This window comes from Acomys russatus, chromosome 2 (genome assembly GCF_903995435.1).
Source record: "Acomys russatus chromosome 2, mAcoRus1.1, whole genome shotgun sequence".
Classification (NCBI taxonomy): domain Eukaryota; kingdom Metazoa; phylum Chordata; class Mammalia; order Rodentia; family Muridae; genus Acomys; species Acomys russatus.
Genome location: NC_067138.1, coordinates 92,897,641 through 93,027,556, shown reverse-complemented (window position 1 = coordinate 93,027,556; position 129,916 = coordinate 92,897,641). Strand labels below are relative to the sequence as shown.

Here is a 129,916-nt window from a genome sequence, read left to right as displayed (position 1 = left end):
TTATTTATTTATTGCATGCAGTATTCTGCCTGCATGTGTGCCAGAAGAGAGGGCAGCAGGTCTCATTACAGATGGTTGTGAGCCACTACGTGGTTGCTTGGAATTGAACTCAGGACCTTTAATCCCAGCATTTGGGAGGCAGAGGCAGGTGGATCCCTGTGAGTTCAAGGCCAGCCTGGTCTACACCCAGAGAAACCCTGTCTTGAAAAAACCAAAACCAAAACCAAAAATCTCTTGTAAGATATGTATACCACTGAAAATTTCCCTTGCTTTGAAATTTAAATTTCCATATTTTTCCCATTTTGAAGGTTAATTCAGCTATATACAGAAATGTAGGCATGTAAGCTTTTCTTTCAATAATTTAAGGGCTGAAGCTGTGTGTGCATGTGGTGTGTGGCAGGGGGTGAGCACATGCATGCATGAGTGCATGCGTGCGTGCGTGTTTGTCCGTGTATGTGTGTGTGTGTGTTAGAACACTTGCCTAGCATGTATTAGGTCCTGTGTTCAATTTCTACCAGCACAGATAACTAATACTGTAAAACAACGTCCACAAAAATGGATGGGGGTGGGGTGCGGTGGGGTGGCAGAGTGCTTGCTAAACATGCATAGATTCAATCCCCAGAACTACATAGACTGAGCCTGGTGTCTCACTCCTGTGTTCTTAGCATTCTAGAGGCAGGAGGGTCAGACGTTCAAGGTCATCTCCAGCTAAGTAGCAAGTTCAAGATCAACCTGGGCTAGACAAAAACTGCTTCAAAAGCAAACAAGCAGAGAGAAAAAGAAAAGTTAATCATTGCTTTCTTGCTTTTAAGAGCAATACCTATGTAATTTGGGGGGAAGTATTTCGAGACAGGGTTTCTCTGTGTAGCCTTGGCTGTCTTGGACTCACTTTGTAGACCAGGCTGGCCTCGGAACTCACAGAGATCAGCCTGCCTCTGCCTCCCAGAGTAATGGGATTACAGGTCTGTGCCACTGAGCCCAGCAACCTATATAATTCCTAATTCCTCCATATATTAGGTTACTTTAGAAAATTCTTGTAAATGGGGGGAGGGGGTTGGTAGTGATGCTTTGAGTTCAACACCAGCCCGATCTACAAAGTGAGTCCAGGAGTTAAGGCTGCACAGAGAAACTCTGTCTCGAAAAACCAAAATAAGAAAACTCTTGTAAAATTTTTGTTTTGTGTGTGGTTCATGACATGTGCATATGCAGTTACACATGCTTATGTGCATACCTGTGCAGACCAGAGGCCAACTGAGGTGACTTCCTCTAGCTCTCTCCACCTGAAGCTCATCTACTGGCCGTACTGAGAGTTCCAGGGTCCTCTCACCTCAGTTTCGTGGCACTGGAATTCCAGGCATGTGGTATCACACCTGGCTTTTTAGGTAGGTTCTAGAAATTTGAACCCAGGTCTTCATGCCCAGGGGTTAAAGCTGTGTCACACTGTCTTCAGTTGTTGGCAGTTATTTTTGAGATTAGGTCTCACCATGGATCTCTGACTAGCCAGGACCAAGCTGTAGACCAAGCTCACAGAGAGCCATCTGCTGTTGTACTGGAGTTAAAGGCATGCATCGCCCTGCCCAGCAAAGTTGTTATTTTTATTGTGGTCCAAGTTATCCGTTTTTCCTTTTATGCTTTTGGTATTACCCTAGCCCTCAAAGACTTTCTTCCTTGTTGTTTTCTTTTCTTTTTCTTTTTTGTTTTTGGTTTTTTGGCTTTTTAAATTTTTTTATTAATTTATTCTTGTTACATCTCAATGGTTATCCCATCCCTTGTTTCCTCCCATTCTTCCCTCCCTCCCATTTTCCCCTTATTCCCCTCCCCTATGACTGTTCCTTGTTGTTTTCTAAAAAAATATTTATAGTTTACACCACATTACATTTGCCATGGAGGTGATTCAATATAATTTATATATTAGGTTAAGGTTCTTTTATAATTAATTTGTCTTCTAACTAATTAATTAGTTAATTAATTGTCTTAGTGTTCTATTGCTGTAAAGAAACACCATGACCACAGCAACTCTTATAAAAGAAAGTATTTCACTGGGGCTGGCTTACAGTTTCAGAGGTTTTGTCCATTATCATCACAGCAGGATGCATGCAGGCACACAAGAGGCATGGTGCTGGAGAAGGAACTGAGAGTTCTACATCTGGAGTCAAATACATGAGCCCATGGAGCCATTCTTTTTTAAACCACCACACTTGTCCTTTTTTTTTTTTTTAAAGACAGTATCTCATGTAGCAAGTGTAGCCTCAAAATTACTATGTTGCCAAGCCCAGCCTTGAACTCCCAGCCCTCCCAGTTACCACATCTTCCAGCTCAGCATCATCTGTCTCTCTACAGAACTGCTTTGGTGATGCTGAAAACTGGGTGGGCATGTTTGTGTGGGTCTGTTCTAGGTGACCTGTGCACTTGACCTTCTACTAGAAGTAAACAGATTTGATCACTGAGGCTGTAAGTTTTCAGTCATATTGGCTGCTGCTTCTGCTTTTTTCTCTTGAAAATAAATTTTTTTTTTTATGCCAGGCATTATGGCACAAGCCTTTAATCCCAGCACTCAAGGGGGCAGAGGCAGGTGGGTGTGTATGAGTTCCAGGCCAGCTTGGTTTACATAGTGAGTTCTAGACCAGCCAAATCTACATAATAAGATCATGTCTTAGAAAAAAAAAGAAAGGTAAAATATTTGGAACTATGCTGTTTACATCTATTTAAAAAAAATTTCTCCCTGGGTGTGGTGGCACATGCCTACAATTGCAGCACTCATGAAGCAGACGCAGGCAGATTTCTGTGAGTTTGAGGCCAGCCTGGCCTACAAAGTGACTCTGGGACAGCCAAGGGCTACACAGAGAAGCTCTGTCTAGAATAAATAAATAAATAAATAAATAAATAAATAAATAAATAAAAATTTAAAAGCTATTGTGACTGGAATATTTTTCTTAAAATTTTCTTGGCAAGTTTGTTATTGATATATAGAAAAGCCCTGATTTTTGTAGGTTGATTTACCATCCTGCTACTGAAATAGAGCAATTATTTTACAGCTTTGTTATAAAGGAGAGGAGAGGGTTTCCCTGAGAAATGTAGCGAGATGAAGTTGTTTAGTCAGGATGGAACTTCTACAGATAGAAGGTTCCTCACTATGGCTTTAGGCTAGTGGGTGACAGGGGAATAGTCTCAACACTTCGGTTACTTCCTGCCTTTGCTATATTTAGTTTACTTTGAAATTTCTCCATTCTACGCCTGCCTGCCTCCATCCCTCTTGTCATTGCTTCTGTCCTTTGGTTCTGGGATCAAACCCAGGGTCCCATGCAGTTTTCTATTCAACTTCAGCCCTAGTCCCCAGCTTACACCCCACCCCCACCTTTTGCATTTTAAATTTCAAGACAAGGTCTTTCTCTTAAATTACTCAGGCTGTCCTAGAACTTACTCCATAGCTGAAGACAGCCTCGAACTTGTGATCTTCCTGCTCCAGTCTTCCCTGTACTGAGTGAGACTACAGGCTTCCACCATCTGGAGCCTCTTGCTTCATTTGAGAACACATTGTTTGAAAACAAAGATCAGTACTTTCTATCTGTATTTCTGACCTCTGGCCTAGATCAGAGTGGAGCAGGTGCATAATACATGCCCCTGGAATGATGCTGAGAACTCTTTCCCAGAGTGGTCCAGCATCTCTGAACAAATTTACTACAGTTGCTCGGCACCAGGTTCAAGCCTCCATCTCTTTTCTGCAGCAAGGTCAACCTGGGTTTGGAACCTTAAGCAAAGATCCTAGAGGCTGGTAAACTTTCTAGATAGAACAATCTTGAAAATTTGAGGAAAAACCTGCACACATAGTAAATATTTGTAGACTTTCTCTTGCCATTACTCTTCTAAGAATAAAACTACTATTCGCGTAGCATTGGTACTATATTAGGCGGTACACAGGAAGTACTATATTAGGTGGATATGTGCAGAACTCAATGCTATCTTACATAAGGAGCTGGAACAGCCATGGACTTTGGCACCCACAGGTGCTCATGAAAGCAACTCTGAGAAATGGAGGAAGCAAGGCCCCAAACTTGCTATGAGGTTAACCCTGACCTTACACTCCTGATCTTCCGGTCTCATCTCCTAAGTGCTACAGTGACGGCAGATGGGTAGCATCAAGACAGACATATGATACTCATTTTTAAAACGTCAAGCCAGCTGTTAAGTAGAACAGCACACATTTTGGACTTATTCCATGGCTTTCTTTATAATCACAGTCAGAAACCCTGACCCCTTTGCCCTTCTAACATAAACCCAGGAGTTTGTGAGATATTACTTTCTGGAACAAATGTTCTAGATGTGTGTTGTCGTCCATCTGCCCCAGATTTGGAGTCAGTAACATCTGCTAGAGAATGTTTGGTTTTCTGGATAAATCATAGAATTTAGAAACCAAGATCTGGGGGACAGGTGTGCATCCAAGTTCCAGATCCTATGTAACCACCAAGCAACACATAACTCAAAGCACATCTGAGTATGCACTAGCACAGTACACCTAGCTCCAGCCTCTCCCACTACTCTCTCTCCCCCTCCCCTCCTTCCTCCCTCTTCAGTTTTTTTGAGACAGGTTATCTCTACACAGCCCTGTCTGACCTGGAACTCACTCTGTAGACCAGGCTGGCCTCACACTCACAGACACCTGCCTGCCTCTGCCTTCAGAGTGCTAAGATTAAAGGTGTGCACTACTTTGTTCAATTGTTTGAAAGCAGGTTCTCCCTATGTGCCCCATATTCCCACTCATAGATAAATAATGTGTGTGTGTGTGTGTGTGTGTGTGTGTGTGTGTGTGTGTGTGTGTGTGGTGGTGTTGTTTCTGCAATGATGAGGTCTTGCTAGGTTGTGAAGGCTGGCCTGGAATTTGTGACTCTTTCCCCCACCCCCACCCCCCACTTCCTGAGTGTTAGTATTACAAGCCCCATTCTAGGAATATTACAAAATTATGATAATCAAGACAATGTGAGGGCTGGAGAGATGGCTCAGAGGTTAAGAGCACTGTTTGTTCTTCCAGAGGTCCTGAGTTCAATTCCCAGCAACCACATGGTGGCTCACAACCATCTAGAATGAGATCTGGTGCCCTCTTCTGGCCTGCAGGCACACATGCAGTTAAAACACTGTATACATCATTAAAAAAAAAAAAAAAAAAGACAATGTGAACTGGCACTGGCCAGACATATAAACCAAAGAAACGGGTCAAGTATGCAGATAACTCATACCATGAGTGCCAAAGCTGTGAGATAGAGCTCCCATCACATGTAGTGATGGAATAACTTGATTCCTACATACAAAAGAATGAGGTTGGGTGGGTGTGGTGGCATAAACCTGCAATCCCAGCAGAGGCAGGCAGATCTCCAGGCCAGCCAAAGCTACACAGAGAAGCCTTTTTGGGGGGTGGGGGAAAGAGGCTGATTTCACCTCTGGAGAGACACATTAGGATAACCACTCTACAGGTTTCAATGGCATGTGACTTGTAGTTCTAGCTTCTTGGAAGTCTGGGGTTAGGACTGTTCGAGTAAAGAGGCTAAGAAGTCACCCTGGGCAACATAGTTTGACTTGGTTGAAACAAACAAACAAAACTCAGAGTGGACCAATGACCTGATGCAAGAACTAAAAATAATAGAGATCAATCTTGAAGAACAAATTAGTGGTGGCAGAGGTCTCTAGTAATCGGTGCACTTAAGAGGTCGAGGCATGGGGTCAGGAGTCATCCTCAGCAACCAGATTGAGTTTGACATCAGCCTGGACTACAGACTGAAAGCCTGTGTCCAGAAAACACCCCAATATCACATACAAGCTCCCCCTCCCCCAATCATTTGTTTGTTTGTTGTTTGCTTGTTTACTTGAGACAGGTTCTCACTATGTATTCCTGCCTGTCCTGGAATTTACCATGCAGTCCAAGCTGGCAAGAACTTGTGGCAATCATCCTGTCTCTGCTTCCATAGTGCTGGGGCTAGAGGTGTGCATCACAATGACAGGCCTAACAATACAACATTTAAAATTAGGTAGCGGGGCTGGAGGGATGGCTCAGTGGTTAAGAACAGTAGCTGCTCTTCCAGAGACCAGCATTTAATTCCCATCACCTTCATGGCAGTTGACAGCCAGGGGATCAGACACCTTCTGATGTCTGAGGGCTCAAGGCATCCATGAGAACTGTCCATTGGTAAAGCCATTGCATAAGATACTGAAATTCGTGCTGGGTGTGGTACCTTTTATCCCAGCACTCAGGAGGCAGAGGCAGATGGACTGTTGTGAGTTCGAGGCCAGCCTGGTTTACAAAGTGAGTCCAGGACAGCCAGGGTGACACAGAGAAACCCTGCTTTTGGGAGGGGAAAGAAAGACACTGAAACTCTTCAAAAGTTGAGAACAGACCGATTAGCTAGGTGCAGTGGTGCACGCCTGTGATCTCAGCACTCAGGGAGCAGAGGCAGGCAGGTCTCTGTGAGTCTGAGGACAGCATAATTTACAAAGCAAGTCAAGGATAGCCAAGGTATCACAGAGAAACCGTGTCTCAAACAAGCAAAACAACAACAAACAAACAACAATAACAACAAAAACAAGAACTATTTCTTTGCTCTGGGGAGGAGCAGGCTGTAGAATTTGAGTTGCAATCTAGCATAGGTGACACAGTGCAATCCTGTCTGAAACAAAACAAAACAAAACAAACAAATGAAAAAAGAGAAAAGGTACTGTATAATCCAGCAGTGGGAATAGATTCAAAAGAGCTGAAAGCAGGGTCTCAATATTTGCACAGCAGGTTCATCACAGCGTTATGTACTATATTCCAAGACGGGAAAGCAGCTTCAATGTTCAACAAAACAATCAATACCCAAAATGTGATGTCACACACACACACACAGCCTTAGAAAGGAAGAAAATCTTATCATATGCTAAAAATATAGATAACCCTTGATGACTACATTTAGTGAAACCAACTACCATTTCATTCCCCACACATAACATGCTTAGGCCAACCTTTAGAGACGGGAGCTGGTGACATAGCTGCCTAAATGTTCAGGTAGAGAGAAGTGTTGTTTATTCAGTATGAATCCAGGCACTGGAAAGGTGAGCATTTGCTGCTCTTGCACAGGACTGAGTTCCCAGCACCCCTGTTGGGTGGCACTCAACTGCCTAGAACCCCATCTCTAGGGAATCTGGCCTCCTCCACTACCTGCACTCATGTGCACATACACACTTACACATAACCCACATACTTACACACTTACACATAACGAAAGCCTCTCTGTGGGGTGGCGGTTGTGCACGCCTTTAATCCCAGCACTCAGAAGGCAGAAGCAGGCAGAAATCTGTGAGTCTGAGGCGAGCGTGGTATAGAGTGAGCTCCAGGACAGCCAGAGCTCCTCAGAGAAACCCTCTCAAAGGTGGCGGGGGGGGGGGGGGGGAATGTATGAGGTTCAGCTTTCACAAGATGAAAATGACTGAGAGAGGTTTCACAACATAAATACACCTAACATTCTGAAACGGCTAAGGTGATATTTTACGTATTTGTTTTAAAAGTACTTCTATTATTTTGTGTATTAGTGCTTGGCCTGCATGTATGACTGTGTACCACTTTCATGCTCTGTCTTTGGAAGCGAAAAGAGGATGTCACATCCCTTGAAACTGGAATCACAGAATATCATTGACTGTGTTAAGTGCTGAGAGCTGAACCCACGCCATCTAGAACAGCAGCCAATACTTTACAAAAAAAAAAAAAAATTATATCACGTACAAGCACTCTATCTGCATGTACACCTGCATGCCAGGAGAGGGCATCAGATTCCACTACAGATGGCTGTGAGCCACCCTATGGTAGCCAGGATTTGAACTAAAAGTAGACAATATTCTTAACTACTGAGCCTTCTCTCCAGCCTTTTTGTTGTTGTTGCTGTTTTGTTTGTTTGTTTGTTTTTCAAGACAGGGTTTCTCTATGTAGCCTTGGCTGTTCTGGACTCACAGAGATCTGCCTGCCTCTGTCTCCCCAAGTGCTGGGATCACAGGAATGCACCACTGTGCCCAGCTGTAGCCAATACTCTTAATCCATGAGCTTTCTCTCTAGACCCCTACATTTCACATATTTTTACAATTAATAAATTTTTTGAGATTTATTTGTAATTATGTGTATTAAGCATATGTGGACAGGGTATGTACACAGGCAGTTTCCCCGGAAGCTGGGGTTACAGGTGTTTTTTAAACATAGGATGACTTTTCTTTGTTGTTTGTTTGTTGGTTGGTTTTTCTTTCTTTCTTTCTCTCTCTCTCTCTCTCTCTCTTTTTTTTTTTTTTTTTTTTGTTGTTGTTTTCTCGAGACAGAGTCTCTCTGTACTAGCCTTGCCTGTCCTGCTGTCCTGGACTAGCTTTGTAGATCAGGCTGGCCTCAAACTCACAGCGATCCACTTGCCTCTGCCTCCTGAGTGCTGGGATTAAAGGTGTGCCCCACCACGCCCAGCTGGCCTTTAATCCCAGCACTGGGGGACAGAGGCAAGTGAGTCTCTAGGTTGTCCAGGCCAGTCTACATACTGGATTCTAGGTCAATGAGGGCTACAAAGCGAGACCCTTAAAAATAGACATGTTACTTCACGATACATTGTTAATGGAGTTGACTGCTTATCCCAGGAATGTTTTAGAGGACTGATCAAAATATGATGTAGTTTACCCTTTCCCTGCATCTTTTGGTACAACTAAGAACTACAAAAATAAGCCGGGCGTGGTGGTGCACACGCCTTTAATCCTAGCAGAGGCAGGTGGATCGATGTGAGTTCAAGGCCAGCCTAGTCTACAAAGTGAATCCAGGACAGCCACGGCCACACAGAGAAACCCTGTCTCGAAAAACCCAGAAAACAAACAAAAACCCAACAAACAAACAAACAACAAAAACCTACAGAACACTTTCTAATTTTTTTGTTTTTGTTTTTCAAGACAGTGCTTCTCTGTGTAGCTTTGGCTGGCTGTCCTGGGCTAGCGCTGTAGACCAGGCTGGCCTTGAACTCACAGAGATCTGCCTACTTCTGCCTCCCGAGTGCTGGGATTAAAGGTGTGCTCCACCACCATTTGGCCTGAACACATTCTTATTTTGTGTCATGTACTTAGCTGCATCTTGAATATGCTTGAACTAAGAATTTGAGCTCTGAATGAATGTATCATCTAGTACAGGGGCACACCATTCAATCATTATGTGTAATGAGCAAGTAATATAAAATCAGTGCTACACCAGAGGAAGAAGAGAGCCCATTTTAGGCACTATGATTTAGGAAAGTTTCAGAGGTGATTAATCGATTTACATGACATTAGCTAGTGACTCTTAGATGTTGAACAGCTGGTTGGTGGCCCATGCCTCTAGTCCATCCTGGTACTAGAGAGGCAGAAGCAGGTTAGAGTTTGAGGCCAGCTAGCCCTGTGACAGTGGCCCACGCCTTTAATCCCAGCAGTTGAGAGGCAGAGGCAGGCAGATCTCTGAGTTCAAGGCCAGCCTGGTCTACAGGGTGAGTTCCAGGACACCCAGGACTACAGAGAAACCCTGTCTCTAAAAACTAGGGAAGAAAAAAAAAGTTCGAGGCTAGTATGGTGTACATAGGAAATTTCAGGACAGCCAGGGCTATACTAAGACACTTTGTCTCAAGAACAAAAAATCAGTTTGAACAGAACAGTATGTAACTGAACTAAACACGAGAAGCACAGAAGTGGTGCTAATTTGTATTCTGAAAAAGAGCTGAAGCCGGAGGGGGGGGGGGGCGGCGCACTCCTGTATGGTCCGTCCGGCACTCGTGGAGGCAGAGGCGGGCGGATCTCTGCGAGTTCGAGGCCAGCCTGGTCTACAAAGCGAGCCCAGGACAGCCAGGGCTACACAGAGAAACCATGTCTCGGAAAAACAAACCAAGAACAAAAAGAAAGAAAGAGAGAAAGAAAACAAGAGTTGAGGTGACTGGGGGCTCTAGGTTCAATCTCCAATCTGGGTTATCATCGTCCCCCTTGCCCCCACAATCCCCATGCAAAAGAGGAAAAGACGGCAGAAGAGAAAGCAGAAAGACTCCGAGGCATCTGATGGTTGTCTGTGCTAGGTAAAACCTAACTGCTTGGCTTCTGCGGTGCGGCGAATACAGGAGTCGCTCTGATGGACTCAGACCAAGCGTGGCTTTGAGGGTTTCTTGCTGTCAGTCGCTGGACTAGGGCAAGACTCTCAACTGGAAATCTTTCTCAGAGATTAAGGATAGCTCAGCCCGGCCGACAATTCTCGAAACCAGGGTCGGAAACCGAGATTCGGCTTCTCAAAGGACCAGACACTCTAGGCTGACACGGAAAAGGTTAACTAGGAAGCGGCTAACCCTCACGATAAATGACCAATCCAGATACCCGGTCACCAGGAAGACGCAGGATGCTAAAGACGCACAATTCCCTGAACGTACCTCTAGGCATTCTAGTATCCCACCCTCGGAAGTACCGCCCCCTCCCGGGCTCACTTCCGCCGTTTCCTGCACAAGCGAGTCTCGCGAGAGTTGAGAGCCTATGTGACCTGGGCTAAGCGGACGCCGGGCCTCTTTTTCGTGGCGTCTCCTAGGCGGTCGGCTGTGTCAAGATGAAGGTAGGGAGCGGTGGCCGGGATTGAGCGAGGCAGTTGGAGCCCCAGAGAGCAGCATTGCCTCGGCGTCAGGCGTTTGCAAACCCGGCACTAGTAGGCGAGGGCTCTGAGGCAGGAGGACGCTCGCCCTGCTGGGCTCGGGGCCCCTGGGAGGGCGGATGGCGGCCGATGGCGGAGTTGGAGTGGCGGTCGTAGCGCAATGGCGGCGCCCGGCCCGGCACATGCGGACCTGCGGCCGAGCCTGTGCCGTGTCGTCCCCGCGGCTCTGCGGTCCGGGATCTGGCGTCCTCGGCGCATTGCGCAGAGCTGGAGGGAAACCTGCCCGGTTAGCGTGGTCCATAGCCATGTTCAGTTTTGCAGGGCGTAAGCATCCGTGCCTTGAGTCTTCTGCAGTGTCAGGGAGCTGCATCAGACGTTATGCGACTGAATTATGTCGTTTCCTAAGGTTTTTCTCCCCCCCCCCCTTAAAATCCTAGCTGAATATCTCCTTCCCTGCCACCGGCTGTCAGAAGCTCATTGAAGTGGATGATGAGCGCAAGCTTCGAACATTCTATGAGAAGCGGATGGCCACGGAAGTAGCTGCTGATGCTCTGGGTGAAGAGTGGAAGGTAGAGTCGCTGTTCGTGTTCGCATAAGTTACGTTAATAGGGTCGGTTTGTGGACTTGAGGTCCAAACAGGGCCAAGAGGAGTTGCTGCTTGAATCACGGTTCCGGTCTTGCTCGTTGTAATTCAGGGTCTTAAAACCTGGGTGGTGGTGAGGAGTGGAACTCGAAAAGGAGGATTTTCTAGTAGAACTTAATTGGAAATGAAGAGAAACCGTGAGAGGTTGAAACTGGTCTCAGTTACTCTTCCCTAGTGAGGCTAAGCGCCTGTTTTTGTTTGTTTGTTTTGTTTTTTGTAGATTGGAACAGAACTAGTAAATGTACTATTTTGTGTTCAACGCAGGGTTATGTGGTCCGGATCAGTGGTGGGAACGACAAACAAGGGTTTCCCATGAAGCAGGGCGTTTTGACCCATGGCAGAGTGCGCCTGCTCTTGAGTAAGGGGCATTCTTGTTATAGACCAAGGAGAACTGGAGAGAGGAAGCGCAAGTCTGTTCGTGGATGCATTGTGGATGCCAACCTGAGTGTTCTCAACTTGGTTATTGTAAAAAAAGGTAACCCTTTTGTTATTTTGTTGAAATTCGGTTGCCCTGGAACCAGATCCCTCCTCTGCCTCCTCGGCTTTGGGAGTAAAGGCTTTCACCAGCACCTCAGCCCAAATAGTTTTTGGCTGGGATTGTCTACATGGTGATCAATAAACTGGTTTCCTAACTGGTACCATTACAGACTGCCGATTAAATGTTGCTTTATGAGGATGGTAAGAATTGAATGTCTTTGTTCTGATTATTTCTCTAAGGAGAGAAGGATATTCCTGGACTGACAGACACTACTGTGCCTCGCCGGCTGGGACCTAAGAGAGCTAGCAGAATCCGAAAACTCTTCAATCTCTCTAAGGAAGACGACGTCCGCCAATACGTAGTCAGAAAGCCCTTGAACAAGGAAGGTAGGAGATTCGGGGCATTGTGTGCTGCTGCAGCAGCATTGCCTGCCTGGAGGCTGACTTACCAGGCAATTAAGGTCATGGCTTTGAGGTTAGTGACATGGATCAGAAAATGAGATTATAAAAGGATTCTCATTTTAATACACTTGAAAAAAAATAATAGCATTTTGTGTATGTGGGGGTGTCAAAGGACATTTTTGCAGGAGAACATTCTCATTTAAGTTTTGGGGAGATCAGGTTCAAACTTAGTTGTGCTTTGGACTATAGAAACACTCCGTCTACTGATGGATGACTGGTATTTTTCATCTTTGGGATATGTATTGTGAAAATCAGGAGAAAGGTTTTACCATTGCTAAGGGAACTGTTTGGGATTTGGGGTGTAACTATCAGGCTGCATGCTAGCTAAGATCCACAGCATCAGGGACAGGGTGTTAGTGTTTCTGTACAAAGTGTAGCATTTACATTAAATACAAAGAACTCGGGACTGTTGATACAGTGTATTAGAAGTGTTGTACTAGAGAAAGTGTGTAACTTAGTTTGTAAAAGGTTTAAAAATGAGTCAGGCTTGGTGATGCATGCCTGAAATCCCAGCACTCAGGAGGCAGAAGCAGGTGGATCTCTTGAGTTTGAGGCCAGCCTGGTCTACAAAGAGTCCGGGACAAACAAAAAGCTAAATTGAATAATCCATAGTAACTTAACCCTAGACTTATAATACTAAGTAGTCAGAGTCTATCTGCAAATAGTCAAGCATAAATGGGAGGTGAAAGTACATGAGATTATAACGCAGACCACAAGCCAGAGTAACACATGTAGAGGTATTTTGAGTACATCGCTGGCATTGGGGCTGTTAGAATTGTGTCATGCTCCTGGGTCTATCCATCTAACAAGGATAGTGAGGCATGATCACTTATCTGGAATTTTAGGTAAGAAGCCCAGGACCAAAGCACCCAAGATTCAGCGTCTTGTCACTCCCCGTGTCCTGCAACACAAACGCCGACGCATAGCTCTGAAGAAACAGCGTACTAAGAAAAACAAGGAGGAGGCTGCAGAATACGCTAAACTTTTGGCTAAGAGAATGAAGGTAAGACGGCTTAACAAGAATGCAGGAATGCCATTGCATTTGGGGGCGGGGGTTTTCGAGACAGGGTTTCTCTGTGTAGCCTTGGCCATCTAGGATTAAAGGCGTGCGCCACCACGCCCAGCTTGCATTTGCATTTTAAACCCAGGCCTTAACTGCTTTTTTTTTTTTCTTTAGGAAGCCAAAGAAAAACGCCAGGAACAGATTGCCAAGAGACGAAGGCTGTCCTCGCTGAGAGCTTCTACTTCTAAGTCTGAGTCCAGTCAAAAATAAGTCTTTAAGAGTAACAAATAAATGATCATGCCTTGAATCTCCTTTATTGGCTTTTTATTGATAGTATAAGTAGATAAATGGAGGGAAAGAAGTCAGTTATAGAAATTGGAATACATATTCTGGACTGCTAGAATATAAGCAGTGTTTTCTTTTAAAATTAGATGCTTTTAGTCCCTACCCCATTTAGAAATCATAAAACTGGATTTTTTAAAAGTGTATAGAAGAGACAATACAAGAAGTTTAAAGGACTTTATTTTTAACAAAGGGGTGCTACAAAACACCACCCTTTTGCTAAACATAAACTGGCTCACTGCCATTGGTAATTCAGCTATTCTGTCTTAAGGCATGTGCCAAGACTGAGTTGAGGCTGCTGAAAACAGTATTAAGTACAACTTAATGCTCATCATTTCAAGCACATTCTGCCTGTGCACACCAGAACTAAATCATCTCTGTAGCCCTTGGTTTACAACTTTACACCTTGACCTGCTCGGGGCAGTTGTTCCATCCTGTTCTAAGGCTGGAGTTAGTCACCTTAGCTCTTGTCCAGGTGTCTTCTTTAGATGACAGTGGTCCTGTGGGTTTTGAAGTCTTAAGTAGTCTGGGCTGGCCCAAAGTCAAAAGTTATGCTTCAGCCTTAGTGCTGGGATTAGAGGGGCTAACACGCCCAACTTTGACTTTTAAGGATTTTTCTAAGGCAGCCTGATTGTCCCCAGGCAGTCTATTATGTAGACTAAGATAGTCTCCACCTCTCACCATGACTGGAAGGAGCAGGGCCTTGGACGCAGCAGTCACCCTGCCTGTCTCCCAAGTGCTAGGATTAAGGGTGTGTACCACCACACCCGGTGAGAAGCAGAATTTTAAGGTACTGGTATCTTAAATTCAGAGTAAGCCATTTGAGCTCTTTGCCTAGGAAAGTTGAAAGTAAAGCCCAAAAGAATTACAAATACTGTGGTCACCTGAATTGTGGGTACAATTCAGGACCCAGATTCTACAGCCAAGTCATAAAGCTTCAACCTCTGCTGCTGAACAGAAAGCAAAAGGGATACTTCCTTGAGATAAGTTCTTACGTGGTGACCCAAAGATCATCTTGCGGTAATTGTGCAGAACACCCTGCCGCCTTTTGCTTATTTTTTGAGACTGTTTCTTTGTAGCCTTGGCTGTCCTGGACTTTGTAGACCAGGCTGGCCTTGAACTCAGTGATCCTGCTTCTGCCTCCCAGCGAACACCCTGCTTTCTAATAGTAAGGATGCAGTAACAACCTCATCGTTTGCCTCTTGTTCATGATCTGGAGATTGCAGAATTGATCTGTAGTAGGACCTTAAACTAGGTACATGGCAACAGACTATGCCAGTGGGGCTGGGGAGGCAGCTCAGAGGTTAAGCACCATCTGCTCTTCCAAAGGCAAAGGTCCTGAGTTCAATTCCCAGCAACCACATAGTGGCTCAGCCATCTATAATGAGATCTGGTTCCTCTTCTGGCATGCAGGCAGAATGCTGTATAAATAATATTTTTAAAAAGATACCAGGACTTTTAAAGTGTCCTATAGCCCAGGCTGGCATCAAACTCAAGATCCTTAATTCTCAAATCCTAGGTTTGTAGTTGTCTACAACTAAGCCTAGACTACGCTTTAATCCCAGAGGCAGGCGGATATCTGAGTTCAAGGCCAGCCTGATCTATAAAATGGGTCCAGGACAGCCAAGGCTACACAGAAACCCTGTCTCGAAAAACAAACAAACAAACAAAAAAAAATTGAACAAAGGGAGTGGAGAGATGGCTCACGGTGTATAAATAAGTCTAGATCAGCCTGATGCACAGAGCAAGTTCCAGGACAGCAGAGATACACAAAACTATCTTGAAAAACAAGATACTGGTTCCTATGTAGAGAAACGGTAGTCAAGACTGAAGTTTCTGAAAAAATCAAAAGGTATAACTATTCAAGCATGAAACTATCTCACACCCCCCTCAAAAAAAGTCCTAAAGATTGCAGCAGCTTTAGAAATGCAACAGACAACACCAAATTTGAGATTTTCCTTTTTATTCAACTTTAATTTTATATAAGATATTTTCAAAATTTGTTGGGCCAATAAAAGCTAAGGTATAAGCTGTAAAAATATGTATTTGAAACCATAAAAGATCCAATCTTAATGTAATAAAGGCTTTACAACATTTCTGATAAAACTTTTCACTTAACACAAATTCAGACTAGAATTTGGGAAAGTCAAACTAACTTAACGTTGAAATGCTGGTACATAATTTTAAAAAGTTCCCACCACGTGGAAGTGATTCATGTTATTAATGTGTACCATACTGAGGTAAGTATGTGTCAGCTGGTTTAGTCATCTGCACCATTACTGTAGGTGCACACATAACCACTGTTTTTTAAACCACACAGAGAGCTAAGGCAAACTGCTGTTCTTAAATGGGTGTTTTAAACAAAACACAATTTAGGTGAAGATGGGGCATGTGAGGTCATGATTTTCTTAAACCTACTGGCAATAAGCTTAATAAGCTTTAAGTTTTTAAGACTTAATTGATTCAACCTAAAAAAAAAAAAAAAAAAAAGCCCAACCCAATATTTACAAATACACACTTATTCACAAGCATACAAATCAAAATATTGTACAAGAATAAAACTTTCATGTGCAGTGCAAATTCTCCATCCCACAGGTTTTATTTATTTTTGTGGTACGAGGAACAGAACCTAGGGCCTCGTGTGTGCTAGGCAAGTGCTCTCCCACTGAGCTATATTTCCAGACCTTTGACTTTTTTGAGACAGGCTCACCAAAAATTGTTCAGGCTGTCCTTGAACTTGAGATGCTCCTGCCTCTGCTTCCCATGAAACCAGGATTATAAAAAGTGATCAATACCAACAAGTGGCCTGCCTGAGTAAAGATTTCAGGGTCAAGTGACTATATTCATTAGGATTTTAAGAATATTCTCGAAAAAATTGTTAGCTACAAAGTTTCATTTCATCTGTTGGTCTCCAATGAAAGCACTGCAGATTGACTTGGACAGGGACATCTGGGTATCCAAGACAACCTACTAAGCAACATACTACATAATTTTGAGGTGAAGATATAAAATTTTAAGCCACAGGGAAGGAAGGCAGTTAAGACTTAGATGTGTTTGGACTGCTGACTAGTGGTCATTTACTGAGCAATGAGGCCTTCAGAAAACTATTGCAACATGCAGTCTCAGTGTTTTAATAAATAGACACATACACATAACCTACTACATAGGCCCCCCCCACACAATCATACACAGTTACCCTTACAATTGTAATATTTCTTTTGTTTTTGGGTTAGGCAAATTTAATTTGCCATTTCCCAGCCAGACAGCATCAATAGAAGCAAATTATCTGGGAAGATAACAATTTCATTATTTCTTTCACACATACTGTGAAATACAAAAGTAGTTTCTGTTTGTTTTCAGCAGAGGCAGAGAAATAGGTCAAGAATTGAAAATCTTCAACATCAGTAAACCTCAGGGAATTGAGTGGTATTTTATATTATGAGATGATTCAGTATGAATTACAGTTCACTTGTATTTTATCCCCAAGAATTACTTCATTTCAGCTTTCACCAAGTAACCATCTGGGAAAACCAGAAAGTTTCCAGACAGGATCTAGTCCCCTGGTACTCTACCAACATTTGAATAAATCTTATTTAAATGAGAGGCGCTCCAAAACACTTCCTGCACCACTCCATACTGACACTTGGTGGGGCATCGATTTTCTGTAACTTTTCAAGGATCTCTGAAGACAGACTTCTGTATGCGAGTCCATATTCATTGTCAAAAGCCTCTGAAAGACATTTTCAAAAACGCAGTTGTAATGTGAAATCTTATACTGAGTCGTGGACGTGGAACATAAATTATACTACCTAGTAATTATTTAGTATGTTTTTAAATTCACATTTTTGAGGTAGAGTGGATACACGCCACAGAATACATGTGGAAGTCAGAGGGGGAGAAAACCCAGATTATCAGGCCTGGTGGCAGATGGCCTTTACTCAGTGAGTCCCCTCACCTGCTGTTTTTGTTTTTAAATTTATTTATTATGTATACAGTGCTCTGCCTCCATGTTCACCTGTATGCCAGAAGAGGGCATCAGATTACATTCTAGATGGTTGTGAGCCACCATGTGGTTGCTGGGAATAGAACTCAGGACCTCTGGAAGAGCAGACAGTGCTCTTAACCTCTGAGCCATCTCTCCAGCCCCATTGCTGTTTTGTTTTAAGACAGTCTTATAACTCACAGTGCCCTTCAACTTGTGGTCCTCCAGTCTTAGGCCCCAGGTGCAGAGAATACAGGTATGCACCAAGCCCGCTTTTTTCTTTTCTTTCCTTTCTTTCTTTTTTTCAAAGAAAGGCTTTATTGTAGGCTACAGTTCCACCATGGTACAGAAGGCATGGTATATGATGGCAGAAGTAGGAAGCTTAGCCGATCACACTGCTACCTTTTGAAAGGCAACTATTTACTCACACCAGCTACATTTTCTTTCGTTTTTAGTACTGGTGAATGAATCCACATCCTTTTATGCTAGTCATGTGATAGAACAGTTCCACCAGCTTCATTTAAAAACAACAACAACAACAACAACAACAACAACAACAACAAAACCCTTCAACTTAGAAAATAAAACTAAAAACTCAATAATTCCTCATTAATCAACTTACCAATATCAATGTTTTCTCTTCCAAGAGACACTAATGATAAGAAAAGGATTTCTCTGTATAAACTCCTATTAAAAAAAAAGAGAGAAATATTCTGAAGTAGCCGGCAAAACAAACAAACAAAATAAGCAAAAAGCAGACAAAACATACGCAGGCAGAGATTTTGGCTTGGGCCTTCTTTGTGACAGCGGCTTGGTATAGCCAGGGTAGATGGAGCTCACTGTGTAGTTTAGACTGGCCACAAACTCTTGGCCATCTTCCTGTCTTGGCCTAAGTGCTGAGATTACATATATGAACCAGTACACCTGGCAGTGCACAGTGAAAACATTCAGTTCTATACGTGGCTAATAGCCATGCAATTAATTCCTGCTTATGAAACACCTTAGGTATGTGAGGTATCTTTGAGGAAGCTGGTTGAAGGATACACTAAACTATGTAAAAAATATCTTATGAACCTCTAATTCAAAATTTAAACTTTATTTTAAAAAGTTAAGCCAGGTGTGGTGGCACACACCCTTTCATCCCAGCACTGAGGAGGCAGAGGCAGGCAGATAGTTGTGAATTCGAGGCCAGCCTGGTCTACCAAGTGAGTCTAGGACAGCCAAGGCTAAACAGAGAAACCCTGTCTCATAAAACAAAAAAACAAAAAAGTTAATGGGGGTTGGGAGATGTAGCTCGGTCGCACAGTCCTGGCTGAACACGTACAAGGCCTTCCTTGGTTTGAACACCAGTACCACTGCTCTACGGTTATATGGCACAGTGGTACTGTTTATATTCAGCACGCATGAGGGCCAAAGTCTAGCCTTTATCTAGCATGACAAATATTAAAAAACAAAACAAAAAATAGATAAGAGGGCTTGATTGCTTTTCCAGAGGACCTGAGATCAGTTCCCAGACACCACATGGCAGTTGGGCTTTTTTTGTTTTGTTTTGTTTTTTGTTTTTTGAGACAGGATCTCTCTGTGTTAGCCATGGCTGTCCTGGACTCACTTTGTAGACCAGGCTGGCCTCGAACTCACAGCGATCCGCCTGCCTCTGCCTCCTGAGTGCTGGGATTAAAGGTGTGTGCCACCATGGCCGGCTTAGTTCATAACTCTTAACTCTTAGATCTGATACCCTCACACGATATACATGCAGGAAAAACACTAATGCACATAAAATAAAATAATGAGGTTGTCTTGCAAAATGAATTTACTGTGCTGCTGGCACATACCTATAATCCCAACACTTTGGTGATAGGGGCAGGACAATAAGGAGTTCAAGGCCAGATTGTATCAAAAAATAAATAATTTAGGAAGTAATGCAAATTCTAATTATGCCTCGAAGAAGAAACAGTAAAATGACATGCAAATCCTTCTCTGCACTCCAACTACAGACGCATGACGTACGCTGCTCCTGAGGCTTGAGGCTTCAGCAGTGAGGTGCTAAGTGCGCCATCAGCTGTCGGTGAGTTCTGGCCCTGTCACTTCTCAGGTCACCTTCCAAGTGGCCATGAGTAAGAAGCCCCTAAGAGGACTCTGAGAACTGGTGTACAGTGGCACACACCTTTGATCTCAGTACTCTGGAGGCAGAGACAGGTGGATCTCTGTGAGTTCAAGGCCAACCTTGCTTCTAGACCAGCCAAGGGAAACCTTGTCTCAAAAACAAAAAACAAACAAACAAAACAACAACAACAGCAACAAAAAACCAAAACAAACAGACAAAGAAAGAAAGAAAGGAAGGAAGAGAAAGAAAAAGAAACGATAGTATGATCCTGGGAAGTCCTAATGCTTGATATAATTGCACCTTCTTTTCAAAGCTTCCAAAGCAAAATTCACTTAGTCACGATGGGAGTGTGTAGAGATCGTGACAAAAGGCTCAGGAGAGAGACTAATATCTGATTCTTCACTGTTTATATCTCTTTCCTAAGCCAATTCTACTTCTAATTTCATAATCTTTTTATCTACTAAGAAAAAACTGTGTGATGACCACAAGATGGCATAAGTCCTCTTCAGTATATCCAAGTTTAGAAATTCACAGAGCTCCAGTGAAGAGGAGAAACATTTCCAATATAGACCATAAACCTTCATCATCAATAACTTACCTTGCTAAGATTTAACCTATATTCTCTGACTTACTGTACATTTGTGATCAGATATGAATGCATATATTTGAATAACATGCATTTCTTTTACAATCAGAGGCATTAAAAATAACATACATGCTCATGTGGTCTGGGCAGGCAAAGCTAGCCTGAGACAAACCCTTCCCAGTGCTGCAAGGCAGAGGCAGGACAACTGCACTCCTGAGATGACCCAGACACCCAAAGGCCACTGGCGCCATTAAGAGGAACAAGTCATTGAGAAGCAGAAGGATGAGTGCACAGTGAAGTGGGGTGGAGCTGGAGGCCTGAGGGCAGTGAGAAATAGCCTGATGGGAGTAGCTGGTGATGCCACCTAAGGCCATGTCTGGGTCTGTGGCCCTATAGCAGGGACCTGTGGTGGTTAGGTTGTGTGTGTGTGTGTGGGGCTGTTACTACCAAAGGCCAGGCAGACATCCCTGGTCCGGGCTGCCACCTGGGGCAATATTGATGTCTGAGGGCTGTGCAGAGCTATCCCCATCCATCGCCAGCTACACTACTCAGGGGAGCCCCACAACTTGCCCAAAAAGCACAACAGAGCTGGCCTTGGTTGTGGAGGTTGCAGGTGAGCCTGCCCTAAGGGCACGAGAACAGGAGTGCTGGCCCTGCTACTTGTATGCCATGTGTGGCATGGGTGTGAGAGAGAGACATGTTCCCCCTCTGCCTCTTGTGGGAGAACTGGTCCTGCGGCTCAGCAGCTACAGCCTTTGGGAGAGCAGGCCCTGCACCTTCCTGCCTGGGCAGCAGAGAGAACTGGCCCTGCCGGTTAGGCTTGAGTTAGTTGGCCCTGAGGGCATGAGAGCCAGAGGGCTGGCTCTGCCCCTTGCTGGCTGTGGCATTGGGTGAGCTATTAGGCAGGGATGTGCTGGAGAGCTTGCACTAATAGTGTGGGTGCAGGAGAGCTGGCTGGCTGATCGGCTGAGCTACAGCCCAGGCCCTGAGTTGGCTCACCCCAACATCTACCCCATCTATGAACTGCTGGAGTGTGGGAAGGGCCTGTCCTACAGAGCCAAGGCCGCAGGATAGCTGAGAGGAGTCCCAGTGAGGATCCAGCACTGACAGTGCAGCAGGAGCCAGAGGCCTCGAGCCAGACCAATGGCTCAATGCAATGATCATCTGCAAGTAAAGTAGTGTGAACAAAGGGGTGTACTGTGGGACACACTGTGACACATTGCAGCTTCTACAATGAGGTTGGTTTTGTTTTGTTTTTTTGGCAGGGAGGTCGCAAGGGCAAAGGGTGGGTACAATGGGATTGGGAGAAGAGTAAGATTGAGATGTATGATATAAAATTCACAAAGAATCAGTAAAAAGTAAAAAAACAAAACAAAAACAAAACCACCCATACACCATAAAATATTACAACAACTGGCATCAAGTAAGGCACACTGAGATCGTCACCTTTGTCTTTTCCCATCTCGCTTCGTGTGCTGGGAAAGCAGGCTGATGGGCTTCAGAACGTCATTCTGCTGAATACTCTGCTTGATGGTCTCAACTAAAGCGCTGGCTGCCTGCTGCTCCTCTGACAGAAGTGACAGCTTCTTCTCTGAATCTAAGAAACAGCACATGAAGAGCAAGTTTCCCAAGCGATAACAAGGCTGGGTCACCTCTAATTATCTATTCAACATCACCTCCCACTCGCCAGTAAAATCATGGGATAGTGCGTTTACTAAAACACGCTCCCTGCTCTCTTAACCAGGACAACCCTCTTCCCTTCTCTCCTCCCCGAGGCTGGGCTGTGGTATACTCTATCCCAGAGATCATAGTGGAACCAAGAAGCAACCTTTACTGATTATAAAAGTGAATATCCCAAAAGGAACCAGAGCCCTGATGAGAAAGGAATTGCTTAGAAACTATCCAATTCATAGTTAAATTCTTGTAAGAAAATAAAAATCATAGGCTGGGTGGTGGTGGCACATGACTTTAAAGCCAGCAGGCAGATCTCTGGGTTCAAGGCTAGCCTGATTTACAAAGCAAGTTCCAGGACAACCAGGGCTACACAGAGGAACCCTGTCTCAAAAAATAAAAAGCAAAAACAAACAAACAAACAAAGGAATGAACAAACAAATGGAAAAGAATAATCACATGCATTTAACATATACTATATAATTTCTAAAACACAAGCATGAGAAAAAACTCTTTTATCTGTTTATGCCACTGTACTTTTTACATTAAACACTGGAGAGATTTACAGATTTCACAGGCTAGAGTATGAAGGAGTGGAGTGGAATCCTATGTATGCTTAGCCTGGAAGGTTACTTTGATGCAGATAACTTCAGGGTTACATACTTTACCTACATTAGCATAAGAAGGGACTGTTATCCAGTAAGTGCTGGCCCGCCCCACCCTCATATCTAGTAATTGTTATAAAATGATGAATTTTTCAAATAGCACAGCTGCAGCCAGGCGTGGTACTGCACACCTGTAATCCAGCACTCGGGAGACAACGAATATTCTACAAGGACTTGTCAAGTATAAAATGAAAACCTACAGTAGTTTTGAGATGGGGTCGTGGGTATGCGTATGTTTCCACAGGGAGTAAAAAAATATGGCTACCAACTAAACTTATAAAGATTAGATCTGACCATATAGCAAGTAAATCTTAAGAGCTACCTGGTTCTTAACAACTTGACATTGTTTCTTACAGCTGTATATGCAGGTAGAGCCCTGTATTATTTGCAAAAAACAGAACAATGCTAAAGACGAAGCAGACAACATGGGTGATTTAACCCCAAAAACATGCCTCTGACACCTCGAGCAAGGTGCCTCAACTGATGTTTCATTGAAAAATTATATATGTACTAACAAACCTGTACTAATGATTTCAAAAGTCTGCTTACTTTCAGAACAAAAACCAGGACAATTATAAAGATCCAACTTCTGCCTCTGGCACTACTATTTCTTCCAAAAATTACATACATATTAAAAATAAATAAGCTAGCCAAAAAGATCGATCCCAAAAAGACTGGACAAAAACAACTAGCTTTTCCAGCGCTTTGCCAATATATTATTTTTCTAGGGTACCCAAAAAAGATTTTTCTCCTAAACAACATAAAGTAATTTTAAAAACACGACGCCCCCATTCCCAATAGGTGAGATGTGTGTTTTTGGTGGGTTACCAATGCTCATTTTTGCCTAACAGGGTTAGTTACAATTAATAAAAGTTCATTTAGGGATTTCTTTCTTCTATCTTTCTTTCTCTCTTACTTTCTATCCCTTTTAATATTAAGGAAAAGGGGGGAAGGAAGGGAGGATACAGGTTTGTAGAATAAAAGGTAGATTATTGAATCTACTAACTTCAAAAATCCTACATTGGTATTGTACATGGATGAACATTTAAGACTTTGATTGATGGAAATTTAAGACTTCAACTTTTGCTTCACATTGATAAGAACATAAATTGTATATTGTCATTCATTTTTGCCTTATGTATTGTATGTTATATGTTGACAAAATATTATATATTGTATGCTAGAAACTTAAGTTCATTTTTTTCAATGTTTATTTAATGTATTATTCATGTACCACTAATGTCTTATGAAAAACTGTTCGGAAAGATTGGGGATAAAAGTTGGTATTTAGTTACATAGAAATCCTACTAGATACTAACTTACTTTGTTATAGAGCAGGTTTGTTTAATTCCTTGTATATGTCTTCAAAGAAATAGACTGATAACTGTAAGACTAGATAGAGTTGGTCTTCAAACTCTTCAGAGATCCACAGAATATGACATTTAACGATGAGGGCTTTCCTGACAGAGAGAGACATCCGCTCCTGGCCACATCTCCATTTACATCATTAAAGATGGGGGCTTCAAGAGACACGGGTGACAGAATGGTCACTGGACTGAGAAACTACTCTTATCTCTACTGCTGATGACAAGCTGACTGACTGCAATGATCAACAGTGATGCTGGAAAGTTGACTGTCCAGCTTTGAAGAGACTAGATGGACCAGACCGTCGGATTTCCTGCTTCAAAATGCATGTGTGTTGGATGTTTTGGGCTGATAAGGCTGAAGACTGATTGGCCCAATGAAGGAAAAAATCCAGTGACTGTCCAAGTGGTCTGCTCTCTCTGTCCTATGCAACTTGGAAGTTGCCCGCCAGCACTTCCTCTATTAGACAGATATTCTTTCTTGAGTCTCTGATGGGATTAAAGACTAGATAGCCACAGTGTTACTAGAAGCTTTAGTTTAAGAATTAAAAACACATTTATAGATTGATAATTGCAATTTCTCATGAAAGAAAAGGACTCTCTTTGGTAGGATAGTGGAATACTTTCTCTCAGGTTAACAAGTATAAAAAGACTTGGTTATGTACTTGATACCTGATGATTATATATATATGTATATATGTGTATATAGTTCTTAATTTTTTTTTTTTTTTTAAAGAGAAGGGGGATGTGTGGGAAAGATTAAGCTTTGTCACAGGTGGAAGCAGTCTTGGCAGGCTTTGCCCTTGGGGCACCCCATGAATACCTTGTGACAGACTGAGTGGAGCTATCCTGGGCCTGGAATGCAGGAAGCAGACCTGGAACCCCACCTGGGCTATTGTTTTTCTAATGGACCTTCAATGGAAGAAGACCACTCTTCCCACGTGACTCAGGCAGGTGGAGAGGAGAGAACAACAGGTTCAGCCGGGGCTTGAGCACGTGTGGAGCAGCTAACAGGCTGGACCAGCATGCAGGCCAAAGAGACACCTAAGGACCTGTCCCGTGGAATGGATACCGGAAGGTTCACTCTTTTGTCCCTTTAACCTTTTTTCCTTCTTGTGTAAGCTAGTTGGGTTGTATAATAAAGTTTAATTATTAAGAAACAGAGCCAACATGATGACTTTTTCAAATAGCACAGCTGCAGCCAGGCGTGGTGCTGCACACCTGTAATCCCAGCACTAGGGAGGCAGAGGCAGGTGGATCTCTGTGAGAGTCTGAGGCCAGCCTGGTCTACAAAGAGAGTTCCAGGATAGCAAGGGCTATTACATAAGAAATACCGTCTCAAAGAAACAAAACAAAACAAAACAAAACAACACAACAACAAAAGCACAGCTGCAAACTAAACTCCTCATTTTCAACCAAAGTAACTGCACAGTTCTTTAAGACCACTGGCTCCTTTTTACAAGTCGATCTTAGACTCGATCGGTATGCCAACCGTGACGTTAGAGGACAGTACAAACGCATAGCAATTCCTTCTTCAACCCATTTGCTCCTTTATTTTGGGATACGGTCTAGCTGTGTAGTCCAAATTGACCAGGAACTGGCAATGTTGTCTGGGCTGACCCTGAATTTGTGATCTATCCTCCTGCCTCAGCTGAGTGTTTGAATTACAGGCATATACTACCATACACAGCTAAGGAATTTCTGTGCTAGGTATTTAACTCAAGATTTCTTGTGTTAGAAAAGTGCTCTACCTATACTCCTAAATCCTCAAATTTAAAAATTTTATGATTCATGTGCATATAGGTGAACATGTGCATGTATGTATGTTTGTGTACAGCTGCCTTTGCACTCAGGAGAGGGTGTCTGGTCGCCTGGGGCTGGAGCTGCAGGTGGCTGTGAGCTGCCTGAGCTGGACTCTTAGCCGTTGAGCCATCGCTCTTGCTCCTCCATTTTTTAAAATAACAGTCTTATTGAGATATTATCACTAAACCAAGCTTTATAAAAATTTTTATTTGTGTGTATATTTGTTCATACATGCATGTATGTGACACAGCATACATGCAGCGGTTAGAGGACACCTTTCAGAAGCTGGTGCTCGCCTCCCGCCATGTGTGGCTAGGCTTGGAGGGGAGGGCAGTGCCAGAAGGCTGAGCCATCTCACTATTCATCTTTTTTTCTCTCTCTCAAGGCAGGGTTTCTCTGTGTAGTCTTGGCTGTCCTGGAATTAGCTCTGTAGATCAGGCTGGTTTTGAATTCAGAGATCCGCCTACCTCTGCTGGAATTTAAAGGCATATGCTACCATGGCCAGCAAAAGGAAATAATTTTAAGACATAGATGAGAAAGTCAGCAATACAGATGAGAAAGTTTTCAGCATCGATGAGAAATTGAGATAAAAACAAAACAAAGCTGGCAACGATAGAGATGAGCTCAGTCAAATGACAAACATAAGAGAAAGCATCCTCTCAGGAGACAAGGATCAAGGAGAAGAAAGAATATCAAAACAGGGACAGTTTGAAGAAATTTATATTCAGATACCAATAAAGGGTAAAAAATAGCCAGGCGTGGTGGTGCACACCTTTAATCCCAACACTCGGGAGGCAGAGGCAGGAAGAGCTCTGTGAGTTCAAGGCCAGCCTGGTCTACAAAGTGGGTCCAGGACAGCCAAGGCTACACAGAGAAACCCTGTTTCAAAAAAACCAAAAAAGAAAAAAAAAAAAAAAAAGTAGGAAAATGGTTATCCAAGCACGAGAGGGAGTTGGAACCCAGACACGACCGTAAAAATAACCCTGCATAACATTATTGTACTGGAAATGCCAACACAGGGAAAAGGAAAACACACACACACACACACACACACACACACACACACACACACACACACGAAGTAGAAAAATAGTCTTCATGCACATCTGAGAAAGAAGAGTTAGGCCTAAGTATAAGATCACTATTTTTGATTTGTTCACTGTGTGTCTATGTGTAACACATGTATGGGGGGGGGGGGCTGTGCATGTCTGGAGGTCAGAGGACAACTTTTGTGAGTCTCTCCTTCCACCATGTGGGTCCCAGGACTGAACTGTTAGCCAGGGTTGATGGCAAGGGCTTCACCATGCCAGCACAGTTTTGCCTTCATTTATTTATTTGTTCATTCATTCATTCACTTGATTTTTTGAGACTGAGTTTCTCTGTGTAGCCTTGGCTGTCCTGGAATTCACTCTGTAGACCAGGCTGGCCTCAAACTCAGATATCCACCTACCTCTGCCTCCCAAGTGCTGGGATTAAAGGCGCTATCCTGTCTTTTTTAAAGACAGGGTCTCACTATGTAGTGAGTCCTATATAGACTAGGCTAGCCTAGAACTCACAGAGATCCACCTATCTCTGCCTCTTGAGTCCTGGGATTAAGGAATGTGCCACCAAGCCCAGCCTTGTTGTGTCTTCAACTCTCTTTTACTTACTCAAGTTCCTCCAAGAGACATACAGAGGTTCTCCTGGTTCCTGATGAAGGTTGATATTATCCCACAACAGTTGTATATACACAAGTTTGCTGTCTTGGGACAAAGACGATAGAGGAAGCTAAAAGAGATTAACAGAATTAGTATCCCAAATAAAATGTTATCAGTAAAAAGAAAGCTTAACAAGTTTTTTAAAATTCTAGATCCAAAATTCTGAGCAAAAGTTTTAATTTTTATTAATTCCTTGTTATTTTCTGGCACGTAAGTTTTGTTTCCTTTAAAGACTGGATGGATACTTTGGTAAATGCTATAAAGCACAGGACAGGTTAGTCATCATTACAACAAAGTCTAAGGAAAGACACAGGGTAATCATCACTGCAGCTAAAGTCTAGAAAGGCATAGTATGAGGACGTCTACTACTTGGTGAGGTAACTTTTTTCATTCACTACTTGTTAAAATAAACAAGTCAAGTTAGAACTTATAAAACTTTAGGAAAGTCTGTTACATGCCAAGTATGTTTGGGGTCTGGTGTCTCCCAATGTTCAGTATTATAAAATAGAGGCAGGCCAGCAGCTCCGTCTGCAGTCAGTGATCCCAGTAAGGGCTTTGGGAGACAGGCAGCTGGAGGTGACCATAGTGTAATCACTAATCAGGCATTTACCTTATACTAATTACTTAACTTCCCTACCTTTTAATTATATTATCCCAGAATTATGGATAAGACCTTTGCAATAAGATAGCTATGAATGTTACAGGAGAGACTGTGACAGCTGATGATGAAAGCTTTCTTTTCTAGCCACCGCACAGCTAGACAGAGCACCCTAAATCTAGGCCATATTGACACACACACACACACACACACACACACACACACACACACACACACGGAAACACTATGTACAATGCCATGATCTCTAAGAGAGAAGACACTCTTAGCTATCAACTGTCCCCTCACTGCTGGCTGGGATGTGACTGTGACAGCCTGAAGACAAAAGTCAGTCTTGGACCAGAAAACCTTAAAATGGAGAGCTAAGAAAAACAAAACAAAACCAGAATGCTCTCAGATCGCAAACACTGTACCATCCAAAGTTTTACATACCACTTTGCAAAGCCCCTATTATAAATGTTCAGTAGCTTGAGGTTCAGCCTCATTTAAACTACAGCCGTACAGTCCCAGGGCAGGGGTCCAGGCCTCACCTGCACACCTTCATTACAATGCTCAGATGTGAGGATAAGTCCTGGCAAATTGCTAGGTAGGTCCAAACGTCTGAAATACCAAACCAGGTTCCAGAAAATTATTGGATGTTGATTGATGAAGGAAGATGTATGAATGACCTGATCACCTTCATTTTCTAGCAAAGATTCAAGCTCCTTCCGAAGCACTAGAGGACTCAAGTAGGGCACAGACACAGGAGGAGGGCTGGGCCTCTTCCCTAGACGGTCCTGTAAAAACAGGAAACAAGTGGACATGATCAGTTCTGTCTGGTTGCCAGTACTCTGCAGTGAGATTATGCTTCTCTACCCTGTTAAAACTGTTATTTCAGGACTATTACCATATGTAGCAAAACATGCTAATGAATGAAAGAAAAGAAAGCCATTAGATTATGCTTAAGCTAAATCATTACAAGAGAAAATTAATAATCTATATTTCAATAGACTTTAAATAATGTAATAAAACACTTTTTTTTTTTGGTTGTCCTAAACTTGCTTTGTAGACCAGGCTGGCCTCGAACTTACAAAGATCCACCTGCCTCTACTTCCCAGGTGCTGGGATTAAAGGCATGCACTACCACACCTGGCCTAAAAACACTCTGGGATTTGTTTCACAACTTTGGAAGATGGAATACTTTTTTTGTATTCTTTGTTAGCTAGAAGTGTGGCTGGCAGAGACAAAAGAATAACAAAAAAAAAAAAAAAAAAAAAAAGGAAAAGAAATTGTGACTATATTTGTTAAAGCCATAATTTACAGATACCTGTTAAAATATCTTCATGTAGCATACACATTTTTGAAACTGCCTTCGAAATAATCTACGTATAGAAAAGTGAATAAACGTGCAAAAAAAAAAAAAAAAAAGAGAGAGAGAGAGAGAGAATAGAAGAATAACCAAAAAAAGAAGAAAATTAAGAAAAGAAAAGAAAAGAAAAAAAGGCCAAACTGAAAATAAAGGATAAAGGTAGAGTCTTATTGAACAAAGCTGGGTGTGGCAGTACACACTACTTGGAAGGTAGAGGCAGGAGGATGTCTGTGAGTTTGAGAACAGCCTAGCCTACATTGTGAGACCTTGTACATTTAAATTTTTTCCCATATTAAGATGTTTTAAGCTGGGTGTGGTGGCACATGCCTGTAATCCCCGCACTTGATAGAGGCATCAGAATTCCCACAAGTTTGAAGCCAACCTCATCTACATACTAAATTCCAGGTTACGCACGCACGCACGCACGCACAAGTAAGTTTTAAGTTTAAAAAGGTTTCAGTTTCGTTATGGATCTTTTGGGACTGGCATGCACCATCACACCTGGAGCATAAATGTTTATGCTCCTCTATGTCTGTGTGTTTGTGGGGCACATGATACTGGGTGTCCCCCTCCATCACTCTCTACCTTATTTTTGAGACAAAGTCACTCTTTGAACATGGAGCTCACTAACTCAGACTGACTGACTAGCAAGCCCAGTGACCTTCCTGTCTCATCTACACGGTGTCTGGACTGTTAGGCATGGACCATGTGGCCTTGGTGCAGGAGACCTGGGTGTTCAGACTTGTCCAGGAGCACTTTAATGGCGTAGCCGTCTTCCCAGCCAAGGGTCTTGCTAGGCAGTTCTGGCAGGCCTAAAACTCACTGTGTAGCACAAGCTGAATTTAATCCTCCTGTCTCAGCCTTGAGTGCTGGAAATACAGGTGTGAGCCAAAAAAATTTGTACCTATCACCTTTCACATGAAATTATGGGGTGTTCCAAGCATATATAGCACGGGTGCAACAATACATACCATGTCTTCCTGTAGGCTATTTGGAAGACTAACTGTTGAAATGCCGTGAAACGGTCGCTGGGAGAAGTCGACAGTTTGCAGAGGGCCTCCAACACTATGACTTCGAGTCAAAGACACATTCCGTTTATTTAAACTATTAGCCACAGATGAAATTTTCACACTTTGGATATCAACACTGGTTTTCTTTATTTCATCACTTTAAAAAAAATGAAGCAATGCTGTTAGTTATGAAAGACATCTAAATTCTACAGAGGTATAGTGTTTATTTATGTATTTATTATTTAGGTTTTTTGAGACAGTTTCTCTGTGTAGTCTTGGCTGTCCTGGAACTCACAGTGATCTGCCTGCCTCTGCCGCCCGGGTGCTGGAACTAAAGGCGTAGGCCACCATGCCTGACTCTACAGTGGATTTAAATGTTCTCAGCATCCTGAGGAGAACTGTTATCTGTTAAGAAGTAAATGTGAAGCTGGAAGTGTGGCTCAAGGATGGAAGACTTGTCTCCTGAGGCTTGCTGTTTAACCTCTGCCATCCTTCCTCCCCTAAATGATTAAATATTTCCCCAACATTCTTGAAATACTGGTCAGATGGCTAACTGTGTGGGGTGTGAAAAGACAAGATGGAAGCTGTTTTTTTTTATAGTGCCTATTCAGTTGCTTTATTCAAACATTATTTCATCTTTATTAAACAAAATCTCAAAGGAAATCTGTCCTTGCTTCCATGTAAGCAAGTACAGATTTGCTGAGAGGCATTTAATTTCTAAAAACAGAGACAGGATATGATTTACACTGGCACGGGACAGAGATGAGACAGACTGGCCTTGAACTTGCACTCTTCCTCCCTCAGTCCAGAGAAGCACCACCACGCCCAGCCAAGCTGTCTTTAGCTATCGAATGGTCACAAAAATACCAAGTCTCACACTGAGCTCTGTGCACCCTGTGGTACCTGGACTCCACTGTGTAGCTTGTTTCTTCTGCTATGGGCTGGCTGTGTTTTGAGAAATCCATAAAGCTCATCAAGTCAGGCTCTGCTGAACTGGACACAGGTTTGTGTTCTGAGGGCTCATTTGCTGATGGAATGCTGCCACTTTGTAAACTGTCACCAGACGTACTTGGTTTTAAGAAAAAGCTAAATAAGAAACAGAAAGAAAAAAAAAAGTTCTAACGAATCACTGAGCCCAGGTTAGCTCAGTGAGTAAACATCTTGCCATGCACAACTGAGGACCTGAGTGGGCTCCCTGGAACCCACAGTGGAAGGGGAATCAGCTTCCGAGAAAGCCGGCCTGTGACCTCCACAAGCGTGTCTCTTTCTGTACATATACAAACACATATTCATACTCACAATATAAAAATTTTAAAACAGGGTCTTAATATGTAGCCCTGGTTGGCCTGGAACACAGTATGTAGGCCAGGCAGGCATCCAGCACCAAGTCACAGAGATCTTCCTGCCTCTGCCTCCCAAGTACTAAGATTAAAGGCCATGTTTGACCAATTCTTTGTGCTTAGATCCCCATGTCTTCAAATACTCTTTTTTTTTTTTAAAGAATCATTGCTTTATAATAAAAGCCATTAGCTGGGTATCCTACTGAGATGCACATTTCTGTTCCCTTCCAACTTTTCCATCCTAAAATGTAAACAGGAGTGCTACAGTGCTGCCTTCTGACACTACGAAAGAAAAGGAAAAGGCTTGAAGGCTGCAGAGATGGCTCTGCACTTAAGAGCACTTGTTGCCCTTGCAGAGGACCTGAGCCTGATTCTCAGAACCCACACGCTGGCTCACAGCTACCCATAAAACTCCAGTTCCAGGGATAGTCCAAAGCTCCCTGGGCACCAGGCGGACATGGTGCATATACACACATGCAGACAACAAAATATTTATACATGTAAAATAAGTGAGTGTAAAACAAAAAACAACCCTTTTAAAATAAAAATGTAGTAGAGTCAACTAGCACAAACCTACAATCTGAGAAACTGGAGGCCAAGGCAGGAAGACCTAGAGTTGAAGTTCAACTAGTGCCACCTACCAAGACCCCATCTCAAGCACGTCCACAACAAACAGAGGATGGGGTAGGGGGCAGGCAGGCTCGGACGCTGGCTCCGGTTGCATCATGGTTTATGTTGACCCTCCTGGGCACTGTGTTATTACACATCTATCATCTCAGGTGCTAATCTATGTTAATCTTTAACTGCTCATAACGCCACTTTTATACACCCCATGTTGTGTTCTTATTATTTTCATCTTCTCTTTCCGTCTATCTCTGGAAAGGGAGTGGGTGAGGGGAGGGCCTTGGAAAGGCCTCATCTGAGGTAATGATAACGTTTACTCTTGGTAAATTTCCACTACATTTATTCTTCAAATGATTTATCTTAAATTTGCCTATTTTATTGTATGTAATGCTGAACTGTAGTCAATGACAACTCATATTTAAATTAAGAAGCACACTAACACCTTTACATTGTACTTATTTGATTCAAAAATTTTAATTTTACTTATTCTTAATGTCTATGTGCATGTGTTTGATATGTGAACCTGGGGACCAATCCCAGGACATCAGGTGTGGCAGCAGGTGCCTTTACTCCCAGAGCCATTGTCAGCCCTTTTATTTTTGTTGTTTGTTAAGACAGGGATTCACTTTAGCCCAAACTGACTTCAAAGCTGCAAGAAACCTTTTGGCTCAGCCTCCCAAGTACTGAAAATTTAGCCACCACACCTGACTTTTACTTTTAAGTGAATAAAGGTGTAAGAGAGTAACAAAGAGATGAGAGATAGATAGATGATAAAGCAGGCGCATTAGATTTTTAACTGGAGAATACGAAGTGGACATTTGGAAATTTATTGGGCTGGAGAGATGACTCACAGGTTAAGAGCACTGACTGCTCTTCCACAAGTTCTGAGTTCAATTCCCAGCAACCACATGGTGGCTCACAACCATCTATGGTGTGATCTGATGTCCTATTTTGGCCAGCAGGTGTAATGCAAGCAGAGTATTGTATACATAATAATAAATAAATAAAGCTTAAAAAATGTGTAATTCCACTCTTAAACAGAACGGAGGTGGAGGTAGGAGAAATTGCCTAGAATCCAGCTAGCCTGGAGTATTCAGTGTAGCAGCAGAAACAGGAAGGTCCTGGCCTCAACAAGACAGAAGGTGCAAGTTGTCCTCTCTGCTCTATATGTGCACCACAGCACACATGCCCCTGTACTCACACGCACACACGTATAATAATATTAATAAATCTCCTTCCTTCCTTCCTTCCTTCCTTCCTTCCTTCCTTTCTTTCTTTAAGACAAGATTTCTCTGTGTAGCCTTGGCTGTCCTAGACTCGCATTATAGACCAGGCTGGCCTTGAACTCACAGGGATCCACCTGCCTCTGCCTCCCGAGTGCTGGGATTAAAGGCGTGCACCACCACTGCCCAGCAACAAATCTTTAAAAAAATAAAAAATAAAAAACTACTTCTAAAATTGAAGATTAAACAAACGTTAGCAGCAACAACAAAACTCCAAGGAAGCTAAGAATGTAGCTCAGAGCACAAACTTCTATCACATGCATCAAGGGTAGGTTTGATTCTCAACCGTCAAAACAAACAACAAAGCGAATAAAACATCAAAGTCATTGCTTAGGTCAGCACACTTCTCACTTGCTTACCAACTTTCGATTGAGTCTAGACTGGTTAGTCGCATTTCTTTTGTTTTGTATGTATGCTAAGCCAAGAGAGCTACTATGGAGCCTTAGCCCAGCATCTAATTAATGCCATTTCTATTGCCTAGGTTTCATTCATCTCATGGTATCAGACAGTGGCAACAAGATGTGTTAAAGATTTAATTTAGGTCAGAAGTTTTCTATGCATACATGTTTGTGTCGTTGTGTGTACATGTGTATACATGAGTGTGTAGGACAGAAGTTAATGTCTCATGTCTACTTCAATCACTCTCCATGGGTTTGGTTTGTTTTTATTGTCAAGACTCCCACTTATGTAGGCCAGGCTGGCCTTTAATCACAGACACCTGCCTGCCTCTGCTTTCTGAGTAAAGGTATCAGACCTGGCTTCCCTGTTTTGTTTTTGTTTTAACATGGTGTCTTTCACTGAACCTCACCGATCTGGCTGGCAAGTGAGCTGCCCAGCTTTCCCTGGGTGCTAGAGATCCCACCTCAGGCTCTCATGTTTACTCAGGAAGCATGTTAAAAACCAAGCCATCTTCCCAGCCCAACAAGTTTTGAAATAACACCTATAAACAATATTTAATTTCAAGAATTTACTCCTGGTAATCATACAGTAAATAAAACAGAAAAGTGGTCTAGAGGGACAAGCAGAGGACACGCTAGCCGCCTACTGTGAATGCTGCACCCTTCCTAAAGAGCCATGTTTTCAGGGCACTTACCTCCTGAGGGAGCTTGCACATTACTAACCTGGCAGAGCCTCTCAGGTCTTTAAATTCTATATTGAGAAGAGGCAAGAAGTTGCTTTTACAGAATGGACAGGTTGTATTCAAATTTGAATCATCTGCTGTCCATCCAGCCATGATTTCTTCATCGTAAAACCAGAGCTCCACAAGCTCTACACTGTGAACAACTCGACATCAAAACCTAAAGGGAAAGCAGGGCACTGAGAATACTGCTGGAATGGATCTGAGTGTCTATTCTACTGAAACAAAATAAACTGTTACTTATTCTATTGGTTTCAACTGGAGTTGACAGCTCCTTTACATTACAGACGAAACTACCAGTCCGTTGCCTCAAAGATGTTAAGCATTCCCCTGATCATCTGCGTGGATCCCACCAAATCCTCGTACTTTCTATTATAAGAACATGCTTATGCTTAGAGCCACTCTACCATAGATGCACGAACTATAGAGTCTTTACCTCCATTGCACAATTTTGATAGATGCTAGACATACTGGTATTCTGAGAAGAACCATGGTCTGATTTTTCAAAGTCCTGCCCTTTGATAGTTCTTGAAAAGGGAACTTCACCTAAAGAGAAGTAAGAAACAGAACACATTGTGTAGGAGTTTCCTCAATGCTCTGGAACTAACACACTGAAGCATTAAGGAGGGAAGGACATGAAATCTGGTATTTACAGATAATTAACTATATGTGTATGAATAAAGATAAACTGGTAACAATTTTTAAAAGTTAACTAGATCTAGGTAGGGGATATATAATTGTTTATTAGATACTTCTCTCAAATTTTCCTAACAACAACTTAGATGATTACAGGTGTGTATCTGTACTGCAAGTATTTGGAAAGGAGAAAAAAGAAGAATTAAGGGGTTGCCTGTGTTAAGTGATGAGACTTTGTCTCAAAGAATCAGAAAAATTAGTAGATAACAGATGTTTTTTAATAATAGAGGTAATAAAAAAAATAACAGAGGTAATAATTCTGTTTTGAAATTGCAGTTGTATTCCGAGAGGTCCTTAAAATCTATTTCAATCACTGATTTACCCAGAGAACAAATTTTAAAAAATACATATTCCCAAGGCTCCATTCCATAAATCTGTTCTCAGAGGAGAAAAGGAGGGAAGGAGAAAGAGAGAAAGAGAGGACGGGGGATAAGGATAGGGGCAGGAACAGAGAGAGGGAGAGATTGAGATGGATCCCCTAACTGGATTGGTTGACAATACATGGTTGCAGTACTTGGGTATCATGTAAAACAGGTATATGGGGGTAAAGGGTTATGGGCATAACTAAAACTGAGTTAGACTATACCTAAGTGGCAGAACTGTTGCATAAGCCCCAATTCTATCTTCAGTACCACTAATATGTAAAAATGAAATGCAAAAAGACAATCTTTGCCCATACCTGTTGGACACTGCAATTTTCCAACATCTCCACTGCTGCTACTGCTGCCGAGGCTTGTGTTGCTCTGGGTAAGTTCACTGGGAACCAACCCTGAGACACTTGTATTAGGGGATAGATTCTCCCCCAGTATATGCTGATCTTCTAGGCCAGCCGGGAAACCATAATCTTTAATAGTTTCTTCCTATAATTAAAAAGAATAAAACCCCACATACATAAATAATATCTTTGGCAATAGAAATATATTTATTCCTTTCAGAATTAAACTCCACATCTTAAAACAAATAACCCCTATGTCTTTTCTGTTTTTGTTTTTTGTTTTTTTCCGAGACAGGGTTTCTCTGTGTAGCCTTGGCCATCCTGGACTCACTTTGTAGACCAGGCTGGCCTTGAACTCACAGCGATCCGCCTGCCTCTGCCTCCCGAGTGCTGGGATTAAAGGCATGCGCCACCACGCCCGGCCCCCTATGTCTTTTCAAAACTGTCAAATTATCTCACTGACTTTTGAAATTTCCAGACATTAAAGAAGTGGCATACTTGTATGAGGTGCTCAAGAACTGTCCCCTCACAAAGTGCCTCACCACTTATGCCTAGGTCAGCTAATCATTTACCATATTTTCCAGGGTATAAGACAATCCCCAACGTTTTCAGTTAAAATATAGTTTGTAATATACTCACTGTATAAGACTACTCCTCTTCCAACTTAAATGCCAACACACAGCCAGTGCCAGCCCCTTTAAAGTGCACGCACTCCACACTCAACCCAAAGACGCAAGCCCTCCAAGTCGAATGGACAGGATTTGTGGAAAGCCAATCCACGCTCACATTCTCCTCCTCGAGGTTACAGGAAGATGTGTGCAGTTTGCTCCTCCCTGCTTCATACTCCCTACACAGAGTGGGGAATCGGCCCTGGCACCCCCCACTATATGCGCCGGACATATGAAGCAATGGGAAGCAAGCTGCAGGTTAACTACCCAGCATATAAGACAACCCCCCACTTTTGCATGGTTTTTTCGAAGGGGGGGCGGGCTAAAAGTCGTCTTATATGCCAGAAAATATAATTATACTATTACATAATTAGTAATCCCTTATTGCTTAATTAGTACCCCAAATGCATTGATTCTTTACTAGACTCTGCACTGACATGGAGTCCAAGCCCAAAAGGCCATGTAAAAATCTTTTCTAACTGTATCAGAGAACATGTCAGAAATAAAATGGCTCACTCTGTTCTTTATCATAATGCTAAACCACCACTCCCACCCCCACCCCCCCCCCAACACACACACAGCACACATGGAAGGAGAAAGCAAGGGCCTTTTATGTGAGGCTGGCACTCTAAGTAAGCCACAGCTCTAGCCTCAGGTTAACACACTTTTAAAGTTACTCTTTGTTGTGTTGATTGATTATGTACAGCTCTTTAAATACAAAGACTAACAATGAAGCCAGAACAGCTGGTCACAGTGGTGCACGCCTGTAATCCCAACACCCACGGAGACAGAGGCAGGCGGATTTCTATGAGTTCAAGGTCAGCCTGGTCTACAAAGTGAGTCCAGGACAGCCAGGGCTACACAGAGAAAACAAACAAACAAACAAACAAACAAACAAAATGAATCTTAGAGCTAACCTAGCATGTGCAAAGTCCCTAGTGCCTCACAGACTAAAAGCGCTTTCTTGTCATAATCCTGCACTTTTGTTTATTTTTGTTTTGCTTTGTTTTTTTTGTTTTTCAAGAGAAGGTTTCTTTGTGTAGCCTTGACAGTCCTGGACTCACTTTGTAGACCAGGCTGGCCTCGAACTCACAGCGATTCGCCGCCTCTGCCTCCCAAGTGCTGGGATTAAAGGAACACGCCACCACTGCCCGGCAATCCTGTACTTTTTATTCAATTAGTACTTTTTCTAGAAGCTTTCTTTCAATAAGTCTTACTTGTTCAGTTTATTCCCCAGCTTCTTTATTTTTTGTCATTTTTACTTTTGGCTGACTTTACACCCTAGAGCTTTAGCAATCTGGAGTTATACTATGTTAAATTATTCAGGTACCATACAATTCTGTGAACACAGAGGAGAAATTATAACCTTTTTCTGTAAGTAGTTTTTCTATCTCCATCTTCACGAAAAGAAAATCTAATGATTAAGTCTATTCACAACATTTTAAGGACACCAGGCTGTATGAAATCTATGGAATAAACTGCAGTGTGATCTCATGTATAGTAAGGAGGTATCATAGCTAAAAGCTACGTAAAAATGAATGTGCCCCTTGAAGGGGGGTGGTAAATACAAGCAAATTCAACACTGAAGAGGCCTGCACAGTCGTCTTCCATCTCCAAAACCTGAAGACAAAGTAAAATGTTATACAAATTATAACAACAATGTTGTTATAATTGCAAACATTTTCAGTGCTTTCAAAAGTTTAAATTTAGATTTATTTATAGAATTATAAAGTAGTTCTAATGTCATTTCTTGTTTGTTCACTTTTATTTAAATTTTATTTTTTTGTTTTTTTGCACATGGAATGTATGTCAGCACCATTTGAATAGAGTGCATGTGGAGGTCAGAAAATGGTATAAGATCCTCTGGAACTGGAGTTACAGGTGGTTGTGAGCTGCCATATAGTGCTGGGAATTGAACCCAGGTCCTCTGGAAGAGCAGCCAGTGATCTTAACCACTGAGCCATCTCTCCAGCCTCCCATTTTTCATGTTAAGACAGGTTCTCATGTAGTCCACACTGGCCTTAAACTACTACTTAACCAAGGATGACCTTGAGCTCCTGATCTTCATGCCTTCATCTAGCTCCCAAGTGCTGGGATTATAAGTGAGTGCCATCATGCCTGGCAATTCTAACATTATATTTTTACATCATTAATTTTCTTAAGTCACTTTATAAAACAGAACACATATAAAGTTTTTAAAATATAAACATGCCATTAGCAGATATCTCTAGCTATACAACACAAACATGTACGACAAGGCACTACAGGCATTCCTACATCAGACAGACTACACAGGACAAGATTCTTACCTCATCATCTGAGTAGCTGTACGCAGATGCTACAGCCACCCACATCTTACTGGCTACTGTTGCTGCTTGTTTCATACTAGATTTTAGGACATCTATCTTGGGCCCTGAGAGTATATTGTCCAACTTTAGCCCGGAGAAAGAATTTACTACAGAACTCAGAGAGCTGTTTGGTGAAGGACGCACTAATGCTGATAAGGAAGTGGACCGGTCTTTGTGAGTGCGGTCAGGAGTCTGCGGCTTGAAGCGCCCAGTCAAAGTTTTAGACCTGGACACTGCAGGGGAGCTCCTCTCGGAGTCCGGACTGTCTTGAGCTGGTGGAGGGCGGTCTGAGGGCAGACTCGATCTCCTTCCTAAAGGGTGAGCAAATGAAGCAGCAGAGCCAGACTCTTGGTTTCCTTCTCCATGCAATTCCATGCTGGACGACTTACTACCTAGAGGACTTTTTAGGTTCATGTAATTTTCAATTTCATCAGCCAGATTACGTGAAATTACTGGAGAAAATAATTTATCTTCGGAATCAGAAGTTTTTTCTACATATTCAGTGGCTAAAAGAGACAAAGGATCTAATCCAGTTTCAACATCCTCCCTCTCAACGGCTTTCCCAACAGCATAGGAACTGCTCCTCTTAGTCACTGTGTCTTGGGATCTTGCTTTTGTGTCTCTGAAATTGTTACTGTTACTGTCACTTTGTAGACTATCACATGTCACCTCTGCTGTAGTCTCTGCCACATTATCACCAGTCACAGGTTCCAGGAACTCCTGGCTTTCCTCCAGCATCTCTAGCACAGGTGATGATCTGTGGTCAGAATCCCAGGTGCCTTCCGACACACGCGTCCTCGTGTCAGCTGGAGGACAGTTAGCATTCTCAAAGCTATGGGCTCTTGAGACATGAAGCGGAGAGGTCTTAGGACACGTCAGGGCCGCGGAAAGGATCTTGGCGTCTGCCCCCATCATGATGGCCACTTCACTCGAGTTCAGATCCAGACTGCTCTTCTTAAGCAGCATCCCTGCCCGACTTTCAGAACTAAAGCTGCAGCTCCTCTCTGGGAAACGCTTCTGTCTTTTCTCTTCTTTATCACCATTCTTCTTGAAACTAGAAAACTCACTGAAGACTGCATCTTCAAGTGGAGCTTGAGCAGAACAGAGCACATTTGAAGAATTACCTAAGGAGGGCAGGAACATAGTAAAATGAAATGTCACTATTTTCCAAAGTAACAAATAAAATGGTTATTGTTCTAATTATGCCCAAGGCAAGGCTACAGAGATCTGGAAGGCATATAGAAGTGGCATCTTCTATGAAGTCTAGCAATTAAGATACCTGACTTTCATCTAGAAGCTATGTAAAAGGTACACAGGAAAAGCACAACCCAAACCTATCCAAGCCTGCCTCTTACAGGTTAACATTTAAACGCCTACCCTCCTGCCCCGTGCACAGGCTTGTCTATGAGAACACGGCATTCAGGCCACGCTGGGTATGCCCGCATTGCTCAGCTTGACTAACAAACATATGCCTACACTTCTTATATTTTATGAGCCAGTTTAGGAAAAATACTCGGAGTTAAATAGCAGACTCCAAAAGAAATAACCTCTTCTAATTTAACTTTCATATATCCAATTCAGCAAATACTTCCCAAGAAGCTGGAGATAGAGCTGAGTGATACAACACTTAGCATGAAAAAAAAATTGGGTTTAATAACTCATGCACACAGAGGGGTAGGGGAAGAGCTCTATAAAAAACAAGTTTGTAATTATGGAGAAATGACACATTTGTTTCAGCCAAAGCATTACTATACCAAAGTAAAAAAAAAAACTCATTCAAAGTTAAAAAAAAAATAGAACAATTCTAAGAAGGCCGATGAAATCTTGAATGAATTTTACATTTGATCCTTAAATATCTGAATGCTAGTTATTAACTTTATAAGGTACTACAAAAACAACAGCAACTAAAACAGACCGAGCCATTAGATCAGGTAAACAAAAACATGCCAGAAGTCTGAAGAACCAGCAGTTGCTTTAGGGTAACAAGTGGTCTTTTTGCTTTTTTGTTTCTTTATTATTATTATTATTATTTATTTTTTGCCTTTTTGTTTCTTGAGATAGGGTTTCACTGTGTGGCTCTGGCAGTCTTGGAACTCACTCTATAGACCAGGCTGGCCTAGGACTCACAGAGATCTGCCTGCCTGAAATCAAAGTCATGCACCACCACAGCCTGGCTGGTCATTGTTTCTTTTAATTAAAATTTTTGCTAGGTTCATTTTATGTGTATGAATGAGTGTTCTGCCTGCATGTATTTAAGTGCAAAACACGCATGTAGTAGCATGGAGGCCAAAAGAGGGTATCAGAGCTCCTAGAACTGGTGCTCTGGATGGTTGTGGAGTCATCAGTAGTTGTGAGCTACCATATGGGTGCTGGGAACTGACTCCAGGTTCTCTGAAAGAACAGCAAATGCTCTTAGCTACTCTTTGCTATCATACAATTTTTTCTATTCCTATGTTTCTTGAATATGGGAATAGAAATGCATACATTTTAAACTTATTCTATATGTATAGGTGTTTATGTGCGCCCTGTGTGCTGGCACCTCAGGAGGTCAGGAGAGGACGCCCCAGAACTGGAGCCAGTGCTCTTAACTGCAGCTCTGTATTGTTTAAGTTAACATTCAGGTCTAACATGATGGTTACAGATCTGAAATCCCGGTACATGGGTGGCTGAGGCAGGAGCACTGGGGTCCCAGTGTATATCCTCTGACAAAATACCAAGTTCAAGGCCCTCTCTCCAAAAACTAGAGAGCTGTTTGAGACGGCTTAGCAGGTAGAGGCACTGGCCATATAAGCTGCCAACCTGAGTGGGATCCTCAAACCCCAAACAAAGGTGAATAGGGAATCGACCCCACAAAGCTGTCTTCTAATCTCTACACATGTACTATAGCACATTCAGCCCACTAATAATAGTGAATGAAATAAATTTAAAATTTTAACACTGGGGAAGCAAAGCTGGAGAATCATGAGTTCAAGACCAGTAAGAGCTACATAAGGAGTTCCAGGCCAGCCTAAGCTACATAAGGAGTTCCAGGCCAGCCTAAGCTACATAAGGAGTTCCAGGCCAGCCTAAGCTACATAGTGCAACCATCTCTGGCCTCCCATATTCCCCTCAAAAAAACCTGGAAAAATAAAAACTTTTAAGTCTACTTGACTTGCTGTATCCTCCCCTATATAACAAAATACATGTTGAAACCTTAATATAGAATATAATTAGGCCATAAAGGTAGTGCCCTTATGGATGGATTAAGGAGAAACCAGAGACCTGTCTTTGATCTCTCATCCTCCTACCTGTCTGCCAAGTTCTGGGATTACAAACACGCTCTACCACACCCAGGTCCTTACAACATGAGGACACAAGGAGAAGTTAGCAGTCTGCAACCTAAGAGGCCTTCATTCAAACCCATCCTGTGGCCTCCAGTCTTCAGCCACTCCTGCCGTTATCTGTAAGCTGCTACGCTGCAGCACAGTATTCCTCTCTAGCTACTCAAGTAGAATACTGCCCACTCACATTTGACTGCGTTGCTTTCTTGTTTTGTTTTTGTTTTTCGAGACAGGGTTTCTCTGTGTAGCCTTGGCTGTCCTAGACTTGCTTTGTAGACCAGGCTGGCTTCGAACTCACAACGCTCCACCTGCCTCTGCCTCTCTGAGTGCTGGGATTACAGGCGTGTGCTGCCACCACCACACGGCAACTTTGTTGTTTTCTTTAAGCTTATTTTATTACTATATTTATTTGATTGGGTGCATGGGAGTTTGCGTGTGCCTTTAAGTGTGCCATGCACAGTGTACTTGTGGGATCAGAAAATAGCCTGCAGGAGCTGGCTCTCTCCTTCCACCACATGGATCCAGAAAATTGAACCAGAGTTGTAGTCATGGCAGCAAGCACCTTTACCTGTAACTTTTTTGGGGGCACAGGGGCAGGGTCTCATTGTAAAATCCTGGCTGGCGTTGAACTCACAAGAGATCCACCTGATTCTACCTCCTAGGTGCTGGTGTTCAAAGTGTGCACCACCACAACCAGTTGCTGTTCTTTTTTGTGGGGTGGAGTGGTGGAATGATGTTTCAAGGTAGTCTTACCATGTAGGCTCTGTCTGTCCTGGAACATACTATGTAGACCAGGCTAGCCTAGAAATCAGAGATCTGCCTGCCTCTACTTCCCAAGTGCTGAGATTAAAGGTATGCAGCAGAATGTCAGCTTTGGGTTTGTTTGTTTGCTTTTATTATGATGATCTAGAAGCTTTGAGGGGAAAAGCTGCCTTTGATACAATATGCTTTTAATCTTTCAGACTTGTTTTAATCTTTCAAACTGATCTAATTAACTATTGACTATGTTTTTTATATGTTTGTGAACTGTTTCTTTTTAAAATAACTTATACTAAATTTGTTCTTTGAGAAATTCAAAAAAAGCATGTCAATTAATTAGCTAAAAGCACTGAGAGACTTTTAAAAAGCATTTTGGGGGGAATTAAAGTAACCTATTTATACTCTAAAGTTATGCCTGCTTTGATATGTTTCTTAATAATATGAGAAACGAACTGGGCGTGGTGGCGCATGTCTTTAATCCCAGCACTGGGGAGGCAGAGGCAGGTGGATTGCTGTGAGTTCGAGGGCAGCCTGGTCTACAAAGCAAGTCCAGGACAGCCAAGGCTACACAGAGAAACCCTGTCTCGAAAAAAAAAATAATAATAATAACAACAACAATAATAATAACATGAGAAACAGGTCTCTGTGATTATTTAGGCTCTCACTGTAGTTCAATAGTTTATTTTCACAGTTAATTTTCAACTTTAAAATAAAACTGACTGATACAGTACACAGAGCCCCATTGCCACCTTGTCTTTCCTTTATGAAATAAATCCTCTAAGATCAAGATACATTATATCAAGTCAGGCATGGTAGCTGGTGCTGCATGTCTGTAATGGCGATGGAGGAAAGCTAAAGAATCATCGCAAGAGCAAGGCCAGCCTGGTTCTATATCAAGATTTTGTCTCTATCCCATGTATGTATGTATGTATGTATGTATGTATGTATGTATGTATGTATGTATGTTCACTCATTCATTCATTCACTCGTGTCAAGGTTCTGCCTCAATCCCATGCATCCATTCAAGACAGGGTCTCTCTATACAGTCCTGGCTGTTCTGGAACTTGCTATGTAGACCAGGATGGCCTTGAATTCAGAGATCTACCTGCCTCTTCCTCCCCAGTGCTGGGGATCTGATCCAATCACTGCCTCTGTTCTTGACAAGCACAGGAGACCCTATAGTACTCCCACTATCTATAATAAAACAGAATGGCCAAACTACTCAGGTACTACAGCAAGAAAAGCACAGCTAGTTAATAAACATATCTCACATCCATTCTTCAAAAAGTTTAACAGGTGACTACCAGAACACACCAACACCCAATTCCCTTACATAAAATGGTATATTTTCATATAACTTACATATCTCCTCACATCTGCTTTTAATTACTCCATATTACTCTTTTGTGTGTATGCCATCACTCAAGGCTCTCAACTGTTGCTTAAAATCCCAAAGTTTTACTTTACTTCAGCTCATTACAGAATTCAGGCCACGCTAGCATGCCTATTGTATAAGCCAACAGAACAAGCATCACTGAAGACACTCTAGCTGAGCGCGGTGGAGAGCACGCCAAGGCCAGGGTCAGCTCGACATGATCAGACTGTCCCCAAAGGAGGCAGAGGTCATTTTCTACTTACCAGTACTATTTATCCTGTTGCTGGTGCCAAATAGCCCAGATGGAACTTTCACAATACTGCTGCTCCACGTAGGAGGCTCTGTAGGACTCTGAGGTTCTGGACTAGGGTGCAAGTGTTTTGAGCCAATGACAAATGTATCACACACCTCTGAAAAAAAACAGTTGGATGTTATCACTCCTGCTTTTAACAATAATGATCAGAAACCACAGATTATTTTTACATATGCATGTAGTCTTTCTGCAAGTAAGGATGAGTACATGACTAAATTCACTGACTTACTGTATCTGGCTTACTTTATACCATAAATACGAAGAGTACCAACTAACAAAGTGCTTTACTCCAGCATTCAATAATCTGGGCTTGAAGGTTTCTCAGTGAATCAATTAAGCCCTCAGCCTTGACTTCTATTTCTTCCATTGTCAAGTAGCTTATCTGTAACTCTGGAGCATAAGTATTTTGATCAAAGAAGACACACATTTGTGTAAAAGAACAAGAAAAGCCTATTGCCATAAACCAAAATCCTCCTCCCAGATCCATAAAAGGATCATAACAGATGCTCTCTACCTCAATGAGACCCGTAAAAAAGAGGAAAACCATATATAATTATTTTTAACTCACCAATGCAAGCTATACTTAGAGACACCCAAAGATATTCTAATAAAAAAGCCTTTTAAAATCAAAGGACTCTCAAGGCCTGAGGATGCACAATGTTTGCCGACCCTGTGAATGATTCTCAGGTTCAGAGTTGGGAGGGCAGAAGAACAGCAAGCATCAGTTTGACAGCTCAAATGTTTGGTCTTATTGCTGGGCATGATGACTGGCATATGCCTGTCCCCACTCTATGAAGACAGAGGCGGGACGAACAAGAGGTTAAGACCAAAACAGGACAAAGTTTAGTCCTAGTTTTGTTAAAAAAAAAAAAAAAAAAAAAAAAATTATGTAACTTTGCCAATGGATGGTACTTCTTTACAAAATAAAGAATGATCTACAATTTTTCTAAAGTCTGTTAAAGTCTAAACCTCAAGGACTTATCAAAGTCTACCTGTGAAACAGGCCGTACATTGGCAAGAATAACCGATGAAATCACCACATAAGATAAAGCAACCCGAGCACTCTTCCACACAAAGCTCAGGTACTCTGGCACTTGCCTTCAATGTGCAGCTCTGTGGTGGTTAGTTCCTGTGGCCTGTGCTCTGCAGGTACATGGACCTCTGCATCCTCCTTGACTAGCTCATCCTTGGACCCATAGCCTTGGTCAGACTGGCCACCTGTTTAAAAGATGCATGCTCGTAAATACTTTTATATGTCTAAGACACAGCTACAAACAGAAAATGCCACAGATCTATACACTCAAACTAAACAGAAAAATAATAACTCTCACAAGACACATTTCAAAAACAATGATAAGCAAAGATGAAGAGAGCAGAACAGACAGAAAACTCTTCTACATTCGAAAGCACCAAATCTTCATTTCCTCACCTAAAAATTAAAGGCAATTTGGGCAAAGCATTTTGAATCTCTGATGAAGAGGGTTTATAGCATATTGACTTATTTTTTTTTATTTTTTATTTTAGGTAAGAACAAAAGAGACTGAAACACATACCTGATACTTTTGCAAAAAAAAAAAAAAATGTAGGAAGAACAATAAAATTTTTACTGTAAGAAAACAATAAGAAGAGTTTACCTACAAAGGGTACAGGAAAACAGATTTTTAAGAAAGAGGAAACTTCCTAAAGTATGGTTTACTGTGTTGATTTTAATTCATTTTTACGTATTCAAAAATTAAGTCAACAAAATTTGTGAGTGCTCTAAAACTGATCCAAATATACAGCCAACTAATACTATACATGAGATTAAAGGCATGCGCCACCATGCCCAGCCATTAATCCCAGCACTCAGGAGGCAGAGGCAGGTGGACCGCTGTGAGTTCGAGGCCAGCCTGGTCTACAAAGTGAGACCAGGACAGCCAAGGCTACACAGGGTTGAAAAAAAAAAATCAGGAGACAAGGTTTTCCCCATAGAATAAAATATAGGACAGTTTCTGCATGTGATCTGGGAACTAAATTCAGAGCACGTATGTGTTAGGTGAGCACTTTACCACTGCGCCCAACTAAAAAGGAAAAAGGACTGAAGAAAGGTTTAAAAAAAAAAAAAGAATCCTGTGGGGCTGACTTGGAACTGGAGGTTATTTCTACAGCACCACGTACAATTTGTTTCTCATCCTGCTTGTTGAAAGTCTAAATGCAGAGCCGTAACACCTTGGTGTAGCAGTGGGTACACCAAGACCCAGAGCTGGACTTCTAATATCTAGTCTCCATTAAATGACACTTGGAATTGTTGGGGGAAGGGGAGTGGGGAGAGTGATCCCTGAGCTCAGGGAGGGAAGACACAAAAGTGAGAAAGGGGTTTGTTGCCCCAGAAAGGAACCATATCCGCACACCTAAGAGACACAATAACCAAATTTAAAGGGATACCCACTGGGCCAACACTGAGGTAATCTGGGAATGGATAAAGACTAATACATTATAATTCACTGAATAATACAGAGATCTATAAACACACACTGATAATAAGGAAAAAGATAATAAGAAAAAGTTTCCTGGATATACCAGAATGCCATCTTTAAATATAGTAGTAAAATTACTACATTGTAACCATCATAGAAAAGATTAATTTAGGCAAGCTTCATCAATGAATGATAATTTTAAAAAGTATGATGAAAAAAAGGATATTACTACATGGTCTTATAGTTTTCCCAGGCCCCCTAATGATAGCTTACGATCTAGAAGAGGTAAGGTATTTACATGCAGAGAGCCCAGACCACACTGATACCAGGTGACTTATGAAGGACAGAGAGGCACATAACAATCTGACAATCACACATACAGTACACTAATGGAGACATGGAACCCAAGCTAACTGTAAGGAAACATACAAACACAAATCAAAAAACATTCTACAAACAAAGATCAATCTTTCAGCATAAAGTTATAACAATGAACTGCTGATGAGTGTGGTGTGGTGGTGGCACACCTTTAATCCCAGCACTTGGGAGGCAGAGACAGAGATCTTTAGGAGTTCAGGACCAACCAGAGCTACAAGTGAGACCATGCATACATGCATGCATGCACACATACTGAGGGACTATATGTCAAGTTACAGGTGACTAAGGAACAGGGACTGAGGTGTTTGATTCCTTAATCACTACTATTTACAATCACTAACCTCAGAGCTGACAAAAATGGCTCAGCAGGTAATGGCTCATGCTGCCAACCCTGACAACCTTGGGACTCACATGGTGGAAGGAGAGAACCAACTCACACAAGCTGTCCTCTGACCTCCATACTTGTGTCATGGCACATCCTTCATGGTCCTACCCTATCCCCAACACCCCACACTACACGGAACACTGCTCATATGCCTATCCCCATCCTATCCCCTACAGCCTGCCTAGCCCAAGCCAATAAATAAGTTGTTTTGTTGGTTGGCTTCCTCAGGAAGTCTGTTGTGGAACTATGGTGCCATGAATTGAACAAGAGGCTAGGAAAGAGATAAGCTATTAAACCAGCAGTCCCCGAGAAGCTAAGTGTCTCTGGACTGGGCATCAAGCAGAAGGGTTTCACAAGAAATACTTGGAATGAAATGAGCTCAACCAGCACCAGGCTCAAGACTCTAAGTGCCACAAGGCTCCACTAGAAACCCTAAGGACACATGATCACTGGCAATTGAGTATCTCCTGTTTAGTTATTAGAAATTCAGCTGAGGGGTGGAGAGAGACACCCTGGCAGTAAAGAGCACTAGCAGTTCTTCCAGAGGACCCAGGTTCAATTCACAGCACCCACTGACATGGCCACTCACAACCATTCAGTCTCAGGGGATTAGATGCCCTCCTTAGGCCTCTGAGGGCACCAGGCATACATGTGGTATACAGACAAACATCCAGAAAACACCTATATACATAAAATAAAGTTAAAACAATGAAGCCGAAAATCTATGAAAAGGTCCTGAAAGTGACATCCTAACTACTATACACCAATTACTAGAATATTGTTTTTTGTTTCTGTTTTTAGTAAAAGATTAATTTGCCTTTATAAGACAAAATTTTAAAACTTGAGGAATAAGGAAGAAAGATAAGGATCAGTATTCCGTATAAACTGAGTGTATATCAATTACATACTTAGCTTTTTTTAAATAAATAAAGCTAATTTTAAATGACTATATATTCATATGAAAACATAATAAACATTATTTTGTCTAAATAATACACAATAAAATACCAAAACAAAATTTTAATATAGAAAAGTATCAGGAAAAATAAACAGAGGAAACAAATAAGGCAGCTTTAAAACAGAAGCCTCAGGGGTAGGTAGGCAGGGGTGGGTATGCAGGGGTGGGTGGGCAGGGGTAGGATCAGCGGTTAGGAGAACTTCCTGCTCTTGCAGAGGAGCCAGCACCCACACAGTAGCTCAGTGTACCTCCAGTCCCAGGGGGTCTGGTGCCCTGTTCTGGCCTCCTCAAGACACCAGGCATGCATACATATAACATGTAGGCAAAACACCAATACAGAGAAAATAAAAATAAAATCTTAAAAACAAAAGTTTTTTGTAAAGTTACAAATAGTTGGTTTAAAAGGCTAATTACTAACAAGATGGCAACATACAGGCTCATGTCGTAGTGGTTTATGCTCACTCCTGTAATTGTAGCAAGGCAGTTTCAGGCACAAAAGCTAAGCGGACTTTCGGAAAGTAGTGAACACTTCAACAACCCATGATACCATTTCATGCAACAATACTACAAACAAATCTAATTGCAGCAAAACATACTTGACTTCTAAACAAAATAATAAATGTTTGCAAACTGGTCATAAATTGTCACATGAAAAATTTGAGAGCCTATATATGATTACCCTTATCTAAAAACAAAAGCCAAGAAACTGAAAAGTACAATAGGTAAAATACAACCAAGTATCTTTCCCCCACCCTTGAGTGTCAGCAAACTTTAACCTAATAAATGGGAAATTACCTGAAGTGGTTAACATTCAAGGGCAGAATTAAAGCACACGTGTATCCATAGCTTCAGTTCACAAAAGTCTGTTTGCCCCACACCTTGACAGCCCAGGACAAATGCAGCACCAAGAAACAGCACAGAGTAAAAAGCAGAGCAACAAAGAGCAGAGAAAAGGAAACTTCAGTCATTGAGACAAGTCATCAGAGGAAGCACAGGAACTAGACTGAGCTCTTTAACGAGGCATGAGTAACGAGCAACTAGACAACACACACAGGAGGATGCGTGGCACGGACCCCTCTTTTCAATGCAGTCGCTCTTTCAAGACAGAGGTTGTGCCTGTGGTACATATACGTAGCTTCTACAATCACAAGTCCTAAACGAAAACATCCTTTTTCAAAATGACTTGTTTTCTTCTCTTTTCAGGTATTCATAATTTCAATGCTCTAAGTTAAATTTTCAACTTACTGAAAAAGCGATTTATAAATTGTGTCATTAATGTTCAAGTTCATTAGGCATGACCCTAACGACTATCTCAGACACTTTCATAAATTTGTTCGTTTATTTATTTTTGTTGTTCTTTTCTTTTCTTTCTTTCTTTTTTTTTTTTTTTTTTAAGATAGGGTTTCTCTGTGTAGCCTCAGCTATCCTGAACTCGATTTGTAGACCAGGCTAGCCTTGAATTCACAGCAATCCACCTGCCCCTGCACACTTTCATAAATTTAAGATGAACAAATATAACAATCTGCCACACTAGCACACTGCACCCCAAAGTCAACGTCACGCTACAGGATGTAAGGAGATGTGTAGAAGCACAGTCCTCTAAAAGGTATGGCCTACTCTCAGAGTACTCCCTCTATGGAAATTCAAGAATGAATTTTTTTAAAGACACATTTACATGGTGGTAACTGAAAGGTTAGTAAAATATAGATTTTAGTACCTGTGCTAGAGTGATTATCAATGGAATCGAGGCTGATTAGGTCTTTGACGAAGACTGTGTGCTCCCCACTGTTAGCATCATTAGAACTATCCACACTACCATGGCTCACTGTGTCCCCATCGCTTCCACCTGCAGCATTCCGAGGAGCTAAAGATACGACAATGTAGTTCAATAATCATGTACAATATTTCTAAAACTAAACATGAATGGCCCACAGTTAATTTATAATTACACAACAATTTGTAGATTTCTGTGGGGGCGGGGGGGGGGGGAAGAAATCTATCCTTGGCTGTAAATAAAAATGCTAAACAGAATTAAGCTCTCTACTTCATATAAATAAAACTTCATGTTTATAACCTATAGTTAAAAATATCTTTCCAATCACACACATTACCTGATATTGAAAAGACCTGTGATTTTTGCCCAGTCTTTTTAAGTGGCTGCCTAAATTGGGCCAAACCATGTATGACATTCCGTACTTTAGTCCATAAGAAAATACCACTGCGAGTACTGCCAGGCCATGGGCTCTCCAAAACGACCTAAAGGTTTGAAAAAAAAAAAAAAAGGGTATTTATGGCCAGGAGCTGCCTCAGTGGGTAAAAGCACTCTCTGTACATGCCTTATGATAGCCCAGACCCCTAAGCTGGAGAAAAGAACCAAAAGCTGTCTTCTGACTCCCACACAAATAAATTTTTTTAAAAATTAAAATGAACACAAATTAAATATTAAAAAATTTAAGTTTAAAAACACACACACACACGTTGGCAAATATATGGAGAAAAGAGAACTTTGAACCATGGGTGAAAGTATAAATTAATAAACTCAGTGGAAAACAATATGAAAGTTCCTTAAGAGCTAAAAACTACTGAATACATATCTACAGGAAATGAAATCAGTATTTCACACAGGCATTGCACTCTGAAGTTCACTGTGGCAGTAAAGAGATATTGGTTTACAGTTAGACAGGAGGAATAAATTTAAGAGATCTACTGTTCAACATGGCGACTATAGTTAATAACAATGTATTTATTTTAAAATTTGTAAGAGTAGATCTCACCACAAAAAATAGTAAATGATGTAATAAGCTGCAATGTATTTATTTTAAAATTTGTAAGAGTAGATCTCACCACAAAAAATAGTAAATGATGTAATAAGCTAATTATCTTGACAATGTTCCAAAATATATACACATTTTAAAACATGTTGTACATAATTTATATAATTTCTGTCAATGAGGATGGGAAATTAAGTTTAACAAATAATAAATTTAAAAAAATATACTGCTTATCTAATGTTAATCCTACTTACCTTATTATAATAGCCATAAGTAATAGCATTTGGTTTTATTCTAGCAGTTTTCATTTCAAATAAGACTCTCACTGCTAAGACAGGGTGAATGTACAGTCCACAAAGCTGCATTACTACTCGATAGCACACCTAACAAGAAGAACAAGGCATTAGTATTAGTCTACTTGAGCCTTGCAGAGACTTAAGAAAAGACTCTACTCAGCCAAGCGTGGTGGGCATATGGAGGCAGAGGCAGGAGATCAAGGCCATTATACCATACATAGTGACTTCCATGCTCGCCTAGGTTAAAGAATGCTCTTGTCTAAGAAAACAAATTAAATACAACAACAAACTCTATCGGCCTAATAGAAATAATCAACAGTATTAACTATTCCACGTACATGCCTCATCTGTTTGAGAAAATAAGTCTATATAAGGAAAATGACTGTTTTCCATAATATGAAATACTGTTCTCCATAACATGAAAAAGAATTGATTTCTAAAATCAAATGTGGTAAAAATATTTTTCACCCCAATCGGTATGCTTTATACTCTATACTAAAGGAACCGTAGCTTCAGGATGCCTGTTAACAGATGAGATTGTTAAATAATATGAAAAGAATGACAGAGGCATTGGAAGGTATTCTAGTAACAAAGCCCTGGCCAACTCGTGTAAGACCTTAGGTTCAATCCCTAGGGGGCACCTCCCACAAATAAACAAATAAATAAATAAATAGGAAAGAAAGGAAGGCAGAAAATTAAATACAATGCAATAGTATTAGCAAAGACATTTTAAAAAATTGTAATCTGGTTTTGAGTGTTTTTTGTAACTACTATAACACCAAAAATAACTTCCAGGCCAGGCACAGTGGCTCACACCATTAATCCCAACACTGGTAGGGCCAGAGGCAGGCAGATATCTGAGTTCAAGGCTAGCCTGATTTACATAATGAGATCCAGGCTAACCTGGGCTACATGGTGAAACACTATCTTAAAAAATAAGTTAGGCATTGGTGACACATGCCTTCAGTCACAGCACTTGGAAGGCAGGACAGCCAGGGCTACACAGAGAAACTCTGCTTAGAAATACAAGTAAACAAATAAACACACACTTCCAAAGAGAGAAAAGCTAAGAGAGTACCCACAGCTGGATGATATAAATACTTCTTAAGGTTGATCAGAGGAAGGAGAGGGAGGGTGGAGGGAGAGAGGAAGGAAGGGCTCATGCTCCATCTGTCTATCAGCTGATGTAACCTTAAGTCAACCTTATGAAAAAGTCCTATTATTATCTATAGTAGTTTCCAGGGGGCGATGACTATCATAATCTATGAAGGAGAGAGAAGGATATACTGGCCTCTAGTGGATAGGGGCCAGCAATGCTGCTAAACATCCTACTATGTACAGGATACACACACACACACACACACACACACACACACACACACACACACACACACACACACCACACACACACACCACACACCCTCCAATAATTTTGTGTTTCAAAAGTCAACAGTGCTAATGTTGAAAACTGAGGGGGAACTACATTGTCAGATGAATAATTGAAAGAGATTACATGATTTCTCTACTTAGAACAACATACCAAGAACCACTTGCAAATCTTTCACTTTTGTTCTCTAACAAAGTTACAATAAAGACAAAATATAATTACTAATACATTCTGTGTAAGAACAAACAATGTGGCCTAAGTAAGGATGTCTTTGCTTCATTCCACAGTGACAGTTTACAGCATCTCCCAAAGTCATCTAGGCTGGATCCTCCAGCCTCGGCTTCCTAAGTGCTGATATGCACACACCACCACTCTCATACAAAGCAGTGGTCTTCTTGTTGTTTTGGGTTTGTTTATTTATTTAAACAGAGTCTGATTATGTAGCTTTGGCTGACTTTGAAACTTACTATGTAGATCAGGCTACGAGTCCTGGGATTAAAGGTATATACACTACCATACCTGGGCAAAGGAGTAACTTTTAATAAATATCACGAACAAATATATATTAGCACCATGAGACAGAATGATGGTTTCACCTTAACTATTTCATGGAAATGACTAAGCATGCTGAAAAGTGAGGAAGAGCTAAATGTTTGTTTGTTGGTTTGTTTGTCTGTTTTTCAAGACAGGAGGGTTTCTCTGTGTAACAGCCCTAGCTGTTCTGGAACTTGCTTTGTAGATCAGGCTGGCCTACAACTCAGAGAGAGCCACTTGCCTCTGCCTCCCAAATACTGGAATTAAAAGCATTCGCCACCACACCGAGCAGACTAAGAGCTAAACTAACTATTGACATTTCCTACCTTCCTTTTTGTTTTTTTATTTTGTTTTGATTTTGGGGCGGGGTTGGGGTTTTGAAACAGGGTTTCTCTGTGTAGCCTTGGCTGTCCTAGACTCACTTTGGAGACCAGGCTGGCCTGTAACTCAGCATCTGCCTGCCTCTGCTTCTCAAGTCTGGAATTAAAGGCGTGCGCCACCACGCCTGGCCTTGTTTTGATATTTTTAAGATAGGTTGTTGCTCTGTAGGCCACGGTGTACTAGCCAGAAACTTGGGGCAATTCTCTGTCTCAGCCTCCAAAAGCGCTAGGATTATCATGAGGCACCATGACTGGCAAGACCCACACCCTTAACAACATGTACTGGCATGAGCTAGCCAAGCATTCGCCATGCACGAGCAAGACCCTGGATTCATCTACTGCACTGCAGCTACAAAAACAACAAAAAAGGCAACAGTATCTCAGTGTCTTGTACTTACCTCATCTAGTGGATCCACGTCTGTCTTCCTCATCTTTATAAGCACATCGTATGCCTGTTGGAGTGCTCGGACCTTAGAGTGAGAGACTCTAACATAGGCCGGGAGACAGATGAACCACAAACTGTAACAATGACTAAAGAGACACTTGGCCCATTGTGGTGGGTTCGTATAACATCTCTTTGCCAACTTATGAGCTGTCTTTATCTCCTATAAAGAAAATAAATACACTGTATTCATTAAAATTCATTAGGTGAGTGAAGCAAAACTAAAGAAAAGGGAGATTCCTGCTTTCCCCCACCCCCCGGAGAGAGGGCTTCTCTGTGTGACAGCTCTGGCTGTCCTGGAACTTGCTTTTTAGACCAGGCTAGCCTTGAACTCACAGAAATCTTCTGCCTCCCCGAGTGCCTGGATTACCACACCCAGCTGAAAAGGTAAATTCATAATATAAACTTAGACTTTAAAAATTATAGTCTTAAATTTTGTGCCACATGGTTCCAAGAACTTTGGTTTATAGCCCAGCTGCTGCTGCTGCTTTCTTCCTCCTTCTCTTTTTGGTTAATACATAGTGGTTTTTTTTTTGTTTGTTTGTTTGTTTTTTACTCTTCTCTCACACATTACATCCCAAACACAGTCTCCCCTCCCTCTAGTCCCTCCCCCCACCTCCCTTCTCCCACAGATCCACCATTCCTCCATTTCCCATCACCAAAAAAAAAAAAAAAAAAAAAAGAAAGAAAGAGAGAGCAGGCCTCCCAGGGTATCTACCTAACACAGCTTAACAAGTTACAATAAAATTAGGCACAAGCCATCATCACATCAAGGCTGGATAAAGCAGCCCAAAAGAAGGAAAGGGGTCCCAAGCATAGGTAGAGTCAGAGGCACCAGCCACGCCCTTGTTGGGAGTCCTCAGGAACAACAAGCTACACCGCCATAAGGTTTATGCAGAGAACCTGGCTCAGACCCATGCAGGCTCCTGACAGCCCCTTCGCTCTCTGTGAGCCGCTATGAGCCCTGCTTAGCTGACTCTGTGGGCCGCGTCTCCTAGTGTCCTCTACCCCTCTGGTTCCTACAGTCCTTCCTCTCTCTCTTTAGCTCCACCTACTGTTTGGCAGTGGTCTTTGCATCTGTTCCAAGTAGGCAATGGCCAAGAGTAAGTAAAAATCAAATGTAAAAGATTCCAAGATGCTCCATCACAGGACACCGGGCACCTAATCACACCACAAATGCCAAGAGACGCTGTCTGAAATGCCTGTACTGTTATTCAATACAACACACGCAGTTCCTTGCTCTTATAAAAACATAATGGGTCTTTCGTGGGCTCTGAGGCCAGAAATCAAGTTCTCATGCTTGCAGATTGAGCGCTTTACTGACTGAAGCATATCCAGTTTTATTTCTGGACTATATTGCATCAGAATGTTTTACTTTTTAAAACTGTGTATGGGCTACTGACATGAGCTTCATTAAAAAAAGTCATTAAGTGACCTTTTGGGATTAAGATTAGCACAGAATTTCCAATAACTTCCAATAACTTTGTTATTTTGTGCTATATATTTATGCAAAATAGCATTTTCACCACTAAAGAATAAAATCCAAAGCTGGGCATGGTGGTGCAGGCCTTTAATCCCATCACTCAGGAGGCAGAGGCAGGTCGATCTCTTGTGAGTTTGAGACCAGCCTGGTCTACAAAGCGAGTCCAGGGCAGCCAAGGCTACACAGAGAAACCCTGTCTTGAAAAAAAAAAGAATAAAATCCAAGTATCGATCAACTCTGAAAACCACTGACTGTGCTGTGTATCCTGCAACATGTCCAGGGCGCACATGCAGGCTCAGAACAATGTTGTGGGACCATCCTTTCCTTCCACTTTACAGGGCCCTGGGGTGCGCTCATGTCAGAGGCCTGCACAGCAGGGACCGGCCTTCCTTTCTCCAGACCACCTCTACTCTTAAGAAGAAATATTTTTCTCATTCTTCTTTCTACTAATAATTAAGAGGTATTTTCTGCCAACATTTGGACTTAATTCTCCCTTCTGAGCTTATGGTTTATATGGATCTCTCACTGAGTTGGTCTTTAAAACTAACTGGTTCAAGGCAAGACACTGTGGTTTATAACTGCGATCCCAATACCCAGGAAGCCGAGGCAGACTGCCACAAATTCAGTTCATCCCGAAGAACCTCAAAATATCAGTGTATAAAAGATGTTATTTTAATGCATCTCAGCGCAGCTTAATCCTTTCTTCCTAAGTTAGGTGCTGCAATAATGTAAGATGTCTAGGCTATCCTCTGTTAACACCCTTTGTTGTAGTATTTGTAATATTGTTTTGTACATAAGGCACAAAGAAAGTACAAATCAAGCTACAGTGAAGTATCTATCACTTCATATTCACTAGATAGCATAATTTTAAAAAGCAAATAACTGAAAAAGATACTGTAGTTACCAGAACCCTTAAATAATGTTCATGGAAATGTAAAATGGTAGCAGTTCTGGAAAATAGCTTAGCATTTCCTCAAAAGACCCAGCAGAGAATTACCATACAAAAAATATAATGGCTCTATTCCTACATATACTAGGAAGACACGAAAACATATATCCACCTGACAACTGCACACAAATGCTTATACCAACATTATGCATAGTAGCCAAAAGAAAGAACTGTTGCGTGCCTATGAACAGATAAGCTGCTACGTGCATGCAATTCAGACAACATTAAGTACTAACGCACGCTAGAGGATGGAGAGATCTTGAAGAGATTATGCTAAGCTAAAGAAGACAATCACCGGGGAAACAGAAGGATCCAGAGGAAACAGAAACCTACAAGAAGAACATTATGATGGGTGGATCTGGGCCTGGGGGTCCTGCTCAAACTATGGCACCAAAGACAATATGTGCAGTAAACTTCAAACCCCTACCCAGATCTAGCCGATGGACAGGACATTCTCCACAGTTGAGTGGACAGCACGGTCTGATTTTCACACGAACTCTGGTGCCCCATATTTGACCACGTCCCCTGGATGGGGAGGCCTGGTGGCACTCAGAGGAAGGATAGCAGGCTACCAAGAAGAGACCTGATACCTATGAGCATATACAGGGGGAGGAGGTCCCCCTCAGTCACAGTCATAGGGGAGGGGAGTAAGGGGAAAATGGGAGGGAGGGAGGAATGGGCGGATACAAGGGATGGGATAACTACTGAGATGTAATATGAATTAATTAATAAAATATTTTTTAAAAAGGAAAAAGTAAAGAGGACAATCACAAAACACTGCTACTACTACATTATCCTAGTTATATAAAATGCCCAGGACAGTGCATCTGTGGAGACGAAAAACCAGATCAGTGATTGCAGAGGGCTGTGGGGAAAGGCCGAAGGCTTTTCTTCCGCAGTTAAGGTATGAGCCACCACCACCCAGATAAATTATTTACTTTTTACTTTATTTCTTTTAATTTTTGAGGCAGGGACTCACTATGTAGGACGGTCTGGCCCGGAACTCACTTATAGACTAGACTGGCTTCAAATTCACAGTAATCTTCCTGTCTTTCTTCCTGAATGCTAGGATTAAAAGCGTGTGGCATATCTAGAAAAGTCATACTTTTCTTAAGGTATGTTTGGTTCCCAAGACTTCTCTTAAATAAAAATGAATGCTTTCAACTTCAGCTTTAATATCAAGTTGGGTACAAGAAATACAGTTATACTCATGACGACCACAGAGGGCCTTCAAATAGCTCCTAAGGAGTCTTTTTATTTTAAAATTTAATTTTATTAATTTATTCAGATTACAACTCAATTGTTATCCCATCACTTGTATCCTCCCATTCCTCCCTCCCTCCTGCTTTCACCCTATTCCCCTTTCTAGGTCTAAGACTGAGGGGGACCTCCTCCCCCACTATATGGTCATAGGCTATCAAGTCTCATCTTGGTAGCCTGCTTATTCTTTCTTTGAGTGCCACCAGGCCTCCCCACCAAGGGGAGGTGGTCAAATACGGGGCCCCAGAGTTCATGTCCCGCCTAAGGATTCTATACTACAAACCGTATGTTACATATATATTTTACATTTTCAATGAACACAGGTTATGTAAAGAGTATCTGACCTGTTTAGTTCTTTTAGCCATGAGAGCAGGGCTGTTTGTGATGCTACTCCCAGGAAGATGTCTACTGAAAAACAGTTTTGGCTCCTGTGGGCTGTCAAAAAGCTTAAGATCCAATCTTGGAAAGCATGTGTAACTAAAATAGAAAGCAAAAATAACATCACTGATTTAAAATCCATCAAATTCAACTACTCAGTATTAGGTAAAAATTTCTAATCCTCAAATATTATCCAATAATATTCTTTAAAACACCTTACAATTTATTTCAAAGTATGAGAAAACACAGACTGTCCTATGGGAAATTCTAGCTGATCCATGCTATTTATTTTTTATTTTCAACCAGTTTCTAAAAAGAAAAATCCTTGACATCTTACTTCAAAAGAGGAATTCACAAGTATTTTAATAAAATCCAACTGTTCAAGGATAATTACATTTAAAAACAGTATATTTTAACCAAGTTTTTGTTTAGGATATTAGTTATCATTAGCATTTTTAAAATGTGCATTCTTTTTATTTTAGAAATGTGTTATGATTTAACCAATTCTGTATACTTCAGAATATCACCAATCAACTCTCCTTGAGCATCTTTGTAACTACTTTTGCTTCATTTCTTAAAGCGAGTATTACGCTAAGCCAGTGTTTCTCAGGGAGTTGGACTCACTCTAGCACTCAAAAATGGGTATGAGCGTGCGCTCTCTCTCTCTCTCTCTCTCTCTCTCTCTCTCTCTCAGCATAGCTCAGCTTCCATCAGGTAGGGAAAAAAGCTATCCTACAGTTTGGCGTGCATTTCTCTAAATGCTAGAAAAGCTGAGTATCTTTCATATGACTGACTCTTTCTCCTTGGAAACTGTCTACTGATTTACTTTGGCAAATTTTCTTCTCAGAAAGATTGCCTTCCTTACTTGATTATGCCCTGTGTGTCAGTGCCAAAAGCCTCAAGCATACAAGTAAAGTCAAAGTAAAAATGAATTCTACAGCATGAAACCAAACTAGCGTTTGACTGCGATACTTCTTGTACGTGTAGTGCCTGTCTCACTTAGCCCGCTGAGATTAGTCTCTTTACAGAGAGGTCCTTGACTTTCCCTTAGAAAATTACTGTAGAAATCGCTATATATAAGCATACACATATATGTATGTGTCTGCAAAGATAAAAAGAACTATGAACAATTCCACAAGAAACAAGGTAAATAAATTACCAAGGTAACTGCATATAATGTAGCCATTTAAATCATAAGGCATTGTCAGGCGTAGTGCAGTACACCTTTAGTCCCAGCACTTGGGGAGGCAGAGGCAGGCAGATCTCTGTGAGTATGAGGCCAGGCTGGTCTACAAAGAAAAGTCCAGCACAGCCATGGCTACACAGAGAAACCAAAAATATAAAAAATAAAAAATAAACAAAATAAAGGCATAAGGCATGAAAAATTTTGATGACACGGAAGAATATTCAGACCATTAAAGGCAAGCACAGGTCACAAGGAAAATGTGTAAGTTGAACTTATCTATGCATTGTACACATAGACCTAATGTCATTAATAAATCTAAGATTAGTACTAAAATTGTGTGTTAGATTTCTTATTTCATTTTTTACATTTAATAAACTGTACCATGATGATTATAATAAGGAAAACATTCATTGTAATTTCTGAAGAGATTCTCATCCAAATCCTACTTGTTTGGCTTTCTTTAAACACAAAATGACTGCTCTACTCTCACATTTTCTCTATCTCTTTTCTCTATCTCACTAACTGAAGACTTTCACAGGATCAAAACTCCTAAAGTTAGTTAGTAGGGAATCTCAAAACAAACAACCAAATAAAACCAGAAAAAAAACTTTTCTTGAGAAATAAAAATTTGAAGATTAAAATATGGTGAAACACATAAGTGACTATTAAGTGATGTCCCTTCCTAAGGCCCTTTGTCCTTACACAGCAATGCCTGGTGATGAGTCCATCGAGTGTTCATCTTAATCCACTGAATTCACATTGAAAATTACCTCCACAAATTCAGAAGATGTGCATCTCTTAATTGTGGCAAAAACTGAAATAAATTCGTGCTACCTGTACTGAGGTGACAAGTTACTTCCATCATCAGGAGGTGGCTCGGGTGGTGTTATAAATACAGTGTGCTCACTCTTCTGTGAATCATCTAGCTCTATCAATTTAGTGTCTTCTGCTGAATCCAAGTCAACCTGAAAACCAAATAATTCCTCCAATTAATGTGCATAAAAGCAATATCTAATTCTGAAACTCAACATTTCAAATAAGGGAAAAAAAATCATACCTTGTCTGTTTTTTCTATACTTTTATCTGGAAACAACTAGAAGAAGAAAAGAAAAATTCTTAGTGAAAACATCTACCAAATTCAATAATTTTTAAAATCCTGATTTTTAAAAACGAAGAAACTTGGGGCTGGAGAACGGCTCAGTGATGAAGAGCATAACGAGCTAAGCTTGGATCCGAGCACCTGGCAAGGTTGGCAGAGACACAAACACTGCTGGAGCTGGCTGGCCAACAGCCTAGGACCAGGCTCAGGGAGAGGCCCTGTCTCAAAGGAACACGGTGGAGGGTGGTACGCCATGACACCCAATGCCCTCCTCCGGCTTCCGCACATATGCACCACCACACGTGTGTGCGTGCATCACACAGACAAAAATAAACTTTTTTTTCAATACCAGGTATACACAAAAACATTTCGCAGAGTATTTTTAGATACCGTGTGCTTAAAACATATCTGTCTGTGGCTTAAAGGACAAAAGGTAACTTCTTTTTCTTAGTTTTTTTTCCTTCCTTCCCTTCCCCTCTCACTCTTTGAGACAGGTCTTACTGTATAGCCACAGCTGGCCTAGAACCGGCTGTGTAATCCAGGCTGGCCCTGAACTTCCCGTCTGCATGCCTTGGTCTCTCAAGTAGGATGTGTCATCCATCATACTTGACTCTGGTTGGTTATTTCATAAATCATATTCAAACATGGTTTCTAAGATGTATGAATCACTTAAGGTCAATAAAACTTAAAACATAATACTCAACCATCTTAAATCTTATATAGTATGATTTGTATAAACAAGTATTAAATCTTATATAGTATGATTTGTATAAACAAGTATTAAAAATTAGAAAACCATATGAACTTAATTCCTTACTGCTAAAAGTCAAGGGCTGGTGCCAGGCATGGTGGCGCATGCCTTTAATCCCAGCACTCGGGAGGCAGAGGTAGGCAGATCTCTGCGCATTCAAGGCCAGCCTGGTCTAGAAAGTGAGTCCAGGACAGCCAAGGATACATAGAGAGACCCTGTTTTGAAAAACCAAACCAAAACAAACAAACAAAAAAAGTCAAGGGCGGAGCATAGGGTAAATGACTCTAATCACCCCAGTATTTGGGAGGTAGAAATACAACTCAAAGCTCCAGGCCAGCCTAATCTTAGTCTACACAGCAAATTCCAGGCCAGCCAAGCTAACATAGCAAGACCCTATCAAAAGAAAAGGAAAAAAAAAAAAAGTGGTGTGGGGTTTGAGAAGGGGTAACACATGCATTGAATTATACCACTTGGAGGGCTGAGGCAGGAGGATAAGGTGTTCAAGTCATCCTTAGTTAAGTAGCCAGTTCAAAACCAGCCTGGCTCCAAATAAACCTTGAACAATAACATAAAAAGTCTTACAGATATTAGTAAAGTATTGTGAATGACACTAAAGCAAGAAGACACAACGCACCACTACCTATAAATCCATAGGCTTTAAATAATAACACTAATAGTATCCCATTCAATTATATTTAAAACAACAACAACAAACAGTAAGACTTAGAAAGGTGGGAAACACCTAATAGGCTCAGAGAGAAAAGTAACTCTAGTATACTACTAGCAAGTAGATACAACAGAGGGAAGACTCAGTCTCTCACAGACACAGACAGACACAGACACAGATACAGATACAGACACAGACACACACACACACACACACACACAACACACACAACACACACACACCACACACACACACACACACACACCTGCTATTTTGAGCTAAAAAAACAAAACAAAACAAAGCAAAATAGAGGTTAAACTAAACTGTTTTTTCTAAAAGTTGGCATTTAAAACAAAATTTTACCTTTTCAATACAGTCATCAAAAAATGCCAATCCAGTGTCTTTATCACTTACAAAACTACATTCTTCAATGAAACGAATAAAAATCTGTGTTTTGGATAAAAGAGTGTAGAATTTTGTATAGGCACGATCCCGACTTTTTAAAAAACCTGAAGAAAACAGAATTGTAATAAAATTTAAAGAGAAACTAATGTCATATCAAAAATTACTTTACAGCCATACATATTATATTCCCTTTATACAAATCCACATTTATGGGAATGTCTAACAATCACGTAAAGCTCTTTCTGCCTGACTCAACTATGAAAACCTCTGATAGTCATCTCTTCACTGACTTAAGAATCTTCTAAGGGGCTTCAGCCCAGTGTCCTCAGAAACAGACACTCTTCTCTGGCTGGGCGTGGCGGCAAGTGCCTTGGATCCTAGCACTCAGAAGCACAGACACTCAGGCAGGTTGTGACAGTGATAAGATGGAAACTAACATGCACAAACCACGAAAAATTCAGGGCGCTAAAGAGCACACCGTTTAGCCCACTCACACGTTCCTTGCCGGCTTTCAATATAACCACTACTCTTCAAACACCACCTCAGATCATTGTTTGGTCTGCTCCTATAAGGTGAAATTATTACTGCCGTCCTTTTTCTTTGGTTTTTGAGGGTAGCAAACAGAGAAGGTGAGGAAATAAGCTTAATGAAACCACCAAAATGCCAACCTTTTAAAAAAAGTTTTTAAATTTAAGATTTATTTATTAGAACTGGTGTGTGTGTGTGTGTGTGTGTGTGTGTGTGTGTGTGTGTGTGTGTGTGTATGTGTGCATCTTAGGAGGCCAGAAAAAGACAATGAATCACCTGAAACTGGAGTTCAGGGTAGTCGTGAGCTGTCTACCATGAGTGCTGGGAATCGAGCTGAGGTTTTTCTACAGGAGGAGTTTGCTCTCTTAACTGCTACCCATCTCTTTATTTTTAAAGACAGAGTCTCACTATACAGCACTTGTGGCTTAGAGCTTTCTATATAGACCAGGCTGCCCTTGAACTCAGAGACTTGCCTCCCGTGCCACTTAAATGCTGAGATTAAAGGTATATATCACCAAGCCTAGCCAATTTATTTTTAAAATATGTTTTTAGGACACTTTTCTCTGTGTCCTTTTTTTTTTTTTTAAGGCCTTAGGGCATTTGACATGCTGTATTGCTCATTCAGTTTCACCCTCTTACTCAACAGATAAATTATTAAGTAAAGTAAAGTAAGTAGAAGGAAATTATGAGAGAAAGAAAAGAGAAGGTAAGGAGGAAAGGAGAAAGGGGGGAGATAGAGGGAAAGGAAAAACAATGAGAAAGAGGAAGGAAAGAGAGAATGGGCAGCATTTTGTTGCTATGTGTCAAAATTACTGAACTTAAATCTTTAATAAACAAGCCTCCAGACCATACTGTTTATTTAAGGTAATATATCACCTTAAATGCAACTAATGTAATTGTACTGTAAACTACACAATACATACTGTATTTCAAAGACAATATAAAAATAAGGAATGTAAGGTTATTTCATTAATAATTTAAAATTTTTTATTATGTGTTGAAATTTGTTAGAGGAACTATAGTTACAATTAGTTTTTCTTAGTTGTTGAACTTCCATGTGGCTACTAGAAATTTAAAACTATATGTACAGCTCACACGGTATTTCTACTAGGCAGATTGCCTCTTGATACAATCAAGAGCTTCCAATAAACAGGGCTGCACATGTTGAGTAATAAGACAGTGATACAGCAGCTCATACATGTACATCTATGAAACGCTAAAGTAACCACAGTTACTGAAGAAATGATAGCCTATTTGCATTTGCATTACAATTTAAATAAAATGGAGGGGAAAGCAATGGATGGGGCAAGCAAAATTGCTGAAGTTACATGAAAGTCATGAGGGACAGCATATGCATTTTGTTTGCACAAAAAGTTAAGCAAAAGTCACTCTCCAATTCCTATCCACTCTTTCTGCACTTAACTAACGCAGCGCTCTGTTGTCTGTTGTCTGCATTCCCTACAACAAATGCTGTACCAGTTATACTAACCCTCAAATCAACGTGGCTCCCAGAGAAGGACAGGAGAGAATATGGCCTACTACTGTTCACAGAAGTCAATATTCTTAGACTATATTTAAGGCTCCCAGAGAAGGACAGGAGAGAATATGGCCTACTACTGTTCATAGAAGCCAATATTCTTAGACTGTATTTAAGGCTCCCAGTAACCTGAATACAATATTACATTTGATCTTCCATTAAACCTTTTAACATTTATTTTTTTTGGGGGGAGAGAGAAACACAAACAAATTGCTATGAATTGAGCTGTATTTCCCCCCTTTAAAAAGCCTCACATGCTGACATCCTAACACCTATTACTTCAAATGTGACACTATTTGGAAACAAATATTAAATCAAGACTTAAAACCGAAGTCACTGGATAGGCCCTGCTCTGACAGGGTTAGTGTCTTGTGAGAGGAAATGTAGACCTAAAGTGGTAAACAAACAAACAAACAAACAAACAAACAAACACCCGGCGATCCATCATAGACCAAGAAGTCTAGCTTCCAAACTGTTCAAACATGAACCAGCCGCTGGCACTGTCCTACTGCAGCCCCAACAAGCTGCTCTGCAGACCTGGGTGGCCCTGAGGTTTCTTCCATTGCATCACCAGCAGCAGTACTTGCTACTAACATAAATACTTAAGGCCCCTCCAGGAACAAACTTAGTTTTCAAAATGAATAAACACTGGAGGTTTAAGTCTGTAAAATAATTGTTGAGAAGTCTTTTACCGAATGTGGAAACTCCTTATATTTGAACATGAATTCCTCAGATGCAGTAAATGAGTCTAAGTGGCAACACTAAGTAGAAATACCTTTGACTTAATGAAGCAACTGTGATCTCACTGACACTCACCCTGTCGATCAAACAATGAGTCCACAGCTGTGGCTTTATTTGAAGGAGCTTCGGTGATTGGTCTGAGATACGATCTATACCCTTTTAAAACAGATGCCATAAATCGTAAAAATGTCTCTTGAATTTCCATCTCAAGCTGTGTCATCTTTTTTTGCCAAGAGAAATCTGCTTCAATTGGAGTCATCTCAATTGCTGAACTTTCCTGAGTTTTCCGGTGAACTGACAAGGAAGTAAAACAAAACAAGGTATCAATATGTAATATTTATATAATGACTGGATGACGAGAAAATAGTCAAAATAAGGCCCACAACTATTGTCTTTTTCTTTCTTTCTTTCTTGAGACAGTCTTGCTACACTGTAGCCGTGTAACCCAGGCTAGCTTCATGTTCAGTATCCTGCTGTCTCAGCCTCCCTAAGTGCTGGGGTTACTCAGCTACATAGCAGGTTGGAACTATGCCTAGGATAAACATGAGATCCAAACTCAAAAATCCTAAACAAACAGTCAGTCAGGTGGGGCTTGTAGCTTGAACAGCAGAGTGGTTACCTAGCCCTGACTCAATCCCCAGCACTACATAAAATGCAAATACACCTCACATCTGTAACCCTAACATCTAGGCAGTAGAGACAAAAGGCATCTTTAGTTCTCAGGACAGACGGAAGCAAGGAGGGCAGGGCACAGAGAAAAATCATTAACCACACATTGTTTATGTCTATCATGTAATAACTCATTAAGCAGAACAAAATATGTTTAAATTAACAATTATCTTTAATTTAATTATCTTATCTTACTCTCCCATTTAAAACAATTTTGTAGGGGAGGGGCAGAAGCAAGAGGTCACAAGTTCTAGGCCAAGTTGAGCTATATAGCAAAGATATTGTCTCAAAACAAAGAGATGGTCAGTGGCAAGAATATACACTGTTCTTGCATAGCACTGACCACCCACACTGGGCAGCTTATAGCTCTTGGGATCTGACACATTCTTCCATGCTGCACAGTTACCGCAGCAGATGCATCCACACGTCGCCTCCACCCACCCACAACACACACATGTACACATTATTGAGAAAGAAAGAGAGAGACAGATAAGGAGACACTTCCCATTTGGGTTTGTGGCTAACGCCCCACCCCTCTCCACACTCACCGGAGCAGAGCTGGGGATACAGTCTCTTCAGGGTGCCAATCAGACTCTTACATGGCTTTTTGGGGAGCTGCTTCCAGTTTATGTTCTTTTTTTCATCAGATCTATTAAATCAGAGTTAGAAAATCTGTTATGTATTATTGGCTTGTATTAAAATTCTTAAGTCAAAGTTAAAAGGAAAAGGACTTTTTCCCCACACACTGAAGACTGGCACACACAGTGGGGCGGGGTGCTTTTAGGGTGCTTCTCTTTCTTTTTCAATAGACCTTACTCAATGTGGATGCCTCCATCTAGGCCTCCAAAAGCCTTCACTATGGCAGTACGTAGTACAATACTGACTTGAAGTCTGGATTGTTCAAAAGTTTTGTTTAAACACTGTAGTATTTTAGGGTTAAATGAACTGACTTGAGACATTAGCCTATTGGCAGAACTATAAAATATTCTATGCCCAAACTAAGAACTGCATGGAATTTAACAAAGAATTAAAGTACACTTAGTTCCTTGCATCCCTCACAGAGGTACAAGAAGAAATCAAATACAACATTACTTAACATAATCTATAACCATAAAGGCATTTAAAAAAATCTAACGTCACAGATATAAGCTAAATCGAAGTTAAAATTTTCAAAATTTTATAATCCAGAAATATATCAGAGGCAATGGATTTGAACATGCTCTTTTACAGCAGGGCGTGGTGGTGGCACATGCCTTTAGTCACAGCACCAGGGAGGCAGAGGCAGTGCGAGTTCAAGGCCAGCCTGGTCTACAAAGTGAGTCCAGGACAGCTAAGGCTACACAGAGAAACCCTGTCTCAAAAACCAAAACCAAAACCAAAGCAAAGCTCTTTTGTAAGTCAGCATGTATATATACACCAGGCTTTCTTTTAATGTTACAGCTTAGTCTTCAGTCTTCAGGGATTGGAAACCTAGAGAAAGCCTCATCCGATTTAGGATTAGTTAACAGAGCCTTGGATTTTAAAGGCCTCTGATTTTTAGTCACAACCAAGTAGGGTGTTAGAATAAATACAAAACCAAGACTTAATAATGTTGGCTTAGCTTAGATTCCACCTGGAAGAAGGGAGTCCTCCCTTCAATTACTATAAACATTACCAGCATGGTCTAAGAAACTCCAAGTAGAAATTAACTTCAAATGCTCCCTGGCTGGTAATGTCACCAGCACAGAAGCAAACTCAATACCCTCCCTGGGAAAATACCTGATTAAAAGGCTGTAAGCACCCCATGTTCCAGGTACTGTTAAAAGACACACACTTTAACTGAGTACAATGGCATGTATCTATGGCTCAGGAATCAAAGGCAGGAGGATCACCCCAAGTTCAAGGACAGCCTGGTCTATAGCAATTAGCAGGCCAGCCAGGGACACATAGTGAGATCATTCTTATAAATAAAATCATATCCAGTCAATTATGAAAGTGTCATGTGTTAAAATTGATAGCATGTCACATTTAACTCTGATCAAGTAATCTCACTTGATGCAACTGCATAATATCTATTTCTGTACTACCTTTCAAATCCCCAAATGAACACTGTCATTCTTATTTGGATTATCATCAGTTTATAATCTGGCTCTAACATTTACTATCTACCTGACTTTGAAAAGTGATTACTTTGAAAGTCTGTTACTCAAATTTCTTCTCTCCAAAAGGACAATGATAATGTACCTAATGTACAGGAACGGCCAGACATTCATGTCCCATATTCTATCTAATCCAAGAGAGAGCATCACCAGCTATAAGACTCTTAGTGTATGGTACACACCTACAGTCCCAGCATTCGAGGGACAGGAAGACGAGTTCAAGACCATCCCTAGCTACCACAGCTAGCTCAAATTCAGGGCCAGCCTGGGGTATACAAGACTTTCACAAACAAACAAAAATTTCAGAACAAGCTATGAGGCTAAGTGGTAGAGTCAGGCCCAACTTGAACCAGACACTGGGTTCAGTTCCCAGGACAGAGAGGAAAGAAATGCAGGAAATGAGAGAGGGAAGGAAGTTTGAATTTATGAAGTGATTCATGACTTCCAAGGTGTCTACAAATCTAGATATATGTAATAATGAGCCACCATAGCTATACAGTTTCAAAATACATCAGGTATATCCACTTTAGTATTATTTTAACTTAAATTTTTGTGGGTTTATTTCAGGCAATTAATGTCTCATTCTGTAGTTAGGGCTGACCTGGATCTCACTTTGTAGCCCAGGATGGTCTCCAATAAATGGTGATCTTCCTACTTTAGCCTTCCAAGTACTGGGTTTATAAGCAGAAGTTACCATACTTAGCGTCAGTAGTATTTCTAAGTAAATGCTTTCTTCCTTTCATAAACCTATTCTTTCAGTTCACACAGTTATCTTCCCAAACAATTACACTGTAGTGGCCACAGGGCCTGGAAAGGGAAGGTCTTATGTAGTGTAGAAGGCCCCATGCATTTTGGTCCTGCTGCCTCTGATCCGAATGCAGAACTTACAGGCATCTGCCACTACAGCATCTGTTCCGTGCTGGGGATAGAGCCCAGGGCTTCGAGAATGCTACGAATGCCCTCTACCAACTAAGCTAAATCTCTTTTTTTGTTTTGTTTGCTTTTGTTTATCTCTGTAGCCCTGAATGTCCCCGAACTCAGATATCTGTCTGCCTCTGCCTCCCAACAGCTGGGATTAAAGGCTTATGCCACCACCCTTGGCTTTTCTCTTCTTTATGCCACCATCCTTGGCTTTTCTCTTCTTTTTGTTGTTGTTGTTGTTCTGTTTTGTTTTGTTTTCTTCTGGTTTTTCTGAGACAGAGTTTCTCTGTGTAGCTTTAGCTGTCCCGGACTCACTTTGTAGACCAGCCCGCCTGTGCCCCTGAGTGCTGGGATTAAAAGTGTGCACTACCACACCCGTCTTTCTTTAAATTTTTATTTGTTTGTTTTGTTTTTTGAGACAGGGTTTCTCTGAGTAGCCCTGGCTGTCCTGGAACTTGCTATGTAGACCAGGCTGGTGGCAAACCCAGAGATCTGCCTGCCTCTCCCTCCTGAGAACTGGAATTAAAAGTGTGCACTGCCGCCGCCACCAGCAGCACCTCCAATTCCTTTATCTACACATTTCCTGCCAATCCAACATATTTCTAGATGTTTCTATAAGTGGCTCTAATTTTATATGGTGGAAACTACACATGGGAGAGAATAGAAGATGAATCACTTACACATATAATGTGTTCGTATCCAAGTCAATGCAAACAACATCTTGTGGTGGGTCATGAAGATCAAAGTACCGGGAGTCCACTCCAACTATAAACGGTAAAGGTGCACTAAGCACTCCAGCCAGGGAAAGAGGACAAAGGGGGATATATGGGCACTGCCACTGAAATGGAAAGATCATCTAGGGGAAAAGTTTTTTAAAAATTAACCAAATTCAAATTTGCAATGACAATTATACAATTAACTATTACTGAAAGGGACCATTGAAAAGCAATAAATTCTATTTTTCAACTTTAAATTTCATTCTAAAATTAAGTGACTACAAATACGACTGGATTAAAAATTTCAAGAAAATTAATGATCATGGCACATTAAAAATGCTAACAGCTCTTTACAGGTCCATTCTTCTGATATCTACACAAATCTCACAATTTATTTTATGGAGAATCAAAGCAAAGATGAAACTGCCCCCAAAATCATAAAACAAACTTATGTTTTTATAGACTTGGGCATTTTACCCACTTAGGAACTCTGAGCAGTAGAAGGTAGGAGGAACAAGGTGATGAGGGGCTGGGGTAAGTACGGTGTTTGCTTAGCGGGCTTAGGAGCCTTGGATTCTATCTCAAGTACCACACTAAATAAATAAAATTTAATAATTAAAAATTAAGGAATCTCTTGAGAATCACTTGAAGATCTCAACAAAACATTTTCTACACTTCAAATAAACATTTAAAATAATTTAACTTCATTGAAGCTTGACTTCTTCAAAATATAGTTGATATTAAACATTCTCTGAGAATCTCAAGCAAACAAAAAGCCAGGCATGTTGGGCTCTTCTAAGCCCAGGAATGGGGAGGCAGATGCAGTCAGATCTTAGCCTTCCAACATAACCAGTGAGAGAATCTGACTCAAAAAAAATAAAATAAAATAAAAGTAAATGCACCAGAGCATGACATCAGAGTTTGTCCCTGGCACACACCCACACCCAGCCATCCACATAAACACATGAACATGTACAAACAAACAAGTATACATAAAAATTTAATATAAGTTGTAATTTGCAAATTGCCACCTTTGGGGGGGCATTGGGTTTTTTTTTTTTTTTTCCTTCCTTGTTTGTTTTCATTTCTATTTTTAAGAGCAGTTTCTAATAGGCTGAAAAAATATACTAAGAGGCTAGAGAGATGGCTCAGTAGTTAAGAGCACTGGCTGTTCTTAAAGAGGTCCTGGGTTTAGTTTCTAGAACCCACGATGAGTGCCTCACAACCTTCCGTAACTCCAGCCCCAGGGGATCTGATGCCCTCCTCTGGCCTCCATAGATACTAGCCCATATAGACACAGACGTGAACACATAAACAAATTTTTTTTTTTAAAGACTAAAATATTATTATTATTTGGTTCACATACTGTTACTTTCCCAACCAACTGTACTGTGGTGACTACAAAGCCTCATTCAAAACACATATTTTATATGAGTTGCACAGTATAGGTGGCTTCAAACTCACTATGTAGTAGGAGAATGGCCTTTGAATTTCTGGTCTTCCTGCCTCTGACACCTGAATGCTCAGTAACAATCAGTTACAACTGTAATCAGCGATGACCTTTTACTCTGAAGTAAGAATCTTTACTTCACTCTTTCCCGTGATTACCCACCTCGAAGAGACACCTATAACAGCACCCCTGCTAAGCACTGCAGGTTTTATTCAAGACTAGGATGTCAATATTCAAGAATTATATACTTAATAGATACATGAGCATTTATTATATGCCAAACACACTTTAAAAATGAGACCACAGTATCAATAAAACAGAGTCATGCTCTCCTAGCTTCTAGAATTTTACTTTTTTTAAAAATAGTTTATTTAATTTAATTTTAACTTATGTGTGAGGGTGTCAGATCTTGGAGTCACAGACAGTTGTGAGCTGCCATATAGGTGCTGGGAATTGAACCTGGGTCCTTTGGAAGAGCAGGGAGTGCTCTTAACCGCTGAGCCATCTCTCCAGCCCCATTTTACTCTTCTTTTCCCTGTAAAATCAGAGTATTTTAGGCCTCACAGCCTTTTTAACAACTACCTAGTTCTGCTTTTATACAAAAATAAAAAATTTTAAAAAGCCCAGTAACAGGTAATAAGTCAATAAGTGACCTATGTTCCAATAAAACCATTATTCTCACAACTCCTGGCAGATGTGAACTGGCAGGCTAGACTCACCCAGGCTACCGAAGACATAATAAAGTATATACTCTATTAGAAAGTAAATAATACTATGGGAAAAAAAGAAAAAGCGTTCAGAGCACATTGTACTAGTGCAGGCAGTGTGAGCCTCACTCAAAGAGAGACAACCACCTGAAACATGAACAAAATTGTTCCAGAAATACAGCAAGAAAGCGGGGTGACTAGGCATGGCAGCTTCCACCTCTAATTCCTACCCAGGAGTCAAAGGCAGAGAACTGCTAAAGTGTAGACCACAAACCTGGTAAATTTCAGGTCAACTTTAGCTGAGTGTGAGCCTGTCTTAAAAAACAAAAACAAAGCAGCCAGACGTGGTATCACACACCTTTAACCCAGCACTCAGGGAGGCAGAGGCAGGTAGATCTCTGTGAGTTCTAGGCCAACATGGTCTACAAAGCAAGTTCAGGATAGCGAAGGCTACACAGAGAAACCCTGTCTCAAAAGCAAAAACTAAAACTAAAACAAGCCAAAAACAGGGATGGCTTGTCATTTAAGAGTAAGTACCGCTCTTGCAGAAGTCCTGAATTTGGTTCTAGGCACCGATACCTAATGGCTCACAGCCACGTGAAACTCTAGCTCCAGGGGACCCAATGCACACTCCCCAGGCACCTGCACTCATGTATCCAATGTGTCCAGACACACACACACACACACACACACACACACACACACACACACACACACAAATAAGTTAATTAATTACTAAAATAAAATAAAGGCTAGAGAGATGATTTAGAAGTTAAAAAGCATTTGCTGCACAATCATGAGAATTTTGGAGTTCAGATTCCAGGACCCACATAACAAGCCTGGTAGTTCATGAATACAAACACATGCACTCATGCGCACACACGCACACATACACACAATGCAACAAAAAAAATCAGTATAATCTAATTTCTAAGCATAGTAAGAAAGCATTGCAGTGTTTTAGAGCTTGACTCTGTGATTTACCTAAGAGCTGAGCATATCTTATTCACACTGCAGCCATATGTATAACTAGACACAACAGTTAAAAGCTGAATTAACTTTTAAAATTAACCATGTAACTAATTTATAAAATTTAAAATAAAATCAACTAGAGCTTCTTTGGTGTTTTGTTCTGCTTTATTTATTGTTTGTTTGTTGATTCAGGGTTTCTTTGAGTAGCCTGGCTGTACTAGAACTTACTCTGTAGACCAGGCTGGCCTTGAACTCACAGAGATCCCCCTGCCTCTGTCTTTTGGAGTGCTGGGATTATAGGCATGAGCTCTATTCCTTATTTATTTATTTAGGTTTTTCAAGACAAGGTTTCTGTGTGTAGCCTTGGCTGTCCTGGACTCACTTTGTAGACCAGGCTGGCTTCAAACTCACAGAGATCCCCTTGCGTGCGCCTCCACTGCCACCACCCAGCTTCCAATTTGGACTTTGGTAGACTCATTACTTTAGTTTCTCCTTGGCTTCCTATCATGATGACGAGACCTTTGTTTATGTCTCCCCAGGAAACATGGGATTACAGGTAGATACCACCAGGCTCCACTTAAAAGTTTTACTGTTAAGTTCTCTCTGGAGAACACTGAAATATGAAGAATTAGAAGCTGACATTTTTAACCCCTCAAATAAAGGTCACTTTTGTTTTCTCCATACATCCAAATTACATTCATATTAAACTGACTGGGGGAAAAACTGACTGGACTGGAATTTGCAAAGTTGCTTTCTCTGAAGAAGAGTACAAATCCTTTAGTAGTAATTTTGTTCTAAAAACAGTCTATACTTACAGCAACAACAGCTTCAGCCACCCCAGTCAGCACCGCCGGCCTAAGAGAATGCAGCAGGATCTTACTCTCAAGCAGCACCAGCAGCAGCAATGTCGCACAGTTCTCAGGGCCCAGATTCATCAGCAAGGTACTAAAGTTGGCTCCACTAGAGAACAGAAAAAGCTGTGAACTACTTTGCTAAAATAAATATATCAAGATTTACTTATTAAACCGGTTAAGAATATAATGTTAATCTCAATTCATAATTCATAATTTAGCAATGAGAAATAGAATACAGTTTATTTAATAAGGTAATGCATGGTGTGACTCAAGTGAGTATTATTAAGAAAGATTTTCTGAAACCTAAATATTTGGGAGGGTGTGATGGGGCAGTATATATAAAAACTTTGAAGCAGGAAAAAGCTAATGGCATAATCCAAGAACTGCAAAATAAGGGAACATGTGAAAATAATAAGAGATTAGGCTAAAGAGAAATGACTCAATCATGCTTATATTCATCCGAGGATGCACTGGCTGCAGGCAGATAAAGAACTGAAGGTCTAAGAGCAAAAGAATCAATTAAGAGGCTACTAACGAAATAATCCAGACCGTGGCCTGGATTAGTGATGCAGATGAGAAGAAGCAAAGGGGTATGTAGGCGATTAGCGTCAGCTCACAGGAACACTTACTTACAAACTGAGTTTGGGAAGGAAACATGAGAAGGAAGTACTTCCTGCATCAGATCTTATAATTATGGATTTTGAGAAGACATCTGTGTGCATAAACTATGTGGGCATGCATGTAGTGGTCAGAAGACAGCCTCGGGTTGGTCCTTGGCACCTTCCATCTTTCGTTTGCAAAACAGTCTACGCTTGGCCTAGAACTTTAACCAGGTAGGCCACCTGGCTGGCCAGGAACATGGGCATTGTCATGACCACTGAAGAATCTTCTGTATCAATGTTGTGTAAACATTGCTCCCCAATTATCTCTGGTTAATAAGTACACTTATGAGCCAGTGACTAGGCAGAGGAGAGAGCAGGCAGGACTTTGGCTCCCAGTCTGGGGTTCTCAGGTAGAGGGAGAGAAGAGAGAAAGAAGTCATCGTGGGAATGAGGAATTCACCATGGGGACAGAGAGTTACAGCACAAGGTCAAGGTAAGACTGAGACGGCAGATAAAAGGACATGTGGCTGGGCGGTAGCCAGACTAGCATAACTGGATTAGGATAGCTAAATATCTGCCCAGTTATAGAGTTTAAATAAAGTTTGTTGAGTAAATCTAATACGTCTCTGAGTCATTTATTTGGGAGCTAGGGCAGGTGTTAGGAAAGGGCTCAACTAATACACAATTCAACAGAATACAGCGTTTTAAATACTACCAAATGGGGTGAGGGTGTTATAAAGCCCAAAACACATAAGGTCCCAGGTTCTAGCCCCAAATAAACAAACAAGCAACCCATCAGTACCTTAATGGTAAAGGAGTGGAAACTGGCTGTGATAATATTAATGCATCGTGGACTGACAGCTTAAACAAACAAAAAAATAAGTTAGCCAAACCAACTTTACAGACTCAATATTTAGATCAAGGGCAAAACAGAAATTGCTTACTAAGCAGAAAGGTATATAGTTTTAAGCACACCACACTGAGAAGGAAATGTTAGCTGTAATTACTCAGAGGTTTTTGTACTAACCCTTCTTAAATTGTTGACTAAGTTTTGATCCAGTAATAGGTTAAATGCAATTATTTAAAAATTTGAAATACTTTTTTTTTTTATATAAGAACTTCAAATTTATCCACTCAAGAGACTAGTTAAGCCTTTGGTAGTTACCTAATACAAATTAATACTTGATGAACTAAAATACATTCAAGAGCAACAGCGTCTGGACTAATCCTGCTATAAAGTGCAGACAACATCTTAGAAGAAATATTAAGTAGATCGCCTTATTAGACTAGTGTTATTCAGTGTCAATTTGCAAACTGTTACAATTCAGAAAGAGACAGTAAATAAATAGGAAGCTAAATATTTAGCAACTTTCATAATGGACTGACCTCATTCCTATAGCCAAGCAGCCTGTCTGTGGAACCCTGTCTATACTAACTCTAAATAGTAAATGTCACAAGCTGTACACCTACCTAGGCCTGAAAAAGAAGCGACTTCTTTAGCATGGTCTGGAATTGCTGTTATAAAATATTTTAATTCCCCCAAATACATTTTAAATACTCAATGTTTACATGTTGAAATACCAAATATTATCAGTTATTATTCTCTGAAACTAAGAACATGACCATAACATAATTCTGGGGCTTACATTAAATTTAGTTAAGCAAAGGCCACGCACGGGCCAATGAAAACAATACCATGAATCCTAAGCTGTATTTACTCCAGTTCTATTCACCAGGGGTCTAAAAACTGATCAGAAAAGAATGTTCCATATAGCTACTAAATAATTAAGTAGCAAGAACTTCAAACCTACATACTGCTTCATTTCAAACTCAAAGAACTTAGCATGAACTGACACGAATAGACTTTTTTTTTTCCATTACCTGTACGAGGATTCTTGGTCTTTGTGGTGAAGGGAAAGGGATGTTTTGCATAAAATGTGAGATGTGCCTAGAAAAGATTGTGAAATGAATAGCATAGTCATTCTTCTTAAATGTGTCTCAGACCTTAGCAAATCTTTCATTCCACTGTATTATCATCCCAATGGAAAAACCATTTATTTAAAACTGAGCTAAAGAATAAACTTTTGCCAAGCACAGTGGTAGATTCTTGTAATTCTAGTACTTAAAAGGGTTGGATCAAGTTGAAAACTAGCCTAGTCTATATATTGAGTCCTTGGCCAGCCTGCACTACAGAGTGAGACCGTGTCTAATAAAAGAAAACAAAACCCACTATTTTCATCAGGAAAACAATAACATAAAAATAGCTCTCATAAAAATAAATAAATAAATAAAAATAGCTATGTGAGTTCAAGGCCAGCCTGGTCTACAAAGCGAGTCCAGGACAACTAAGGCTACACAGAGAAACCCTGTCTTGAAAAACCAAAGTGAGGGTAAAAGTCCCTGAACTCAGAAAATAAGAGGCTAAGGAGTCTGCAGCCAGTCTGAGCTACAGGGGTTGCTCTGTCTGGGAACAAAACAAAACAAAAAAGACTTCATGGCTCCACATCTATTTTCCTTCCTTACAAAACATTTCCATGACAAAGAGAATTATGAAACATTCTGCCTCATGCTAAACAACAAAAATCACACATTTAATATCAGTTAATTTACCTTTCTAAATTCTCCATTAGTTTATAGAGATGAACACTCATTATACCTAGATCCTGTACTGGCCATTTACACAAAGCATGTGTATACATTCATTGTCTCAATTTCTGAAGACACACACATCTATTCCTAGAAGAGCTAATTCCTCTGCTGACGTCTCAAAACAGTCATTAGGCCATGTTTACCAAGACTCCAATTTCCAGTTCAAACTAAATGCTTCAGGTGACATGGGAACAAGTTAAGAGAGGGTGACTGTGAGGATCCTCTCCTTTCAACTCTGCGGCTAAGCTGGGCAAACGATGAAATGAGCACTGCCTTATCTCCACCACTCATCACCGACATACGTACTTTTCAATGGGAAGAGGTTGTGGTCCAGACACAGAAACTTTGTAGATAAACATAAGAAATTTCTTAAAAGCATCAAAAAAAGGCCAGTGTGAAAGCAAACAAATGCACTTGTTTGAATTGATGGGTTTGGAGACCACTTTTCTCTCCACAGGGGTCAACAGGCCCAGCTGTATAAGTTGTTTCTCTGTTAGAAGTTCTCGAGAGTAAGGTTCATAAAACTGGATAGCAGCTCCATAGACCTACAGCCAAAGAATTGTTGTAAGACTTGAGATAGTTTTCAAAATTTCATCTTTCTCTATACATTTCCACTTTTATATTTCATGCTGGAGATTAAACCTCAAACCCGAACATCTTAGGCAAACAGTCTACCAGAGCTACATGCTCTTTTTCTCTTTAAACACCTATTTTCTGGGATTATATACCAAACAGATAAATGAAATGAAATATCTCACCCCCAAATCAACCAAATTTTGATGAAAATTCATCCAGATCCTCGCATACACTGTAATTAAATATTTTTTATATTTATCTATTTTTATTTTATGTATATGACTACTCTATCTGCATGTATACCTGTGAGGGCATCAAATCCCAGTATATATAGATGGTTGTGAGCCACCATGTGGTGGCTAGGAATTGAACTCAGGACCTCTGGAAGAACAAACAGTGCTCTTAACCTCTGAGCCATCTCTCCAGCCCTCATAATTAAATATTTTAAGCATATATTTTCTAGAAGAAAGAAGAGGAGGGAGGGGGGGGGAGGGGGGGGGGGGGGAGGCGGGTGGCTTAGCAGACAAAGCATTTAACCTTGCAAGCCTGACAAGAGTCTAAATCGCCAGATTCCATAGTAGTAAAGAATTGACTCTGGAAAGTTGTCCTCTGACCTCTATAAGCCTGTGCAGCACACGTTCCTACACTCACACATGCATTTAAAGGCGGGTGGGAAACACATACACCTTCTTTTGACTTGTCACTTTTAACCACTCAGTGTATTTTTTACCTAACACTTACTCTAGAGAAAGCATTCTAATCACCTCATTCAACTTGTACTTGCTTGTACACCATTTTTTTGAACATGGAATATACAGAAAAATAAAACTGATCACATTTGTCATTTTTGTATGTACATATGTGAAGTTACATACGCCATAGCACATATACAAACCCTCACTTTCCACTTTGACACAGCATCTCTGTTATTTACCCAGATAACTGGTCTAACAAGCTTCTGGAACTCTCCTGTCCCTACCTCCCATCCTGCAGAACACTGGGGTTACTGATATATGCTACTGTATCTGACTTCCTGTGGGCTGTAGAGACTCAAGCTGAGGTCCTCATACCTGCATGACAAGCACTTAAACACTGCGCCATCTCCTCTGCCCACATGGTTTTCTTTTTTCTCTTGAGCTAAGGTACGTAAGCCTGGCTGGTCTGAAACTCCCTATGTTTACCAACCTGGCCTTGACTCGCGGAGATTCACCTGTTTTCCCACCTGAGTATTGGGATTAAAGGCATGTACCACCCACCTCTGGACATATTAACCACTGTTAAGAATACAACTCAGTGACATTAATCTTCACAATTGTGTGTAACCATCACCACTATCTACTTTCAAATCACTAAAGAGAAAGAAACTCTCTACTCTTTAAACAGTAACTTCTCATTTCTCCCACCCCTAAGCCAAATTATTGGTAGTTTCCGTTCTACTTTATGTCTCAATGAAATCACCCATTCTAACAGTACCTGCTATAGTTAGGGTCAGTGCTTATTCTGTGTCTTGCTTAGCATGATTTCAAAGTTCATCCATGTTATAGCATATATTTGAATTTTATCTCTGTTAAGGCTGAGTAAGTCTATAGTATATATACATAAAATTCCACATTCCTTTTACTCTTCAGTGGACACTTGGGCTAGCTAATAATACTGTAGAAACACTGGCATCCAGGTTCTGAGGGCCTAGGTTCAATTCTCTGGGTACAGTTCTCAGAACAGAACCACCTCATCAAGTAGTTAATTCCATTTTCCTTTTCAAGGAGCTGCCAACTGTTGTCCATAAAAGCAGCGTTCAAGGGGTCTACTTTCTCTACATCCTCAGCAACACTGACTTGTTGATTTTTGCTCTTACAGCAGCCAACCTAACAGATGTGATGAAATGCTACATTACCATTACTTTTGCTTCTCCAAACTACAAGAAGCTGAGCATCTCTTGCAAGCTCACTGACCATTTATGTATCTTTGGAGAAATGTCTATTTGAGTCTGTATAGTGGTCTGAGTAAGAATGGCCCTCCCAGCTCATAGATTTGAATGTTTAATCATCAGGAAGTAGCACTCCCTGAGAAGGGCTAGGAGGCATGGCCTTGTTGGAGGAAGTGTGTTACTGAGAGTGACACACTTTGAAATCTCAAAAGCTAACTTCTTTCTTTCCAGGACTAGACCCAGTTCTGCCCATCATTTAAATACTGCCATTTCTCAGGCTTCTCACCTAATTCTGTTGGTGTGAGCTACAGCCATCTCACCAACAGGGCACTCCTCTCTCTCTAGACAGGCATCATAGGCCATATTCCAAAGTTAACAGATGCCGGGAGGATAGTCAGTGAGTTAAAGCACTTGCCACACAAGCATGAGGGCCTGAGCTCAGATGCCCAGCACCCACATGCTAGGAACTAAAGTGTAATCTTCACTCTCTGCTAGTCTACTCTTTGGAATTCATTGAACCTTCTAACTCTATGTTATATTTTTATTTATTATCTTATTTTGTGTTTGTGTGTGGGTGTGTAGGCTTGGCTGGGATGGAATTGCTACGTAGACCAGACTGGCCTCAAACTCAAGAGATCCACCTTCCTCCCAAGTGCTGGAATTAAAGTTATGTACCACCACGCCCAGCCATATCTGCTTTTGTTTTTGTTTTTGAGACATATTTTCTCTGTGTACCCTTGGCTGTTCTGTCCTCAGTTTGTAGACCAGGCTCAACTCAGAGATCCTCCTGCCTCTGCCTTCTGAGGGCTGGGATTAAAGGCGTGTGCCACCACACCCAGCCATATCTGCTGCATTTGTGAATTTCATGTTTTACCCTTTTCTACATTTTAGAAAGTCTACCTTACTCTTCATTAATTCTCTTTGGGTAGTGACATGTGTGTTGTTGAAGCCATTTGCTGAAGGCTGGGCATGGTGGGACATGCCTATAATTCAACACAAGAGGCTGAGGCAAGAAGATCCTGTAAATGAGGTCAGCCTAGGCCACACAGTGAGTCCCTGTCTCAAAACACCAAAATGAAAGTCACTGAGTTTTAATTATACTAATTTATTTTTGTAATTTTAATTTTAAAGATTATATTTTTCTTTTTTTAACATATACATTTGTTAAAATGTATTGCACATGACTAAAACAAACTACATATAGCAGGGGGAACCATGAGATAATCTTGAGTTATATAAATGTTACATTCATAGGGATATGGCTATTTGTATTCGTCAAACTTGAAGTAAACATCTTTTTCCTCTCTTGTTGGGCCTAAATTTCTGAATGAATAAAGATCATATTTCTAATTTAGATCATGTGTTTTCTTCTGTCTATTCATGTTTTCTTCGTTCATTTTGAGATAGATCTCTCTGTATAGTTTGCTTATCCTGGACCTTGCTATGTAGACCAGGCTATCCTTGAACTCACAGCTCTCTCAGCTTGCCACTCTGCCTCCCAGTCCCTGGGATAAAAGGCATATGCCACCAGACCCAGCTAGATTACATCTTTAATTCACAATGGCTTTTGTATTTTCCTTTAATCATTTGAATGTCTTGAAGCTCTCATGCAGTTGTTTTATGTAATCCTGATTCTTCCCACAGTACCTACATCTTTAAGCCATCATCATAACTTTATTTTGAGACCCATGTTTGAGGGTGGGGCTGCCTCTCTCAAAACACTTTATTTTGATATTTAAGATTCAGGGATAACAACATATTATATAATCACAGTTTTCATGTTGACTTTTTAAATTTCCTCTAAACTTTATCATTTTAAAAAACTTGCAAATAAATAAAAAACATCATGTACTAAAAGTAACCCAACCCAAAGTCTGCCATGTCTAACTGTACAGAAGCTCTCTGGGTTGTGTAGACTTCAGGTGTGGTTACTTCTGACTTCTTACATTGGGAGTTGTAATATAAATGTAAATGTCTTTGTATCCAAATAATCCTAACATTCAAATAAAACATATATTAACTACTTTACAAAATTAAAATATGGAAAAAGCAGGTTTAATCAACAAGACACAAAATATACCTTTTCAGCTGAAGAACCTGTCAGGACAAACGTTGAGAAAACAGGAAGTGGATATTTGGTTTGAGGATCCCAGCATTCAATAGTGGCTCCCATAGGAAGGCAGAAGAGAGGCACGGATTCAGAGAGCGGAAAAGACTCATAGTCTTCCTCCGGGTATCGAAAAATCAAGCCTGCCAGGGAAAGGATAACATTTCATTTTTGAAAAGAACTTTTATATAAGTTATTCATGATAGATACTTAATAGCACATTGTAATGTCAAATTCCTTAGAAATACTTTTGTGAAATTTTAAAATTAATTTTGATATAACAAATTAAGAAAACCCAATCTATCCTTTATATGTTATCCCTGAACTTATAGTTAATTACAACATGAAAATGTATTAAGAATACTAATAGTCTAGGACAGCCAGAGCTCTGTTACATAAATTCTGTCTCCAAAACCAAAAAACAAACAACAAAAAAAGAATACTAAGGAAGACTGAATTCAGCCAATTTAATCACCAATCAACCCATTTTTTATCTAAATATGTCAACATCTTCTGAAGAATGGTAAGAAAGATGAAGAAAAATGTATTAATTACTTCAGTTAATCTTTGGTGGAAAAAAATCCAGAGAAGGGATAGATATTTTTAAAATGCAGCTGGTTGTTAGTAGCTCACGCCTTTAATCCTAGCACTCAGGAGGCAGAGGCAGGTGTATCACTGTAAGTTTGAGGCCATCCTGGTCTACAGAGTGAGTTCCAGGATAGCCAAGGCTACACAGAGAAACCCTGTCTCAAAAAAAATCGAAAAAAAAAAAAGCAAGGCCACCTTTAATCCCAGCACTTGGGCAGAGCTCTGTGTTCTAGGCCAGTCTGGTCTACAGAGTAAGTTCTAGAACAGCCAAGGATACAGAAAGAAACCCTGTCTTAAAAAAAAAAAAAGCAAGACAAGAGGAGTGACCTTGCCGCAGTGCTGAAAACTACAGTGTAAAAGGCACTCAGCATAAGGCCAAAATGGAGTAAAGTCTGTGAGACGCAGGAAGGAGGGGCAGGGAGCGGCACTGGGAACCCTAGCAGAGCCCTTTAGAACAAGGGAGCTGCACACCATCAATTAATTAGCCTCTAATACCACCAACATGCATAAAGCCCATTTCTAGGCTAAAAACTTGAAAGGAATTTTTAGTCAAGTTTAGTCTTCAAAACTCTGTATTCCAAAATATGTGTCTCATAATAACTACCTAAAAATCAGATTCTAAATACTTTTGCAACCTTTCTATAAATGTTTTAGGTTTGCGTACTGTCTTTGATACCATTTCCCTGTCAAAGAAAAGACTTCAAGGTATCATCTATGATAGACACATTACAGCAGTATATATTCTAGAACGACTCTGAATTTCCTATTAGTTGTTGCTTTTGGTTTTATATAAAGTAAATGGTTTAAGTCATTAGTATGAAAGGTTTTATTAGGACAATCAAGAGTTTTCAGATACGGATTTGCCTAATTTCCCTGAAATAAAATTTCATCTCAAAAACTGCATAAGCAAAACGTAACTGACATTGCCTCTTTCCACAAAGCATTCCAGTGTGTTTGTATCTGCTGTTTACAACTGGAGCGTACCTGTATTTTCAGACTTTATCCCACCATAGCAGTGAGATGGAGAAGTCACACTTAAATCTTTACAGCCCTTGGCACCTTAGTGTGCAGTTACAATGTGGCGATAGATTTCCCAAACACTTCCTGGCAGAAAAGTTTCTCAGGCCCTCCTCTCCTCCATATAGCTGATTCTTTGCACAAGACAGAAAGGAAGCAAGTCCACCTTTCATGGCAGGTAACATGTGGTTTCAAATCAGACACACAAAGATAAGAGAAGGAAACGTAAGAAGTAAAGATGCAGTTTGATACCTTTATGATTGCCCAAATACAAAGATCAAAGAACAAGCAATTTCCATTAAATTATTAAATCTATTAGTGTAGACCAAAAGCTTGGCGGTTTATGCCTCATATGCTTGCTTAGACAAAAGTCTAGATTTAACAACACACCAAAGGTGGTATTAGTAAATCTTACAGCATATATTTAAGAAACCTTCAGCCTTTGCATGTTAAAATTATAGATAATTAACAAATAAATTGATTCTACAAAGTACATAAGGGAACATACTTAGTCTCTTCTAGGCAACCCAGTGTTAGCATTCACCAGTTTGTCCAGTGGGGACAGATCTTCAATTCACTTACCAGCCTTATACGCTATTGCATTTGAAGCAGGCACAGACTTCTTGTAACACAGAAACACACTGGAACCCCACTGTAAAAGATAAATTGAGTTTTCAAAAAATAAACAAAAGTGAACAGGCAGAACCGATGATGATGAACGTCATCTAAGATTCTGATTATCTATCCAGACACGCCATTTAAAACTCAGTTGGCCAGGAGTAGTAGCACCTGCCTGCGGTCAGGACAAAGCCGCAGGAGGTGGTGAGCCAGAGGCCAACCCGAGTTGCAAACACGGGTGTCTTTCAAAACAAACAGAAAGAGTTGGAGCCAAGCAGTGGTGCTACACGCCTTTAACCCCAGCACTTGGAGGCAGAGGCAGGAGGATTTCTATGAGTATGAGGCTGGTCTGGTCTACAGAGAGCTCCAAGGCAGTCAGGACGACACAAAGAAATCCTGTGTCACAGAGGGAAAAAAAAGCTGGTTGTCTTAGTTAATTGTCCTTGCCTAATATGTGTGAAATCCTGGGTTTGACCCCCAGGGCCACATAAAGCTGGGCTTGGTGGTGCACACCTGTTACCTTGGCACTGGGAGGTGGAGAGGAGACTGGGAGTTCAAGGTCTTCCTTACCTACATAGCCACTTCCAGACCAGCCTGGGACGGGACACATGAAACACCATCTCAACAACGACAACACTAATAAATATTTTAAGTTAAAACCTATGGTTACAGGCCAGGCTTGGTGGCGCACACCTGTAATCCCAGCACTCAGGGAGGCAAAGGCAGGTAGACCTCTGTGAGTTCGAAGCCAGCCTGGTCAACAAAGTGAGTCCAGAACAGCCAAGGCTACACAGAGAGAATCCCTGCCTCAAACAAAACAAAACAAACAATCATCCCCACCCCACGAAAGAAAAAAAAAAAAAGTCTATGGTTATAAGGGTAGGAACATAGCTCTGTGGTAGAGTTCAATTCCAGCACCCAAAAGAATTGATGAGACCAGCGGGCTGATGACTCAACAGGCAAAGGTCTTCATCGTTAAGCCTGACAGCCTGAGTTCAATCTTCAGTATCCACATGTTGCAAAGAGACTCAACTCTCAGAAGAAGTGATCTTCTGTCCTCCAGGTGAACATGTGCATGGTGATGTACACACAGAGTAAAATGTACTTTTTTTTTCCGAGACAGGGTCTCTCTGTGTAGCCTTGGCTGTCCTGGACTTGCTTAGTACACCAGGCTGGCCTCAAACTCACAGCGATCTGCCTGTGTCTGCCTCCCGAGTGCTGGGATTAAAGGCATGCGCCACCACAACCTGGCCAAAACATAATTTTTAAAAAGCTTATGGTTTTGTAATCACTCAGAGATTACTAGTCCTTGAAAGAAGCCACACAAAGAAGAAAGGACACTAGAGCCCAAAGTAGGAAAGACTGGGTTCCCTTGGGGTTCTGAGGTTATCACCTCTACTAATAATTATGGATGGATGTATCTCTGCCTATCTTCACAATAAATCTGACCCAATGATAACTGTTAGTCTCATAAAACTATAAATCAAATGTGTATACCCAATTCCTTTCTTCACAATTCTGTGTGCTTATTTGAGGCAGGTCTCACTCTGCAGCCCAGATTGGCCTGAGAATGCCCTATTCCACCAAGGTTGGCTTCTGAATTTCTGACTCTTCTGCCCATACCTGAGTGCTGGGATTATAGTCATGTCTGAGTTTGACTAGCCCTGCCCAAAGAAAACACATAAAGCCACACGCCAAAAGTTGGGGCTTGAGAGATGGCTCAGATGTTAAGAGCACTGACTGCTCTTCCAGGTCCTGAGTTCTTTTTTTTTGAAACAGGGTTTCTCTGTGTAATCTTGGCTGTTCTGGACTTTCTTTGTAGACCAGGCTGGCCTCGAACTCACAGGGATCCGCCTGCCTCTGCCTCCTGAGTGCTGGGATTAAAGGCGTGCACCACCACGCCCAGCCCCAGGTCCTGAGTTCTATTTCCCAGCAACTACATGTTGGCTCACAACCATTTATAATGTTATCTGATGCCATCTTCTGGCCTGCAGGTGTACTTGCAGGCAGAACACTATACATAATGAATAAATAAAAAGCTTTAAGCTGGGCATGGCAGCACAAGCCTTTAATGCCAGCACGTGGGGGTGGGGGGTGGGGGCAGAGGTTGTGGATCACTGAGGCCAGCCTGGTCTACAAAGCAAGTCCAGGACAGTCAAGATAACATAGAGAAACCCTGTCTCAAAACAAACAAAAAACATAAAAATCTTAAAAAAAAAAAGAAACCCAAAAGTTAATAAATCTCAACATTGATGTAACAGACAATATTAAGATAAGTAGACATACATAAAATCTCAAGCTTAAATTATACTTTTTAGTGTGTCATGAGAATATTAAAAATTATAATTTATGCACATTAGAAAGACATAGTACTCCATGATAACAGAGCTAGTCTAACATGTATAAGGCCCTGGCTTGATTCCCAGATCCACAAGTCTTTTAAATTAAAAAAAAAAAAAATTGAGGAAATAAAAATATAAACTAGAAGCCAGGCACAGCAGTGCACACCTGAAATACCAGCACTAAGGAGGCAGAGGCAGGTGGATCTCTGAGTTTGAGGCTAGCCTGGTCTACAAAGCAAGTCTAGGATAGCGAAGACCACACAGGAAAACCTTGTCTTGAAAAACAACACACACACTATACATATGTATTATAATCATAAAGATATAAAAATAAACTACAGAGCTAATATTAACCTTTTGGCTTATTTCCAAACAGAAGTTTGAAAAGGAAGCAACTTTGTTCTTACCATGCCAGAGTTTAAGTTTTTATCAACTTTGCAGAAAGTATGAGGAGGGGTTTCTCCTTTACTGGTTATAATAACACAGATATCAGTTACGGCTAAGGAACTCTGGGACCGAACTGGAGGGGCCCTTCGATAGGTGATGAAGATTCTTTGAGAAGTCGTTGAACTGTTGTTGACGTTGGCACAGCGACCGTAGGGCGTGGCTTGGATCACTTCGCATCCTGGAATCAGTCGTTCTTTCCCTTCATAAAGCACTCTGCACGGCAGGAGGAAAGGGAGAGAGAGGGATTGAAGGTTAATGCTCTTTTCTTCCTGAAATGAGTGAACAAAACTTTAGTCATTCCTGTTGTTCTCCAAACTTCAACCAGACACCAAAACTCAAACCAAACTCCCAAAAATTTGGGAATTATAGATTGCCGAATTATTTTTCAAAAGCTAAAACATGGTTTAAAAAGCAAAAATTGGATTGAACAATTCGATTTTTATTAAAAGAAACATAAGAAGAGGGAATACTACAGATATCTTCAGGTCAGGCTCTAAAAATTCTATGGCATATTCAGGTGGTTTCAGGAAAGTATCCTTCTCAATTCCTGCCAAACTTTTATCTTTAAATATCCTTAGACCAGCCAGGCGTGGTGGCACACACCTTTAATCCCAGCACTCAGGAGGCAGGGGCAGGTGGATTGCTGTGAGTTCAAGGCCAGCCCGGTCTACAAAGTGAGTCCAGGACAGCCAAGGCTACACAGAGAAACCCTGTCTCGGAAAAAAAAAAAAAATCCTTAGACAAAATGAGTCTCACTTACTAGGGAGACAGAGGCGGGATGACCTGTTAGTTCAAAGTCAGCCTGGTCTATACAACAAGTTCCAGGCCAGACAGGGAGACCAGAAACAACAAGCCCACCCATTCAACAAAGGATAGTACCAAGTCAGCAAAACGTGCCAAGTATTGAGGCATGACGCTGACACACAACAAATCCCAGTTCAGCCTGGGCTACAAAGTGAAAGACTGTCTCAAAAAACTGAAACACTCTGGTTTGAGAAGTGGCTCAGTGGGTAAGGGCACTTACTGCCAAGCCCAACCTCAGCTCTGATCACTGAGATCCACATGGCAGAAACAGAAATGACTACTGTAGGCTGAACGTCACATCTACCCACACACTCACACACATATTTGCACACACACTATGTGTTTTTAATTTCAAAATTAGTAATTTCAAAAAAAGTAAGTAAAAAATTACACAAAATGTGAACAAATCTGCAAATCATATAAAATAGCACAATTTTAAAATGGACACACAACAGGAGATGGTGGCACACACTTGTAGTCCCAGCATTTATGGGGTTGAGGCCACCTGGGTACACAATTAGGCTGCTTTGGGAAAATAAAGGGGGCCAGATATGATGGTGCACACCTTTAATGCCAGCACTCAGGGGGCAGCTCTACATATGAGCTCCAGGTCAGTCAGAGCTACACAGTGAGACCCTATTGTAGGGTCTACCTACACATAGATGGGGCTGAGACAGATGGCTCGGTGGTTAAGAGCACTGCATCTCTCAGCAGACTCAGATTGGATTCCCAGCATCCCCATGGTGGATTTCAATCATCTGTAACTCTAGTTCTGTGGGATCTGATGGCCTCTTCTGGCCTCTAAGGGACCAAGCACATATGTGGTGCACAGACATACATGACACAAAACACCCACACACATAAAAAAATAAAAAATAAGCAAGTAAAAATTTCAAAGATAAATAAACAAAAGGACATAATGATAGATGACAGATATATGAGAACTCCGTTATCTCTGCAGTTTCTGTATAAAGTTAAAAACGTTTTAAACTAAACTGGTTTTTGCCAGGACTTGGGATGCTGAGCGGGCCTGAAAGCTCTTGACAAGACTGGACTGTGCACCTAGGCCATGTCTTCAAAACCAAGTAAGTACTGTTTTAAAAAGAATGCGTGGGCCGGGCGTGGTGGGCGCGCCTTTAATCCCAGCACTCGGGAGGCAGAAGCAGGTGGATCGCTGTGAGTTTGGGGTCATCCCAGTCTACAAAGCGAGTCTAGGACAGCCAAGGCTACACCACAGAGAGACCCTGTCTTAAAAAGCCATTAAAAAAAAAGTATGCTTTAAAGGAAATGTCCCTATTTTTTAGAAGTAAGCAAAGACTGTGCCAGACATTCAAAGAAGACATGCAAATAGCCAAAAGTACGGGGGAGCTGCTGAGATGTCAGACAACACGAGCACAAACCAAACCATGAGCTATCACTTCATACTCAGTGAAGACGTCATCAGAAAGATAAGGGGCTGGGTGTGGTGGCACCACTGGAGGCAGGGCAGGCGGACCTTTGTAAACCTGAGGCCAGCTTGATCTACATAGTACGTTCCAGGACAGGCAGGAAGAGAAAGTCTGTCTCAAAAAAACCAAAACAAAACAAAAAGACAAATAAGGGGGCTGGAGAGATGGCTCAGCAGGCAAGAGCACATAGGTCCCTGCACTCATGTCAGGTAGCTAATAACCACTATCATTCTACCTCTAAAGCTGATTCCCTTATCCTGACCCGAGAGCATCTGCACATACATGCACACACACAGACATACATGTATGCATGCACACACATACACACATATGTATACAGGGGAATATGCAGAGATACATTTTAAAATTTTTATTTCTTGTGTGAGTTTCAAGTCCTCTTAAACTGCAGTTATAGACAGATGTGAGCTGCCAAGGGGGTACTGGGGATTGAACCCGGGTCCTCTGGAAGAGCAATCAGTGCTCTTAACCACTGAGCCATCTCTCCAGCCCCAGAGATATATTTTTTAAAGATAAGCACTGGTGAGAATATAGGAAAAATGAATCCTCATACACTACTGACGAAAAGTACCTGATTTAGAAAACAGTTTGATGGGTCTTCAAAAACTTCTATAAAAGCAAGCAGTCTACTCCGGGTAAATAATCAAGACAAATGAAAACATAACTGCTTCTAAAATCCTTAAAACAGCCAGAATGCCGAGGGGAAAAACCAAATGCCTACTAACTAATGAAGACAAACAATATCAAAGTCCTTAAGAGAATACTGTCCAGCAACTGCAGATGAAATATATGAAAAAGCCCACCCTTGTAAAGTGAAGAAAGCCAGTTACAAAAAAACGTGCATAGCATGACTACATCTACATGACATGTTCAGAAAAGGCCAGTGTTCAGAGGCAGAAAGCAGAATGGTGGGTTCCTAAGATTAGAGAGGAGCAGGAAGTGTCTGCCACTGAGGAGCAGGGGTTTTGGGGGGAGACAGAAAGGTTCTAAAATGGATTACATGGACAGTTGCACAAGTCTCTAATTATACTTTAAAAAGCCACTGAGCAAATGGGTGAGTAATAAGTCAACTTTATCCACAAAAAAAGCTCTTAAAAGGCCAACCAAATATTAACACAGTCTTAGTTAGGATTTTATTGCTGTGAAGAGACACCATGGCCATGGCAACTCTTGTAAAGGAAAGCAATGAACTGGCACTGCTTACAGTACAGAGGTTTTAGTTCATTATCATGGCAGCATCTGGCAGACACGGTGCTGGAGAAGGAGCTGAGTCCTACATGTGATCCAAAGGCAGCAGGAGACTGACACATCCTCCAACAAGGCCACACCTACTCCAACAAGGCCACACCTCCTAACAGCACTACTCCCTATGGACCAAGTCTATGGGGGCAATTCCTACTAGAGCCACCAAAAAACGAAGACTACCAAGGCCTTGAAATGTAAACCAAGACTGTATCAGCAACTGAGTGAGCAAAAGCAATGAGGGGCTGGAGAGGCGGCTCAGCGGTTGACGGCACATTACTACAAGTTAGGTTCCCGGGACTCATGCCAGGTAGCACCCCCCTGAAACCTCAGCTCTAGGGTTTCCAACACCCTCTTCGGCCCCCTCAGGCACCTGCATGCACATGTCACACACACGCCACATGTGAATTAAATAAACCTTCAATTTAAAATTTTTAAAATAATAGGTCAGGCAGTAGTGGCACAAATATTTAATCCTAGCGGTTGGGGGACAGAGTTCAAGGTCAGCCTGGTCTACAGCATGAGTTCCAGAACAAGCCAAGGCTACACAGAGAAACCCTGCCTCAAAAATTAAATTAAAATAAATATGCAGAAGCATAACCATGTAGGGTTGGGCCGTAAGTCTGCCATTTTTTAAAACTTATTCAGTAAAGTGTAACTTTGTCTTTTCTCCTACCTCTCATTTTAAAAAATATTTATTTAAGTCAGGCACAGTGGCACACGCCTTTAATCTGAGCACTTAGGGGGCAGAGGCAAGCATCTGAGTTCTGTGAGACAATCCTGGTCTATAGAGTGAGTTCCAGTTCAAGCAGGGCTACACAGAGAAACTATGTCTCAACCCACCCCCCCCAACACACACAAAATAAAATTTAAAAATATTTTTATTTTACCTGTATGAGTGTTCTGCTCACATGTATGTCTGTGCAACGCATACATGCAGTACCCATGGAGACAAGAAGGCGTCATATCCCCTGAGACTGGAATTACACTTCTTTAGACTAAAGCAATTCACAACTAGCATTGCATAAGACATTAATACACATACAAAAAAAAGAAAAAAAAAAAGAAAAAGAAAAAAAAAGAAATAGAAAAAAAAAAAACAACCTAAGATTTAATAAAATAGATAATAATGCTTTGTTGTTGTTTTTGTTGTTATTTTCCAAGAAGGTTTCTCTGCATAGCCTTGGCTGTCCTGGACTCTCTTTGTAGATCTGTCTGCCTCTGCCTCCCAAGTGCTGGGATTAAAGATGTGCCCTACCACACCAGGCTAATAATACTTTTTTTAAATGCATAAATATTAACCCAGTATAACAGCATATAAACTTCTAAGTTAAAGAAAAGAAAATTGGCACATGGCTCTCATTACAGACTCAAAATACAGTCTTAACTCTCCAACTAAAATATAAAGACTGTCTGGATTAAAAATAAGACTCGACTGTTTGTTGCATGCTAGACACTCAAAACCACACAGATGGAGAGTGAGATGATATAAAGCAATGCTCCAAGAAAAAAGAGAGTGCCTGTACTCCTACCTGTCAGGGCAGACTTCAAGCCAAAATCACTCAGAAAGATCAAGTTCTTACATACGATCAGAAGGGACAATCTACCAAGACGTAACAATTACAGAGCTGGGGCTGGAGAGAAGGCAGCAGCCAAGAGTGCGTCCTGCACAATCCTTAGGACTAGAGTTCATATACCAGCACCCATGTAAGAGGCCAGCATCCCTCACACACCTTGGAGATGGGCAGAAACAGGAGGATCACCATGACTTCCTGGCTTCTAGTGAAGCAGAGAAAATACAAGTTCCAGGTACAGGGAGAGACTCTAGTTTTCAAAGTAACAAGAGGAAAGGGATACCCTCTTCTGGCTTCCATAATGTAAGGAGGAGCACACAAGTACTGAAGAAACAGACATAATTCCACACAGATAAACAGAAAAATGAATGAATAAACAGAATCATTATAAATACCCAATTTCATTAAAAAACAAACTACTGAACAGAAAGGGACAGGTAAGTCCAAAAACAATAATAGAGGGTACTGAAATATTGTACTCTCATCAATAGACACATCAAAGCAGCAAGCATCAGATTATTATTTTTTAATTAAAGCTAGATTTTTTTCTTTTTTTAACTTTTATTGGAGGTCTATGATTTACACGTCATGCACCAAGATCCCTCTCCTCCCCCCAGTAAAATAAAACAAACAGAAAACAAAAAAATCTTGTCACAGCAACTATAGTGTATCATGCAGTATAGCTTTTCGTTGATAGATGTTTATTTTCAAATGTTCATTGCTACAAGTCATGGGTCTGGTTTGAGGCCTACACTATCATTACTAGATCCTCAATGGGACTGCTGTCGGATATCCCGTTGTTGCTGTGTGTCAAGGAGATTCTTAATCTTTGAATCTGCAGGTCCGGCCCCTTCACGTGTTCCAGCAGGTCATACGTGGGATAGATATTGGGGTGAGGTACACTCAGAGGCCTGGATCAGGTCCCATTCCCCTGTCCTCAGGGCAGGGCCTGCTCTCCTGCTCCCCTGTCATCAGGGCAGGGATGGCTCTCCTGCTCCCATGTCCTCAGGGTAGGACCCACTCTCAGGGCAGGGCCGGCTCACCCACTCCCATGTCCTCGGGGCAGGGACAGCTTTCCAGCTCCTGTGTCCTCAAGGCAGGGCAAACTCTCAGGCTCCCATGTCCCCAGGGCTGGCTCACCTGCTCCCATGTCCTCAGGGCCAGCTCTCCTGTTCTTGTATCCTGAGAGTCAGCTCTCCTGCTCTCATTCAATTTGCCAGATTGTTGCTGGCTATCAAGGCCTGGATGGCCTCCTACACCTGTAGGTACTGGATCTTGTGGGCCATCAAGCAGGTAGCAAGTGGAGGCCCCTCAAAGTCTTCGTTGAACAGCTTACTGAAACCATTGATGTTGGCCCAGCCCAGCTTCTTGTCCCGGGGAACTTGTTGCTCTGTTGATTCACACCTCCCGCGTCTCAGGTTCCATCGCCTGCTCCATCTGCCATGGGCCCCTGCCTCAGTGCTGCCCCTATCCACTTCTGCACGATCCAGCTCTTGGCACTGAGCTCTCAGTATGGTCCTGTGGTGGCTGTGCAGTCACTGCTGTTCTGCAGATCAGATACAGTGTGCAATCGACACCATCTTGGATGCTCTCAGCTTGGGTATTTCTAATACACTGCACTAAGTGTTTCTTCCCAATCAGGCCACTCTCAGGGGTGAACATTTCTATGTAGCTCTGGATCACAATCATCCTCTTCCGAATGCATTGAGGACCTCATCTTTTGAAACCCCCAGACCCTGCATCCACTGCACACACAAGCATCAGATTTAAACTGTACCATAAATCAAATTAAAAATTCAGTTGAATATTATCCAACATGTTGTATAATATTCATCTCAGCATCCCATGAAAACCTTGCCAATACAGAGCATATTTACACCACACAGCAAATGAGTGTATATGTGTCAGAGTCACTCTATTATGTAGCTCTGGCTGTCTTGTAACTCACAATATAGACCAGGCTAGACTCAAACTCACAGAGATCCATCTGCTTCTGCCTCCCAAATGTTGGGATTACAGGTGTGCACAACCATATCTGATTTATTTTTAGCAAGTATTAACAATACAAAAATTGAAATAACTTCTTATATTTCATCAGACTGTACTAGAAAAGGGGGGGAAATGTGAGAAATTAATACCAACAGGCTGGCAGTAATCCCAGCATTCAGGAGTCAAAGCAGGAGGATCAGGTCAAGGCCAGCATAGGCAGCATAGGAAGTTCCACACCAGCCTGAGCTACATAGTAGGGCCCTGTCTCAAAAGAACAGGGGCTATATATGTAGCTCAGTATTAGAATACATGAGACCACCATGTACACTGCTTTGGATTAAATCCCCAGCACCTCATCCCATACTCCCCAAAAAATGAAATAAATAGGAAGTAAAATCAATAGTAATATACACTACAAACACAAAGATATCATACAATATATTTTGAATATTTTGAACAATTACTGAGTCACTAAAGAAATCAGAGAAGCAAATCCAAAAAATTCCTAGAATCAAATGAAAACATGGGCTAGGGTGTAGCTCAGCTGGTACAGCATTTGCATGTACCATCAGTTTGTCGCTGCATAAACCAGGTGTGGTAGCAAAAGTCTTAATTCCAATACTGGGAAAATAAAGGCAAGAGAAAAGAGATCAGAAGTTCAAGGTCATCCTCCCCCCACAAAGCCAGTTTGAAACTGTCCTGGGATACATGATACCCAGCCTCAAAAAAGAAAATAAAAACACAACTTATTGCTAAGATGAGTGCCACATACCTGTAACTCCACACTTGGGAGACTGAGGCAGGAGGACCGCCATGAGTCTGAGATCAGCTTGGGCTATATAGTGTCCTGGCCAGCCTACACTACCAGTGGGAGTGGGGGTAGGGAGTAGTACATACAATTTACCAGCCTTTGGAATATAACAAAGGTAGTTCTAAAAGGAAGATAACAATTATGTGTTGGAGTACACGTATCATATACTGTACACACACACATATACTATATACCCAGTATACAGGTACGTCTCTGTATATTCAATTGTTGATTACTAAACCAGCAGAGAGCTAAGTGCTAGCCTACTAGCTGGATCTTGATATTGCTATTTCTATGGCCCATCACTGGTCTCATATTTTGTTAACGTTCGTCCATCCCCACTGCCTATTTGATGTAATAAAGAGCCGACGGCCAATAACTGGGTATAAAGTGGAGGGTGGAACTTCCAGGAGAGAGAGAAAACCTGGAAGAAAATATTAAAGGCTGGAGATTTGCCATCAGAACACAGAGCTGAATGGACAGATGTGAACAGGAGCAGAGAGGCAGAGCTGGCCATGTGGCAGGACATAGTGCCAGCTTTAGTAGGGTTAAGCTAGAAAGCTGGCTGAAACACCTAAGCTTTAAAATATTAAAAAGCCTCTGTGTCATTATTTGCCTGAAAGTCCCATATAGTTATGGGTTCTATATTTAAAAATCAGAGGCTAGTAACATGGCTCAGTGCTTGGTAAAAGAAGGTCTTTAGACCTGAGTTTGAGCCCCAGACCCCATGAGGGCAGGAGAGAACTGATTACCATAAATTGTTCTCTAACCTCCATATGAATATTATGGTATGTGCCCAGCCACACATGCACACAGCAATACACAACACTAACTAAATACATTAAATAATAGATAAATGGAGCTGGGCATGATGGTGCATGCCTTTAATCCCAGCACTTGGGAGGCAGAGGATCGCTGTGAATTCCAGGCCAACCTGGTCTACAAAGCAAGTCTAGGACAGCCAAGGCTACACAGAAAAACCTTGTCTCGAAAACAACAACAACAAAAAGATAAATGTAATTAAAATTGGGCCGGGCAGTGGTGGCGCACCCCTTTAATCCCAGCACTCCGGAGGCAAAGACAGGCAGATCTCTGTGAGTTTGAGGCCAGCCTGGTCTACAAAGCGAAACCAGGATAGCCAAGGATACACAGAGAAACCCTGTCTTGAAAAACCTGAAAAAGAAAAAAAAAATTTCTCAAATAATGGTACACTCTAAGAACTTAGAAAAGCAAGAACAAGAAAAACGTAGCAGTGCACACCTGTAATCACAACACTTCAATTTTTTTTTTCTTGACTTTGTAGATGAGGCTTTGTAGATGAGGCTGGCCTGGAACTCACAGTGATCTGACTGCCTCTGCCTCCCACGCAGACTGCTGGGATTACAGGTGTGCGCCACCACTGCCCAGCTAATCACAACACTTGTAAGTGGCCAGTGTGAGCCACAGAGTGAGTTTCACAGGCTGAGCTAGAATAAAATCGGTTGGCTCCCTGGAATCCATGGTGAAAGGAGAGGACCAGCTTCTCACAGCTGTCTCACAGTTGTCTCACACCACAGGACCAATGCAACACATGAGTAAGCACACATGTACGCACACTGACAGAGACAGGCCACTAATGCCAGAATTCAGCACAGACAGGCATATCTCAGTGAGTTCCAGGACACCGAGTGCTACCCAGAGAAACCCCGTCTGTGAAAAAACAAACAAACAAAACAAAAACCAAACCACAACTTGATTACATTACAGGAATGCACGAAAGGTTCAAAATATGCGAATCAAATAAAGCACAAAATCAAATAAATGATCATCACAATGAATGTTTTTTAAACGCCTTTTCCCAAATTTGACATCCCTTCATGACAAAAGCCCTGAAGAAGCCGAGCGTAGTGGTGCATGCCTTTAATTCCACCACTCCTGTAGCAGAGGCAAGTGCATCCTTGTGAGTTCCAGGCCAGACAAGGCACCATATTAAGAGTCTATCTCAAAAAAACAAACAATAACAAAATCTAAGGATAAATTCTAATAGGTACTCTTTATATAATAAAACCAGAGTCAGCATTACACTGGGAAAACGTTGGAAGCATTTCCTATAAAACCAGACAAGGGGCATGAATGTCAACTCCTTTTCTCTCTAATACAATTAAGTGTAGAACCTATACTACCCAGAGCAATATAACAGAAATAAATAAAAGGGATACAAATAGGAAAAGAAGGAGTCAAATTATCCCTATTTGTAGGCAGTATGAAACAAAACCGGACATAATAGCACAGGCCTTGAACCCCAGCACTCAGGAGTCAGAGACAGGCCGATCTTTATGAGTTCAAGGCCAGCCTGGCCTACACAGTAAGTTCCAGGACAGCCAACCCTGACTTTGGGGGTTGGAAGGTGAGAAGAAGGCTCCGGAGGTAAATGTACCTACTACCAAGCTCAACAACTTGAGTTTGATGCCAGGAACCTACATGGTGGAAGGGGAAGAGAACCAACTCCTTCAAGTTATTCCCTGAGCCCATATGCACACTATAGTGTGTGAGCACTCACCAAACACATCATTCTCACACCCTTGAATACAACAGGACAGAGCAGAACAAAAGCACAAGACCAAGGGAAATGTTTGCAGAGAGCATCAGGATCAATGGGAGGGATGTAGGGGCAAATGTGCCAAGTGTATCACACACAAGTGTAGAATGTCACAAAAACAAACAAAAAGGTAAAAAATATAGCATTTCTGAAATTTTATAGTTTTTGGTTTGGTTTGGTTTTGGGTTTTTTTTGGGGTGGTTTGTTTGTCTGTTTTTCTAGACAGGGTTTCTCTGTGTATCCCTAGCTGTCCGGGACTCACTTTGTAGACCAGGCTGGCCTCAAACTCACATTCAATCCATTTGCCTCTGCCTCCTGAGTGCTGGGACTAACAGCATGCACCATCATGCCCGGTGAGTTAATATTTTTAATGTTAAAAACTACAAACTAAGTTTTTAATCTAAAAACTTTTCAGTTAACATAAGGAATAAGACAAAACAGTAATTTGACAACTGCTGCTCAGCATTGTATTAGAAGTGCTAGCCACAGGAACTGAACAAGAAAATAAAATTATACAAACTGTACAAGAAAGTAAAAGTATGTACACTTGCAAGTGGCATTATCTTGTATTTTAAATACAGCAGAACAAAGCACAAAGCAGGCTCATGAACTAACAGAAGTTGGAGAGCACAGCACTTACATACATCCCCCACTCTGATCATCCTAGCTTAATGTAAACACAAAGAAAATTGCATGTTCTGCATAAACAAACGAACAGAACCTAAAAATACCTGTCAGTGTGTTCTCAAATAGCTCAATATCTACAATTCGTGTGTGTGTGTGTTGTGGGTGGGGTGTGGTTATGAGACAGGCTCTCAAGTAATTCATTACAGTAGTTGTGTAGCCAAAGCAACCTTGAGTCCTGACCCCACCAGGATCACATGCAAATACCTCTATGGTACCTCTACCATCAGTTTTTACTAGGGGTAGTTATAATAAACATGACACTTCAATATAATATCCACACGTGGTAAATCACCAGGAGATTATAAAGGTAACATCATTTTTCATAGAAAAAAAAGTCAACACAAATTTTTGAAATTAAACTTTTTGTAGCAGTTACAAAGACGGTATCTTAACTGACAATGAACCAAATACTTCACAACTATTGATATATTTTTAATGATTTATTTATTTATACTTATGTTTATATGAGGGTGTCAAATCCCACTGAGTTAAAGGCAGCTGTGAGCTGCCATATGGGTTGTTGGAATTGAAGCCAGGTCCTCTAGAACAGCAGCCAATGAGTGCCATCTCTCCCGCTCCCCACACAGCTATTGAACAAAGGGTGGGATTTTGTTTGGTTTCTTTTAGGGGGTGGGGTGTTGTTTTGTTTTTTTATTTTTTCTGTTTTTTGAAGACAGGGTTTCTCTGTAGCCCTGCTGTCCTGAAATTCACTCTATAGACCAGGCTGGCTCAAACTCAGAGAACCACCTACCTCTGCCTCAAGAGCACTAAGATTAAAATCTATGCCAGCACTGGCTCTCTTTAAAAAAAAAAAAAAAGAAAAAGCAGTGCTGGGAAGTGAACCCAGAATCTTGTATATGTTAGGCAAACCAGGCCTATCTCCAGTCCCCAACTTAGAAAGGAAGAGCCAGAGGAGAAGACTTCCCCCTCCCCAATATTTGACACAGGATTTCATGTAGCCCAGGCTAGCCTTGAACCTGGTATATAGACAAGGATGACTTCAAATGTCTAATCCTCTTGCCTCCACCCCCCAAGTATTTGGATACAGGCATGAGCCATCACCTTTAGCTCTCAAATATATAATATTTTAAAAAGAGTACCCTTTTTTAAAGGTGCTCAGGTTTATAATCATTTCTCATCCAGCATATTTTTGTATTATCTTACATAGACAGTGCCTCCTATCACAGCTCTTCATATCTAAGAGTAGGTATAGATAGACAATAAATCCCTGAACTTAATCTTTAAGTAAAAAAATAAAAAAACTATCAGAAACTTCAAATTTCTACTATGTACCTTTTTCATCTTTCAATAAATCTAATTCCCTTTCCCATAGCAGAAGAAAGTGATCATACCCAATATCTGTAAGGGGCGGCTTATCTCTCCCTCTTCGGTAGCACAGGAAAAGCTCTGGGCTCTTCAGACTTCCGTAGTTCAAGTTTGCTTGCAGTGCTGAGGGAGTGGCCTCAACACAGGTGTAACCTTCGGGCACAGTCTCCCCAGCCGATTTGATAATAACTGCAATATCTGTGATTGGAGCTTTAGGGCCAGTTGATTTACTATCTATACGATTTATTTCTTGATCCAAAAGAGTGGATGTATCAGTGAGTCCTGCCACAACAAAGTAGTCTGTCACTCTTGGTCCTTTGTCTTCTATCATGACTGCTGCTCTATTTCCTAAAAGAAAAGAAACAGTATCAATGGTTGGAAAGACATCCTTGAGTTAGGAATATTCAACTATCATACTTCGCAGACTTGTAATCAAACTTCATTCTGTAGGATTTGATCATCTTGTTAGCTTTTACCTACAGGGTCTAGGACACTTGCTCCACAACTATATTCATTTCATGCACCTATAGCTCTTGTTTTAATACCATCAGCTGTGTGTGGTAGTTCAACCTGTAATCTCAGCACTTGGAAGGCTAAAGCAGAATTTTGAGTTTGAAGCCAACACTACACAGTGAGATCCTATTTCAAAACCTGAAGAAAGGGGCCATCAAGATGGCTCAAAGGGTAAAATAACTGCCCCAAAAGCCTGAAGACCTCAGCTTGATACCTGAAACCTGTAAGAGAGAATCAGCTCTCATGCAGGCTGTGCTCTAACCTCCACACTCACCAAAGGGCATGCACACATACATGCACACACATGCACACATACATGCACACACATGCACACAAATACAGTAAAGATTTATGAGCTGTTGACCTAGGTAATACAATGGATGAATAATAAAATGATATGAAATTTTTATGAGTAAAAGCAACCAGACAAAAAAGGATACATATGTGATTCTATTATTATTATTATTATTATTATTATTATTATTATTATTATTATTATTATTATTATTATTATTATTATTATCATCTTAAGATAAGGTCTACTACATACCCCTGGCTGGTGCAGAACTCACTATGTAGACTAGGCTAGCCTCAAAGTCACCAAGATCCACCTGCATCTGCTTCCCCAGTGCTGAGATTAATAATATGCCTGGTCCCATATAAATTTTAGAAACTGTTTGGAGAGATCACTCAGTGGTTGGACCACAGGCTGCTCTTCCAAAGAACATGGGTCCAGTTCCCAGCACCCACATGGTAGCTCAAAACCATCTGTCATCCAAGTCCTAGAAGACCTGATGCCCAGTTCTGACTTCCAAAGGCACTACATTAATATAGTACAAAGGCATGCGTGTAGGCAAAGCACCCAGGCGTGGTGGCCTATGGCTTTAATTCCAGCACTTGGGAGGCAGAGCCAGATGGATCTCTGAGTTCAAGGTCAGGCTGGTATGTAGAGGGAGTTCCAGGATAGCCAGGGCCACACAGAGAAACCCTGTCTCAAAAATAAATAAAATTTAGAAGCTGTATTTGTAGAAGGCACTATCTGGAGATAATAATGAGGTAGGAGAATTTTTGGAATATTGATGGTTATCTTCACTATCTTGATTTGGTAATGTTTTTCCAAGTGTATAGACTTGTGTCTTCTAATATAATATTTGATTTAATTATTTCAGAATATCACTGTGGTGGTTTGAATAGGTATGCCCCCATAGACTCATGTGTTTGAATGCTTGGCCCATAGGGAACGGCACTGTTAGGAGATGTGGCCTTCTTGGAGGAAGTGCGTCACTGAAGGGGCTGCTGGTTTTTAGGTCTCCTATGCTCAAGCTATGCCAAATGTGGCACACGGTCCCTTCTGCTACCTGCAGATCAAGGTGTGGAACTCCCAACTCCTTCTCTGGTACCATGTCTGCCTGGATGCTAACATGTTTTCCTACCATGATGCTTAACAGACTAAACCTCTGAAACTGTAAGACAGCCCAATTAAATGTTTTCCTTTATAAGAGTTGCTGTGGTCAAAGTCTCTCTTCACAGTCAGTAATAGACCCCTAAGTAAGTCAACCATACAATGTATTTTGATCATATTTACCTCACCTGATGCTTTGACTACTCCCAGATCTACCCAGACCTTCCTTTCTAGCCCCAATTTGGTGTTTTGTTTTGTTTTGTTGGTTTTTCGAGACAAGGTTTCTCTGTAGCCTTGGCTGTCCTAAGACTCATTTTGTAGACCAGGCTGGCCTCTGCCTCCCAAGTGCTGGGATTAAAGGTGTGCGCCACCACGCCCAGCTTTGTTTTGTTTTAAAGAGACAAAACAACACCAAGTCCAATTTGTGTTGCCCACATAGTTAGGGATGTGAGGCCATCCACTGCAGTGTTGTGAACCTACTGGGGGCCACAACCCTTAAAGAAAAACGAGTCTCTCTCTGCCAGAAGCCATCAACTGTCAACAGCTCTTCAGTTAAGGCTGAGGGTTCCTGAGCCCCTATCCCCTCCAGCATTTGTACATTTTAAGTATGAGTCCTACATTTTATCTATTTTATTATTCTATCTTCTTTTTATTAGCACATACTAATTATACATAAAATGGGTTTCATTTAAATGCATATATGTTTTGATCACATTTCAAACACTTTGCTGAGCACAGAGGCACAGACTTTTTAATAGAGTAATTTAATGATTAAATACTCAATTTCTCTACTGTTTTAGGTACATTTTAAATTCTATCATGTTTTATTTTTGTTTCTAGACTATTCCAAATGTCTTCTAAATTGCTTTTTTAACCCCTTACTGACCCATATTTTGTCTCTCCCCCTGCTTTGGTTTTTCAATACAGGGATTCTCTGTGTAGCCTTGACTGTCCTGGACTCACTTTGTAGACCAGGTTAGCCTTGAACTCACAGAGATTTGCCTGCCTCTGACTCCCTGAATGCTAGGATTAAAGGTGTGTGCCACCACTCCTGGCTCACTTGGGTTTTTGTTTGTTTGTTTGCTTGGTTTTTGTTTGTTTGTTTGTTTTCTTCAACCCTGGCTGGTCCTGAAACTCACTCTGTAGGCAAGGCTATCCTTGAACTCAAGAGATCCTCCTGCCTCTGCCTCTGAGTGATGGGATTAAAGTCATGTGCTGCCACTACTCAGCAGACACTCTGTTTTAAAATGCATTAGTTAACTTCTAACCATATGGGTCTTTTTTTTACTTCCAATTTTTAACTTCCAATTTGTTGTAAAACAAATATTTTGCATAATTGAATTTCTTTAAATTATTGTGAGTTTTTTGGGGTCTTTTGTGTCCTCCCCTCCCTCGCATGGCAGGGTTTCTGTGTAGCCTTGGCTGTTCTAGACTTGCTTTGTAGACCAGGCTGGCCTTGAACTTACAGAGATCTACCTTCCTCTGCCTCCCCGAATGCTGGAATTACAGGCATGCACCACTGAGCCTGGTTTATTGTGGGGTTGTTGTTGTTGTTGTTGTTGTTTTGGTTTGGTTTGGTTTGGTGTTTTTGTTTTTTGAGACAAGGTTTCTCTGTGTAACAGCCTTGGCTGTCCTGGACTCACCTGTAGACCAGGCTGGCCTTGAACTCACAAAGATCTGCCTGCCTCCGCCTCCCAAGTGCTGGGATTAAAGGCGTGTGCCACTACACCTGGTTTATTGTATATTTTTATTGGCTCCTCAAATCACATACATTTTGCATTCAATACCAAAACACATAAAAACATATTAAATAACCAAGTTCTACTTCTAGTTATCTAGCCGGAGTAAAACTGCTATCCTGTGGTGATACTTGCACGCCCGGTTCATTTTAGCACTATGACAGCAGGACAAGGTGTGGAGCAGATGGAGCGATGGTCCAGGGGTTAAGAGCACTTACTGTTCTGGCAAAAGATGCAGGTTTAGTTCCCAGCACCTACATGGCGGCTCACAATTTTGTATATCTTCCAGTTCCAGGGCACCTGATACCCTCTTCTGACATCTGCAGACACCTGGCATATACATGGTGCATATACATACATGCACTCATAGACATTAAATAAATAGGTGTTTAAAAAATACAAAATAGCCAGGCGTGGTGGCGCACCCCTTTAATCCCAGCACTCGGGAGGCAGAGGCGAGGCCAGCCTGATCTACAAAGGGAGTCCAGGACAGCCAAGGCTACACAGAGAAACATTGTCTTGAAAAACCAAAAAAAAAAAAAAAGATACAAAATAGAAGGCATACTAATTTGGAAGAAAGAACACAGTACACATATGGAGCCCTGAGAATTCTGAATGCTTGTGAGAAAACTCCAAGAAAACAAGACAAGAGTCTTGTGACCTTAGTTTCTTCAAAACTCAGAATTGTTCCTGGAATGTGTTTTTGTGCTCCTACTAGGTGTAATGGATAGGAGTGGGTCTACTTCAACTGCTGTAGTCATTCATATGCCTCTATGCAAAAATATGTTCTTGTCATGTGCAGCTTATCCTTTCTGATTGAACACTTTACTCATTGGATTCTTCTTAACCCTCAGAATATAAACTGCCTGATGCTCTGTTGGGATGATCTCCCTGTGCAGTGTGTGAAGTTGTCTCTGTATTATTCAAATGCTAATTTCTGTACTAGCAGAGTTGAGGACACACTCACCTTCTGATTGGTTTAATAGATGGCTGGTGGTCTATAACTAAGCAGGAAGAGGATAGGAGGCAATCCAGGCAAAAACAGGGACTCTGGAAAAGAACCGGGAGATTAGCCAGTCAGATGTGGAGGAAGGAACAGTGCTGGGACTAAGAGAGAGAGGTAACGGGCCATGTGGCTACCGTGGACTAGAATAGATGGGGTTATTAAGTTATAAGAGCTAGTTGGGAAATAGCCTAAGCTAAGGTCTATAATAAGTGTGTTGTTATTGGGAGCTGGCAGGTTCAACACAGTCAGTCTAGCAATAATGCTTTGAATAAAGTTGGCTATTGCACAAGTCTTTAGTCGGCCTCACTTTTTAGGTCCCAGTCCCCCAGGTTTACCCGCCAACTAGAACAACAAAAAAAGGGGGGGGGGGAGTGGGAGAGAGTCAAAGGATGAGCAGTTAAAAAGGTTCTATGGCTGTTGTTTTTTGAAAGAGTTTCAGTATACAGCCCTAGCTGGCATGGAACTTATTAGCAGACCAAACTTAGCAGACCAAACTGACCTTGAACTCTTGGAGATCTACTTGTCTCTGCCTGTCTTATTTTTCAAAGACTTGTTTTTATTTATAAATTATGTGTTTTGGGGGCTAGACTGATGGCTTAGAGATTAAGAGCACTGGCTCTCTTACACAGGACCTGGGTTCAATTCCCAGCATACAAAGCTCACAACTGTGGGTAATTCCATTGCCAAGGGATCTGACATCCTCTTCTGGCCTCCAAAGGCATGCATGTGGACGGAGCACAACTGTATATGCAGGCATATCATCCATCACATAAAAATAATTAAAAATCATTTTAAAATATATGTATCTGTGTAGGGGTATGTGCGCATGAGTAAAAAGGCCCTGAAAGGCTGGAGACATTTTGATTCCCCTGAAGCTATAGTTACAGGCTGTTTTGAGATGCCCGATGTGGGTACTGAATTTAAGTCCTCTGAAAGAACAGCCAGTCCTCCTCCTCCTCTTCCCCTCCTCTTTTTTTTTCTTTTTCTTTTTTCCCTTCCTTTTTCTTTTTTTTTTTTTTTTTTTTTTTTTTTTTTTTGGTTTTTCAAGGCAGGGTTTCCCCTCTTTGTAGACCAGGCTGGCCTCTAACTCACAGAGATACACCTACCTGCCTCTACTGGGATGAAAGGCGTGCACCATCACACTCAGACAGTGCTCTTAACTGCTGAGCCATCTCTCCACTCCTGTACTTATATTTTATACGTTTTAGTTTTTTGGTTTTATTGGAGGATTGGGACTCAGGCACAGCAATCCTTTTATCCTTTTGCCTCACCCTCTGAAATGCCCAAATATTAGACATTTAACTCTCTTTACCATGACACTACATCTACTTTATGGCTAAACACTATTTCTCTGTGTATGTGTACCTCACATTTTTTATTCAGTCATGTGCTTAAGGACACTAAGTTGTCTCTATACTCTGCTGCTATCTTACTGATGAAATGAGCTTGGGGGTGCAGGTATCACCTCAAGATACTCTAGCTAGATAACTAGAAGTTTTGATTGCCAGGTAATACAGTGGTTCTGTTTTTAAATATAATTTTTGAGTCATCTCCCTAATTAATTTTGCATGTTTGTACCAATCTACATTCCCACAAATGCTCAATGGCTCCTTTTACTCTAAACACTGTGTAACTCTGTGGTGGTTTGAATAGGTTTGGCCCCCATAGACTCAAGCATTTAAATGCCTGGCCTGAGAAGAATGGCCCTATTAGGAGGTGTGGCCTTGTAGGAGTAGGTGTGGCCTTGTAGAAGGAAGTGTGTCACTAAGGGGGTAGGTTCGATGTCGCCTATGTTCAAGCTCCACCCGTGGTGGAATCAGAGCCTCCTCCTGGCTGCCTTCCCTTCAAGATGTAGAACTCTCCTCCAGCCCCATGTCTGCCTGCATGCCTCCATGCTTCCCACCACCATGATAATGAACTAAACCTCTGAAAGTACAAGCCAGACCCAAATTAAATGTTTTCTTTTGTAAGAGTTATCTTGGTCATGGTGTCTCTTCACAGCAATGAAACCCTGACTAAGACAAGCTCTTTGAAGCAAAAAAATAAATAAATACAATAACAAAGATAATCTTTCAGAATTCAGCCTCATACTACTTACTGACTAGCATACATTCCAATAAGTTCTTTTGTTGATAGTGATATTTTGTTTGTTTGTTTTTGTTTGTTTTGTTTTTGTCTTTTCCAAGACAGAGTTTCTCTGTGTAGCCTTGGCTATCCTAGGACTTCCTCTGTAGACCAGGCTGGCCCCAAACTCAGAAGACCAGGCTGGCCCCAAACTCAGAGATCTGCCTACCTCTGCCTCCTGAGTGCTGGGATTAAAGGAGTGTGCCACAACACCTGGCACCAAAAAAAAAAAAAAAAAAAAACCCAAAAAACAAAAAACAAAACTCATCAATGTAAACAAAACACTATTCAACTTACATAGCTAAATCTCATCGACACAATTCCTCTCATTGTTATAAAAATTTCAAAATTTATCTGCATGTTCCCACACCATGCAAAATGAATGATAATTTTTTTAGTCAAGGAAAGTAGCATTTTATCAGTTATTGGCAATGTAAAACAGGGCTTAGTGGTTTTCTTCAGACAGCTCTATCACCGTCACTTATGCCTCCTACGTCAAAGAACTATAAAACGGAAGACACTTCTCAGTTGACAGAGCAATGACATTCTCAATTGTTGTGTCTGTGGCTCAAAGTTTTCAGGAGTGATGTAAAGAGAAGTTGCAAACACAAATGCCTAAAAGTACTTAACCCAGCATACAGAGGGTTAAAACAGGAGGAGGAAAGCAAGTTCCAGGCCTGGGCTAGGTAAAGAGTTTCAGCCAGGTCAGCCATGGCTACAGAAGGAGGTCTCAAAAGAGCTAGAGTGCCGGACAGAGGCAGAGTGGAGGCAAAGGCAGAACCACCCCAGGAGCTTGAGGCTGGCTTGATCAACACAGTGAGTTCTAAGCTGGCCAGGACCACTGAGTGAAACCTTATTTCAAAGAAAGGGGGTGAGAGTAGGAGTGACAAAAAGCCAACCAGGTAGACTGGCCATACCTGTAATCCTAGAATTTAGGAGGTATCAGCAGAAAGGTGAGGACTTCATGGCCAGTCTCATGGAAGGTTCTGGGGCCAACCTGAGCTACAGGAGACCTCATCAAGGCAATGGGAAAGGAGCAGAAGAGAAGGCCATTAGCTTCACCACTGAGACGCAGGAGCCAATGGGCCTCTATGGAGAACTGACAGCGGAATCGATCCCAACGTATTTGGGAAAGTCTTCATTTGCATATGTATGTATGTATGTATGTGTGTGTGTTTATTGGCTTTTCAAGACAGGGTTTCTCTGTGTAGCCTTGGCTGTCCTGGACTCACTTTGTAGACCAGGCTGGCCTAGAATTCACAGGGATCCACCTGCCTCTGCCTCCCAAGTGCAGGGATCAAAGGCATGCGCCACTAAGCCCAGCTATGTGTTTATTTGTTAAAAATGAATGAACCCCGGTAGCATTTAACCACACTTCCTTGACATTAAGAACTAAAAAGGAAATGTTGACCTTTGTTTTGTTTTGTTTTTAGAAGGGTTCTCGTGGTGTAACAATTTTGAGATTATTCTGTACCTATTCTATGAATGAACAATTTCTGGAAGTCAGAGTTCTAACTGTTAAGTAAAAGGATACAAATTTGGAGAACATGAAGACAAGATTAAGTATACTAGAATGAAATTAAAAGCATCAGTGTGAGCCGGGCGTGGTGGCACACGTCTTTAGTCCTTGTACTTGGGAGGCAGAGGCAGGTGGATTGCTGTTGAGTTGGAGGCCAGCAGGGTCTACAAAGCGAGTCCAGGACAGTCAAGGCTACACAGAGAAACCCTGTCTTGGGCGGAGGGATGGGGGGGTGGGGGCGAGAGAGGAGGCATCAGTGTGAATATACAACTTTAGCACATACAGGCTAAGGCAATTTCATGCCATAAATGAGTCTTTGAACAGAAAAGCATATTAAAGCAGATGTGATGGTACTAGCCCTGCCTGTAATCTGGAAGTAAAAAGGAAGCTGAGGCAAAAGCACTTCTAAGTCCAGGCCAGCCTGGGTTAAGCAGCAAGGTCCGTCTCAGGAAATCCAAGCAAACAGAAACTAAGCAACTGATGAATGCTCAGCTATTTCATAAACAGGCCATCTATGCCACCTGCTCCACGGCTCAGGGAACATCAGCAAAGAGAGGGTAGAAAGAAACTACAAGGCAGAGTTAGGGATGAAATGTGTGGAAGGTTGTCACCCAGGTATAACCTGACCTTAAGCCTCAGCAGACGTGATTTCCTGATCAAGACTGGATCTGTCAACATCCTGTGTTTCAAGATTCTCCCCTCCCCCACACCATGCTCATTCCCCTCCTGCTCCAGGGGGAGCTATAGACAGTTAACACATATTAGAGAGACATTTTCTGCAATGTTGTTTCTATAAATAACCTGTTGCCTATGATCCTGTAAACAACCCTAATTAAACTCATTAGGTCATTAAAAAGAGTAGATGCAGGGCTAGTTAGGAGGAAATAGGTATCAGGGGAATAGTAAGGGAATGAGAAAAATAATGGAGGTGAATAGGATTAAAATACACTATATACATGCATGAGGATGTCATAATTAAACATATCATTATGAATAAGTAATATATGCTAAAAATTAAAAATTTTAAGGAAAAACAAGTAAATATGTATTCCTGTAAAACTGAAGTCTGGACTTTGGTTAATGTCACTGTACTGATGTGAATCTCATTACTGGGACAATTACAGAGTTACGTTTTTTGAGACAGGGACTCACTTTGCCACTCACTATGTGGCCCAGTCTGGAATGGAAACCATGGCAATCCTCCTGCCTCAGCCTCATGAGTGATGAAAGCTGAGCTGTGAGTGACCAACATCAGCAAGTAACATAAAACATTAGGAGAGAAAAACAGAAATTCATACTATCTTTTCAACTTTCCTATAAATCTAAAATTATTCAGAAACTGTAATGTTAAGGTTGAGGATGTATCGCAGTGAGAGAGAACTTTCCTAGCTTGGGAGAAGTCCTGAGTTTAGTCTACTGCATCAGTAGAAAACATAATTTTATTTTCTTCATTCTTTATTGAGGGAAAAGGGAATGCCCCTGAGTATGTGAACACATGCTGTGGAGACCAGTCATGGATCGTGGGTGTCTTTCTCAATTGCTTTTCTGCCTTATTTTTTAGGCAAGGTGTGTCACTGAACCTAGAGCTCACCAATTCAGTAGACTGGCCAGCAAGACCCCAGGGACCCTCCTGTCTTTACCTGCTCAGTGCTAGGATGCTGGGATCACAATGTGACATACTGGCTTTTTAATGTGGGTGCTGGAAATCAGGTACTTTTGCTTGCACAATAAACACTTTAACAACTGAGCCAATTTCCCTGCCCTAATAATTTAAATACATATAAATTTTATTAATTTATTATATATGCATGTGGACAATATTGACGGCAGCAATAAAAACTGCCCACATCGTCCATCAATTGCTTAACAGACGAAATGTAGTACTACATATTTATATAATGGGTGTCATCCCAGCTCTTGGGACTTAGAGGCAGGTGAATCTCTGTGAGTTGGAGGCAGGCATGGTCTAAAAAGCAAGTCTAGGACAGCCAAGGCTACACAGAGAAACCCTGTCTCAAAAAAGGTGTCATTCAACAATAAAAAGGAAGTCCGACACACGCTTGCACAAAAACCACTCTTGAAAACAGTGCACTAAGTGGAAGAAGCTAGACACAACCAACCACGTGCAGGGCAGTTCCACCTCAGCAAAGCTCAGAAGAGCAGCTATAGAAACAGCAGTGGATGATTAGCACACAAGCAGCAGGGACTCAAGAGAAACGCAGGACTGCTAACAGACAGGAGCTTCCTGATCAAAATAAGGATGTTCCACAGTGCCAGGCATGGGCCCACGCCTATGATCCCAGCACTAGAGAGAAAAAGAGAGGAGAGTTGGAGATGTAGTGGCCGACCTGGGAAAAATGAGATCCTATCTCATAATAAATAACAGGTGCTAGAGAAGTCGTTCTCAAGCTGTGGGCTGCAACCCTTTTGTGTGTGTGTGTGTGTGTGTGAGAGAGAGAGAGAGAGAGAGATATGGGGGGAGGTTGAATGTCCCTTTCACATAAGTCATCTAAGACCATTGGAAAACACAGACATTTACATTATGGTTTGTAACAGTAGCAAAATTACAGTTATGAAGTAGCGAAAATAATTTTATGGTTGGGGTCACCACAAGATGAAAACTGTAGAAGAGCCACAGCATTAGGAAGGTTGAGAACTGCTGTGCTAGAGATGGCTCAGCAGGTTAAGAGTGTTTGCTGCTCTTCCAGAGAACTGAGTCCAATTCCCAGCTCCCACATGGGGAGCGTCACAATCACCTGTAACTCCAGCTCCAGGGATCCAACATCTCCCCAGCGTCCGTGGGTACCTTATACGTACATAGCCACAGGCAGATACACATAAGAAATTTTAAATTTATATGTGTGTCCCTCTTTGTTCTGACTGCTTAAAAATACACCCAAAGCCAGATGGTGGTGGAACACTCCTTTAATCCCAGCACTTGGGTGGCAGAGGCAGGTGGCTCTCTGCATTCAAGGCCAGCCTGGTCTCCAGAGTGAGTTCCTGGACAGCCAAAACTACAAAGAGAAACCCTATCTCAGAAGAAAAAACAAAAACAAAAACAAAAAAACAAACCACAGATAAAAAAAACCCCACACACCAAGATGCAGTGTCACCAAAAACAATAAACAGTACCTAACCCACTGCTACAGTAACCACCCCAGGGCAGGGCCCCTTAAAGAAATGGCAAGGTTGAAATGAATCAAGGAAAATACATGATACACTCAGTGTTAACGGGGTCAGCCAGGCCCTGTGACATGTACCTATAATCCCAGCACTCCAGGAGGCAGAGGCAGTAGATCTCTGTGAGTTCAAGGCCAGTCTGGTCTATAAATTGAGTTCAGGACAGCCACGGCAACACAGAGAAACTCTGTCTTGAGGGAAACAAAAACAACAACAAAAACCCACAAAGATTAATGGGGTCCTGTCAACATTCACAGAGACTGGGTTAAAACGTCTCCCATAGGTCAAACTGCAGATGATCTCTGAATCAAAATGTGTGGCCGGAACTGGGGATATGACTCCGGAGTAAACTGAATGCACACAAAAGACACAGATGGTAACAATGGCTTATAATACATTACATTTCTGAGCCTTGAGCCCATTCTAGTTCTACAAAATTAAGGGCAGAAGTCTTCTCACAATAGAATGCCAACTGATATGGCAGGAAGAAGAAATGACAGAAAATAATCATTTTATAATCATATATTCAGATTCAAGCAAGAGTTAAGGAGACTAAGAGTGCTAGGTTACAAACCTGGGACAAATGGCTGAGGAATGTATTTAACATATCAAAGTAGACCAGGCAGCCCTCAGCTCCTACCCTACTCTGTGCTCTTCCTGGCTGGCAAACCCTGCCCCAGTGCTTACCGTCTCCGGCCCAGGTGCTGGGCTTCCCTTCCCCCAGCTGTCCTTCCCTATGCTATGTAGCCATTTGGGTTATCCCTTCTCTTTTGGGGCTCCTAGTGCAGCAACTGGGTCCCCCTTTTCCTTCCCCTCCTCGCTCTCCTCACATAGTTTAGGGACACGTCCACTCTAGACTCTCCCAGATGACCCTGCCTCTTGCTCTTTCTCCTCACCACACCCTAGAGCAGTCATGTCTTTCCTTTTTTATTTCTTTTGTTCATTCAAATAACACTGAGCAAGAGAAAACGGTACAGCCCAGCTACTGAACGTTACACCTGGACACACCTGGAACTGCAGCACTCAAAATGCTGAGGCAGGAAGAGCTCTACTTAAGGCTGGCTGGGACTAAATATGGAGCTCCAGGCTAGTCTAGACTACAAAGAAAAAAAAAAAAAATCATGCCTCAAAAACCAAAACAGATGGGTCAGTGTGACAGCTCAGTAGATAAAGGCACTTATCACTAACCCTGACAACTCGGATCTCCAGGCCTCACATGGTAGGAGAAAACAAATTCCTGCCAGCTGTCCTCTGATCTCCACACAAGCACCATGGCAAACATGTAAACACACACGCAAATGTTTTAAAAAGTCAGGGATGGCTCGGTGATTCCAGTTCTTGCCCCAAGAGCACAAGTTTGACCCCCCCAGAGCCCATGTAAATTCTGAGTAGGCTTGGCAGCTTTCCTGTAATTCCAGCCTTGGAAGGCAGAGATGGGCTGGATCCTCAAAGTTAACCCAGATACTAAGAGCCGGGTGTGAATTTATGGTTTAATCCTGCCTGGGAAGAAAAAGGTGGAAAACAGACTGAGGAAGATTCCCTGGCATCAACCTCAGCCTACTCACACACCTGTATGCATGCCTACACATACCTGCGCTTCACACGTGTAAACACACACACACCACACAAAAGCACATGAAAAAGTTTTAAAATAATGACATCAAAAAACAGACAAGCCTGGCACGATAGTGCACACCTTTAATCAATCCCAGGCCGAGGCAGTCTGGTCTACTAAGCAAGGCTAGGACAGCCAGGGCTGTTACACAGAGAAACCCTATCTCAAAAAAACCTAAAAACAAAGGAGCCAGACTTAGTGATGCCTATCTTTAAATCTCAGCACTCCAGAGGAAAGGTCGAGGCCACAGCTACACAGTGGGGGAGGAGGGGCTCCAAATAACTGAAACTTACTCTTCTAGCCAGGTCTGAAGGCTAAGGCAGGAGGTTTTCCCCAAGTTTAAGGTCAGCCTAGCCTATAGAGCAAGACCCTGTCTCAAAAAGGAAAGAAAGCATAGGGCTGGAGAGAGGCTCTGTGTTTAAGGGTTTAAGAGCACCAACTGTCCAGAGACCCTGGGTGTGAGTCCCAGTACTCACATGGCAGCTCACAACCATCTGTAACTTCAGTCCACGGGATATACACTCAGGCAAAAGACTCATACACATAAAAATAAAAAAAAAATTTTTTAAATGCTGGGACTAGAGACGGGAATACTCTTTTAGAAAAAAATTAAACTGTCATATAACGAGGGAAATATTTTATGGGAGAGAAGAAAGCCTAAGGTCATAGTTAAGTAAATCATTCACCTGAAAAGTAAAGAGCCACACACACCTCAAACATGTCTTATGGTTACCATGCGTTATAAACAGCCTATAGAATAAAATGTGCAGCCATTTCATCTCATTGATCATAAAAAGATTAAATTATCGAATAATTCTTTTTTCAAACAAATGTTTAGCGTTTATCTATTTCATGTGGAGGGGAAGCACAGGCACACCACAGCACTCACGAGGACGTCAGATGACAGCTTTGCAGGAAAAGTTCTCTCCTCCTACCAAGTGGGAGCCAGGGCCCAAACTCAGGTTGGCAGGCTTGGCAGCAAGTAACTTTATCCACCGAACCATCTCGCCAGCCTCAGAATAATTCACCTTTCCGTATATTAAAATTTCCTATGTAACAGCTGGGAATCTAGCTAAATGCTGAAGTCCATGATCACCAAATAAAGGCAGGCTCCAAAATCAATGTACAGCACCCGTTTTTTAAAAATGACAAGCTCTTAGGCAGAAAAAAAAAATCTAAGCTGGGTACCTTTAATCCCAGCACTTGGGAGGAAGAGGCAGGTGGATCCCTGTGAGTTTGAGGCCAGCTTGGTCTACAAAGCCAGTCCAAGACAGCCAAGGCTACATAGAGAAACCCTGTCTCAAAAAACAAACAAACAAACGAATCTACTTTCTGTTTTGTTCCATTAGCCAATACCCAAGTAACATCCAGTTAATCATAATAGAATCTTATAAACTCCCTCTCTTCACTCTTACTAAAACAAAACTTTTCAGGTTTATTCATTCAGGCTTCTATGTTTCAGGACAAAGTGGGACTTGCTTAGTGGGACACATCTCAAATCATGGCATTCAAGAGGTAAAAGAAAGAGAACGGGTGTGAGTTTGAGACCCATGAGTGCCACACTGTGAATCGCAGGCCGGCTCAGGATGTGTAGCAAAATCATATTCAATAAACAAATAACAAGAACAAAAGGGTGTAGAGGGAACCACATGAAGATTTTGGTTCATAACTATTTTTTAAAATGTATTTATTTTATATGTCTGAGTGTCCTACTGCCTGTATGTATGTGTACCACACACACTTCCAGTGCCTGCTGAGGTCAGAAGAGTCTAAAGAGAGGATGATCTCCTGGAACTGGAGTTACAGATGGTTGTAAAGCACCATGGCGGGTGCTGGGGACTGAACCCAGGTCCCTTGCAAGAACAAGTGTTCTTATGTGCTGAGCCACTTCTCCAGCCCCAGTAGTACTTTAAAGCACAGCACAGGGACACAAGGGGAAGTTTAGTGGCAAGCTTTGTTCAAAAGGTTAAGAATTAAAGTGATGAATATACTGAACACAACTGGGCATATAGCTCTGTCAGCGGGGGGGGGGGGGGGGGGGGGGGGCAGAAAACAGAGCAGGATGGCTAGTACATGGATTTGAGGACTGGTGGGGGGCACTCCTCTGGCCCTGCAGGCACCTACTTTCACATACACATACCTACACACAGGCATATACATGACCAAAAATAATTAAAATGTTTCCCTTTTTTCCCCCCAAGACAGGGTTTCTCTGTGTAATGGCCCTGCCTGTCCAAGAACTTGATCTGTAGACCAGGGCGGCCACAAACTCAGAGATCCACCTGCCTCTGCCTCCCAAGTACAAAATAAATCTTTTAAAACAAAAAGAAAAGCAAATTTAACCATGAGGAGGCAGGAAGGGGAAGTGACAGAAAGAGGCTGGAGAGATGGCTCAGCAGAGCCATTAACACTTTCCACTTTTCTAAAGGACTCAAGTTTAATTCCCAGAACCGCAGCCTTTAGTTCCCAAATACAGTTCAAGGAGATCTAATCTAACCTTTCAACCTCCTCAGGTACCAATAAATGTATAAGCAATTTTAACAGAGAGAAATCCGGGGGGAGGGGACAATCAAGAGGCAACATGGTGGCACACACCTGTAATCCTACCGCTCTGGAGGCAGCGGCAGGAGGAATATTGAATCCAAGGCCAAATTGAGATTATTAGCCTAGCTATACATACTACAGTTCCCACAAAATCCGACCAGTGAGTGCACGGCCACCTCCACTGTGAACAGCCTTCACAGTTATCCGTGTTAGTAACCAATCAATCTGCTGCACTCAAACACTGCCATCACCTAGAGTCTCTAGTTTATATTAGGGGTCCCTCTTGGTGGTATAATTCTATGGCTTTGAACAAATGAATAGTGCATACATCTACCATTATAGTTTCACATGTAGTTTCAGTGCCCTAAAGTTTTCCTATGTTTTGCCATTTCCCCCTCTTTTACCAACCCCCCCCCCCACCCCTTGTTACTGTTTTTCTTTTCCTTACTGCTTTTTTGAGACAGGGTCTCACAGCCCAGACTCACTTTCAACTCAGAATCCTCCCACGTACTAGGCTTACCAGCACACACCAAACCCAGATTTTGGTTGTTTCTGGATTTGGGGTTTGGTTTTTTGTTTTGTTTTGGTCTAATTTTTTTTTTTTATTTATTTACTTATTTGTGTATGTGAGCGGATGCATGTGGTATAACACATGCATGAAAATCAAAAGATGATCTACAAGAGTTACTTTGCTCCTGCCACATGGGCCCTAGGGATCAAATCCAGGCCATTAGAGTTGATGACAAGTACCTTAGATGCTCAGCCATCTCAGCAGCCCTTACTTTGTTTCTGAGACAGGATCTTGAACAGCCAGGCTGGCCTCAACCTCACTCTGAAGCTCAGGCTTGTCTTGACTCTCCTGTTGCCACCTCCCAACGACTAGGAATTACAGGCATGTGCCATCATGCCCAGCTATTTAATTCCGTGTATTGTTACCTATTTTAGGGCCACTAAAACTTCTAAACAACATATGTGAGCTGGAGGTGTGACTTGGTGGTAGAGGGAATGTTCAGTACACATAAGGCTCTGAGTTCAACCTAAAAAAAGTCATAGTAACACACAGAAGTTCTGCATGAGAATTATACTGCATTCCCCCAACAGCAATAGCCTAAGCAGCAGCAGTAAGACAGCAAAAGATGAAAGTCATCCAACTTGAAAGGAGGACGCATGACCAGCTTTCTTAACAAACACTATAACTGTGATTGAAAAAAAAAAAAGAAAAAAGAGCTCTGAGAGCAACTGGAATAAAACCTAACCCTCAGCAGACCACAGTGATGAAGCCCTGCGAGGCCTGCACTCGAGAGTAGGAGGCAGAAGAGTTTGAGGTCCTCAGCTGCGCAGTAAGTTCAAGGTTACCTCTCTCCAGCATTTAAGAGGCCCAGGCAGGAAGACAACAGCAAGTTTGAGGCCACATTGGTCTACACAGCAAGTTCCAAGTGTACCTAAACTACACAGCAGGACTTTGTTTTTTTAAAAAAAAGTTTTCAGACTGGGCATGATGTCTCATGCATGCCCTTATTCCCCACACTGAGGCAAAAGCAGGAGGATTACAGAAAATTCAACCAAAAAAAAAAAAAAAAAAAAAAAGTAAGCCGGGCATGGTGGCGCACACCTTTAATCCCAGCACTCTGGAGGCAGAGGCAGGCGGATCGCTGTGAGTTCAAAGCCAGCCTGATCTACAAAGAGAGTCTAGGACAGCCAAGGCTACACAGAGAAACCCTGTCTCGAAAAACCAAAAAAGAAAAAAAAAAAAAATTCAAGGCCTTCTTCCCACAAATTCTATTGTAAATTTCAAAAATAATGAAGTATCAAAATTAGGAATTCCTTACACCATGATGCTGAAGGGCCTCTTTTACTAAGCTGTAATACACGGCATTCCTTCCCTGCTTTCCAACTCTCTTTTTGGTGCTGTTTCATTTCGTCTAAACATGGTCTTGCCACTTAGCCCAAGCTGGCATGAAATGCTGAGCAGTGAGCCTGGCCTCACACTCGGTCATCCTGCCTCCGCCTTCTGAGTCCTGGGGGATATTACAGGCCGACAACACCACACCTGGCTTCCCAAAGTTACACTGCTAAAGAAACGGCATCCTATTGCTACAACTCTATGAAACTGACGATCTGGAAGAAGGTACAGTTTGTACAGCATGGTCCTAAGAAAGGTCACATTTTAGTCCGTGCACTGTGAGGACTTGTGTTCATTCTCCTGCAAGGATGTTCTACTACAAATTATGGCAGACACTCTGTTCTCAAATCAGAGCAGTCACATGAGCGACAACCTGCCACTGACTCAGCTGCTTTCTTTTTCACTTTACAACTTGTACTTAAGATGCAAGAACAAGGCGAAAACATAACTTTCAAAGCGAGCAGCAAGCCAATGTGGTATTTGTCTTGGCAGGGAATACCAATGAAAATATGAGATGCTTTGGTCTTAACTGGCAGATATACCAAAAGCTAAGGTGCCTTGTCATTATTTACCAGGCAAAATCCTTCAAACTGCCTTTTACGACAGATGCTTAAACATGTTTCCTTAGAAAGATTTCCTGCCCAAATAACTATCCAAAGCTGGCACCAGGAATTGTTGCAGCCTACACGACAAGGCAGTTCCTTGTAATTTAAAACATTTGCTTTTAAGAACAGTCTCCACCCACAACTTTTCCACCAATTTCTTCAGCTACAAGCTCAAGTTTACACTACAAAATGCTGTATTTATTCTCAACAGAATACACTCATTTATAAATTACACAGGAGTAAATATTAAAATACAAAACATCATTTCTGAAACATCTTTTTCTATTATTCAAATAACCAAACAATTATACTCCAGGCAAGGTACTATCAGCCCAAAGTCAAAAGACACGGGATGATTTCACCAAAATTGGTAATAAGGACATTAAGACCCCTTAATCCATTACTTATTCAAAGGCGTCACCATCTATTAGCGAGTGGACTGAATAGCAGAAAACCTTTTGCCACTAACTAAAACAAAAACAACAACAACAAACCCCCCCCCAAAAAAAAACACGATTCAAAGCAATCCAGTAAGAGTCAGATCATGTTCATGAGCACAAATCTAGGTTTATTTCTGAGATTTCAGATTTCCCTGTCATACCTCAAGAAGGCAGTTTGCCAACTTTTTAACATTAATATGGAGAACAGAGATAGTATAGCGGCTTTTTATGGTTATAATGACAGATTTTTTTTTTTTAAGTTTCCTTTTGCAATTCTTTTTTTTTTTTTTTAACAGAAAAGTCACATAAAGCGTTCTAGATTTGAGATAGTTTAATATACATGATTACCTCAAATCAAATATTTACTGAAAACTCGGCAACAGCGCATTACACCTAAGGATCTTTTCTATCTTACTTCTTGGAGGCAGGGGGATGGAAAGGGAGACCTATTCCTAGGAGTAAAGGGAGGGTGAGACCATCTTAAGGCGAGTTTGCGCGCAGTTAAGCTGCAGGACAACCTCTCTAGACCCAATTGCACACCAAGTTCAGTGAGCTTTCAGTACCGGGGAATTGACACCTTCCCTCACATTTGCTCAAGTAACTACGGTAACTGCCCTACATTTTCCCGTGTGAAACCAACAAAATGTGAGGGAAGAAAGGGAGGGGGGGCATTTTAAAAACTGGGTCATTCCTTATTTGTCCTCTCCAGAGCATTCTTCGGGAGGGAAACGGCCTACGAAGCACAAAAAAGGGGCGCTGGGGAGGGGAATTTAGAGGGAAGACATGACAGCATCTCCAATGCTTTAAAGTTACGGCTCTTACAAGAGTCAGGACTAGGGGCTCATAAGTTGGTTTGATTTGCGATTAGTCACTCCCGGAGCTGAACGGAGCCTTCCTCTAAGTTATCCCCAACAAAGCAACCCTAAACACCGGCCACCGTCCTGCAGAGGAGGAAATGTCCTGGATTCACCTGCGGCACCTGCCCGCGCCCAGGGTGCCTCCACCTCCGCAGCGTCCCCCTATGCCTCCGCTCCAGCCCAGCCGCCTCCGCTCAGCACCCCGCTGCCGGTTCAGCCAGGCAGGGCTCGGGGAGTCCCGCTCCCGCCCCACCCGGGCCGCAGAGGCCGGGCCCTGGCCCTGCACCGAGGCGATCCTCACGAGGCCCTGCGGCCGCAGCGTCTTCGCACGACAGCCCCGCAGGCTCCGGGGACCTCCTGCCCGCCCAGAGACTAGGCCAGCCCGCTGCTGCCCTCCCTCCGACTCGGTCCCGCACGCTACCTGCGCGGCCCGGTGGCGGCGGCGGCGGCGGCGCGGACTCACCTGCGCCGGCCCAGTCGGCGACTGCCGGACACCGAGGCTTCCCCGGGTGAGAAGGCGCTGGCTACGCGGCCTGGGCACCCTCCGCTCTCAGGGCCGGGACTCCCGCGGCCCCTCTGCGCCTGCGCCTCCTCGCGGCCCCGGTCCCCCCGAGGCACCGCCTGCAGAGGGCAACTGCCAGCCGCCGGGCTCGCGGGCCACGGGCGCTGCGGGAGGACGGACGGCTAGGCGCTGCCCGTGGCGAGACAGTCCGGACCGCAGACCGCCATGTTTCTGTTCCCTTTTCTTTTTTGCCTTCCCTTCCTCCCGCCCCTTTCCACAGACACCACTTTCCCTCCCTCCTTCCCTCTCCCTTTCCTTCTGCGGGGGCGGTGGAAAGGGTGCGGGGGTGGAGCCAGATGTCGGGTCCGCCCCCTTTGGAGCCACGCCCCTGTGGTCGGGCTCCGCCCAGAGGTCGACCCACGCCCCTGGACTCCTACCGAGCCTGGCTCTCAGGCCACTCCTCTGCACTTGTGCTCCGCCCCGCGAGCTCTTGAGCTGCTTGAGCCGGGTTTCCGTCCCCTACACCCCTCCCTCCTTGCAGAGGGACCCTTCCTAGCCGACCTCAGGGCGCGCTCTTAGAAGTCCTGACGCTGGCCTCGTGAACTCCGAAGCGAGAGACAGCTAGCGCTCCAGGCGCTGCTTGCAGCCTTCCTGTAAACTGCTTTATTTTATTTTATTTATTTATTTATTGCGGTGGCCTGGAGCAGGTGACTGCTGCCTCTCCAGGCTCCCGCTTTCAAAGACTGGGAAAGTGACACTGAATAGTTCAAGGTCAGTGAACAGAGAGCCAGCGAGACCTGCAGTTCCCCTTTAGTGGAAGCTGAAATCCCACTTGTAACTGTGTGACGACCAAGTCCAAGTGACACCGAAGGGCTGCCCTTCTCTAAACTGGCCATAGGCCTCTGGAGAGACTTTAGTTGTGCTGGCTTTCTCTACTTCTGCCCAGATTTCGAAAACTTCAAACTTGGAACTCTTTTTAATAACCGGTACCAAGCTGCCTCCCAAAAATAGCGTAGATCTAGAGGGTAAGCTTTTGGGGTCTTCGCTGTAATGCAATTTTGGTAGAAATATTTCTGACTTTTGGCGGAGGCAGGGCGTGGGGCCGGGGACAGGGGTCTCACTATCTAGTCCTGCCTGTCCTGTAAGTCTATTTGTAGACCAGGCTGACCTCAAACACTCGGGAAGCTTTCATGGCTGGAATTAAAGCAGTGCGCCATCACTCGGTGCCAACTTTTATCCTCCTGGCAAAAAAGGATTGGCCAATGACCAGCTGCTGATTGAAATTACAGCTGAGAGCACTGGCGGGGGCGGGGGGCGCGCGGAAGGAGAACAACGTAAAATGACTAACATGTGAACATTCCTTAATGAAACCTGTTTCTTTGTATGCTGATTAAAAGTTAATCCCAGCACTCAGGAAGCAGAGGCTGGCGGATCACTGTGAGTTCGAGGCCAGCCTGGTCTAAAAGCGAGTCCAGGACAGCCAAGGCTACACAGAGAGACCCTGTCTCCAAAAAAAAAAAAAAAAAAATGTGGTGTGTCATCACTAACATAATCAGAAATGGCAAAACCTTTTCCTACTTAAAAGAGAAAGAAAAAGAAAATAGGGAGAAGCCAAATTTTTCCATACGGATTACAAGATGTGAGAAAATCTGTAATTTTTTAAATGTCTTCGTCATCCTAAAGTTTTACCATAAATTTGTAATCTCCGTTTCCTGCCCAGTGTCTTCTAGAATGAACTCGCAAGTCTGACTTTTCATCTAAACCAGCTACTCTTTACTTTGCACGTTCTTGGTCACTCTTCCACATCCAGGATAAATAAGTGCACTCTGATGTTTAATATAGAAGTATTTATCTACCCTTAGTGAGGAACTATTTGCATTTCATAGTTGCTTATGGAATGAGAATCCTTTCTTGAGGATCTGGCCACTTGTCAGAGTCCCATGTTCCAGTGGATTGTCCCTCACCCATGGCCATATGGGTAACAATAACTGGACTTAGTGAAATATATATATATATATATATATATATATATATATATATATATATATATATATATCCATGAAGTTGGTGGTGGGGATATGGCCAGAGGGGGAGAGAGAGATACATAGGATCATATTTCATTATGTACATGTATGAAACTCTCAAGAATAAAGACAAGGGGGCCAGGTGGTGGCAGCACACACCTTTAATCCCAGCACTCAGGAGGCAGAGGCAGGTGGATCGCTGTGAGTTCAAGGCCAACCTGGTCTACAAAGCGAGTCCAGGACAGCCAGGGCCACAGAGAGAAACTGTCTCCAAAAACAAAACAAAAACAAAACAAACAAACAAACAAAAACCCCAAATCTATGTTTTAGTAATGTCAAGCAATAAAAATATCCTTTCTATCTCTCACTATAGGGAAAAACAAAAACTTTCAAATGAAAGCCAAGCAAAGAAACAAGAACATTCTAAGTTTGGAGCCAGTTGTGCTATCTTGCTGTGCCCAGATTTGATCCCAAAAAGAAGCAGAAAAAACACGCGAAACCGCTGTAGGAACAAGAGGATTTTTAATTCAGCTCCGAGCTGGGTTGCACCCGATTCCCCCAAATTGAAGGTCTCAGGGGTGACCTGGGGCACTGGCTTGAGGAGCTTTTTATAGTTGACATTGTGGTGGGTGGGGGGGGGAAATGGGGGCGGGGCATCTAAAGTCCAAGTGACAGAAAGGAAAGGTGCCATTTTAGGAGCAATGTATCTGGGCTCCCAGTTTGGTCAGGAGGTCTCTCCCCAGCAGGGGTGCAGGGCCAATCTGGGATCCCCATAAATGAGTGGGTTACTCGGCCCCTTCCTAAATCCACTGTTCTTCAAGTAGTCCATGGATATTGTTTTATCCCAGTGGCCCCTTGTAGCCAGAATTTTCTACCGGACAGCGGGCCCTTTGGTTGCAGTAAGACCAAGTGTTGGGCTCCGGTGTCAACCAGGAAATTCACAGGTTTCCCCTTCACTTTAAGAGTTACCCTAGGCAAGACAGCAGCTTACTTCAGGTAGTCACACCTTGAAATGCCTTCGGCTTCGGTTCCTCACTCTTTGGCTAAGAAACTACCTTTCACCCAGAACTCCTCAGGGTGTAAACTCAGGTTCAAGCCCCACTTTGGGTGCCAATTGTAGTCAATAAAAATAGGCTAATAATGTTTATTATTAATGCCTATAAATATTACAGCAGTTTGATTTACCCCGGTAGCATACAATAAGACCCAGACAGGTGATAGATTTCAGCCAAGCCTTATTTTACCAGGGGCAGGACAGAGACTAACCTAAACTCCCCTTTATCTCCCAGTCCCACATCCTATGTCAATTGCTCTAATCATTCCTATCTGGGCTGCTTCCCAGCCGCAGTCCATTACTACTTGCTCATATTTCTCATCTGGTCTGCTTTCTTCCATCCACACTGATCCAGCCATGTGTTTCTCTCCCTGCTAACCCATGGGAGTTCTGCTTCCTCTTCTTCCTCCTCCTCCTCCTCCTCCTGTGATCCTTCTGTCTTCCCAAAGCCCTGGAACCTTAGCTCCACCCCTCCCTTCTGCCCTGCCCGAGTGTGTAGGTCTTTTATTTAGCCAATCAGGGACAACTGAGGAACATTCCTACATTACGTAGGTACAGGAGATAGTTCAACACTCATAACAATGCCATGGCAGGGCGATAACCAGATCTCAGGGCACTGAAATCAGCATCTGAAAACAGTGCGTGAGACCTTCTTCCAACAGGAGGGTCAAAAGTTCAAGATGAGTCTAGCCTGGACTACTACTGAACAAGTAGTTGGGTGAGATTTTCTGGAGCTAGAAGTAACAGAGCAGTTGTGTAGCATGTACAAGACCCTGGGTTTGATGCCCAGCGCGAGAAATAAATAAAATAGCTTCTGTATCCGCTGCCCAGCTTTATCAGTTAAGTAATGTTCATCTTATTTTCTGTGTGCTTCTACCCACTTCTTGCCCTTTCCTGAGTATTTTGAAGGAAAAAAAAAAACTATCATTTTCTATATAAACATCTCATTATCTCCCCAAAAGATAAAGGATTTTTCTGTGCTTGGTGGTGTACACCTTTGATCCCAGCACTCAGGAGGCAGAGGTCGGCAGATCTCTGTGAGTTAGAGGCCAGCCTGGTCTACAGAGTGAGACCCTATCTCAAAAAAAATTTTTTTTTTAATCAGAATAAAATATAGTGGGGCCATAGAAAAAAAAAAAAAAAAAAAAAAAAAGAACAATTGGGACTAGGTATAAGCATAATGCTCGCCTATCTTCTCCCTAGGAGAAGGCAGTAAGGTCAGAAGCTCAGGATCGTTCAAGCTCAAGACCAGATAAGAAACATGAGCAAGTAGTTATGGAGTGTGGCTGGGGAGCAGCACACACAGCAATGATTAGAGCAATTGGCATAAGATGTGGGACTGGGACATAAAGGGGAGTTTAGGAGGTTAGTAGGAGGGAGTTGGGAGGGAGGGAGGGAGGGAGGGAAGGAGGGAAGGAGGAAGGGAGAGGGGGGCATATTCTGATAGCCTGAGTCACTGAACTCAATCATGTGGCTTGGTGACAAGCAGTTTTGCCAAATGAGCCATTTTGTCAGGGCCCATTTTATCATCTTATTATTGTTCTAGGCTCATGTTCTTCACCTCTGAGTGGACTCATCTCAGTAGTATTAATTCTGTCTGTGACTTGTTCACTAGCAAATGACTTTCTCTAACTCCAAATTTCCTTCAACTATGGAGTCAGTTGTCCAACTGCCGCTCTTATCTAACCTAGTACTTTACATCCAGGATGACATGTTGAGACTCTGTCTCAAAATTAATTAATTAGAAATAAGTGCATAATCCTATACAATAAAAGATCTTCTGGAGGTATCTCCATCCCTGATCTCAAACTAGATCATAGAACAACAGTAATAAAAATTGCTTGAAGCCGGGCAGTGGTGGCACATGTCTTTAATCCCAGCACTCGGGAGGCAGAAGCAGGCAGATCGTTGTGAGTTCAAGGCCAGCCTGGTCTACAAAGTTAGTTCAGGACAGCCAAGGCTACACAGAGAAACCCTGTCTCAAAAAAATCAAAATAAAATAAATTGCTTGGCACTGGCATAGGAACACACTGCATCAATGGAATCAAATCAAAGACCCAGAAATAAGCCCACATACCTATTGACATTTGGTATTCGACAGAGAACCCAAATCCATATAATAGGGAAAACTAGCATCTTCAACAAATGACACTCATCTCGCTGGATGTCTGCATGTAGAAGAATGCAAATAGATCCATATTTATCACCAAAACTCAAGTCCAACTGGATTAAAGACCTCAACATAAAACCAGACACATTAAACCTGTTAGAAGAAAAAGTGGAGAAGAGCCTCAAACTCATTGGCACAGGAGACAACTTCCTGAACAGAACACCAACAGCCCAGGCTCTAAGATCAACAATTAATAAATGGGACCCCATGAAACTGAAAAGCTTCGGTAAGGCAAAGGCACTGTCAACAGAACAAAGCGACAGCCTACAGACTGGGAAAAGATCTTCATCAACCCTACATCTGACAGAGGGCTAATATCCACAATAATAAAGAACTCAAGAAATTAAACACCGCCAAACCAAATAATCCAATTTAAAAATGGGGTCCAGAGCTAAACAGAATTCTCAACAGAGGACTATTGAATGGCTGAGAAACAGGAATGTTCAATGTCCTTAGTCATCAGGGAAATGCAAATCAAAACAACTTTGAGGTTCCGTCTTACACCTATCAGAATGGCTAAGATCAAAAACTCAAGTGACATCACGTGTTGGCAAGGATGTGGACAAAGCTAAACACTCCTCTATTGTTGGTGGGAGTACAAACTTGTACAACCACTTTGGAAATCAATCTGGAACTTTCTCAGAAAATTGGGAATAGATCTACTTCAAGATCCAGCCATACCACCCCTGGGCATATACCCAAAAGATGCTTTTCCATACAACAAGGACATTTGTTCAACTATGTTCATGGCAGCTTTATTCGTAATAGCCAGAATCTGGAAACAACCTAGATGTCCTACAACTGCAGAATGAATAAAGAAACTATGGTACATTTACACAATGGAATATTGTTCAGTTATTAAAAACAAGGAAACCTTGAAATTTGCAGGCAAATGGATGGAACTAGAAACAGTCACCCTGAGTGAGGTAACCCAGACCAGTAATGACACCCATGGTATATCCTCACTTATAAGCAGATATTAGCCACATGATACAGAATAACCACACTACACACAGAGACTTAAGGAAGCTAAATAACAAGGAGGACCCTAGGGAATGGATGCTCGGTGCTCATTCAGAAGGGCAACTAAAATAGACACCAGAAGTGCTTGAAGAGAGGGGACAGGATGCGAGCCTACCATAGATGTCCTCTGAAAGACTCCACCCAGCAGGAGATCAAAGTAGATGCTGAGACTCACAGCCAAACTTTGGGGCAGAGCGTAGGGTTAGGGTGACTTGGGAAGAGTTGGGGGATAGAAGGACCTGAAGGGGACAGGAGCTCCACAAGGAGAATAAGAGAGCCAATAACTCTGGGCCCAGGGGGACCTACGGAGACAGATGCACCAACCAAGGACCACGCATGGGGAGAACTTAAACCCCCTGCTCAGATGTGGTCAATAGGCAGCACATTCTCCATGTGAGCCCTGTAATATGGGGAGTAGGGGGCTCTTACATGGACTCTGTTGTTCACTCTTTGGTCACTTCCCCCAGCCCCCAGCAGGATGGCCATGCCAGCCCACAGAGGAAGAGAATGCAGGCAGTCCTGATGAGACTGGATAGGCTGGGAACAGATGGTAGGGGAGGAGGGAGCCCCCTTTCTGAGGAGTAGGTGAAGGAGAGAAGGAGGGAGGGGGCCCAGAAGGAGACAAGGGAGGGACTACAATTGGGATGTAAAGTGAATAAATTAAAAATAAACAAACTTTGCCAGGCGGAGTGGCACACATCTTTAATCCCAGCACTCGGGAGGCAGAGGCAGGTGGATCACTGTGAGTTCGAGGCCAGCCTGGTCTACAAAGCAAGTCCAGGACAGTCAGGGCTACACAGAGAAACCCTGTCTCAAAAAACAAAACAAAACAAAAAAAAACCCCAAAATAATAATAATTAAAACCTACTGAAATGGCTACATTAGTGCGAAGGTTTATTTTAAATAAGAAAGAGACCATCCAGAGGCATCTGGAAGACTCCAAAGCAGAAAGAGAGAGAAACACACTGGACACGGCCAGGGCTAGAGAAGCAGGAATAGCAGAAAATAACGAGAGAATAGTGGAGTTAGTGAGACAGCAGGGGAACAGATGAGAACAGCAGGTTGTGAGGGGTTTGAGTAGCTGGCAGAGGGAAGCTGGTGCAACCAGGATGCTGGTGCCGGACTTTGAAGGGCACTAACAGGCACGTGTGAATAGGGAGCCTGGAGGCCAGCGCGGGCTTTGCTATGCAGCTATGGGTGTCTGTCGAGGAGAGCTGTATATATATCCCTCTGCCAGAGGCGAGGGAAATGACTCCTACTGAGTCAGGAAGAGAACACATTTCACAAGGTCCAAAGGAATGCTTTGCTGGTTTTTAATCTAATCACAGAAATCCTTCTATGCTCCAAATTGAGCTAGGCCAAGATGGCAATTTGTGGACATATGCACTGCCGTTTGAAGTTTAGGAAATAGGAGTTTCATTTGGACCTGACAGAAATCTCGAGCCCCCAAATATACATTAGAGCAGGAGAGTGACACACGCCTTTAATCCCAGCACTTGGGAGGCAGAGGCAGATGAGTCACCGTGAGTTCGAGGCCAGCCTGGTCTACAAAGCGAGTCTAGGACAGTCAAGGCTACACAGAGAAACCCTGTCCTGAAAAACAAAAGACAAAAACAAAACCCAAAACAACACAAATTAGAGCAGGAGTTCTCAACCTGTGGGTCGTGACCCCTTTGTGGAAAGTCAAAGGATGCTCTCATAGGGTAGATAGCCTAAGGCCACTAGAAAACATAGATTCATAACACTAGCAAAATCACAGCTATGAGTTAGCAATGGAAATAATCTTACGGTTGGGGTCACCACAGAGCAGTATTAAAGGCTTGCAGTATTAGGAAGGTTGAGAACCACTGAATTAGAGTTTTTCGGGACATACATTAAACTTTATACCCTGAGCCAATAGGATGAGCCTCTTCTGGGAAGATTCACCTCCCCGAAGAACTCAGCCAATGAGAAATTCAGCACGCAGCGAAATATGACTAAGATTTTTTATTTTTATTATGATTATTTTTTTGAGACAGGGTTTCTCTGTGTGTCCTTGGTTGTCCTAGACTTGCTTTGTAAACCAGGCTAGCCTCGAACTCACAGCGGTTCGCCTCCCTCTGCCTCCTGAGTACTGGAATTAAAGGCCAGCGCCATCACGCCTGGCCCGTGACTAAGATTTTTTAAACCCGTTTCATGCTAATTTCAAAGACCACCCATTTTTTGTGTTTTCTATGGGTTAATGCCCAACTTCATAAAGTTGTAAAACAACTGCTTTGGTTTCCAGAAAAAAAAATACACAAATAAGTATGTTGACCTGAATATGATGATGCACGCCTGTAATCCCAGCACGCAGACAGCAGGAGCAAACTGGGTGTGGTGACACAAGCCTTTAATCCCAGGACTCAGGAGGCAGAGGCAGCTTGCTGCAAGTTGGAATGCAGTTTGGGTTATGTAGTGGGAACCTGCCTCAAATATATAATAAATACATAAACAAATAAGTCTTTGAGTGTGGCATCATACCATTGAGTAATTAAGAATCACTTTTTGTTTTGTTTTGTTTTGTTTTGTTTTTTGAGACAGCGTTTCTCTGTGTCGCTTTGGCTGTCCTGGAGCTTGCTCTGTAGACCAGACTAGCCTTAAACTCAGAGAAACCCATCTGCCTTTGCCTCCTGAGTGCTGGGATTAAGGGTGAGCCCCACCACTGCCAGGCCTAAGAGCCATTTTTTGTTTTGTTTTGTTTTTTGAGACAGGGTTTCTCTGTGTAGCCTTGGCTGTCCTGGACTCACTTTGTAGACCAGGCTATCCTCGAACTCACAGTGATCTGCCTGCCTCTGCCTCCTGAATGCTGGGATTTTAAGGCATGTACCCAGCTCTAAGAGGCACTTTTAAGGTCTATTGTTTACACAAATCTCTAGCATCCAAATTCCTTTATTTTCTTTCTCTTTCTTCCTTCCTTCCTTCCTTGCCCCCCCCCCTTACTTTTTTCTTTAAGCCCAAGAGCAATTTTCTTAGAGTTTGAAAGAAACCCCCAGCACAGGCAGGCTGCAAAACCTCAGCAACTGCGTGGAGGAGGATAAAAATAGACGAGGAGGAAGATGGAGGCAATGCAGATTTTTTTTTCATCAGTGTTCATTCCTGGTGTGAGCTCACCCCTGGAGCACACAGACACAGCGTGCATCTATCTGTATCTGTGTCTGTCAGGTCGCTCTGTGTCTCTTATTTCCATGTTGCTGGGATTAAAGTCGTGCACCACCACCGCCTGGCTTCCATACTGCATTTATGCAGTTTCTTCACTATTGAAGAAAGTTCTTAGCGGCATGGAAGTTCATACCTATAATCCCAGAACTCAGGAGACTGAGGCAGGAGGATCGCAAGTTTAAGGCCAGTCTTTGCTGCATTGAAACTAGCTTGTGCTAAATGAAATCCTGTTTAAAAACAAACAAATAAACAAACAAAACCCCAGAAGTTTCTTTGAGTTGGGTCCAAAGCATTAAATTTGACTGTGAATGTTTGTATGCCAACAGGCACCACGATAAAACAATCACCTGAAGAGAACAAGTGACTGAGCTCTGCTTCGTTGAGCTTCAGTGTTGTATTAATTTTCAACTCCATGGATTTTTTTTACTCTTGCTTGGTTGGCACCTACATTAAATATTATTAGAGGGTTTTTTTTTCTTTTTAGTTTGTCAAAGGGAAAAATTCCATTTCGGTTTAGTCACCAAACTAATTGCTCTTTTTAAAAAAAAATATTTTATTAATTTATTCATATTACATCTCAATTGTTATCCCATCCCTTGTATCCTCCCATTCCTCCCTCCCTCCCACTCTCCCCTTACTCCCTTCCCCTATGACTGTGACTGAGGAGGACCTCCTCTCCCTGTGTCTGCTCATAGGGTATCAAGTCTCTTCTTGGTAGCCTGCTATCCTTCCTCTGAGTGCCGTTTAAATGTTCTTTTGATATATTAATAAAGAGCATTAGCTAAGAAA

The 129,916-nt window shown here is 41.9% G+C and overlaps 2 protein-coding genes across 2 annotated transcripts; one reads left to right on the top strand and one right to left on the bottom strand.

Moving 5' to 3' along the window:
* The first annotated feature begins 10,538 nt into the window (after nucleotides 1–10,538).
* Rps6 (ribosomal protein S6) lies at nucleotides 10,539–13,523 on the top strand. Its single transcript, XM_051164025.1, has 6 exons — nucleotides 10,539–10,591; nucleotides 11,065–11,196; nucleotides 11,535–11,745; nucleotides 11,988–12,134; nucleotides 13,055–13,212; nucleotides 13,387–13,523. Exons 1-6 carry the CDS (start codon nucleotides 10,586–10,588, stop codon nucleotides 13,480–13,482), a joined length of 750 nt encoding a protein of 249 aa, XP_051019982.1. The 5' UTR covers nucleotides 10,539–10,585; the 3' UTR covers nucleotides 13,483–13,523.
* Nucleotides 13,524–16,727: 3,204 nt separating this feature from the next.
* On the bottom strand, nucleotides 16,728–119,979 carry Dennd4c (DENN domain containing 4C). The gene is given in 35 exon segments (XM_051164023.1): nucleotides 16,728–17,284; nucleotides 18,159–18,223; nucleotides 21,673–21,823; nucleotides 27,379–27,496; nucleotides 28,573–28,818; nucleotides 30,362–30,557; nucleotides 31,304–31,486; nucleotides 34,769–34,896; nucleotides 34,898–34,945; nucleotides 35,222–35,331; nucleotides 36,161–36,341; nucleotides 39,174–40,336; nucleotides 44,930–45,076; nucleotides 46,078–46,197; nucleotides 50,874–51,020; nucleotides 51,268–51,412; nucleotides 52,182–52,310; nucleotides 54,923–55,129; nucleotides 59,003–59,135; nucleotides 61,057–61,187; nucleotides 61,280–61,315; nucleotides 63,103–63,248; nucleotides 66,026–66,244; nucleotides 67,168–67,268; nucleotides 70,359–70,534; nucleotides 74,339–74,483; nucleotides 75,782–75,840; nucleotides 76,861–76,927; nucleotides 77,935–78,173; nucleotides 82,212–82,381; nucleotides 84,426–84,495; nucleotides 87,211–87,463; nucleotides 99,754–100,075; nucleotides 116,306–116,406; nucleotides 119,638–119,979. Coding segments are annotated over 34 exon segments (5,922 nt in total). The 5' UTR covers nucleotides 116,340–116,406; nucleotides 119,638–119,979; the 3' UTR covers nucleotides 16,728–17,147.
* Between the last annotated feature and the right edge of the window lie 9,937 nt (nucleotides 119,980–129,916).

Bases quoted from the DNA above. Each gene is read 5' to 3' on its own strand.
- Rps6 (XM_051164025.1), top strand. The intron at 11,197-11,534 runs GTAGAGTCGCTG...TGTTCAACGCAG, and splicing joins CTCTGGGTGAAGAGTGGAAG to GGTTATGTGGTCCGGATCAG. The intron at 13,213-13,386 runs GTAAGACGGCTT...TTTTTTCTTTAG, and splicing joins TTTTGGCTAAGAGAATGAAG to GAAGCCAAAGAAAAACGCCA.